The sequence below is a fragment of the Rattus rattus genome, chromosome 14 (genome assembly GCF_011064425.1).
Source record: "Rattus rattus isolate New Zealand chromosome 14, Rrattus_CSIRO_v1, whole genome shotgun sequence".
Classification (NCBI taxonomy): Eukaryota; Metazoa; Chordata; class Mammalia; order Rodentia; family Muridae; genus Rattus; species Rattus rattus.
The window spans coordinates 238803-382981 of NC_046167.1; the positions used below are offsets into that span (position 1 = coordinate 238803).

General features: G+C 40.3%; 1 protein-coding gene across 1 annotated transcript; it reads right to left on the reverse strand.

The window, feature by feature from the left end:
• Nucleotides 1-3996: 3996 nt before the first annotated feature.
• Nucleotides 3997-70745, reverse strand: Chd1 (chromodomain helicase DNA binding protein 1). The gene is made up of 36 exons (XM_032885230.1): nucleotides 70359-70745; nucleotides 68518-68718; nucleotides 51582-51783; nucleotides 50655-50768; nucleotides 48792-48856; nucleotides 45624-45773; nucleotides 45223-45491; nucleotides 44161-44386; nucleotides 43611-43711; nucleotides 43100-43278; nucleotides 41911-42038; nucleotides 40662-40878; nucleotides 39592-39681; nucleotides 38638-38828; nucleotides 37544-37732; nucleotides 35138-35300; nucleotides 34219-34371; nucleotides 33135-33206; nucleotides 32453-32602; nucleotides 30766-30914; nucleotides 30338-30434; nucleotides 30150-30245; nucleotides 28116-28292; nucleotides 25396-25556; nucleotides 23651-23692; nucleotides 22261-22391; nucleotides 21596-21734; nucleotides 21283-21433; nucleotides 19355-19477; nucleotides 18484-18612; nucleotides 17374-17514; nucleotides 13890-14068; nucleotides 10301-10397; nucleotides 9353-9407; nucleotides 7880-8090; nucleotides 3997-6596 (listed from the first exon to the last, which is right to left on the reverse strand). Exons 2-36 carry the CDS (start codon nucleotides 68568-68570, stop codon nucleotides 6269-6271), a joined length of 5118 nt encoding a protein of 1705 aa, XP_032741121.1. The 5' UTR covers nucleotides 68571-68718; nucleotides 70359-70745; the 3' UTR covers nucleotides 3997-6268.
• Between the last annotated feature and the right edge of the window lie 73434 nt (nucleotides 70746-144179).

A 144179-nucleotide genomic window follows, 5' to 3' on the forward strand; every position in this document is an offset into this window, starting at 1 on the left:
AGAATGAGTGGTGCCTGTGGGACGCTGGCCAGAGGTGGGGTGGGGGTGGGGTAACAGGGAACTAGGTCACACTGAGATAAGAGCAGGAAGTTCCGGTGTGCTGTTACACAGCACAGGAACTACAGCAGTGTAATGTTTAAGAGGCATGAAAGGGACTGTGTCACACACACAAATGAAAAATTGGTCAGTATATGTTTATCCTTATTTCAAACTCCAATAGATAGTTCCGATACAATGGTCACAAAAGGGGGGGGGTCATAAAACCAACCTCTAAATCATGAATCTGCGCAAGGAATTAATAGGGATCAGCGGGGATTGATAGAAAAGGGAAATAATAGAGTATGTGTGGGAGAATACTCACAACTCACTCTCTCTCTCTCTCTCTCTCTCTCTCTCTCTCTCTCTGTGTGTGTGTGTGTGTGTGTGTGTGTGTATGTGTGTGTGTGTGTGTCTGTTCCCATAAAATAACATTAAAACTTCAAAAGATTCAAAGCTCTTACCACATGACCAGGCCAAAAACATTTTGTGAAACATGTGAAACAATTTGCAAAAGAAACCCATAGAAATGTCACTCCTCTTAGCTGGAAACAAGGAATTGAGAATATCGAGAGAGGGTAGGAATGAACACAGTCAGCCGTGGCATCACTTGGCTGATGAAAGGCAGGAGGATCAGAAGTTCAGGGCTCTCCTCAGAAGTAAAGTGAGTCAGAAGCCAGCATGGGTCCTGAGTCCATTCCACCTCCAGCCAACCTCCCCTCAATTAAAAACAAACGAAAACCAGCATGGACTACTGACACGCAAAGTATAAAGAGTCTCAGAAACACAGTGTTGGACAAAGGAAGTCAGATGGAACGAGTGTGCACCCTGTGATCTCACCTACTTCAAATCCTGGCAGGACAAATCTGAGCTCGTGTAGCTTGAGGCAGCTCAGTATGTGGTTTGTCAGGAAGGGGCACAGTGAAAACTTTCAGAGGGGTGAAAATATCCTTCATCATTATGGCAGGATAGCATTGCCGGAGCTCACATTTATAGCGCACCATGTATATTTTATTGTACATAGAGTTTCTGGATAAAGTTGACAAAAAAAAAAAAAAGAAAGAAAATCAAAGGAGCAATTCACTTTAAAGTGTCACTTCTTAGAACATGGATAATTTACAAAAGAATGCTCCACTCATACAAAAACAAAAAAATTAGAAAACTAGTGAGTCCTAATAATTTTTTTTTTTTAACTCACAACAGCGGAGATCACCAAACAGTGAATCCCAAAGAGTGACAAAGCCCTTTGAGGGGAGCTGGAAGAATGAATTGTGTAGTTGAAGTAAAGCAGATAGGGACAGTTACATCACAGTGAATACTTACAGGCTCAGTGTGAATGGCAGCTCTCCTGTATGGTTCAACATCACCAATAGAGTCCAATGCTTCAAAACGCTCTGGAAAAAGCAAGTACTGTGAGGTCACCAATACAGCACAGAAAAATAACACAGCAGAGCCAAGGGGACCGACCCCGTGCCACCAAAATCATCTAATGGCTATAGAGACTTCACAGATTCGTACACGGGGCTAGGTGGGTGGGGATGCCATAGGCCTTTAACCCCAGCACATGGGAGGCAAAATGAGACAGAGCCATATGTCAGTTCCAAGCAAGCCAGGGCTAAATAGTAAGACCCTGTCCAGCTGTAATTGCCCAACCACCATCCCCCAAAAAAGAGAAAGAAAATGTGTATCAAGGCCAGAAGTCACAGTCATAAAAACAAGTGTTTCATGAAATCTTAAGTTACAATTATGTAAGCTATTAAATATCTAACATTTACAAAAAAAAAAAAAAAAAGTGTAATGCCGCAATGACAGAAAATGTTAATAATGGAGACCTACATTCGTGAGTTGGAAGTCTTAGTCCTGGGACTATTCCCCAGTGTCCTCCACTCAGGAGGCTGCTTATAAAATGTGAGAGCAAAGAATTCCAACGAATCGGAGTAATTCTGAAAAAGTACACAGGACTTTCACTTGTAAACTTGAAAGTGTACTTTCATCAGTGGTGAAAAACAGAAGGTGCGCGGTTGGCCTAAGGACATAAATACACATGATCAGAGCAAAGCCAGGAGCGCAGCACATGGATGCCTGGTCTCAGAAAACTAAAAACGAGATTCGGTGCTCAGCAAACTGTGAAAAGAAAAATTTCTAGTCAAATGGTGTGTACTATTTCTGTGGTAAGTTCATAGAAAATCCAGCCGTTGCTTGGTTTTGTTTCACATGTGTAAACTAATATTCTGCTGGGTAGTTCTGTTTTTCACTTCCTCATACAGACCATAATGTGCATAGAATGCTGTATCTGCTAAAAGAGGTGAATATTTTCTGCATGGTGCCAATTTTATGTCATCAAAAACTAAAATTCCTCAAAAAAAAAAAAATGTGCAGCGTGTCCCAACACCCTTAATCCCAACACTTGAGAGGGAGGCAGAGACAGGCAGATCTCTGAGTTTGAGGCCACCCTGGTCTACAGAGTGAGACCAGGACAGTCAAGACTACACAGAGAAACCATGTATCAAAATACAAAGAAACATAGAAAGAAAGAGACAGAGACAGAGACAGAGAGAGAGAGAGAGAGAGAGAGAGAGAGAGAGAGAGAGAGAGAGAGAGAGAGAGAGAGAGAGAGAGAGAGAGAGAAGGAAGAAAAGAGATTTCCCTAGAGCCAATCGCAGAATTGAAAGCATTTTGTTTGGTAGCTTGTTTCTCCCTCTTTGCTATAGTACAAGGTGCACCTTTGGATAAATGCCCCAGTATGGGAAGGATGCCTGAAGAATTTATATCTGTACTTACGTTTAACTTAAAGAAAAAAAAAATGAGCTTAAGTTTCTACAAAAGTCATTCACTGGAGAAAACATAATTTAATCTCAATGGAACTAAATGTTTTCTTCCAAATACTGATAACTGAACATTCTAAAAATTTTAACCCAAAAGTTACCTACAGATATTGAAACTGCTGTCCCATTCACCTCCCTCCACAGACCTTATATCCAATGCCATGGCAAAGGATGAAGGCTTGTCTTGAATTGCAATGTTTGATAAAGATTCTATTCATTTATGTACCGATTCAGAAGCACCTAAAACTTGTTTGCTGAGTAATGAACCACTAAAAATTTTAACCAAGGTGGCTTCACATTTAGATGAAGCTGGTAAATCTTAAAATCCACTTTCAATACAATGACTAGTTGTTTTCCCAAGCCCTAAGCCTCACCTCCTTTAAGCTACTGCATATAACTACAACAGTTCCTTACAAAACTAAGTAGTTTATACCAAGAAGTTAGTGGAGTGCAGAGAAAACTACCTAAACATGAGCTGCAAAAAATGATATGCCAAAGCGGACGGGGAAAGCCTGGGAGGCCTCAACCCCACAAGAAGAACTGCAGGCGTGGGGGAAGTCTTCCCCAGGGAGGAGCATGCCAACTGCTTATCCAATACCAAACGGTCAGCCCTGAAAACATACACACAAGTGATGTTACACAGACTGAGCGGGTTACGTTTATAAATGTTCACTCACACACACACACACACACACACACACACACACACACACACACACACTCATAGTAAAAAAAAAAAAAAAGAACTGAGGGCAGGAAAGAGAGCAGGGAGGGGTATATGGGAATTATGTGGTATTTGGAGGGAAGGGAAAATCAATGTGGGATAGCTTTTCCAAGGCAGGCTGGCCTGTGTAGTGAGTTCCAGGTGTAGAGAAAATAATGTCACAAAACAAAAACCATAGAAGGTTGGTGAGTGTTCTCAAATAATCTTACCATAAAATCCACTCAACCCTTTCACTGCACGTTGCAAAAATAACTGAAATGTCCACATGGTTAACCAAAGGCTCCATCATACAAACTGCAATGGTTTACAGCACTCTGCAACTGCTGTAGCGGTCTTGTCTCACTGGTTTCCGGTCTGAAGACTCACTCACGCCCTAAACACAGAGGGTTTTCTTTATAAGCAGACAAGCCATTGCTTTTTATAAGAATCGTTTATTGTTTATTATTAAAATGGAAGGTTAGTTGGTACAATGCTATGCGTAATCTCTCATCTTTAAAAGGTAAACAAGTGGACAGAGAAGCAGAATGAGCATGTAAGAGACAAAAGTAAGCATGTGGGTAATGCCCCGGACTGCTGCTGTCCCTGCATCTCAGTAACTTTATGGCTTGCTCCTTTACTGTGTAACTGTTTACTTTTTACAAATAACACTCAAACGTTACATACAGGTTTAAGATTGCTCATTCACCTCAGCAAGTTAATGCAATTAAATGTCAAATTGTTAAAAAGAAAAAAAGAAAAAAAAAACCCAGCCCATTCTCCAAAATTGCATAATTTTTCGCAAAGTCTCTACAACAGGCTTTTAAGCAAATGACTTAGCCGCAAAGGCATGTAGCGCCGACCCTGAGCTATTTGCTGTTTATCAGGATTGTGGGAAGTGTTCTTTGGGAATTAAATGATCATTTACATTAAAAGTGGAGGAAAGTGAAAAATGTTAAAAGTTGTGTGCCAGCACTGAATATACTATCATCATTTTTATCTTTAATTAAAACTAGATGTTTAAAAGTTGAGTTATTCCCCAACGCATTACCTTGCATATCAAGAATAAAAATACATTGTCTGCTTCGGGATAACTTTAGGCCAGAGATGAAACTGCTTTGAAAAGAAAAGTCTGTTTGTATACACAGCATAAATTTCATATTTAATCATGTAAAAGGAAGATATAAAAATATAAAGCCACAGACTAACTTTAGGTTGCCCCATGGAGACCAGGAGTAAACGTTATTCATGGCTACACAACATACATACAAAATCCCCACTGAGTGTAAGGAGAAGGGGGTGGATGAGTAAGGCATCCTAGGAGAATGCCCACAGGAAGCCAAGACGTCTGTCATCTGTTCTACTTCACAGAAGACAGATTCGTCCACACAGTAAGAGTTTAGGATTACATATTATCAATTCAATTGTTTACCAAAACACCTTTCCTTCTGGCAGCAGTTACTTAAAACAAAAGATTAAATGCTTGAGGAAACAAGGATGCAGCAGAAACTCCAGGAGCCCACATATCCTTTTTCTTAGAATTTAATTTGTCATATATAAGGTTTTATGTACAATCAGTGTGCACTGTAACAGTTTATATTAAAAAGTCAATCAAGTCCGTCTAAAATGTTAGCCTGGCTGCATAGCACATTTGACATTATTGCCCACATGAGAGGGAAAACAAATGGACTCACAAGAACGTTTGGCCAGTCTGGATTTTGAAAGTGTTCACACACCTACCCTTTTAAACCAAATGCATCTGCAAACTTTCCCAGAGCATCAAGTTTCTATCTCACATGTAACCCTCACCACTTCTTCTTCTGTAAAAACTACAAACACAATATTGACTTTAAAAAGGAGGGGTAAAACATGTATCTAACAAAAATATTCAATATAAAAAGAGGACGAAATGAAATAAGTGGCCCCTTTCCCCATTTTTACATTCTAAACAATGATTCCATCGAGACAAATCATTAAAGAGTGTTATTACACTGATTTTTTTTTTTTAATAAGAAGGCCTGAGTTGGTAGGGAAAGGAACAGTCAGAAGAAGCCTGAGAAGGGTAAGGAAGAAAAGCTCATTTATACATTTACAATAATTTACAGCCATCTTCTTCTGTAAAAAGGCATAATAATAATCACAAACAGGAAGTTCCCGGCTATCTTACAGACTTCAGTACAGGATTTAAATATTCAAGCTTGTGACGGGAAGCGGCAAGGTGGTCGCAGTGTACAATGTAAACAAGTAGCTTTGGAAAGTGAACAAAGTCCTTGAGCGATTTTTCTTTATTAAGAAAAGACCTCTCTTTCATTCCTTCCTGAAACATGATCACAGGTCAGAGTAAAGTTCATATACAAACATAATTTAAATGGAGTCAGTCTAAAATCACTGACGTATAAACAGTTTTATACAGCCTACACGGGAGGGCAGTGCTGAGGTCCCTGGTATAGTAAACATTTTCCATTTCTTTAAAAAAAGAAAAAAAGGTACTACAGTATTGCAGTACAGTGCAGCATAATCCTTAAATATAAAAATATCTTCTCTTCTGTTGGGATAATAGACCTTGCGTCCTGGAAAGAAGTAACAATACTGCTACCGATAGATAGAAGAGCTGTTTGTATCTTTCAAGTCATGTAAGGCAATTACTGTGTTGGTTTATGATCTATGGCTAAAATGAAGTCCAGAAAGACAAAACCATCAGTGTCTGTTATGTCTTCCGACTACTCCAGGTGTGTTCAGGTGTACTTCTGTGTTCAGCTGAATGTTCAAATGGGGACCTGGAGCCGTATGGAGACCTCTGATCTAAAGGAGATCTAGGGCCACTGCTGGCAGCTCGGTGGTCCAGCTGCCAATCTGAGAGGTACCTATAGTCCCTGGAAGACTTATGATGAGTGTGCTCAGAGCTGGAGCGGTGGTCCGAGTGAGACCGGCGGTCAGAGTGACACCTGTCCTTTAAGCTGCCTTCCAGGCTTGGCCTGTGCTCGCGACTCCTGTGGTCATCCAGTTTTCTGTGTTTCTCTCTGTCACTATAGTACCTACTGAAAGAGAAAGAGACTTTTAGTATAAGTTAAAATTCCCAAACAAAACCATACAGAAAAGTATAAATACTTTAAAATGTACTTTAATCATGCAGAAGCTCACAGAATTTCATGACAGTAGCTTAGAATCACTTCTCTACTGCAACAGAGCCACTCATGCGGCAGCTGGAATCACTAGAAATCTCTGTACAAATCCTGCTCACGCATCTGAAGAGAACACCTGAGAGCATCTGCGTTCACTTAGAACCATGTGAATCAGTGCGGCTCAGTGTCTGAGACGCACGGAAATAACCAGAGCTATGCAGTTTCCCCTTGAAACTGAAGCCTTGTACAAATCTCTAGGAAAAAAACTTAAAATGCCAGAATGCAGGCTGAAAATTCCTAAAACGAAACTTCTTTAGTTTGTGATGTCAAACATTTTCTCATTCAACTAGTTATGTACTAAGTCAACACACACATCAAGAAATTCACCCCATAATACAATTTGGCAGCTGAACAAGATCTCTGGTATATTTGCCTTTTCAAATAAAATGCTCCTATTAGTCAAAGATTCTTGTCACAAACACTTTCTCATGAATTTACTGGTATATACAGATATAGATATAGCTTTTCTTTTTCTAATGTCTCTAACAGAAAGCCTTTCTATAATTAGGGATTATTCTGTGATGGCCATGAGCACACCCAAACCACAGAAAGTCACATGGGACTTCTCCACACTGGGTGAGCGCTCTCAGAGCAGCACCTGCAGCCCCTCCCATTTATTTCTGACTTTTACTTTTACGTCCCAATTTCCTGAGTTTAATTGTAGCAATGGTCCTACATTAGCAAGGAGACTCTTTACACAATAAAGGAATAAAGTGAATTTTGCAGTTAAAATATGCTCCCCCTCCCAAGGATTTCAATGGCCAAAGCAGAATTCTCTCTATTAAAAGCCTGTGCTTTCAACAAAACTTTCAACTCTCATTGCATATTCTGAGGTCAATTTAATACTTCAAAGCCACTTTGGAGAAAAATTTATAAATATTAACATGAAGGGGTTGGGGATTTAGCTCAGCGGTAGAGCGCTTGCCTAGCAAGCGCAAGGCCCTGGGTTCGGTCCCCAGCTCTGAAAAAAAGAAAAAAAAATATTAACATGAAAAGGACTATCAATTCTTCTATTGATAAAAAAAATGCTTGATCTGTTGTCATGAAAATGGTATAGTTCTACCCCAAATGCAGGAAATGCAATTGAGAAAAAGGATGGGAAGAAGGCAGACTTTGACAGCAGGCCTCCAGCTTACCTACTGTCTTGCCTGTAGTGATCCCACTCGCGATGGTCTTTGCCGTTGCTAAATGAGGAGTAGGGTCTCTTCCGAGAGTCACTCTTTTTATAAGAGTCTCCCTGATGTCGGTCCTTGTGATGATCATGGCACTGAGATAAGTGTCTGTCCGAAGAGTAGCCGTCCCTGCTGCTGTCATCGTGATTTGTATTCTCTTTTAACCTTTCCATGTCTATCCGATAGATAAAATGTTACAAATACTTAAGTAACAGTAACTCCTGCCCAAACAAAATCAATCCTCAAACACAGATAGCTAAAGTATTTAAGAATGGTTTGTAAGCACACAACTAAAGCTTTTAAAGGGTTCTGCAGGTAAGTGTAGGTACCATGCCTCATCAGAGCCTCTTTATAGCAAGTGGAGACCATTACAGAGAACTCCAACTGGACCCAAGGAAGCTACCACTGGGTCCTGGGGAGCTCAGCCCCAAGGATACATTGATTCCACAACTTCTGTGTCTGGTAGCGAAGGAGGTGGAAAAGCCAAAGTACTAGGAAGTCTGTGGTAATACAAGTCTCTCCTAGAAATTATTGCTGCTGTAAGACCAGAACAATGGTGATACCAATGGACATAAAATATGGAAGAGGAAATGTTACAGGGTCCCAGCCCTCGAAAGAGAACTATAGGCAACTAGTGACTGCTTGAAGGAAAACTTTTAGCCTCTCCCAGGGATGAGCCTCTACTGGCTGTCCAGTGCAGAGGGATCAGCCCTGAAACCATATACAAACAACAACAAAAACTGACTCACAGGCTCTATTTATGCATTTGCACGCACGCACACACACACACACACACACACACACACACACACACACACACACACCCCTAATCAAAGAACAAGAGGCCATCAACTTGAGAAGCACAGAGGCAAATTAGAGAGAGGAAAATGATCTAATTCTTTTAGTTAATAGTATTTTCTCAACATAAAAGTACTTTGAATAAGAATAACTTTTTAAAAAATAATTTAAGAAACAAAAGAAATAGGGGCTAAGGAGCTAGACATCTTGCAGAATAAATGTGTTTATTGCAAAATCATGAGTCCCTGAGTTCAGATCTCAGCACCCATATAACAAGCCTGACCAAGCTCCAAGGAAGCAAAGAGTAGAGGATTCCTAACACTTGCTAGACTGCATACTGAAAAAACTATGTGCCTCAGGTTCAAAGATGCTTCCTCTAAGTGACATGTGGACAGGGATAGGAGGGACATTCAAAACCCTCGCTGGCCTCCGTGCTCCCACACAGACACAGGTACTCACATGTATATACTCAATTGCACACAAAAAATAAATCTTCACAAAATAAAATGAAGCCAAGTCAACACATACATGTACACCATTGAGGGGCGAGGGGTGAGGGGCGAGGGGAGAGGGGGAAAGGGAAAAGGGGAAAGGGAAAAGGGAAAAGGGAAAAGGGAAAAGGAATTCTTAAAAGTTTACCTGGATTCCTAATCACATGAGTGGTAGTAACATTGCTATTCTGGTCACTGTTTTGCTAAAATAAAATGCACAAATATTAGACACATTTAAGTAATTTAAGTAGCCTAAACTACTCTTACAGAATAGTACATGCGCATGTGGGGGGGGATTGAGGGGGGAGGTCCCTTCAGAAAATCCTGATGTTGAATTAAGGTCTTCAAATACCAAGCATTCATAAACATAAAATATACAGGTTTCTTTAAACAAAACAATTTCCTCCATGTTTTTAAAAACTGACTTTCATTTAATTTTAGACTTGACAGAGACGATGATGATGAAAACCATGCACTGGCCTAATATTTTCACCACCTGCCCACCAATGTTAAATCCATGTGCAATACAACACTATCAGCTGAACTAGATCTCTCTTATGTCCCTAGAAGCCAGTCTAAAGCCTACATGCCAGCTATCCACTGTGTCTCTGTGGCAGTCTTCTTCGATAACCTTAACATTTCTAGGAGTACTACTCAGTAGTTTTATTGAGAATCATTCTCATACAGTTTCTCTGAAATTTCCTCATGGCTAGATTCAAATCACATACTGTTGGTGACACCATCAGATGGGCCATGATTCTCTGCAGTGTAGCCGAGGTCTTCATGCTCTGGTTTCTCGTGATTACTTAAGATAAGATTGTCAAACAATGTCTCTTTCACATGAATATCACGTTCCTTTCATAGTCACTATCCACGAGGCCAATATAATGGCCTGCTTTCTTTCTTGCCCATTACTTTAAACTTATGGATTTATGCTTGGAATTATTACTTTATGGTATTAAATCCAATGGAATTTGGTTTAATTTATTCATTACCTCTATTTTATTAACTAAATTCCCCATTTATTATTAAATAATAAAGAAGGTATATGGTGTTAGTGATATAACTAAAGAATAAAATATTATATACCAATTACCTGAGATTCTTGTCGTTTTTTAATAGCATGCTTATATAATTTATGTAATTTCCTTGCATCAAATTCAGTAAACTTAGAAACAAAAATCCACAGGTTTCTAGAAGAAAAAAAAAAAAAGCAAATTAGTCTGGTAATAAATATTTAGTCTCATCACAAAATTTCTACTATCGATCATCTCTCTCTATGAACCAAAGTCTATATTAAAGAAATGAATTATTGGAGGCTATTACGGTGGCTCAGCAGGTAAAAGTACATCTGCCAAGTCTGACAACCTGGGTTCAAAGTCAGGAGCTACACAGTGGAGAGAAGTTCTCTGATCTTCATACATGTACACACACATGCACACACACAAAGAGAAAAACAAAACAATTTTTAATAAAAAGGAAAATTAATTTTCATGTTTACTTTTCAAATTTTCAAGAACATTTAGTCTTCAAACACATAAATGGTTTTACTTCTTTTCCAAATCCCTTTATTTTAGTCTTAGAATGAAATCCTGTATTTGACCCTAACATGACATGTACCAAAGATATGTAAAACTAAGCATAAAGTCAAAGATTCATTCTATAGTGCAGAGTATGTGCATAACCTCAGATATGCTAGTATATGAATAAGAAAAAATAATAGCAGATAACAGATTAAGTTGGTAATGACCTTAAATAACATATTACAATCATTTTTAATAGTACTGTAATGGTCCCAAGAATAATATGGACAGGGAGTATGAAATAGGAGTACTTCAAGTATATCTATATCTTGGTCTTTTTCCATCCAAGGACAGATATTAAAGCAGTGGTTATTTCAGTGTGTGTGTGTGTGTGTGTGTGTGTGTGTGTGTGTGTGTGTGAAGGCACAGTCAAATTGTATACATTAAATACTGTTCCAAATTATCAAATGTCCTTCCAACAATAAACCCATTTAGGTTAGTAACTTAAAATATAATTTGAAAGCAAACTTGGTTGAAATAACAAATTCATTATCTCCCAAAATCTACAGAAACACAAAATTCACTTAAGTTTTTAAGTTGATTTTATACAGTAGCTTAAACATATATATATATATTTTTTCATTTTCGAGGATAGTAGCCGCTTGGGGGGTCTCCTCCCCTTCCGCTGTAAGGAACTCCGAATAAGCACACACCGTAAGGATAGCACACACCGTAAGGATAGCACACACCGTAAGGATAGCACACACCGTAAGGATAGCACACACCGTAAGGATAGCACACACCGTAAGGACAAACAAATAGCAAGAAGCATAAAACCAAGGTTGGTCAAGGACCAAAGGGGGAGAGTAAAGGAAGAAACATGGAGACGAGCAATTAACACTCAGGGCCACTTGAGGGCCTTATGAAAACCCACAATTAGAAGAGTTCTAAACTATATTCACATAGGAAAGGAATCTAAATGGAATTACCATATCATGGAGAGACACTCATGTAACTATACATCTTATAGTACTAAGAAAAGCCCCATGGAAACCCCCCAAAACATCTCAGACTACTGTCAAGGCTATTGGCCACTCTCGACACACTAACAGTGACACCCTGTTGCTGAAGACAGCAGCTCTTATGTCACAGAGTATGGGGAAGGCCAGCCGTGCCGAGAGCCTTCAGCTGTACGGACTGGTGCTCAGGTACTATAAGGTACTCTGCATGCTATCAAAGAAGGAAATTAGTCATGAACACAGCTACAAGCAATGCAGCGGCGACCTCCTATGAGATATGCTGAGGCAACAGTGGTACAAACACTGTCTGATTGGATTTAAGCCCCACTACATTAGCTGGAACCCGTGCCTGGCACTGCTTGAGTAGCCAAGAACCTGAGACTGGGCAGGCCACAGGCTTAGGGAAAAACTAATTACATGTATTGATCTGCTAAAGGAACACAGTAATGAAAAGCCTCCTAGCAACATTCTGCTATACCCAAGATCAGTGTCTCACTCAGCCACCATCAGAGAAGCTTCCTCCGCAGTAGATGAGAACCAATGCACAGACCCACAGCTGTAGAAGTTTAGAGTGAGAGACCTTGGAGCACTCGGTCCTAAACAGGAAGTGTTCATCAACTACGTCCCTACAGGCCAGATCTATGTAGACGAGGAGGCAGAAAGGATTGTAAGAGGCGGAAAAGATGGGCAATCCCAAGGCAGTAGTTTCGTCTAGACACAGGGCCTCACGTATGCTATCAAATACGAGGGCGGCACACACAGCGCCTGCACAGGCTCAGCCCACATGGGTTCCAAGTGCTGAGAGCTGGGAATGGACACCCACCCCTAACAATGTTCAACCAGGGCCCCCCTGCAAAGCCAAGGTAAGAGCTCTCAGTGAGTCCTTGCTATGAATGTTAGCCACACTAAAGGACGTGCTCAGGCCAAGCAGTAGTTGGCCAACAGAAAATGAACTCAGTGATGTTTTCATAGACTTTTTTTTTTTGGTTCTTTTTTTCGGAGCTGGGGACCGAACCCAGGGCCTTGCGCTTCCTAGGCAAGCGCTCTACCACTGAGCTAAATCCCCAACCCCGTTTTCATAGACTTTTAACTCACTATGTCTGAGCACTCTGTTGTCCTTTTGGACTTCGGGGGTTTTTTTCTTATTTGTTCATGCTTATTTTTTAAAGAGGGGAGAGAAAAAAAGGGTGCAGAATTGGGTTGGTGGGGAGAACCTGAGAGAAGTTGGGAGAGAGAAAAACGATCTATATGGTATGAAAAAAATTTCAGTAAAACAAAAGGCAAAACTCATCATTTACTGACCCAATTTATGTTATTTAAAAAAAAAAAAAAAACTAAATAGAGGGAAAACTAAAGGCTGCTTTGCCTATGTGGAAAAAGAAAAGGAAAGCCAGAGCATAACCTTTGGGAGGAAATTACCCAACATGCTGAAAAGCAACATTTCCTGCTACTAGTGTCTCTTCTTCTAAACACAATACTTCTCTTTTCCTAGAGACAAAATCTCAAACAAACATGCATGCATGCATGCATACACACACACACACACATATATATATATCACTAAGAAATGCCAATAAGGTGTTTCTTATTGTCTAGAAAGCAGGAAAAAAGACATGCCTCTCTGCAAACATAAAAATCTAAATATTAATAACAAAGTTTTCAAAACTGACAATATATAATTAAAAGTGACCGTTGGTAATCTTCCCAAATGGTAACCCATTCTTGCCAAAAGGTATTATTTATAAGCATTGCCAGACTTTCAAATCTTTACTCTAAAAAAAGTGAAAAATTAATGGGACTATTAAAATAGCTAAACTAATTTTAAGAATAATTTACTACACTGTCATTTTTCCCTAATTTCTACCATGGGTAACAGTCTAAAACACATGTGGAAACCACTGAGGGCAAAATCAATTTCAGCCCTTGCCGATGGACTCTGCCAATGGAAAGGTGGAGACGAGGGCTGTATTCTCACGAATGCGCACTGAGTCTCACAGGACTAGCCATCACTGCTTTACTAGCAGCATAAATAAATTTTAAAAACGTGGTTTTTCACCTCAAAATTGGAAGTAGAAAAATAAACCAAGAAGCACGATAATGACTAAAATCATGAATTCCACATCTCTTCAAAGCTGGCACTTACTTTCTCCACTGCTTAATTTGCTCAGGATTGGAATACTCCTTCAAACATTCAGTGATATGGTCGCCGATCTTGATTAAACACTGTCTAGTGTGTTCCAGCTGCTCTCTTTCCGAAAGGCCTTTCTCAGGCCTGTCAAGTTGTTTCAAAGCTGCTTTCACCGGTCTCATTCTTTCTTTACACTTGAAAAGGACAGAAATACATGTATTAAAAACCCAAGTGAATTAATTCTGACTTTGCGTTGCCTAGTTTCAAAATAAGCAGTTACACATCACCCCACACATTACGCAATCAGTGTTCCCCCATTGGCTTTTCTTCAGGCAAAGAACGCTTTCCATTATCACTGACATCAGCTTTTGAGGAAGCAAAGCTTTTGTTTTACAGAGCTTCTAAAAAATGGTTACTTTCAATGCCACAGTGAATCCATCATTCTAGGTAGTCTTCAACATTAATGATTAGAAGTACAGCCACAGTGCATCCCAGGCTGCGTGCACTGTGATAGGCAGACAGGGTCAGACAGGAGCTCATTAGTACACTAGCAAAACAAAAATAAGGAAACTAGCAAAAATAAACAAAGAAGCAAAATATTAAAATGAATTAAGCAACTGGTATAAATCACCTACTTTTTACAACCTTTTGGGCAGAGCACTGTGACTAAAACTGACTTCTGCGGAAGACTGGAGATTGAGTGGCTGGTCAGCAGAAACCACTTTTCTTAATAAATACCGTCCAATTATAAACATGTAAATCTTCTGACTCAGTTTAATTGAAGTATACTAAAAAGCCAGGAACTTTAGATAAATTTATGGAAATGACTCTTAAAAACAAATACATTGATAAGGAAATTGGTTTAGTTCTACAAATATATAACATATCATTGTTAGGTAATACATTTAATTAATCCAATAATATTTGGTTAAAAGAAAATCTGTGTATTCCTGCTCTGAAAGATCAATATGAATTGTCTATTTAGTTGCAGATTTGCTCATGAGTAATTCACTGTTTTACTGCCTGTTATTCAAGTCAGTAGACTTCTCCATTCTTTGTCAGGAATAATTTAAAATCAAATCTATGAATTATAGTTTTTTTCTCCAGCTGAATGTTATAACACCATAATTACAGTCCTGTAACATGAGATGAGGAGGCAGGAGAATCGGGTTGATGGCCATCCTGAGCTACATAAATGTCCAAGGCTAGACTGGTTCACATGATGCACACACAGCGACCACCCCAAGGAGAGTACTCTAAGCTGGTGTGCGGCTCAGGTGGAGGATGCATGAAAGATATTTGAGGCCAGTCTGAGCAACATAACGGACTTTTCCAAAAAGTAAACAAGACAAAATATTTTAAAAGCCTGTCACACTGGACAAAAGGAGGTCTGGTGCTATGTGAGGGAATCCTCCACTCTCTCTCCAGTTGTAGCTTTATTCTAGTTGCCCTCTGCCACCTATTGGTCTAACAGTTTATACAGCTGAAAATCTTGTAAGCCAGATATGGTGATTCAATACTATACCCCCAGCACTTCAGAGCTAAGGCAGGAGCATGAGTTGAAGGTCAAGTTGAACAATGGGGGGGACCATGCCTCAAACACCCAAGTGGGCTGGCCAGATAAGTCATTGGGCACTTGCCAATCTGATTCCTAGAACCTACAGCAGCATGAGACCAACAAACCTCAAACCCTCTCCTCTGGCTTCCAGATATCTGCACTGACACACATACGCACAATAAATTCAATTTTTAAATTAAGAAGAAGACAGAGCAAATGTACACAGAGTGTCTATTATTTTCTCAGGGTTCTAATAAGCCTAGAAAATGGAGACGCAATCAAAGCAGGTGACTACTTTACGGCATCAAGACTGTGACAGACGAGTAGGAAGAAAGGCAGTGCTGGTAACGAAGATCAATGAAGCAGAAAATAGGGAGTCTTTTATCCAATTAGAATTTTAGGGGAAAGTGATGTTTGTGAAGATACTTGAAGAGTTTGTTTTGACAGTTTTAAACCAAAACAAATGTTACCAATGACTGGAGCTAACCAAACAGAAGCTGCTTATAGGTTTGAGAGGCATTTTTAATGCTGAGAGAGATGGAAAGACTTTGAGCACTCGATGTATAGAAGTGACTTCACCATCCTAAGCACTGAAGCTATTGTGTTTGCTGTTTGGAGTACAAACTTCCACATGGAAAGAACATGGATAGGACGGGGAAGGGCAAAGCAGTAAGAGCCTGTGAAAGAATGCAAGACATAGGCAGCCGTGACTTAGCGATGTAGTATCTATGACGTACTGAAGCTCAGAATGAATAGCTCAAGAATATGAGCTTCTTTTTCTCTAGGATGTACAAAAAAGTAAAGAAATGTGTGCACTGGGCATGGGAGAGATATCCTAACAGTTACGTGAAAACGAGATGGCTAAAGAGGACACATGAGGATGTCACACAAGCTCGAGAGCTGATCTCCCCTGACTCCATAGAGAAGCACGTGGGACAGGGAAGAAGTACATTTAACGTTCTCATCTCAAAGTCAACAGCTCCAACACTCCATCCACACACAATAAATAAATGAAAGAATAGGAATAAATCAAACAGACAAGGAGACTAGATTAAAATCCAGGTCAGAGTCATCCTGATAAAGAAGAAAAGGAATCGCAAAGATCATAAACCCAAAGGGACACAGGACATATGCTGCTGTGTACACAAAATGCAAGTCTACAAAACTTAGTAGGAACCGTTATATTTAAAAAGAGCATTAAAAACAGGATTGTACCTGTATTAGAGCACATCTCAGAATCAGATAATGAACACATGCTTATATAGTCCTACTCTTAAATCTAAGTACAAAAGAGAAGAGGACAAAAGCAGGAGCGTGGTAGACATGGATGACGGCGTGGTAGACATGGGCCCAGCAGCTTCTGAAGTGAGAACATCTTTTGCAAGTGTTGCACTTGGTTAACAGTAAAGTGATTTAGACTAAATTCAGGTCTAACAACAGACAACTAAAGCCAGCTTGTGGTTTCAACACAGTAGTGTTCAGGTTACAGAGATATCCGATGGGGAGACCCACAACAAGGAGCGAGCGCACTGGTACACACTGAAACCACCTGTGTGTTTACACTACTTCCTTCATTAGCAGCCACCTTAGGAAACCTCAGCCTCACTAGCTTATCACTGGGCCCGCTTCTCGATGACTTCAACTTGATTTGCTTTTTAAGTGGACGTTATTGATCATACTAATGGCTGGATTGAGGAAGAACAACCTTTGCACGTTAGCACTCAAGCACTCTAAGTACTGGATCAGGAACTGAAAAGCAGCTTGAGACCAGCAAACCTCAAAGCCTCTCCTCTGGCTTCCAGGTATCTGCACTGACACACACAGCATACACGTACATGCAATAAATTAAATTTTAGGACTGTTTTAAAGTCCTAAATATAAAAGTTGTCTAAGCTGCTTTAGCCTCACTCCTTGAGTCTCACTGGAAGCTGTGGTGCTTACAATGCTGAAAGTCTTCTGATCCAGCTCTTCAGACTCTTCAGCTATGGGGACTGGCTCTCCACTCGCAGTGATGTGGACGGGAGCATCAGACACCACAGACTTTTTGGATCGGTCTTTACTTTCAGGCTTGGAGTCATTCACCTGGAAAGGAGAAGAACCAAAAGCCCAACCATAAAGACAACATGATATTCTTTAGAACAACCACTCAGGTTTTCTTCTGCAAGTATTTACTCTCGGTTAACAGCCATTACTTCATTTTCTCACAGCCTCACTCGACCTCTCTTGACCCTTGAACATGACCCACCTTTACTGCTGTCAACCTTCTTATAAAACTTCATTGCTACTTTGCTAAACAATGACAAACAATAAATGTCTGCTATGTAATGTGATCAGTGCTCAGACCAATTCCTCCCCCTCAATTATATGCCCACAAAAACATCTAAAGAACTCAGTTACTGAAACTAGTTTGGGCTTTTCCATTTTCTAGGTTTTACACTTGAATACCAGCCTGTTCTTTCCTTTTATATTTTCTTTCTATATAGCTTCTATTTGTTTTCTTTTTTTCAAGATTTGTTTATTTACTAAGTATACAATCTTCTGCCTGCATGTATGCCTGCACACCAGAAGAGAGCACCAGACCTCACTATAGATGGCTATGAGCCACCATGTGGTTGCTAGGAATTAACTCAGAAGGTCTGGAAGAGCAGTCAATACTCAACCTGTGAGCCATCTCTCCATCCCATTTTTCATTAAATTATTTTCCTACCTTATCCTTTAACTTTTTTTAACCTTCAAGTAAATTTTTTTGCATGTACTCAGGTGAAAGAAAAACTCAGAATCCCTTTAATAATGATACAGGTAATATTTACTTCTCTCTAAAGTAAGGCAGTCTCATTCAAATTCATAGTAAAATTAAAAGAAATGGCTCATTTAGTTAGCAAGAGTTTGAAAAAAAAATGGACCATCGATCTGTCTCATATTTGTGTCTATTGCATAGTTATGATATAGAAATAAGTCTAATTACAAACCACCAAAAAACAGAAACATTGCTTTTGCAAAATTCAGCTTCCCTTTCCACATTAAGAGCTGGTGCTCTAAAAGCATACGTACATTATCGTCCTCCTCCTCAGACCTCTCTGAAGGCAGGGGTGATGAGTCACTCTTTATTTCCTCTTTGACTTTGATGGACTTCATTGCTTTATTCTTTTTAGCTCTTGTTTTTCTCCTCTTTGAGCCTCCCTAAAAGTAATTATTTGCATTTAATCAATTTCACTGACTTCCTGTTTTAAAAACATAAAACTGATCTGAAACCTAGACACATATATTCTGAGTCTGTTGGTAATGAGCTGCACCAAGTTCAGAGTCAACAGAGGAGACACAACTTATGTCAGACACAACACTGTCTAAGCACGAGAGGAATGGAAGTGACGTTTTCACTCTCAGGTGTATCACCAAAACTGCATTCATCGGAAACGACAAAGTGATAGAAATATTCTTAATACAAGTCAGGTAGTTGTTGACGTTATATTTACAGGCAAACTTATAAAGGTTTGAAGTCACTCTTGGGCCTGCAGCGATGATAGGTCAACAGCTGAGAGCATTTGCTGCTCTTTAAAGAACAGAGCCCACATAGTGGCTTACACCCACAAATCTAATACCCTTTCTAGATTCCATGGACACCAGGAAAAACACATGGTACAAGGACATAAATGCAAGAAAAATATTCTTATACATGCAATAAAAATAACTTTTTACAATGCCTTTCTTCATGTGTCTTTTTAAAAATCTTTTATGAAGTGGCTCATAAAGTCCATGATCCTTAAAAAACTATACAGGTCTGGCCTCTCTCTACTGTCATAACCAAGTAGAATCACTAAATTAAAGAACAATGAATGCAGTGCTTACATTAACTATAAATAAGTAGCACAGCCAAAAACTCCAGAAGAGTGGACTGCTTCTGAACATGCACATTTTAACTTACCGCACCAGAAAGCCTCTGAGCCTCTTTTTTTGCAAGATCTCTGCTAAGTAGTTTGATGAGGTAGTCTGCTCGAGTCTGTAACTGTTTTGCTTGTGGTTTTTTATCAGGATCATCTGGAAGAATCTGAAAGGGCAATGCATTTTGCAGGCGGTCTTTCATAAATGACATGAAAATTGTACTAGTGAAGAATGCAATGTAATAAATATACGTTAGTTCACATATCAAAGTTTTTAATATTCCTAATATTATTGGAAGAATAGGCTATGTGAGAAACTACAAGAGGGCAGCAAGCTGGGTAGCAACAGCAGGACTGTGTGTAGTCACAGAATACAGCTGTTTTTTTAAAGATGCATTTATTTTATGTATATGAATACAAACACACACACATACACACATATATATACACACATGTTGTGTGTGTGTGTGTGTGTGTGTGTGTGTGTGTACTTCCACATGCACACCAGAAGAGGGCATTAGATCTCATTAAACAGCTTTAATTTCCTTTGAAGCAAATTCATTCTTCTCTTCTGTCTTTTTTGTTTTCGTTGTTGTTTGCTTGTTTATTCAAGACAGAATTTCACTGTGTAGCCCTGGCTATCCTGAACTCCTTCTGTAGACCAGTCTGGCCTCCAACTCAGAGATCTACCTGCCTCTGCCTCTGCCTCTCTCTCTCTCTCTATCTCTCGCTGCCTCTGCGTCTCTGTGTCCCTGCCTCTGCCTCTGCCTCCGCGCCTCTGCCTCTGCCTCTGCCTCTGCCTCCCAAGAGCTGGAAATAAAGGTATGTGCCACCACTGCCTGGCCATTCTTCTCTTCTTTACTGAGATCCAGTCTTACTGCTTATGTTTACCCTTCACTGGCCTCAAACTTGTGTCATTTCTTTTGTCTCCAAGCACTAACTAGGATTACCAGTGTTTACCAGCATGACTGCCTCTTTGGAATAAATCCTATATGAGAAAACCTAAAAAGGAATCTTTCAGTGTAGCCAATTATAACAGCAAACACGGGAAATAGCAAGCCTGGGTGAAGAGGCCAGTAAAGCAATCTCTCAGTGTAGCTGATGATACCAGCAAACGCTGGAAATCACAAGCCTAAACCGAACTGGGTGAACAGGCCAGGGAGATGTATAAAATGCATAGAGACACACACACCTCAAAATACATGCAGGCACATGCACACACATACACCCACAAACCAAGGCAACAAAAGCTCTCTCTCATGCTATAAAAACAGAAAGTCCGAGGTGTCCCTAAGCATTGTAGAGGAAGCAGGAGGAGCCTGGGGCTATCTGGCCAGCCAGTCTAACCTAATAGTAAACTTTCAGACAATGGGAAACTTTTCAAGATAGCCCCTATCTTTAAAGAGGTAGACAGACTTCCTGAGGATGACACCAACATTGTCCTCTGACCTCCACAAACAAGCACACATGCACACAAGCACAAACATTGAAAAGATAACAGAGAAATGCTTCCAAAGTTTCCATTTTATGGAAGAAAGAAAGAAAAGCTGTTAGATAGAGCAATAAAACAAAGCCACCTAATTTTGTAACATTAGTTGATATTTTCTGAAAATATTTCATTTGCCAGGGCCTGGTGAGCCCATGTCAGGAGGACCAAGAGCTCCAACCCATTGAGACACTCCTTAGCATTATACATTTCCACGAAAGGCATTGTAAGACTTTTAAGTTTTCCTTGTGTTTCCTTTAATAATGGAAAAGTACCTGTCTTAGTAACAAAATATAATTCAGAAATAAAGCAAAATCATGAGATTATTTAAATTCAATTACTTCATAAGACCCAAGCTATAAATCATAAATCACAGAATGATTATTTCCTTATTCTCAATTAACTTATTTTCGAAACAATTTATAAAAATTAAAGTAACTCACACCCAATATTGACAGTCAACAGCATCAAGAGACACTCAAGTACCTTGTGTGTTAAGCTGAGGTCTGGATCCATTTTAATCATTTCCCAGCTTCCGTAGCCATATTCATAGATACCAATTAACAAATTCGAGTCATCCTCTTTGCCCCAGTCTATATCAAAGTGAGCAGCCTTTGTATGGCATGGGATTGTATACCTAGCATCAAAGACAGTAATTACTTCAAGTTAATGAGAGTCAAAAATCAAATACTTAGTAACTAAAACTTTGTACTGAAAAATAGTGTCATAAAAAAGTGCAGTGTATGTTAAGAAAGGAATTCTGAGTAGGAGAGTGTGACACAGTGGAGTGGGTACTCACTGCTTCCTCTCCTCCGGGTCTGAGGGAATGGACTTATGCAAAGGTATCAACTCGTCCTCGTGAGCAATGACCAGCTTCGCATTCACCTGTACGCCGGATATTCGGAATGTTGGCCCCTTTACCTTTCCAAGTCTGCCACCTTCATTTTTTAAACAAGAATATAGAAAAACATAACACGCATATCTATAAATTCGTATGTAATTCTACAAAACATAAAACAGCATGTTATTACTTATGTCAATGTGTATTACTCTTTCTAAAACTAAAATCTTAAATTTCTCTAAACATACTACTAACTAAAGCAGAAAATGTGAATTCGGAGAGACCCTCTGCGATTGTTTTGAGGGAATTTCACAATGATCTCTTCAGTGCACAAGATCACTAAGTCTTATGTGGGCATTTTCCTCACTGGATGAATGAGGGAATAACTGCATATTCCCAACTACTGCCACTGTGCATGCGTCCATCCAGCCAGCCACCTGTGCATGCTAACGTCCACCCATCCAGGCATGCTCTCAAAAGACAGCACAACAGTAATGCACAACACGTGAGGTGCACTGAGAACAGACTCACTGCCTAGCTGCAGCTCTACTCTCTGCATACCCCGCTACTCAGAATGGCAAGCATCTTTCAGAGTGACAAGCAGGCTAACTGAAGGTCTTTACCTGCTCGCTCTGTTCCCGAAGAACTATCTTTTAAAGCTTTAACACAACCATTATGCACCAGTTCTCCTAGTCTTCTGAGGTCTGTTTCCGATTTATCAACCAATTCAGCATCTCGAGCAATTGCATCTAACCTATAATAAAATAACATGATTTTCAGTTAAATATGTTAAATGAAATGATACAATATAAAAAAAAAAACTTAATTTATTTAATAATCCAAGTATCACTTATCTACTTGTAAATTCTAGTTGATATAACAAGGACCACTTAGCAGAGAATCAATTCATCACACACTCATGAGCCCTAGCAATGGTAAAGATTTTATTACAGAGCAAATGGTTGGCTCCTGGAGATTATATACACCAACCATTAAAAATCTGTTCAGCAGGACCCCCATTGGAGGAATTAGAGAAAGGACTGAAAGAGCTGAAGGAGCTTGCAACCCCAACAACAATGCCAACCAACCAGAGCTCCCAGGGACTAAACCCCTACCTAAAGACTACACGTGGACTGACCCTGGGCTCCAGCTGCATATGTAGCAGAAGATGGCCTTATTGGGGCATCAGTGGAAGGGGAAGCCCTTGGTCCTGCCAAGGCTGGACCCCCAGTGCAGGGGAATTTCAGGGGGGTGGGAAGTGGAACACCCTTATAGAAGAAGGGGAGGGAGATGGGATAGGCGGTTTAATGGCCCGGAAACCGGGAAAAGGAATAATATTTGAAATATAAATAAAAAAAAAAAAATCCAAAAAAAAAAAAAAAAAAAAGGAAAAAGTCTGTTCCGATCTGATTAAAAAGGGATAAAAATTTATGACAATTATAAATAAAATGTCCTGCAGTTTGTATTACCATAGAACCTACAAAGATTAATATTTATAGCTATTTCCAGCATCTAAAATAATCAGGCAAATATCATTGCATTTTAAACAATCTAGCTCAAAATAAGATAGAATGTATCTTTATATTGTGAATTTTAATGAGAAAGAAATGAATAAACTCATCTGAGTCTTTGCTGCTCTGCATTAGTGAGATTCCTACTACAGAAGGTTTAAAGAGTCAGACACTAGGTTAGTGACCCAGTCCCTCTGTGGACACAGATCTGTGCTCTAAGTAGTTAATGAAAGCTAGACAGACTGAAAAATACATTACAGCTGTCAAAATGCAATGTAAGGAGTATTGTGCTAACATTTATGTAATAAAAGATAAATTTTGGAGACTCGAATCATGCAAAGACATTTTTAATAATTAATTGCAGCAATTAGGTTCTATCGATTTTTAAAAATGCTTATTAAAGCAAATTCAATCAAGCAGATAACCTGACTGGCAATTACTTAAATAATCATGACATTACATTACACATTTCATAACTATATGAGAGTACAAATATATTTACCTCTCCAGAGGGCCACCAAATTTCTTATAGCTCTTGATAAACCTAGCAGAAAATAAATTTTTGGTTCAAACGTGTTTTATACAAATATGTTTATATATGTATTATGTATTTTTCATAAATATATATACACCCATATGTATATGAGTATATATACATATTTTGTTTTGTTGGGTTTTTTAATATTTAAGTGGACTGGGGTTGTAGCTCAGTGGTATAGAGCTAGCCAAGAAGGCAAAAAAGGGTCCTGGAGTCCCAACACTATAAAAAACAAAAACAACAATCACAGACACAGACAGACAGACATGTGCACGCACGCACGCTCACACGCGCGCGCACACACACACACACACACACACACACACACACACACCCCACTCTGTACTCATAATGCATATAAAAAGAAAATACTTGAAGTGAGGCATGGTGTGCAGTCTCAACTCTAGCACTTGGGAGGTGGGGCAAGGGGGATCAGCAGTTCCAGGGCAGCCTGAGCTACATGAAACCCTATGTCAAAATAATAAAAGCCAAATGAAATCAAACAAATAATAAACCTAATTTAAGGTATTGTTCCCTGACTTAAGGAAAGAAGAAGCTAAGCTATAAATTGTTAGGATATTAAGTTCCACCAAACATAACACTGCATCACCCAAGAAGAAGCTAAAATATCAATATAAATAAAACAATAGAAGCTAATTTTTATTTTAGAAATTACTTTATTATTTTCATAAGACAAAAAAATGTTCAAAGCTACCACAAGAAGAGGAATTGTCTCCAAAATGATTATCAACCATCACACCTCATCACATCCTAAAGCTGACCAAGATTTACTTGAAGGGTTTAATTCAGATGACTATTATACCAACAATAGAAAACAAAAATTTTACGTCACAACAAAGCAACTTAAGTGGTTGATGGATGAGGGGAAATATCCAGAAAGTAGAGGATGAAATGCTTCTTCAACTAAAGACAGAAAGTCCAGCAAATCAGATGGTCATAAAGGTTCCCTTAACGAAAACTAACAATGCACTTAGTTTTCTTGTAGGAACAATGAGGAAGGGCTTTGTCAGGTCTATGATTTAAAGGAAAAGAGTTAAAAATAACTTGAAAGAAACAAACTTCTAAAACATAAAAATGCACAGGCTTTTATCAAACTTTACAGGTGAAGCTACTGCCCAACTAGGCTACTCTCACTCCCTGGAGACTGCACGCTGGTGCTCTGGGAAGGGGCTGGCCAGCCTCCCAGCCAGGCTGCCTTCCACTTCTCCTTGCCTAGACCAGGGGTCTTCTCTGTGGTGCTGAGGCTGCAACCCAGGATCTTTACACAGGCAGAGTGTGAGCTCTGCTGATGAGCTCCATCCCGGCCCCAGGAATGAAGGACTCTTTCAAAAGCACAATCATCTCAATGGTAAACAAAAAAAATATAGGGCTAAATTAATCACCTACGAAAGTACTGCCAGGGAACAGAACTGTAATATGAACTTACTAATGTACTTTTACTGTTCAAAGGGTCATTCTGAACCACAAGAGAAAATAACTTTAATATACAGGTGGTGTAACAATAAGTAACGTGCAAACATTAGATGTTACACCTTTCTTCCAAAGTTATAATCAATTTCTAAGCAGAACACCCCAACTCCTGCACAAATACGTGTTTTTTACCCTCTAAAACCTCTCAATCTAGTTTTCATATTTAGTTCCATGTCTAAAAACACCAAGGTAAAGAAAATGGTCTTATGTCTTCTTACCGCCTAATCTCCGCATCACTAAAGCCTTTAATGTTCTCCCGAGGGATGGTGCGTGGTCGCCCACGTTTCTTCGGCCGCTTCCTTTCCGAGATTGAATCACTATCAGATCCCGAGTATCTTCTGCTTCTACTCCGCCGCCCTTCACTTCCATTGAAACTTATCTGGAAAACAAAAACAAAAACACCCTTAAGTACAGGGTAAAGAAAGCTTGTATCTTACAGGCAAACACAGTGGACTACTGTAAAAATTTTAAAAACATTAATCCACATATGGAAAACATTCCAAAGCCAAAATTAATTAATCAAATAGAGAATACTATAAAATACAATGAGAAAGGGCTATTGAGGCACATATAAATCAACCAAAAAATTACCAGCTTTCTGTAAAAATATGATAATGGCTACTAACTGGCAACCTAGTATAAATACAAAACTATATGAGCTCAGTTATACTTTTAAAAAAAGGAAAAAACTATAATTTCTTTTAAAACCTATCAACTTAATAAGGACTAACTGAGCAATAACGGCCACTACACAATGCTACAAAACTGGATGCCAGGTACAATTCTGGTATTTCTGCTACTTACTTAAAACAACAGGTATTTGGCAATATTTTATCATAAGCATCAAAAGTCATCATTCTGCTGATCCAGACATGTCACTTCTGGACATTTTCCTGAGACCAGAAGTATGAAGCTAAAATTCTTGTCCAGTAAAATTCTACACATAAAGAAAAATAAAGGGATCCAGATATTTACCAAAGAGAAAGTAAACAAAGCAATCGACAGGCTGGAATACCGAGAATCTAATGGAACATGCTATAGGATGAACATTTATCATGCACTGTCCAAGGGAAGAAAACAAGTTCCGAACTACCGTGCACTTACTTATGCTAATTTGTCAAATGAGGGTGGTTTAAACACTGTGGTGATGCATGTTATGGAAGCACTGCTAGGCATAGCAATGAAAACACATTCTTTTCCCTTTTCAGTATTTTCTTCTAAATATCACCCTCTATTGCTTTTCTAAATAAGCTGATCAGATATTTTCAAGGAAAAAAAAAAACCAAACCTTGCCTATGAATACCTATTTGTAACATTTTATTTTTAATGAACATACTAAAACAAAAACTAATTCTCTAGAGTTTTCTCAAACTTTACAAAGCCATAACTTCTAAATATGCATCAGAACTAAAATCACAGAACAACTTAAACATCTAAATCTAGGTAAAGAGTTTCCAAGAAGAAGAGATATTTGAGCCCTGGCTCATTTGCACTTATAAGCAGAATGAGAACTAAGCCAGTCACACTTGACTAAAAGCTTAGGCAAACACGAGAACACGGGCCCCTGGAGGAAGGCATGCAGGGAAGGCCACTAAAACCTATGCTGTGCATTTAAAAAAGACCATCAGGTGAATGACTTAGGAACCTGACCTCCAGACCACAAGCCTAAGCAAAGGTAGAAATTAGCTCTTTCAAGACAGGAAGCAAGCCTGCGAGATCTTTTTCTCACTGAAGACTTCACAGAAGAAAATGAATTCTTTTCCTTGGGTGAATGGCAAAGGACAGAAATAAGTCTCTCACTTCAAATGTAGCAACATGTCCTCCGCAAAAAGGAAAAATTTAGTAATTAGACAATCTTAAAATGCAATATCCTAATGAAAGGAGAAACAAAATCTCTACATAGTAGAAAAAAAAAAACTCCCAGTTAAATTATGGATCAAAGAAGCCAAAGAAAATTTCAACACTGGATGATAAGAGAAAAATAATCTTAATTTACTGTCTAACCGCACATCTCAAAAGAATAAAAACAACAAATCAAAATCAAATAAATGATGAAGAGGAACATAAAACACAAATGAGACAGAAAGCTCTTTGTTTAAAAACTAAAGGAGATTACCCTAATCCCTACAGAGAATAATCAAGGAGTACAGAGAGGATCTCTGGTTAAGTGTATGGAAGTCTATGGCCAATGAGCTGGGGCAGGACACAGGAGGTGGGAATTCCAGCAGAGTTTGGGGGGAGGGGTGGGAGTGGGGATTGGGATGGGGGTCGGGGAGGATGTCAGGTCAGGTGAGATTCACCCTCAACGCTGAAGGAGACGGTCACATAAACCTGAAGAGAGGTAACTAGTCATGTGGAAGACAAAAAACCAGAATAAACGAGTAAATAAGTTATAAGCTGGTCAGGAAACAGGACGAAGCTTTTGGCCTAAGAGTTTATTCACATATAATGAAGTCTCAGAGTAGTTATTCCAGGAACAAAGGGGGCAAGCTTACAAAGAAAAAGGCTATCAATATTAGGAATAAATTGGCATGCATTATTCAGACATAATAAAAATAGTAAGTACATTCCTATAAGTTCAAAGGAGAAAAAGAACAGATCCCAGAAACTATCAAACTCAAGAAGAAACATATTCTCATCAGTTCTTATCCATAAAAAATGGAAATCAGCTAAAAATCTTCCAACAACAGAAACCACAGACCAAGAGTTTCCCTGATAATAATCCCATAATTTAATAAAGAAAAATTTCCAGATCTACATAAAATCACGAAAATAGGAGGAAACACTTTCCAACTCATTTTACAAGGCAAACTATCAAAGACATTAAGACAAACAAAATTATGAATCATTACTATTTATAAAGCAAACAAAAAAAAGAGTGTTTCACATTAACTACTCTGTGGTACTGATACGTAACAATATTCTAAAATAACATCACCTGCTTTGCACAGTTTCTCATTCTCGGGAGCATATAAATCTCTTCCAGCTCCTTTTGTCTTTCCTCCTCTTCTAACCGTCGCCTTTGCTCTTCTGGAATGATGTCCTCCCAGTTCTTTGAATTTCTTTCAGGTTCCAATTCAATGTCATCTTCATCCATATTTGAAAAATTGGCAACCTAATAAGTTCCAGAATTTTAACAGAATAAGTATAATCACTATATTTAACTCGAAGTCACAAATGTACTCTTTTAAGGGAGTAGTGGTGAGCTAGTAGACACGGCTCAGCCTTCCCAAGCAGCGGCCTAGCCCTGTGAGCTAAGCTCTGATGACTGCTAATCATCTAGTTCTCTCTTCACCAGAGCCAAGGAGACTGAGCAAACCAACTGACTGCTAACTCCTCGCTCCAGCACCGACTCTGCCCTTCGCGCTGCACTATTAGTAACAGAACTCAAGGGAGACAACAAACCGGTAGTTAACAAAATAACCAAGCTGTAAAATGAATTTTAAAATGCTGTACCTTCTGAAGGAATTCCTAGTTTGTGAACTTGTAAGTGCCAAAGACTATTCCTCCCCTTTCCTAAAAACAGAACAGGAGTGGCTGATAGATTCCTAAGACAACCTTAGGAAAAACCAGGTTTCTAGACCTTTGCTTCCTTCTTTCCCACTTCTAAAAGAATGGACAAACACTAACTTTTGTGAGGACAACTTTAACATTCTAAGATGATATTCAGTCAACACTCATTAAAACTGTCTACTGATACTAATATTTGAATATAAACTTAACAACGAAGACAAGAAAACTTATGCCTACTGCTCATAAAGACAAAGAGGCTGAAGGTGCTTGTTCTCTAAGATTAAAATATGCTCAAGCATGTGAGTGCACATCTATAATCAAAGTATACATACAGAAGGCTGTATCAGGAAGATAACAAGTTTTAGGCAAGCATGCTTTCCAAAAGTCCTTGCCTCAAAAAAAAAAAAAAAAAAAAGGACAAATATTTCAAACAAATAGGTAGCCTTAATAGGTCCAGCCATATGAGAGTACTAATTCGCTGTGTACAAATGATCTGCATTTTTCTAGTTATTAGAGAGTTGTGATTTTCTTTGCCTCTCCCCAACAAGCTGTAAATGAAATCAAGTACAACATAATTACAGGAAAAATAATTTGCTAGATCAAGTCCAGAACGACAGCTTCAAAAATCTTTCTTCCATTTTGTCTTCCACTTTCTTGCCCTCCTCCCAGTCTATGGTCGGTCCTCCAGAGTCGTCTCTGGTGGTCATATATTACAGTGATGTCTGTGGAGTGAGCAGATGCCAAGTGAGCCCTGAGAACCTCAGCTCAGAGACTGGTGGAGGAACCTGCTTGTCTTTTTTTTTTTTTTTTTGATTCTTTGCTTGAGCCTTAAAGGCCTGAGCCATCTCTCTCTAGCCCACGAGCCTGTTTCTTCAAAAAAAAAAATAATAATAATCGCTACTCAACGTCCTTCCTGAAGTCATGTGATTTACGCTGTGCCAGCGCCCTCAGTAGGCCAGTGATATGTACAAGTGGCATGACAGTTACTTCAACTGTCTAATTTTCTAGACAGCTCTTATTTTTGATAATTCTTCAATTAAGTTTTGTTGCAATCTGATCCAATAAAAATCCAAGTTGTGAAGAGGCAGAGAGAGGTGTACTCGGGGGGGCTTGATTTAATGGCAGTACATAGGTGTGATCAAAATACACTGTACAAATGTATAAAATCTCCAAGGAATAAAAAATACTGCCTAAAATTATCAGCTGAGTCTTCGGTGTAGAAATAAGTGTGACTCAAGTTCACACTCACGCATGTGTTACCCTAAATACACTGAGCATGCTGTAAATTAGAAGTCCGTCTCACACAACGATGCCACTACCCACAAACAATCTGTCTTCTCAGGTGCTGATCGCTGGACTGAGTGCAAACTTTGGAACAATGAAGAAAACTCAGACACAGACACTGTCTTCTCAGTTCCGTCCCTCAGCCATGTGCAGCTCTGAAGAAAGGAGAGGCTACCTTAAACTGGGAGAGCAGCTCATCCCCGACAGTCAGCGGGCCTGGCTCGTTTTCGTGAGTCTCAGCTCTCTTCAGGATTTCATCTATGTCCATCTCCTGCATTAGAAGGACATTTTGAATGAGACACCCTTGAACCTCCCCGTCGTCTGGCGGACGGCACAGAGTCTGGGGGAACGAACGCTGCTCACCTGGGGCTCCTGCTCCTCTCCTTCAGGCTCCTTAAAGAGCTCCTCAGCACCAAACTTTAAAATGGCTGATAATTCCTCTTTATTGAAGGGGGTAGAACTGGAATCATGAAAAACAAAGCCAATCTTAACAGTGAAATTCTCAGAGCATATTCGGTATAGTTGCTTTATAAGGGATGAGGAAGTCACGTGGGTAAAGTTTTAATCTACTTATTTTAAAACCACAAAACCTGAGACACAGAGATTAAGACAACTCCTCTGCGTGATCGATTTACAGTGGCCAAGCAAGGCGCCTGTGCATGCCTCTCACACGTCAGCCAGGCATCTTTACATGTATAAAACCAACCGCTGCGTACAGCACAGTGTGGCCCACTCACATGAGTTTGGGGTGACCCCTTCCCCCATGGCATTTCCTACAGAGCAGTGCCCACCTTGATGGAGCGGAGCCCGTGTGCAACACTGTCTTCCCAGTGGTATCCATTCGTTGAATCACAAGATGATCCAAGACCATTTTCTTTTTGGCCCTTTCAAGAATATCTTCCTCAACGGATCCCTTTGTAACCAGGCGATATATATTCACCTGTAAAAGCAAGCATGAGAAGCAAGCTGCAGTAAGTAACAAGGGTCTCTTGCTAACCTGAGTGTCCAAACAGTCGTACATAAATCAACTCTTCCTCTACTAAGGCTTAAAACTGTCAAATATAAAAATTAGTAACATGTCATTTCTAAAGCTAAAGTTCTGCCACTTAAAAAAATGATTTAAATCTTTCCTTCATTCCCTCCCACTCTGGCTCGGCTTTATTGACCTCAGAGCACACTTTGAATACATTTCTAGACAATAAACCATATATATGATGAGAACTGGACCGAGGCTGGTGTCGCTTGACTTCAGTAAATGTAAAAGGGAAAAATGAGGCAAAGTGGTACCAGGCTATATCACCCTTTAAGTCTAAGTGCTTGGCACACCACCATTGCTCAGTCAAAAGGGATCCCATCGCATAGCTCTACATAGGAATAGTCATGTGACTTCATCTTCCTGACCTGCTATTTTCTTACCAACTCTACCCCAACTGGAAGCTGATCACTGAAGGTACTGAGTGATATTCTATTCTGGATGGTTGTAAAGGTTGGTCACGTGAGCCATCTGCCTGGCGACTAAGCCCACACCCCCCATAGGATTCTGTCAATTCAGGCAGTTCTTTAGGTCTTGGCTACCCTGGTTTCTTGAAAGCTACAGTCCCCTGCTGCAGTCCTTTCTCTGCCTCTGCTACTCTTTATACATTTCCTAGGGAATGTATTTGCTTATTTTTGTATATAAAAAACAAGAAATAATTATTTTATGTGTATGGGTGCTTGGCCTACACACACACACACACACACACACACACACACACACACACACACACACACACATACACATGTGTACCACATCCATCTTGGTGTCCACAGAGGCTGGATGCTAAGAATAGAACCCAGAGACTCTGGAAGAGCAGCCAGGGCTCTTAAATATTGAGCCATCTCTCTACCTGCAGAAATGATTTACTTTTAAATTATAATTTATCTGGGGAAAAAAACAAGGAAGAAAACAAACAAACCTGCAAACCTCTGACAATCCTTATATAGTTTCTTTGCTTCTACATTTGTTATACTTTGTGTAAGTGCTTTCTGTTAAACTACACAGACAACAGAACTGTGTGAACGACTCCCTATGAGAAGCCACACTGTGAACAAAGCTTTAACTTCCTGTGAAACTGGTCAAACAAACAGTGCCACACTTGTTTTGGTCAAATAGCAGCAGACAGTTGTACAGAAGCGGTCAGCTGCGGCTGGCTCTTGTGTGCAGAGAACCATGTATGCCCTACTTGGACTTATCAAAGCTGGACAAAGCACGCCATCAAATGGTTTTATACTCAACAGGTGACAGCGTTCTAGTTACAGCCTCAACAGTCAGACCCTGACGTAAGGGTCTCTCAGTACTGCCCATTCTGGGTCCTGGCTGCTCAAAGACTGCATGACTGGGCTTCAATGACTTACATCATCCCAGTCAAGTTTTACATAGCAGTTCTCATACTGTATTTAGAAAAATAAAATAAACAGTCAAATAACAAATTAAAATACCTGTTTCTTCTGCCCAATTCGGTGAGCTCGGGCCTGAGCCTGAAGATCGTTCTGTGGGTTCCAATCCGAGTCGAAGATAACAACAGTGTCAGCAGAGGCTAGGTTAATGCCTAAACCCCCAGCTCGGGTAGAGAGCAAGAAGCAGAAATCCTGCGAGGAATTTTAAATATACAAAATTTGAGATCTAAGCTATGACCACCATGCCTCGTTTACAACTGACTTTATGAGCGTAGTGTTCTGTTACTACTAAACTGAAAGGCAACATTCAAAGGAAATGACGAAATACTGCGGTCTGTGGCTCACGTGGAAGTGCACGTGACCTGCAGCACAAGGCTCTGGGCGGATCCTCAAAAGCTGTGAGCAACAATAGTAACTAATGGGTAAATCTCTGAGGACCAGTCAACAAGATTCCCATGTAGTAATCACAGACAAGGTCAACACAGCACTCACTTCACAAAAACAGGAAGGGCTGGGATGTGGCAGTAATTTTTTTTCTTAACAAATACAAATCACACAATAAGTTCTAATGATGAAGGCTACTTTATATTGAAGTAAATTAACCGTAATATGTTGAAATACTGACATATCAAATTTACTATATGATACAACCTAAAACCTAATAAAAGCAGAGCAGCAGCAATCTACAGAAACAAAAGGCATATAAATGTAAAGGCATTCGTACCTCTGACCCCTCCGCATTAAAGTGGTCTAGAGCTTGTCTCCTCAGCTCCCCTTTTATTGATCCATCTAATCTCTAGAATAAAGCAAAGTAAAACACTTCACACACCACATTCAAATGTTAACAGTGAAAATCACTACGTCCAGTGTGGTGCTGGGTTGTGGTTGTGGGTTGCATTAGAACCACCTGAGATCAAAGAAATGGTGATTACCTATGAAGTCCCAACCCAGACTTCCTAAATCAGACATCCTACAGTAGAGTTCAGCAAACACCATATAGCCAATGACTCTGACCAGTGCTCAGGATGGAAATGCATCCGGTCAAGCAGCATAAGTGGTTTCTTCATTGAATGACTTCACCAGGCAATTCAACTTTCCCCCCTTAGCTGTTCCTTCACAGTAAAGTAAAGCCAAGAGGAAACAACAGAGTGCTGAGTAGCCATTCAAGCTCTTCGTAAGCATTAACTATTACTGAACATGGAGTGTGCCTTCATAGCAGAAAGCGCATGGACCCGCACGCGCACACACACACACACACAAAGCATGCACGCATACACATGCACACACACACTGACACCCACAGACCCACATGCAGAAACACACACATAAACACAAAATTAATGAAAAAGAAATAAATCATTATTAAGTATAGAGTATGGAGAGTAGGACCTGACTCTAATACTAAAACAATCATGGGTGTTGGTTTTAATTCCAGTGAATGAATTTCACCACGAATCTCAAGTAGACAGGATGCCAGCCAGCTCAAGTTTTATTGGCTGATCACAGCACAAGAGCACTACAGCCAGCACCGTCCTACATGTGTCCAAGGACAGCTTCTCTTTCCATGGAGTTCATCTTAATTCACATGGCTTGCCCTTCAGAGCTATCTTAGTACAGAAACACCACTTCAGTCCAGCTTTTAACAATATGCAACATAAAAACAGAAGTAAAATTTAGAGAAAAAAATAAAATTCTTAGAAAAGTAACAAATGATTCTCTACGTTTAAGAGAAATAATTTATATGCAAAATAATCTCAAAAGTTATTCAATAAAATAAGCCCAAGAATACAGTAAGAGAAAATGCTTACTTGAAAGGGGAATTGGCGATACTTCAAATATTCTGCAAGTATATCTAACATCCGCACCATCTGAGAAAAAATGAGGACTCGATTGCCTCTTTCTCTTAGACGAATCAACAGCTTGTCTAGAAGAATTAATTTTCCACTACTACGGATTAAGTGCTAAGAAAACAATAGAGTACAACTATTACAGTGCGGAAACACAGTAAACAGTACAGAGTCCCACTCCACATCACAGTTGGTCCAACTATTTCCAACTCAGAGTTCAAGCTCTTCATAAGCTGAAGAATAAACATACTTTGGCTTTCTAGGACTTTTCCCATTTTACTCTACAACATAAACTAAACCTGCCCTAACATGCATAACTAGACTATTATTTTTGCTGTATCATTCTACTTGCTAGCTCTTACACTATTTCTCCAAGACTTAGCCAAAAGCAAACATACATTAAAAAACAAAAAAGCAACTAAACAAACAATTCTTTAAAGAGCAAGCAAACATATTCTTTTTTAATTCGGGAATCCTCACCCCTCACTGAACTACTGTGACTGAATTCCAAGTGTCTTCACATCTGAGCTGCCTCTCAACGGTAAGAGAGGGGTAGCAGCTGTGGAGGCAAGGCCTCCCTCAGGTCACAGTCATATCTACTGATCTACAGTCAGATTCAGTCATATCATAATCTATAACACACGAATAGATTTTGTCTGATAAACCACTACAGTCCACTGGCTTGAAAGATTATGTTTATAAATTATAATTTTAAGAGCTTTCATAAATACAAATAATAACGAGACCTTATTTAAATGAAACATTAGCCAAAGAGAACTTCCAATGAATATATTAAATTACTGTACTGTCTTTAAGCTAAAACTGAAATACATATTCTTAGAATTCTACTTTGCCAAAAGAAATACTTAAAAATTCTTACTTGTAAGGCCTCCTGTTTATTATAGAATTCGTTATTATCTGGTGGTTTAATGAGGTAGCAATGGTTACAACATTTCTTTAGCTCCATCATAATGTTCAAAAAGCCTGAGGTACTGCCCTTGGAACCTTTGCTGAGGGCTTTGTAATTCCTAGTTAAAATCCACCTTCAAAAACAAAAGTCACATGAACGACATTCAGCAGATCATCACCAAGATAAATTCTGAAAGCTTAAAAACAACACTAACACCAAATCAAAACTTCACCCTTCCCAAGTTCCTGGTTACATACAGGATGGACTGAACCTCACATCTAAGACTTAAAAAGTACACATAACTTGTCTGATCCATCGACTACATACAGAGGTTTTATGTAGCATAATAAACACATTAATCCTTTTCTCGAGTTTTGGGAAGCAGTGGTCCAAAGTATCAATCTCCTTAGAAATTTCATTCCAGCAGACAAAGTAATTAGAACCACATCTTTTCCAGTCTCGTGAATACCTGGTTTGGTCATATTGTCCTCTCTAAATTGCAGTTATGTGATACCTATGCAACTTGAACATCACTTCAAACCACACACAATTCTTCTCTCAAAACCTACTTTAATTACCTATTATTAACTTCCTTTCTCATAAATTTACCTTATGAAGAGTATTAAAAATCCCACACTATCTAGGTATTCTTTTATTATCTTTCTTTACTACTGGTTACTTGGGATTTGCCTGACTTAACTAAGAAGCAAACAGGAGTCCATACACAATTCTTGGTTCTGAAGGAGGTATTTCAGGCTGAGACCTTACTTTACTGTACTCAGAATGTTTCCTGTGTTTCTGGAGGAGATACTCTAAAAATTTTTACAAATTTATGGCAATCTTTCAAGGCTAATTTGGGCATCAGTCAGGACTGTGTTCACTACCCAACCCCTAACCCTGCAGGAGGGAACATACACCATTTAAAGCCACATTTTATTACCATAGTAACCCCAAAATAGTACCCAGAAGTTATACGCGTTATATATGCTTTCTCCTTTTAACTATTTCAAAATCTTTTCCATTTTTAAATTTTCCTAATTTTCCACACACAACAACAACAACAAAAAAATACTTAATATTACTCTTTTCCATTATAAAACATTCTCTCCATAAACAAAAACCCAAATCTAAACAAGCACTTGATCTACAGGAAATAAAAAGGATATTTTTAAAGATTCCAGAAAAATATACTAGAAAAATCTACAATGAAAAGTTTATTCAGAAACCTGTTTCCTTATCAAAGGAATTTTAAGGGGCACAGATACCTACAAATGAGGCACTTCATTATCTCAGAAAGATCATATTCATTTCTGACGTAAGCAAAATTTAAAGTTTAAGGCAACACAGAAAAAGCTTTACTGAACATTGACATAAAAAATGTTAAAATTTATAAATGGGTATCTTTAAAAATTATTAGAGACACATGAAGAAATATGAATGTACCCTCTGACATGCCTGAAAAGAAGAAACTAGTGTACTAATAAACTCAAACTTAAGTCACGGGTACTTGGGAGGTTTGTGAGGCAGGGCCAGACCCTACAGTCCAGCTCTGCCTGGAATTCTATGTACTCTGGATGGATGGATTTGAATCTCAAACTCTCTGACCACCTCCAAGTACTGAGGTCACAGTATGCACCCTAAGATCCACAATAAACCCACATGCATGGCAGTTAGAGAGTTTCACCATAAAATTTAACTTTTTTTAGGATGCTAAATATAATCACGATGTATTTCCTTGTACAAGTAACTATCAATAAATGTTAGGACATATTTTGGTTTTATCCTTTGAAAAGTGACTATATAAATTTGACAAGGAACTTACACAAAATACAACTTGTTCATGTTCTTCAAAAAAGGGAGGAGGCAGCTAACACTCTGTCTAAGGCTTCTTTAGCTCTGTCAACTACCACAACTGCTGGATATATCAGGCTGGTTGAAAGGTAAATATGAGCAGGGGGATTCGCGATGATGTGTTACAAACATGGCTTAGGAGCAGGAAAGATGGCTCACTGGTTAAGAGCCCTTGCTGCCCTCACAGAAGGTCTCAGTTCAGCTCCCAGTGCTCGTACGAAGTTCCCAAGCATCTGTAACGTGGGTTCTGATGGATCTCATGCTCTACTCTGGCCTGCGTACCAGGTACCAAGCATGTATGGTACACACACATACATGCAAGCAAAGGCCGATACATATCAAAGTAAGTCCTTCAAGCCACAGTTTAATCTTGGACCCAACCCTAAAGCTCCCTGCTAATTAGCCATAGAAGAAACGTCCTTTAAAACTGAGTGAGTTGCTACTCTAAGAGCCTGTATGTGGGGATGCAGAGCACCACAAGGGCAAGGACAGCTAACTCTGAACTGTGTTCTCTATTTGGCTTACTTGTAATATTGTTTCTGTAAAGCACTCATTTCCATTCTTAAAATCTGCTCCACCTTGGCAGGAAGAGATTTTTCCACATCTTTCTTAACTCTGCGTAACAGAAATGGCTCAAGCTCCTTGTGGAGGCTTGCATAACCATATTCTCTGCCTTTACCATGTTCTTCCTCAAAATCTTCCCATGAAGAAAACCTTGAAACAAATTTAAGGAACAGTTATTGAAAATAAGCAAAATTGTATATAAAAGCTAAACTTAGTTACCTCTAAGTCTCCAACCCAACAAGTTCCTCCTATACACACACACACACACACACACACACACACACGTGTGAGTATACGTTATCTATATGCATAGAGAGTGGGCATATATGATCCAACCTGAGCTACAGAGTATATTTAAGGCCAGCCTGCACAACTTAGGGAGACCCTACCTCAAAACAAAAAGTAAAAACGAGGGCAGGAGATGTAGCTCGTGGCAGACCCTACAACGTGTGATATACTACGCGCATCTTGCAGAACTGCACCAAAAAAGATTAACTATGAATAATTTATAATGACTGCTCTTGAATTAAATTCTTCAAAGATAAAACCATCACTAAATATCTCTAAAAATTACTATGTTCAAAACATATTGAATAAAGAATGTGCATGTGACCTATGACAAATGTTTAACTTTCTGGTCTAGTTTTCATTTACAAGATCAGCTTGCTAGCCATCTCTGGGTACTGCAACTGCTACTGCACATACATAGCACACATACATGGAGGCAAACCACTCCTACACAGAACAAGTCTTAATGTATACTCTCAAGACTTTATATTAGAATTAAAATATCTAAACTTAGAAACTCATATTAGGGGTTGGGGATTTAGCTCAGTGGTAGAGCACTTGCCTAGCAAGCGCAAGGCCCTGGGTTCGGTCCCCAGCTCCGAAAAAAAAAAAAAAAGAAATCCAAATTAATTCCATCTTGTTTTTTTTCATTTTAATGATCTCTGACCCAATGTCATTTAAATCATGAACCCAATTCCCTAAATTTTTTCCCAGCTGAATCTAAGCATATAAAACTATGATCAAGACGGTATCCCATGTTGTCTTACTTTTCTGGCATAATGAAATGCAGCAATGACCAGAGCTCTTTCAGGGAGTTCTGCAGAGGAGTTCCAGTGATTAAGAGGCGGTGATTAGATTTGAAATCAATTAAAGTTTTATATAGAAGGGAATCATCATTTTTTAATCGATGTGCTTCATCAACACCTATAAATGCCCAATTCAGACCACCAAGGAATGCCTGAAAACAAATAAAAAAACAGTTAATATACTTAGAGAAATAAGAATTCAAATTTAACCTTTTCATTTGATGAACTTACGATTACTAAAATAAGGTGAATTAAAATCAGAAACTATCATTTTAATCTCAGCACTTAGGAGGCAGAGGTAGATGGACCTCTGAGTTCAAGACCACCCTGGTCTGGAGAGTTCCAGAACTACCAGGGAAACCCAGAGAAAATACTGTCTTGAAGAGCCCCAAAAAAACCCAAATATTTCATGACTGAACTGGAATCCTCAAATCAAGCAACTTATCGTGCAAAATAAAATTTCTTCAATTATTAATTTCACTATTAGAAAATAGAAAGTATCAGTCTATGTCAGCGTACACTAGGAGCAAAAAAGAAGTAAGCTGGCACCACCTATTCATTCAAAATTTTACACAAGATTTTCAGTCTAAATCCAATAGGTCTCTAGGAATGTCTACCTGAGACAGTATCATGCTTCAAGTGCACATGACTTCTACAACTGGTAGGTTTCTAATACTTCTATTTAGGTCCCTTGAGACCTGAAATGAAGGTGGGCCTGATTCTGCTGTTAATAGCTGTGTGACATTAGACAAGGGCCATGTAAAAAATAAAAAGTAGAAAACAAAAAATTAAAAAGGACCCAAGGCTGCAGTTTGCAGATCAGTTCTGACTTAAATATCCCTTCATTCTGACTGCAACACACAATGCAGGAAACCTGTAAGAAGAAAACACTACCACAGATAATACATTACATACCTTATCCTTCAATAAAATTTCATACGTTGTTAAAAGTATGTTAAACTTTAACCGTTTGGTCTGGGGATGCATCCATTCGTGCGTTCTTATCTATTATGAAAATTTAAGGACAAATTTAAGAGAAGCATCAAGCAAATTATATAGCTCTACTTAAATATCTAAAAATGAATTAAAAGCCATTTAAGATACACACACAAAAAAATATAATAAAAATTAATAACTCCTTATAGAATCAAACATGGCATGTGGAACTGAAATCTTTTATTTAAAAAAAAAAAATGGAGCAAACCTAATTTTATTATTCACTAAAGAAAGGTTTGTTGTAAAACAAACAATTCACTTAGAAATATTTATGGATGAAATACGACATTTAAGCTTCATCTTGCCTAAATCCAAGGAGATAATATATACGTGTGTGTGTGTGTTTGTATGAATGTAGATTAACAACCAGTTAAAATTCTAAAACTTGGGAAGGGAATATATAAATGTTCATGCACTCTGAAAACTATTCTCATGAATATTTGAACTTTTCCACAAAAGAAAAAATATAATTCATATGTGCTTCTCTATGTGCGTTTGGCACATGTCTACAATGCCAACACATGAGAAGCTAAAACAAGAGGATTTTGAGATCAAAGCTATCCTGGACCTCAGAAAGGTGTAGAAGTTGTGTATGTGAGTGTGTGTGTGTGTTTATATGTACATACAAAACATATATATGCATACATACATATCCAGTTATTCCTGAAACCAAGCATGACTTTTAAATCTATCTTTATTTATTTATTTATTTATTTATTGTGTTTGAGTATACCTGCATATGTATAGAGGTCAGAGGACAATTTAAGGAATCAAACACAGGTTGTCAGGCTAGGTGACAACCCCTTTACCCACTGAGGCATCTCACCAGCCCCATAGCTTGACTTTATTATAACCAATTAAGCATGTGCTAAGCACTTCTTTGTAGCAAGTTACATGATAGAATTAAGGATATGGAGATACACACACACACACACACACACACACAATAAATCTGGCTGGCCTTCCAAGTTTATGGAAAAAGGACTTACCATGTTTCTGCTGTTAATGTCACCTAAATAAACCACAGCATTCATCTGAGACGCCCACGTCTGAATTTCCCTTTGCCAGGAAGTCAGAGTGGAGAGCGGGACAACTAGTAGAAAAGGTCCGTATAACTGATGTTCATGAAACAAATAGTTCAAAAATGAGATGGTCTGTATCGTTTTTCCAAGGCCCATTTCATCAGCAAGTATGCAACTATTTCCTCTACAAAGTTAAAAACAAAGTCCATGTATGCAGTAAAGGTGTAATTCATGAAGAATGGTTTTCATATCTCCCATTTATATGAAGTTGTATAAAATGATATATAGGAGCTATTTTATGCAATGCACTTTCTATCAGCCACACATAATAAATACAAAATCTCACCAAAACACATAATCACTAACATTACAGGAAAGGTAAGATGAACAATAAGTACATTCAAGTCTTGTCTTAATATTTAATATTACTATTCTTAGTTAATTACAAAGCCAATACTGCAATTTATCTACCAGCAGTAAATAGACTGTAGACATGGCATAAGTAAAAAGTATCTAGGAAGAACACGGAGGAAAAGTACAGCTAAACTACAACCTAAGAACAGAGGCGAGGGGTGCAGGGACGGAAGGGAGACTCGGTGGTTACTAAAAAGAACTAGGGAACGGGGAAATTATTTCAGAAGTATGGATGACAGCATATACAACTTTTCCATTTGAATAAAAAACATTTAGAAATGTCAATCATCAAATAAGTTAAACTCAAACTTTATTAACATATCATCCCTAAATTATGTATTTGTAAAATCTGTCAATCTGTTCTCACTCCTTTAGCTGCCTTTAGCCACGTGGTAAGCAGGCGTGGGGGGCCGGGGGGAATAGAGACTGACTCACTGTCAGGAAACCATTAAGATTCAGAAGTCAGAGCTGGAAAACTAAAAGATGTGAAACCATCCAAAAACCTCTCAAAATACTTCCCACTGACAATTATGACTCTCATTCTGCTGACTGGTTCCACTTAAAAGACCTAAGTCATATGTGACATGTTTGTATGAATGATGAAAAGAAGGGAAATAGTCCTCTGATGCCTGCTGCAGATCCTGTGGTGCTGCCTGCAAGCAAACCTCAGGTAAACACTGCTTGGCTGCAGTGCTTCAGCTTGTGGAAATCTGCCCTTATAGGGGCTATGACAGGAGACTGGTGACCTGCAAAGAGGAGTCTCATTGTCCCAGGGTGAGTAGGTAACTCAGAAAATACTTACTTGCACCAAGAGTGAGCAAGCCAGTTTAAACCATTCAGCTGATAGTCTCTCAATTCTAAACCCTCATGTCCTCCAATATAGGATGGTTGTTTCTTCAGAGCTACAAATCTTGGTCTTTGTTTCAGTACCTTGGTCAGAGTAAATATTAATGTACAGAATATAAGCAATCATGCATAAAGACCAATGTCCTTTAGACTAGCTTTAGCTAACGTTTAGATAAACATTAACATTCATTTTAATTAGTTTTAGAGGTTTTATAATTCAAAATGCATAAGAAGCCAAGTACTATAGTATGGTCCTATAATCTGCCCACTCAACAGATGAGACAAACACTTATTTCTAAAAACTGGAAGCATGGGGATCTTGAGCTCAAGGCTAGCATGGCAAGGTAACAGAATCCCAGATGGAAACATCAGATAACAGCTTCATCCAAATGATTGACTACAAGCTAACTCTACCCTCCCCTGATACGCAGGTACTCCTAAGCTCGTGCTGCAACTGTACTATTCCACATCTTCCACAGATGCCAGCACTCAAACAAAAGAAAACTATATATGTATCTGATGATTCATTTGTTCATGGCTATTTGCTATAGAGTAAAATGTTTTGTCTTTTTTTTTCTCCCCCTGTGGAAAAAAAATTACTGAGGAAATTCAGTTCCCAACAATATACATGTGTCAAGTAATTCATAAAGAAGGAATGTCAAATTCATTCCTAACCATTGCTCCAAACATGAACTATAAATAATTTATAAGACTTTCTATTCCATGATTTTCAAAATACCACTATGAATTTAATTCAATCCTGTAATAAAGTAGTATCTATATTTTAAAACTATCATTTGTATTTTTACATAAACTACGTAACTTACCAAGTTTAAAGAAGATAGCCCTAGACAGTTTCTCATGCCCTGGTTTCTGCACTAGCTTTCAGCAATAATTTCTGCTACTTCTAAACCAAGCATGTATTTCCAATTTCCAAGAAAATTTTCTCTATGCAGTCTCTACACAATCATCATTAACCAACACTTTATTATATTTTAATATAGAGCCACTAGAGGAATCTCAGTTCCTCTAAAAGGCATACCAAACTAAGTTCTCTTTTAGCTTGTACGACAAGAAGATTCAACATGTTAGAAAGGCTTGAAACAAAACACACATTTGCATTAATTAAAACGGTTGGTACTCACTTTGCAATCTTTAAAAGGTGTAGTTTTTGACTGATTCCTGCTAAAATACTCATCGATACACGTCTGGAACTTTTTGGAAATGAGCGCTCCGTCCTCCCAGCTGCACTCAGAGTAGGGAAGCCCCTGCCATTTGCAATAGTAATCAGGAAGACCAGCTGCTGACTTCTGATTGGAATGAGCTGTGAGATGAATCAGGTACTCACTTTATTTCTATTTAATTACATCACAGGCAGACTCAGTAAAGGCTACACAAGTGAAAATTAGTCATCTACATTACAATATTTTATTTAAGTAAAAGCAAGCTAATGTATTTTGTGTATAAAGGTGAACTTACATTTGCTTACATAATTACAAGTACAGAAAAAAAAAATCTGAACGCAAACTTGTAATCCCAGCTACTCAGGAACCTGGGCTTGGGTTCTGAAATTAAAACTTTAATGGACAACATAATGATATCCCGTCTCAAAAGCATACCCAACAGGTATGCTTATGGCAGGTAGTCACCACTAACCAATTATGCGCTCCACTATCTGGTACTGTTTGTGGAGGTCATCCGTAAGCTCTTGCTGGCAGTTGTAATATTCCACATCTTCCGGAGAAGCATTTTTCAGCCTGAAATTTTTTAAAGCAACAACAGACTTCAGATTTTCCTCTAAATAACTTTATCTTACTGATAATTATCTGTGCGGCAAGCACTCATTGTACCCTTTAATGGTATAGGCCAAGTCTGAACAATGTAGAAAGAGAGCATTAGTAGTAGGTTTTTCCCTGTTTGTTTGTTTTATTTTCTTGTTGTGTATGTGGTAAGGCTAGAGACTGAAACCTGCACGTTCTAGGCAAGAATTCTAACACCCTCACCAACATCATTAGTTTTTAATTTTAAAACTTATTGTGAGTATGACAGTCTGTGTGATTCTTATCAAAGATAAGTTCAGACTAGACTATTCCTTTCGCCCTGAGATTAAGTACAATATAGGCTAGAAATATTCTATGCTGTCATTTTATTCTTAGTTATGCAACTCTAATCTTGAACTATAAAAAGATTTTAAAGGAATCGTTACCATCGTTTTGTCTCCTGATCTTTTTTCTTATAATTATCCAACTTTTTCATCCCTCTAACGTTCTGCTGCTTGAGGGTTTCTTCCGTCTCCCACGTGTTATGGATGTGCGACCACCCTTTCCACTTAATTAAATACTGGACGTCTCCCGGCTCTTTGCTTTTCTCAAATCCTGCATTTGGGTCACCATCTGCTTCAATAGCATAAATGGTTGTAGTAGCACCAGTAGCTAGAGGCAAAGACAAACTCCATGTGACTCTGTTAGTTATTGTCTTCCCGATTTAAAGCTTCAAATGTGTACAAATCACTCATTAAGTAATAAAACTCTTAAAATAAAAAAAATTTACGGTAAATTATGTCACATACAAAAGATACTAAGAATTTTAGGACTAAAAATTGACTAATTCAATCCCTCTTGAGTTTTAAGAACTGAGGAAACAGGCAGTGAGTTGACTCCCAAGCAGAAGCCTAAAAGCCTCAGTTCTAACCCCAGGACTCACATGATAGAGACCACGGCACAGGGGCCACAGCACATGCAGACACATACACATGTGCACACTGAAGAAATGTAAAATTTTCTACTTAATAAGCCATTTAAAAAAACAAAAACAAACAGTGGGACACTCAACAGCATTCCCGTTACTGTACAGCAAGTAACTTGTAACTTGGAAATTGCTGTTCTAATGAATTTACTCTCCAGGTACATTAAGCAATAAGAAGCCTATATATATTCAAGACAGAGGGGGAAATAGTCAAAAACCAACAAAACTCTTGAAGTTGAAAGTATAAAAAAAGAAACAAGTGATTTAAAATGTTAAGAAAACACTGTTTTTCTTATAGTTTAGAAAAGGGCTATTGAGTTGAATGTCTTCCAACATACAACACAAGAACTGTTACCAGGACATTTTCAGACGTGTGGGCCAAGCAATGCCTATTTTCACAGTAAATAAGCAAAGGAGAAGAAAATTCACTTTCTCTCATAACTGGAACCTATCTAGGAAACGCTGTCGTTCACACGGTGGATGTTTGAACAATAACATAACATAATGCTATCCACAGCTGTACCTCCTTTCCGCCCAACTCTGCAATCCATAAACCTCTCTATGGTCTCAAACTCCTCATCCTCCGTCTGAGGGACGTCCTCCCCGCAGACCTCCAGCAGGTCATCAGAGTCAGTTTTCATCTCTTCATCCTCCTTGTAGCTCACATTGACGGTGGCCTGGCGTCGAGAGCTTCGTTTATCATTATCGTAGTCCTCATCATCTTCATCCTCAGACGAATCAATCTGTCTCTTTTTCTGTCCAAGAATTTTTTTCCCACTTTTTGACTTAGATCTGGGAAAGGGAAGGAGAAAAAAAGAAAGTGCTTTGCAGATACTAGGATAAAAAGATTTTTAAGAAACTATACCAAAAAAAAATTCTCTAAATGGCCATTTTTAGCATCAAATCACAAAATTCTATACTCACCTATTCTGAGGTTTTCTGCTTTTGACTTTGTTTTTTGGCTCATAATCAGACTCTGTCCCATCGCAGCTACTTTTATCTCTCTCGTCTTCAGATTCTGAGTCTGAGCCAGACTGAGATGGAGATCCAGACCCAGACATTTGCCAATCTTCACTGTATACAAAACATTTTAGATACCACAATTTATATTGCTACTAAAACTCAATTATGGTCAAAACTAAATTATATCCCACTGAATGCAAGAAAACTATTGCTTTGAGCCATACTGGAAAATAGTAAATATCAGCAAAGTAACAACAAGAAGTGTTTTGCAAAGATTTTTCTTATTACCCTAGAGTTTTACTGGTAACTTAACCCTCAAATGAAAAATATTATGTAAACAAGAGGGCTTCTAGCCCCTCATTTTTCTTCTTTAGAGACTGCAGTATGTAAAAAGCATGTGCTTTTACACAGAAGCAGTGGGGCCCGGCATGGCGGACGGAGATCACGATGGCCTGGTCATGCTGCACTGCATTCGCCAACCACATCCTCGGAGGTGCTCCCACTTGCTGTGTTTTGTTTGGTCTTCGTGTGGGGAAAGCAGGACTGTTGAGCAGTCCAGGGGGAAGAATCCGACCAAGTATGCAAAAGACAAGTGAACACCTGCACAGCTGGCTGAGTTTCCTGCCTCTGAAAGACCCTTCCCCAGGAGAGGAGTCTGCACTGTATGGGCTCAGAAGGCGGGAACATATCCCTTTATGCGCACGGGGTCTGAATACCACCTGCATTCCTGCTGCCAACAGAGGCCAGAAGGGGTGTCAGCTGCCCTGGTCTGGACTTACAGACAGTTGTTAGCCACCATGTGAGTGCGCACTGGGAACCAAACCACTGTTCTCTGGAGAGCAGTCTGTGCTCTTAGTCACTGAGCCCACTTGCTAGCCTCTAAAGTAATTTTTAAGTAAGAATATATATTCTCTAGGGGAAAAAAAGCTTAATGTAAACAACATATACAGAAAAATGTTGGGTCTACATGTTAATATTTTGTAATTATTATACAAATATCAGATGAACGATAAATATTAGATTGTTATATTTAACTTGAGTATCCCTAACATAAAACTCTGAAACCATGAAACTTTTGAAAAGTTTGATTTGGAACGTTGGGAGTTGGGAGTTTGGGGTTGGGTGCCCAAGAGGTACAGTATATGCAAATATTCCTAAATTTGCTAAATTCGAAAACCTGAGACACTTCCAGCCATAAGCATTTCCCTACCAGAACTCAACCCTACTTCAAGTGACATTTTTGTTCCAATGCTTGATATACACCAAATCAATTGTGACTATGAAGAAGTTAACACAACAAACACACATAAAATCAGATTATAATTTTATCAGATGGTAAAACATTGAAGTCAATTATTTTATCCTGGGGTCTTCTAGGATCACACACACTCAGAGTGGCATGATGCAGGACACATGAAAAATTCTTCCAAATAAATTTTTCAATGTAATTTTTAGTTTTTATACCCAATCAAGTCTATGTATCAGCTCAAATTACTTCTCTTTTATTTTCTTATAACCATATTCAATGAGAATTTAGTAGCTCAATAAAAGATATAAATAGCTGAGAAGACACCATAGTTGAAAATACAATATAGTTTTCACTGAAAACTAGAATACAGGGCAGCTCAATTTTCAGTGCTTTTCTGGAATGTGGTGTAGCCAGCATCACACACACAAAAGCACACCAAGGTATAAGACAGATCTGAAGTAATAGTATGCCCTATGACAGAGGGGGAAGAAAAACAGAAGATAACCAGACACAAAAACAGAATTTCCAGAAACTAAAAAACATGAATCTTATAAACATACAAAACCTATTAGAAAAAAACAGTAAATCCAAAACAAAGTAAACAAACAGAATACCCAAGATAAATAGAAAAAGATCCATCAAAGCATGGGAATGAAAAGCAAACCAGTGGAGCAGACCTAATGTAAGAAACTATTCTACCTGCTTTCTGGGTCAAATTCTGTAGGGTGATGTCATTATGCAGGTGAAGGCCGGTACAAGACAGAATGAGGCCTGTCATTGGACGAGAAGGAAGGACGTATGGGAGAAAAGTCTGAGAGGGAGAAGGAGACTGGAGCGAGGTGGGAGCCGCCGAGAGGACGTGGAGGCGGATGTTAAGATTCCTCTCTGCACATTTACAGGTTGTTATGGATATTCTTAAGGGATGGATGTGTGTGTCTAGGTGGGCAATTATATCTTATCAATTGGATCAGAGGTTATTGTGCTGTGTATTCTTCCATGTGGCAATTTAATTGAATTCAAGAGAGTATGTGGTGGCTGGAGACGCTAGGCAGCCACAGAATTGGGATGTGTATGTCTGGCACGGTGGCAACCTGCCTTGGGAGCTGGATGGGTAGAGATTGCTGCCAGGCTCAGAGAGTGGCCATCGGCAGTGTGATGTGGGATGAGGCTGACTGAGATGAAGATGTCTACCAGTTATCTTGGGGCACTGCGGTGCCGGATCTAGTGTGGGGTAAAAGACAGCATTTATTTTTATTTAATTTTACAGCAACAAAATTCTGTGACAGTTATACTGAGTTTGAGTTTCTAAGTGAAATGTGCAAAAGTAAACTGCATGTGTAGATGAACTGCTTGGGTAATTAACATAAACACCAAGCCACTCAATTACTCTGCGCTCTTACATGTTTTTCTACCATGCTGTCAAACTTGGAAAGTAGTATGTTATGGAAAGTAGTTCTTTGATATCACTTAAAGTCAATCTTTAATCTGCAAATACAGAGGAGATATGTTACAACATATAAAAGAACAGGCATAAAAAAGATAGCAGCTGGTTATAAAAAGACAAATGGTAGTGGTTTAAATTAACTTCAAAAACACCATGAACTAAGAATTTTAAAACTATGTTTGGAAAGGAAATGTACAAAAGAAAAACAAAACCATAATATTTCCTTAGCATTCAAAATTAGTTGACTGAGCCGGGCGTGGTGGTGCACACCTTTAAACCCAGCACTCAGGAGGCAGAGGCAGGCAGATTTGAGTGTGAAGCCAACCTGGTCTACAGAGTGAGTTGTACGACAGCCAGGGCTACACAGAGAAATCCTGTCCCAAAAACAAATGAACAAACAAAACAAAACACAAGTCAGCTGAATAAAATCACATACTCGTTATGCTTTTTCCTCTTGACATCGCTGGACGAGGTGTCTGAGTCTTCACTGCTAGAGGAATCCTACGGAGAGACAAGGCCAGTGTCAGCAGCTCACAATCCACATGTACGCACATTAGCAAAGCTTCACTTGCTGTACTAGCTAGCGCTCATTCTGCTGACTGTAACCATGACAGAGACAGACAGACGGACAAACACACTCCAGTGGTTTGAATGAGATGTACCCCATAATCCTGGGTATTTGAACACTTAGTTCCGAGGTGGTGGCACTCGTCAGGTAGGTGTCGGAAGCGTGTCCTTGCTGGAGGAAGTATGTCAGGGGAGCCAGCTTTGACATTGAACACTGGGTTAGTCCCAGGTTGCCTCTCTTCCAGTTCATGGTTTAAGTTGCAAGTCGTCAGCTCCAAAGGCCATGCCGGCCTGCTATCCCACTTCCCCACAGTAATAGTGACAGACTCTTTATCCCTCAGGAATGTTAAGCCCCAGATAAACCCTTCCTTCTGTAAATTGCTTTGGTCTTGGTGTTTTTATCACAGCAAACAAAACCTAACTAAGACACATAAAAAAGAATATTACCAAAACAAGTAGCATATGCGGCAGTTATCTCTTAAAAAGTAAAGTTTCTTTTAGAAATGTGTTGACACTAGAATACACATAAATATATACAAATATGTGTACTGACAGAGTAGACTACCTCACTATAGGACATATAGTACTGTATTATATATACACTAAAAATTAATAAATTCCAATAACACATGTCAGCTGGGAATAATTCAGACCAAGACAGCATGTGAATGAGTACATACATGCCTGGTTATTTTTTTGCCCCGTAACCCAAGCTACAGTCATCTGGGAAGAGGGACCCTTAGCTGAGAAAATGACTCCATCAGATGGCCTAGAGCCAAGTGTGTGGGCATCATCTCAGGTGATGACTGGTGTGGGAGGGCCCAGCCCACTCATGTGGTGTGCCCGTGAGCAGGTCCTGGGAGGCCTAAGAAATGGAGGTAAACTGTGAGTTGGAAGAGCAGTAGCCCTCCCTGGCTTCTGTTTCACTGTCTGTCTCCAGGTTCCCGTCCTGACTTCATGATAGATTGTAGGGTATATAATGAAATAGGCCCTTTCCTGCCCAGGTTGCTCCTGGTCAGTGTTTATCATAGCAAAAGAAAGCAAACTAATAAAATACGCAAATATTCAATAACAAAGCTGGGCTCCTATTTTGTATAGAACTAATAATATGTCTTTATCCATTAAATCGTGAACATCATACACATACACATATGGGTATAAAATATTAGGGGTGGGGCCTCCAAGGTACAATCATTCTGCCTCCATCTCACAAGGACAGTGCTAAGATTACAGACACTCATTACCATGCCAATCCATCATATTTAATATTGCTTGCAAGTTCATCTTTGGCTTACCCTGTTCTTGTCTTGAAACAGTATTTTACTAGGTTGGTAACCAACCACAGGTTGGTCTCAGGCACATACGACCAGTGCTAAACTCTAATTTACCTTGCTGCAGCCTCTCAAGAGCTGGGACAGCAGGCATACATAATAATCATATTATTATAATAATAATAATAATAATAATAATAATAATAATAATAAAATAACAACAATAACAATACATCAATGCCTTATTTCCTGTTTTGCCATGATAAGGAAACAAATCACATAAAGGTCGCACTAACTGTTTTTTGATTAACCCGTAAAAGTAGGAATACTGGTACTAAAGAAGACGTCTGTATGTGAAGATTAATACAAATATCTAAGTTCAGGCATTGCTATCTATTCAAAGCAATGGTGTTTAGTAAGTAAGTGTATGTCTGTTATGGAGCTGCGCACAGGAAGCTCACCTCTTCGGATCCACTATTAGATGAAGCTGGGCGCTGCTGCTGAGGCTGCTGTGGCTGCTTCCTAAGCATTGCAGATCTCTGAACAGCCAGAATACTGGGGTTAGATTTCCAAAACTGCACAAAACAAAGCAGGAAGAGATGAAATGTGTCAATGTTTACACCCCTCCATGTAAATTATTCTCCTCACTCACTATATGAATACAGTGCCCCTGCAATACAGTGAAACACAATGAAGTGACCATGAGAAACGGACAGCATGTCGGATCTTACATGTAATAATAACCACCATACTCCTGGTACTTCCAATGCTTTTCAAAACAAAGTGGAAATGTACTGCATCCCTCCTACATACCATGGCTCTCTATGTTCTCCTGTGTTAGGTAAATGTGAAAAGCCAGAGTCAAAATATAAACCATGTCACTCCGTAGTTTTGCTCATAAACTTTGGGGGGGGGGTAAGGGGGTGAGGTTCTCCATTAACAAAGCTACAGCATGATTTACATTTTTGGCCCATACATCTTAGTTCTCCAGGAACTGGTACTCTGAGTAGTACAGTCACCCTGCAGCAAGTAACCTGCAGGAAACAGTTCTGTCAAGCGCACCCTCCTGCTGTTAGCAACAGAGCACCCCCTGCAGACCTTAAGGGCAGACCACCAAGCCTAACCAGAAGACCTCAAGCAGCCTTTACTTTTATCTAAGAAATTTAATTTCTATCATTTGGTGTTTGTGATGCTAGGAACAAATCCAGAATGCCAGGCATGGTAGCTAAGTGCTGTAGTGCTGAGCTATACTCCCAGACCATGACGTTGTCCAGTCAGTTACAAGAGTCAACGCCTGTCTTAAAGAGGTAGAAAAGGTTTTATCTGTGTACATAAGTATTTTACAGACACCTGATTCTGTCTTAAGTCAGTTCAACTGCATAAATTACCTCAGCTCCATCAACTTTTGGTGGTTTTGCTTGAACTTTGTTCTCTCGGGATGTGTCTGACTCAGACTCTGATTGACTTCCGGAGTCAGAACCAGAATCAGAGTCGCTGCTCCCAGACTGGCTGCTGCTCCCATCACTGCTGCTGCCAGAGCTTGAGCCAGATCCAGAGCCTGATGCTGACCCAGAATCATCTTCTGACTGACTACAATTGAAAATAAAAAACTTAAAGCAAAATCCAACAGGAATTTTAACTCTTCAGCAGAAAGCTAAGCATACAGTTTAATATTTCAATCATCTGGGTCCAAATACAAAGGAAAATGTACATTTATAGTAATGAACACACACATTTGGTTTTTTGTTTTGGTTTCTGAGACACAGGGTTTTTTCTGTGTAGTCCTGGCTGTTCTGGAACTTACTCTGTAGACCAGGCTGGCCTGGAACTCAGAGATCTACCTGCCTCTGCCTCCTGGGTGCTAGGATTAAAGGTGTGCACCATACCAGGTCACTGGACAGACTTATTAGGACTGTAATCCCTCAAAGACAATGTGCAAGGCCAACCAACTATGGGACCCTCGGAGAGAAAGAAACTAGGAAGACAAAATGTTTAAGTCATAATACAAAAACCCTAATAGAGGTTAGCTCTAACAGTTTAAATTTAGGAAGTGTGTGAAGAAATTAACAAACGTGTAGTAAATTCTTACTACAGAGGGTAGAAAAATAAGCCCATTTCTTCCAGTGAATACTTGTTTACAAGATTATTTCTGGCAATGTGCAGTGATGCAAGTCTGCAATCCCAGCACTTGAGAGACAGAAGCAGAAGGTATTGTCTTCTGCCTTCTATAATTTTCCAAACTACCACCAGATGGCACAACTTGCTGACAGACTACTTTAAAAAGCTACTCTTCAGGGAAAAAAAAGAAAGCACCTAAGAGAGTTGTAAAATAGAGTAATAAAGTTTCCAGAAAGAATTTTTATTCTACAAATTAAATGTTTAAAATGACAACTATATATGTATTTTGAAAAATGTAGTGTAATTTTGTTTCATAGAAACACAAAGTAAAACTTTTCCCCTAGTGAGATTTATGGTTGCAACATTGTTTCTACCAATATTGCTTTTTCTCTCCATTCCTAAACCCTTCCCACCATTATTTCCCTCTCGCAAACACACAACTCTGAGCCACTCAGATATCATTGTCTTTTAATAAAAGGGGAGAATAGTCCTATTTTACTTGAGCTACTTGTACAAACTGTAGCAATGCTACTAGAGATTTTTTTCTGATAATTTTATTTCTCTGTTAAGGAAGAAAATCACTAATTCAATAAACTTTACTGAGACCACTGGTAGATGGGGCCTTGGGAGACTAAAGGACACAAAGCCTTTACCATCAAAAGAAGTCCTACCTTACGTAGCTCCCTCCGTAAGCTGATAAGCAGCTTCCTGTGCTATGTTTATAACAAGTGATCTTGACATGACCAGGTTTGGGGAAGCAATCGGGAACACTTAATACAAATTTCTATTAAGGAGGTCTTAGGTTGTTGCTTCGCAGGGGTTCTTATTTTCACTAAAGCACCTAGCATAAAATTTGCTTGCCAAACATACACAAGCACTGGGTTTGATCCCAGTTATAAACTTGGTAAAGCATGCCTATAAACGTGGAGGAGGCAGAAGTTCAATGGCACCCTTGGTTACAATTTGAGACCTAACATGCTGTCTCTAAAATGGAAAAGGTAAATGGGTGATGGAATTCAGGGCAGACTCTGTCACAGATCCCTGCTCCTGCTACAGTAACGGAACATGTTTATATCAGGAACTGCTGGACTTTGGTATTTATATCCAAAGTAGTTTACTGAGTTGTTCTTTCATGGAATAAAGATTATGTCAAGATGGAGAGGAAGGAAAAGTTTCAGCAGAAGTGCATTCTAATGTCCAACTATACAGAAGGGTGAATACAGACCTTGGTGATAATAATAATACACCTTTTCTTTTTAAAGCTAGGAGGAAAAGACGTTTTCAATGATTCAATATAAGTGATAACTATTTCATGGTATAAATGTTTACCCTAACTTGAACATCATACAAATAAAATTCTTGCAGCTGCCCAGCTTTCTGATAAGACAGGTCAGGCTCACTTTGCATATCTTGCCGTAAGCCATAATTATTTCATTAAAACCGAAGCAGATCACAAGTATGAGGTAAGCCTGTGACTGTGTACATGTCACTTTGTGTGTTTGGCACAATGAACGACAATGCATGTATTTTTAGAGAAAATACATTAATTTATGCTAGTATTTCTAATCCACAATCAGAAGCTTTAACTCTTTCAGTTTTCTGTTTACATCATTTTGGTTGAACTTCTTGGTTCCAAATGACACCAGTGATCTGCTTGTTTAATCTTAGGGCCAATACATATACTACACACACCCAACTAATCAATTTCACATTAGTAACATTAGTACTGACAGAAACTTTGAAATAATTCCTTTGCTTTCTGGTTTCAAAATTGTTCATCCCCATAGTTAAACTACTGCCTTAAAGCCTATTAATTCCTGTGTAACCAGAAGTTGTCCAACAACTTGATAGACAGAATCGTCTCTTTATTTTTAAAGACTTATTGTTCTGACATCATATTATTACTAACTTAGGTTCAATAGTTTAAAGATACAATGTTTGATCAGTTAAATTAAAATGTAATTTTAAAATTTAATTGCCCTGCACCCAGATCATGATTCCTAAATACTACTGCACACCTAAATGACAACTCTCCTAAGAAATGGAAGACTGGTGCTGTGCTACAGAAAGTAAAACCTAAGCCTACCAGCCCGGATGGGAAGGGGAAAAAAAAAAAAAAAAAAAAAAAACCTTAAAAAAAACACTTTAAGAAGGGGAAGAGCATGGAAAAATTAAAGGACATAAGAGGCCGGCGTAAAGAAGCTTTCATTGACCTGCGTAAAGAAGCTTTCATTGACCTAATTTTTAATATCAAAATAACAGTACTGAAAGATTACTGGCCAGTAAATGAAGTAGGAACTCAAGTTCCTGAAAATGACAGACTTGGGGACATGGGAGGGTCAGACACAGAGGGGTAGAAAAGTCATATTACAGTTACACAGCACAGACCAGAACCATCAGTGGGTGCTAAGTATAAAAGAACTTGATGAGTAAAATATTTACATCGTTTTAGACTCTTTTTTGTTCTGGGGGGGGGAGGGGTCTCTGTTTGCTTGTGAAAGAGTTTCTGGCAGTCCTGAAACTCAATTTGTAGACCAGGCTTGTCTGGAACTCAGAGATCTGCCTGCCCCTGCCTCCTGTGTGATGGGATTAAAGGCCTGCACGACCACACCCAGCAGCTGCAAACTTTCCAGAGCTACTGTGTAGCCCTGGCGGCCTAGAACTTGCTTTGTAATCCAGGCTAGCCATGACAAGAGAGATCCACCAGTCTGTTTCCCAAATGCTGATTTACCACCATATCTGGCAATATTTATATAGCTTTAAAACATCTTTTTACAGGGGCTAGAGTGGTGGCTCAGAGGTCAAGAGCACATGCAGATTTTCCAGAGGATCTGAGTTCAGATCCCATATCATCTCTTAACTCCAGCTCCAAGGGACCCAATGCTCTATTCTGACCTCCCGGGATAGGGATGGGGAATGGGACAACTGAAACTCACATGTGATTAAAAAGTAACAGTAACAATGGGGCAGTCAGTCTCACAAAGACAAGTAACACTTTTTCTTCTCATATGTGTAATCTACTAAGGAAAATAGTTCATGGGGATAAAAAGTGAAAAAGAGTTACTGAAAGAGAAAAGGAGTGGGTAGTTAAGGAGGTCAAGAAGGAACAGAGAGGTAACACATCATCAGCATGTGTAGACATGGCTAAATCAGTGGTTCTCAACCTGTGGGTCAAAACCCTTTCACAGGGGTAGCCTAAGACCATTAGAAAACAGATATTCCCATTACAATCCACAACAGTAACAAAATTAAAGTTATGAAATAACTGCAAGTCAGAGGGACTGCAGCACCAAGGCTGAGAACCTCTGGTCTAAATGAAACCTTACTTTTACAATAAATACATACACAGTATCTTTAAGGCAGTAGCCCTAACAGGAACAGGTAAGACATGAGCTTCCCGATGTTCTTAAGATGTATCATTTGAACTTAATTATAAGTACAGATTAAACAAACACAAGCTGAAATACATATACAAAATGACTGGTGTGTAGTCCTCAAAGACAATTTAATAAAAGACATAACTATACCAGGTTAAAAGAGATAAGAGAAACAACAGCCAACTGAGTATGTGATCTTAGTTTGGATACTAATGAAAGACGGAGGTGACAGTCCAAAGTGAAATGAAAAGCGAGAGTCTCTGAACATGCTAGCTCACAGGGTTTAGGTAAGAGATTATACTCTGTTCTTAGAAACGGTAGACTAATATGTATGGGGCACCATTATAGCAACTTATTTTCTTTCAAATTCTCCATAAGACAGACTGACCACAAGAGGTTGTCAATGGTAGCTTACTCAGCTAGAAGTCCCTGTTTGGGACTTTATAATTTTCCTTCAAAGTTTATAGGTGAAGGCACTGAAAATTAGAACAGAGGTTTGTCCATACTGTGTAACTCAGGTACAGCACTCAAGGCTCTGCTCTACAGAGGTAGCTACGCGTCCACATAGACGCTGTGCTATACTAACAAGAGCAAGAATGACAGCGGCCAAGATGGCAATCAACTCGCAGTGGATAAGGAAATGTGGTACACACACATGATACCTGCAGGAAAGGGATAAAATGGGAAATTAAACTGTGAAGGGACAGACTCAAAAACACAAATACCACACATTTTAAATTTTCCTATGTGCAAATGTGGGTAAGTAGGCAGGAGAAGAAATTGAGAACCTAGAAAGGGGGCCATGAGAGCAAGGAAAAGTGTCTTAAGGAAGTGGGGAAGGAGAAAAGGGTTAACAGTACACATGTCACATGAGAATAGGCGATAGTGGAAGTGTGATATATGATGCTTTATGTTAATGAAAAATAAATCTCACTGTATAATAGTATGATATCTCAGGAATAAAAGCCAAAATAAATCTCAAGTAAATAAATTTTAAAGTTTGTAGCCAAAGCAACAAAAGAGAAACATAGTCAACATTCACATCTGTAATAATTTAGAAACTAATTCTCTCCCAACAGTCCCTAAGGTATTGAACAGTTAATGTTGTCAGCTTGAGTGCTTACAAAAATATTAACATTCCACTAACAAAACAGTACAGCCATTTTAATTTACTTCTTCTTCAAAGAATTCTGTGCAGCTATACTCCCTGGTCAAATCCTCATGAACTCCATAACTAAAATATTATGATTCTGTATCTATGAATTACCTGACAGAAATGTTTTTCAAACTCTAACCTTCATCAAGATGGCCATCCTCCTACCCCAGTTATAAACTGTGGGGGCCTGGGATCCATCTCAGACTTCTAAGAGCCGGTGGCAAAGCTGTAACCACAACTTATTTTGAGGATGTTAAAGGCTATGCTTATTGCCTGGCTAAAAGACCTAAAATTTGAACTCTGGTAGCTATTTATCCGCTTAATCTAAAGTCATTCTCTCTGCTTTGCAATGTAAACACCTACCTTCCCACAGCCCTTGAACTCATGTTTTTCCTACCTTAGCCAGCTGTGGTACAAGCACTTCCATTCCTACAAAGCTGCTAAGTGTCGCTATCCTGCTGGACAAGGGTTCTCAACTCCACTCAGCCTGGACTCCAAGGTGTGCTTTTCCACCCGACACTCCACACATGACCAGCACAAGGCAACACACCAGTACAGTGTTCACTTAGCAAATACACTCCTGTGTCCTAGCTTTCTAGCGGCCAGACGCAGGATGGTTTATGCAAACGTTGCATTCCTTTTCCGTCCTGTTCTACAGTAATGTACCAACCTCTGCAGACATTCATTCTCACTCTCCTCTCCAGTTTTCCTTGCTCTACATTACTCCACTGTACTCTTCCTCAGTCGCTTAATTAAAACTCTTAACTCTTCTGGAAAAATCGAAGGCTTGACACACGGTCTACTCCCACATTGTCACTGTCCACATGTGTAACACTGACCCTGTGGGAGCTGACTCTACTTTAGGAATCAATTCCCCAAACACCCAATACCCAGAAAAGGTCTTGATGGCCGGAGAGCCCTTTCTCACACCTCTTCTCCAGTAAGACAAAATTTAGGACATGACACCCTACAGCTTAAGCATTATTTTCACTGTGTTTTACCTCTACAATAAAGCTGTACCACTAGTCAGGACAAGTGTAGTAAGAACAGGTATCCACATTAACAGAACCCCTAACATCAATCAAGGGCAGGCAGCCTACCTGTCAGTGAAAAGATCTGCATTTGAGACCATGTGCGAGGGCTGGGGCACCTCTATTACACTGCATTGTTTATTCAATGCACAGACAATTTTTTTAAAGACTAGGTTTTCTGTAATTAATAATTTGATTTCACTTGTTTACCTCCTTAACAATTAGTGAGCAGGGGTTTTTACTAGGAACAAAACAGGGAGAATGCTAGGGCAAACAGAATGGAAAGAGAAAAAATTGGAGCTCTTTGGGAGGTGAAGGCAGGCAGACGTCAGAGAGTCCTGCTCTACATAGCAAGGTCCAAGACAGCCAGGACTCTGTAGACACACTGTCTCAAAACAAAGAGGGAAGCCCAGCATAGGTACCTACCCCTATACTTTTCCTCATCTGAAAAATGCTTGCTCTTTAGCATTGGTAAAGTTATTACCAGTTATTTGGGTAACATCCTATCCATTTCACCACAGAGGAAGAAGCAATGTTGACAGAGAGGTAACAGGTGACTCTAAAGGACTGATGAGAAATTAATGTGTGAGAACAGCTTCAAACTTTACTATCAGCATCCACATGTATGCCTTTTACACAGTGAGGTGGCCACACACACACACACAGAGAGACAGAGAGACAGAGACAGACAGACAGACAGTTGAAACCAATCAAAGATAAAAAAAAGCACACTATGCCCCTACCTACCTGAAGTCCCAAACTGAAGAAATGAGAACAAGGCTGCTAGAAATGGATGCTAGAAAAGGTCATTTTTGGCACGACTGAGTTGAGAGATAACTGCATTAGTCATGCTGAGTTAGAGGCTAAGCCTCAAAATGCTTCAGAGCAGTGGTTCTCAGCCTTCCTGACGCTGAGACCCTTTACTAAAGTTCCTCGTGTTGTGATGACCCAGCCATACACTTACTACCACTGCTACTTCATAACTAGTTTTACCCATTATGAATTTTAATGTTTTCTAATGGTCTGAGGCAAACCCTATGAAAAGGCTTTTCGACCCCCAAGACCCACAGACTGAGAGCCACTACCTTTAAGTATCAAGAAATGAAAAATGAGTGTACACACATACAATTAAAATTTACTGGTAACCATTTCATAAAATACACATAAAATCACAAATATTGTAGGAGGATAAATGGCTAATTCTATCATTTATAGGTAGGTAGCTTTTTCCCCCCTCATCAGTATTACTGACCACGTAGTAGTGAATAATTTAAAAATAATCAAGCAAGGCAGGCCAGTGGCAGAATTAAGAGATGGAACTGCACTGCCACCGGAGAGTGCTGGAGGCATAGCGGCACAGCACGTGTGGGGCAGCTCACCCTGTGGCCACCATTACTTCAGGGATGCCTGAAACTATCCAAGGTAGCTGAGTCAGCAAAATAACATCATACTTTTAAAACATTAATGTGCTGAAATTTCCTTAATGCTGCCACAAGAAATAAAGTTCCCACCGGGTGTGGTGATGCTCGCCTTTAATCCCAACACCCAGGAAGCAGAGGTAGGAGAATCTCTAGTGAGTTCAAGGCCAGCCTGCTGATCTACACAGTGAGTTCCAGGACAGCCAAGGCTACATGATGAGATCCTGACTACAAAAAAAAAAACAAAAAAAAAAACAAAAACAAAAAAACAAAAAATCAGATCCCTATACTGTGTAGCTGTAAACAAAACTATTTATAGTTTGGTATCTACTGTGCGTCACTTACTGAACAATACCAGAGCCAATGCAGTCCACGCTGGGTTAATTATCATCCGAACAATGTACAACTACAGGACTGCACATCAAGACAACCCTTTGGCCCAGTACATGCTAAGGCTAGGATTAAAGGTTATTTAAAGTGTGAGCACCCATTTATACAGCTGGTATTTAATACACATTCAAGTGACTTCTTGGTAAAGTATTTCAGGATTCAGTTATTTGTAACTGTGAGGTGGGGGGAGTACTCTAGGGGCTAGAGATGGTTCAGAGAACCATCTGCTGCTTTTGCAGAGGACCAAGATTTGAGTCTCAGCACCCACGTGGCAGCTCACAGCCATTCCTAAGTCCAACTCCAGGGGATCTAGCACCCTCTTCTGGTCTCCATGGTGACCAGGCATGCACACAGCCCACTTAAGATACACACAGACAAAACACTCAAAAAGTTAAAACAAATCCATCCTTAAACAACACAACTACTCTGGATTTAACCAGAGGGTGATAATCAGCATCTACTCTAACAACAAAAGAACAGCATCTTCATAGCAGTGAGGTGAGGAAATCAAGACTGTCCTGCCCACTTTGCCCACTGCTCTCATGGCTCCATTAACTTCCGAGGAACATTCCCCAACCAGCCTCTGGTATGCCTGGCTTTTCTTGCACAGGCTAGAAAAGGACTACACCAGTGCCCAGCTACGCTGCCTTTTCACAAGACCTGTCAAATGTACAGCAACACAGTATCTTTAATATATAAAAATTTTACACTTACTGGGGTTCTAAGTGATCCCTCTTTTTAAAAAAAACTGAAAAACATAAAAAAATTAAAAAGTAAAAAAACAAACAAACAAACAAAAAACCTTCATTCCATTCTAGTGAAAACTATTTTTCTGAAAGGGGCAATGTGGCTGAGAGGCAGCAGCCAGGGTCACTAATAGAGCGCCCAGAAAGTTTTCTCCTGTGCTTCAGCTCTGAGAAAGAGTATACATACTGACTACCAGGAATGCCTTTTCTCCTTTCTCTGTTTTTTCATTTCAACAGCAACTTAAATCTTACCTAATCTTTCCATAGCAAAAAAAAAAAACTTTGTCTGTGGCTTAGCATGTAGTTAAATGTTAGCTTCTGAGTAAGCAGTCACACCTCATGACTGGCGGCAGCTAGCAACACAGCTTCAATTATGAAGAGCAGTCCTCAGGCAACAGTGCAATACCGTCTCCCTTAAAACTAGTGGGTCTGACAAGCCAGAGACAGACAGACAGACAGACAGACAGAGACAGAGACAGAGACAGCGCACGCAGGCATGCATGCTGCAGCTTTCCTTTTCTGTGGGTCTGATGAGCCTGTGTGATGGTTTACCTTCCCATCATCTACTCTGCCTTCTTTTTCAAAGTCTCCTTCACTCCCCCATTCCAACTAAACCCCACAAAAACTTCAGCACAACAAGGAACCAATCTCGGGATAAAAACTGTAAAACTAGAATGTCCAATTTCTGTTTATTAGAAAGAACAGCTCTTCTTTACTGGGGGGATACAATATTTGTAAAAATTTTGATTTCCTAGTACAAGTATCATTTGTTCTTTCTTTGAAAACTACATCCATTTTTACCCAAATTGTGAAAGTTCAGTGGGAATCTTCCATATAACTCACTGCATGGTTCTAGCACTTACCAAACTGCTTTCCCTCACCTCCCCTGCACAACTATATGGCCCACAAGTACCTGCTTAACTAAGTATAGATATACTAATCTATTAATACCTCTAAATTAAAATAATCTTTCCAAAATTCACTTATTTTAAAAACATGCTGCAACTCCACGTGAATAGCTTTATATATGTATGAATTTTGATACGAATACAACTATCCTGAAGCACTATTAAAATGGAAGTTATGATCCAGGAAATCTAAGATACAAAAGAAAACTTTCAAGGTAAGCCATTCTTTTCCAGTTTTTGGCTCTTTGCATTTGTCAAAACTCAGAACTCTAATTCACGTTCTTTACAATTAACAAGTATAATGGATTTCAAATGCAACGTGACTAACAAATGCACCTACCTCTAGGACTAATTTGAAAACCCTGGAGGGAAAAAGGAAGTACTGGGTAACTTTGGAAACTATTGGGTTGAGTGGACACTGCAAGGCTAACTGTACATAAATACTGTACATGCACTGTATTCAAGTTGGCAAGTTGGTTTCTCCTAGAATTAAAGTCTATTTCTCATATATTCTAGGTGTCATATATGTGAGTGCCTGGGTAACCTGAGCGGCTTCTCCACTGTTGGATGGAGAAGTCATAGGAGCACAAGAGTGGGGTTAGAATGAGCCATGTGGAGCCAGGTAGTGGTGGGCCACACCTTTAATCCCAGTACTCCGGAAGCGGTTACAGTGAGTCTCTTAAGTTCTAGGCCAGCCTGGTGCACAGGGCAAGTTTATGACAGTTTTTGCACACATAGATTTCCAAGTTCCATTTGCTTTATCTGCTGAGAGGGCCTCAATTAAAACCCAAGTTTGCTGATCAGGTTATTGCCTGCAGCTGCTTAGCCATCCTCCCAGTCCTCCACCTTATCACACTTGGCAGGTCTCTGGGGTCCTAAGTCTCCAGTTCCCAGGCTGGGAGTCCAGCTGAATGCCCCAAGCCTGGAGAAAATCTCCCCGCATGTTGTATACCAAGCATGCATTTACCCATCCAGTCAACTCCCAGGCCTCATCCGAGTTTTAAACTGTTACAGAGCTGAAGAGATGATGAATGTCTAAAAGGACGTGCTGCTCTTGCAAGGGATCCATGTTCAGTTCCTAGCACTATGTTAATGTAGCACACAACTGTCTCTAAGTCTAGCCCCATAGCATCAACACCCTAATTATGGCCTCCTCATTCATGCAAGCGAAAGTGGCATACAGGCACAAAAATAAAATTTGAAAACTGTTTATAAACCTTATTTTCCTACCCAGAAAGCAAAGTTATAAGACAGTAGATAGCAATGGGGTTTTGTGGGAATGTGTTCTGAAATTTCTTGTGACACAGTGCCCTGAATGTACCTTGCTTGGTTCAGTCAGAAAATCAACAATTACACTTTGCCACTGCATGTGTTTCTAGCAAAATAAAATTTACCTAGCCCCTCTCTGGCATGGCTCATGACAATATTCCTCAGGAATTCACAGAAAATAGAACCTTATTTAAGTAAAACACCAGTAACAATAATTGTAGGGATAAGTGGCTAAATTACCAAGGTAGACATTTCATTTTATTTATACATTTATACGATGAATTTAACACATACACACACAAATCACTTAGGAACCTGGTACAATAGGAACACTCTGGTATGAGACCCAGTTCTCCATTCCCAACAGGCTCAGGAGAATGAACCACAGTGGATCCAGTTCTAACACTTCTCTTCCTGTGCATTTTAAATCTTCCCATTTTAAAAAAGAAAAGTTCCTTCGAAGCACAGTTGCAAACTTTTAATCCTAGCACTCCTCCCAAATCTCAACACTTGGGAGATGGAGCCCCCAATAGCTCCATGCCATCCTCATTACACAGCAGGTTCAAAGCCTGCCTGGGCTGCAAAGGGATCTTGTCCCATACACCGAATAAATTAAAAAATAAAAAATTTAAAGAAAAAGTAATCTTTCGAACACGTCTTTAAGAAGACACATTGTTTAAATATAAACTACAATAGGTATGGTCCAGTTAGGCATAAACTTGCTATTATCCCTTCCTGAACATATCTTACCTTTCTATATAGGACAGTACTGCACTAGAAAATCACAGAATCCTCTTAAACTCACAAGCTAAAAGTAACACTAACTATAGGACCCTATACTTACCACAGTCCCAGGAAGCTATGGCAATTATAACTTGGTTAATTCTACTCAAGGAACAGCCTACTGCTAAAGCCGCTGGTATGCAGCATATTGAGATTTCCGGATAGAAATCTTAGCTTCAGAAGCATGCAGAGGATGTGGGGAAATAAAGCCAAAGAAAGTACACCTGACCAACACGTGGACTGAGAGAAACGAGATGCAAGAGTTACTACAACATCACCAGAAACTGTCCAGCCAGATTTCTGAACGGGGTCGCCTCTGGCCATCGTCTTCATCACTTCCTAGTTTCCTGTCTTCCTGAAGATGCTTGCCATCATAACTTCACAGTTAGCATTACTTTACAAACTTACCCAACTGACTTTAAAAAGTGGTTATAAAACAAAGAGCAAGAAGCACCATGTTTTACAATGTCTTATAAAAAATATTTAAATCTAATGTAAAGATAAACCAGTTTTTTGTTTTGTGTTGTTTCTCTGTGTAGCCCTGACTGTCCTAAAGCTTGCTCTGCAGAAGACTGTCTTGAATTCAGCAATCTACCTGCCTCTGCCTCCTAACACCTGACCCCAAAAAAAAAAAAAACCCAAAGTTTTACATGTATGAGGTATATGCACGTTTATATAATCCTTGAATTCAAGTGGCTAAGGATGAAGACTCAGCCTAACCCATACGTTTATCATTATTAACATTGTTTAAAAGAAAAATGAAGATTTTAGGTTGGGGTCTAATTAGTATACACAAGGTTCTAGGCTCTGTGACCTGTGTCCTTGCATATATACACACAAAAGATTTTATTCTAAGAATCAGGTCAACTGAATTCAATTAACTACAGACTACGTGAGACTTAAAGCACATCAGCACTATCTTCCACTCTGTAAGAATTATTCAAGGGCATAACACATAGAGCAGTGGTTCTCAAACTCAGGGTCTAACGACCCTTTCACAGGGTACATATCAGATATCCTATCAGTTATTTACATTGTGATTCCAACTACCAAATTAGTTACGAAGTAGAAACAAAAATACTTTTATGGATGAGGGTGAGCAAAAAGCATAAGGAATTGTATAAAGTGACTGAACACAGCATTAGGAACAACTGACTTAAAGACTGAAGGATCAAATTTGTAAGCCTTACACAACAAAGTTGCTAGAAGTTGAACCTAACAAGCATCTATCAATCATCCAAAAGATAAGCAAAATATGATCACATTCCAAATATTGGCCCTTAAATCCATTATTGGACTAAATCGTCCTTCAAAATACCCTTTAGGAAGAAAATCTGTGGGGAATAGATGTAGCTCAGGGGTAGAACTGCCTAACAAGGGGTTGGGGATTTAGCTCAGTGGTACAGCGATTGCCTAGCAAGCGCAAGGCCCCGGGTTCGGTCCCCAGCTTAAAAAAAAAAAAAAAAAAAAAAAAAAAAAAAGAACTGCCTAACATGTGAGCCCTTGGGCTTCATGTGCAGGAATACAAAAGAATGAGTGAATGCAATCTTTTAAAATGTTTAATAGGCAGGGTTTAAAGAACTGCCCACACCCCAAGTCCACACAGGCAGACCTGCTGGCTGGAACCCTTCCAGCACTGTATTCAGAGAGCTTGGCTTCAGTTACATAAAACTTGTGTTCATCTGAACACATACAGGTGTCCTGGCCTGCACTTTAAAACTACAGACTCACTCTAGCAACACAAACACATGATAATTCTGCTTTTATTTTTTTATTTTAATTTATTCTAATTACTGGGTTTTTTTCAACCCAGCTGGCCTGGGACTCCCTATATATAGGCCAGGCTGGCCTTGAATACAGAGGTCTGTCTCTGCCTCCTAAGTGCTAGGATCATCAGGCATGGGCATGAAAAATATTATCTTCATACAGCCTGTTCTGATACAACTTTTCCCTCTCCTAACTCCTCCCAATTTTCTTTCTTACCCAACTCCATGCCCTCTCGGAAGGAAGGGAGGGAGGGAGGGAGGGAGGGAGAGGGGGAGGGAGGGAAAGGAAGGAAGGAAAAACACAAATCACAATCATAACATACAAGCCAAAGACCAGTAAGAAAAAAATGCTCAAAGCAAATGGGGGAAAAAAATCTACAGAACTACCACTGAGTTAGCTTTGTGATGGCCAACTGTTCTGGTCATGAGGCCCACCCAGGAATAGTTAACATCAATGGAGACTTCACTGAAAACAACTAATTGTTCTTTTGCCACCAAATAGCAAACAGCTAGAGGCCTGTGCACACTTCCCCATCTCAGACCTAACCCACTTTTCTAAGCAAGGTTTCAAAGCTATCAGTTATAATACAGCCGAAGGGTCTATTTCTTAAGAATTCTTTCTTTTCATCAATGGTGACTGTTCTACACAGAAGGAATCAACCCCTTCGCCTCCACATTTCTTTTTCTGTAAAAAGCTAAACCCAACCCAAAATACCAAACGGTAACCTCATTTCAGAAGCTTCCACCAAATAAAAATGAAATTCTGTAGCAAAACACATTTTACATTTCTCGGCCAACACCATCAAATTTGCTTAACTACGTATACAATGTATACTAACTTCAAAGGTGGATCATTTTTCTCATTTCTCTATTATTAATATTTTCAGTTGTAATATTTTTCGGTATTTTGGTAAGAAATCTTATCTGTAGAGTTTAAGGCCTCAGTTAACCAGACATAATTGCTTTTCTTTGCACAACCTTACAACGAAAGCATTTTCGAGAAAGAGTAGGAAGTATCAATACAAAGGGTGAAGAAAAAATAAAAGACAACACAAAGCAAGAAGCTGAAGGTCAAGAAAGAACGGAAATAAAGAGATCCCAAAGCCGCACCTGTAGTCAGATCCCTCAATGGTGACATTCAGAAGCATGAGAGTCTGACAGCAGAATTACTAACTCACATTATAGAAATATGCTTTGTAACCACTTAAAAGGAGTATAAATTGAGAAAGAATAGAATTTAGTATTCTGATCTGCCTCTCTTCCTGGGATTATAGGAATAATATTCCAACTATGCCAAGTTGGAAAGAAACCGTACTAACCCCCCCTCCAGTTTATTATCAAATTGGCTTCATCCTCCTCCTAGCTTTGGATATGGCAGCAAATACTGGAAGATTAAGTTTTGAGAATGTACCAAGCAGGTAATCCCCTGACTTAAATCTGACTTCCTATTCTGTGGGTACCCTTGTTCCTAAGTTTCTCTGTGAATATCTACTTCTTAACCATTTCTTTACTCCTAATGAATGAGACTTAGACAATGTAACTCTTCTATTCACTTACTACAATGTATCTAGAGATATGAATCAAGGCTGAAGTGTAAACATCCTCTTAAGTGAACCAGCACTCAGGAGGCCAAAGCCAGGTGCATCTCACTGAATTCACAGCTAGCCTGGCCTACATAATGAGAATTAGGTAAGCTAGGGCTACATCATGAAACTCTGTCTGTCTCTCTCTCTCCCTCTGTCTCTCCCTCCTTTCCTCCCCCTCCCACACTCACACACAAATCCTCTAATTTCAATAATTTCAACTCCACTGATTCTATAAACTCTACCTTGTACTACTGTACAGCCCTCCCCCCACCCCCCACCCCCCACCCCCATTAGTTTTTTGACGCAGGGTCTCTCTATGTAGTTCTGACTATCCTGAAACTCTTATGTAGACCAGGATGGCCTCCAGCTCACAGAGACCCACCTACCACCTCTGCCTCCTGATTGCTGGGACTAAAAGTGTACACCATCACTCCCGGCTCAACCCAGGTTTTTAACTTCTAGATCCTTACTTACATAACATGTTCTATTCTCTATGTTGTTGTTATTTTGTTTTTGTAAACTAGCCCAGCACCTTTCCTGCTTCTTGAACCTCCCACTTGTCCACCACTGTAACTTCAGTTTGGTGTCCTACACAACACAAAACATCAATGTGTATTGTGCCAGAAACCATTTGAAGTCCTGACATACCAGATCTCACATCTTATTTGTGTGTGTGTGAATAATACTGTAATTCCCATTTTGCAAGACCAAACATCAGAACTGAATAATTTACCTCAATTCATAGTGAGTAACCATTAAAGTCAGGATTAACTGTACAGTCAGACAGCAACACCTACTTTGCTGACTTCTATGTCTAAGTATATACAAATATAATGGACTGTGACAGTAATGTGGAGACTATTAAAATATAAAAGAACTTAATGGTGTTGGACCAGGCAGTGATCTATGCCTATAATCTCAGTGCTCCGTTTTGGTACAGGATGAGAAGTCTTACAGAGAGTGGTCTGAGCCTTACCACAGACCCTGACTTGAAGAGGAAAAAAAAAACAAAAAACAAAAAGGGGTTGGGGATTTAGCTCAGTGGTAGAGCGCTTGCCTAGCAAGCGCAAGGCCCTGGGTTCAGTCCCCAGCTCCGAAAAAAAGAAAAAGGGGAAAAAAAAAAAAAAAAAAAAGGATTGACTTACACATAAAATGCCTCAACATTTCATTTCCATAAACTTTATTTCTAAGAAACAAAATGGTCCAAGTAAGAACTCTAAAACTCCCATATAAAAATAAACAGACTAAATTCACATCAATTTTGTCTAAAGTTTTCTACAGTGGCAGAAATACTTCCCATTAGTGCTATCCAATACAGCGGACATGTGACATATGTCATTTACATACTATTTGAATGTCTGGTGTAACTTACAGAATTTTGAATGTTTTATAATCTAAACTGTTGCATGCAGCTAATAGCTAACTGGATAACAAAGATGTGGGACATAAAACTCCTGATAAAGAGTGCAAAAATTCTTACTACATTTAGACAGTTCATTAATGGCCAAATAAATCAATTTTAATGTCTCTTTACTGTTTCAGCTTCAATTAATTCAAAATATAAACCTCCAATAGATTTAAGTAGATCAGAATTTTCTATAGTTGTCACCTGCTATCTTCTCACACACACACACACACACACACACACACACACACACACAAATATGCAATGTTAACAAAACTGCTATTGGGACCTTTGCCAAGCTAAGACAATTTGATAAAAACACTCCCAGTTTCAGGTCTCAGGTAACCAGCTGGTTTAAAGTGCTCACTTACCTTGATTCTCCGCTGCCATTTCTAACACTTTCTTCATCACTGTGTCCATTCATTGTAAAGATCAACAAGTTTTAAATAAAACACAAATCTCCTCAGAATAATAAAAGACGAGTATGAATGCCGATTTCCTCGAATATCAAAAGTTCAAAGATGAATTTTCTTCAACATCCACGGGTTTCCAGGGCCCCCTCTCTATGTCACCTGGGGGAAATATATTAGCGGTTAAGAATATTTGCTGTAGGAAAAGATGTAAACCCGACTTTAGAACTCACAGAAATGGACCTAGGCCATTAGACTGGAGGTGGCTAGGAAGACCGGGACGCCTTTCACTTACAAGAACTAGAAGGCATCTATTAAGTACAATCTTTCTTTCTTACTAGAACTTAGCCTGCCATTGCTAGTGCTGTTTTGACAGAAGGGCAACAAACTTTTCTAAACTAATTGCTACTATGAAGCACTATTTACATAGATTATTAAAACAAAGTTGAACCTACCATGTAACATATACATACACGTAGAGTGGAAAAAATGCTACTTGGTAACTTCGCCAAACAAACGAAGTGAGGATAGGACTTACGTTTAATGAAACTCTAACTCCTATTACCAAGAACTTCACATTCCAACTAAGGGACGTCTTTAAATACTCATAAGGAAAAGAGTGTAATAAAGGTATCACTATTCTTAGCCAAAGTGCAAACGTCAAAACAGACGGTTTTTATCGGGTAAACCAATGGTAGAGTGGAAAACAACATTTACCCAGTAATGTATTTAAGACGCCTTGAAGAAAAAAAAAACATAAAAAAGCAAGACAAAGAATATATACACTGTATCTTATTTTCAAGGCAAACCATGGGGGCGGGGGGATCAAGACAATATTTCCACCTCTCAAGATTTCCGCCAGAGCACTAGAGTCACCTACAAGCCAACCACGAATAAACAAAGGAGATCTCTGGCAGGGGAGGGAGAGGAAGAAGCGGGGGAAGGAGACGTCAGATCCTTCCCCAGCCAGAAAGTACCACCAAGACACACTAGGAACAGAGCAGAGTTGTCCTCCGACTCCAGCAGAGACTTAACTCTGATTATTTCCACTCCAAAGAACAGAGGGGCCAGCCAGGCTGCTGCCACCTGGCCGACTCTGCACCTGGATCGGGATTTCGAACCCGCAGAGCTCAGTCTCCAGACCTCTGCGAGAACAGGTCACTTAAGAGCCACAGCACTCAACAGTAATTCCTAACGTTAACTATTAATCCCAGCCCCCGTGAAACCGTGTCCAAGTCCCCCCACCTCCTTCTCTCCGCAAACTCTGCGCTGAGAAAGTTCACTCGCCTGGGCGCTTTCCCTTTCACCTTCCTTTAGCCCCTCAAGATGGCTTTCCCCGGCCGCTGGACTTCCTTTCCAGCCTCGCCTCCTTTCTCCGTCCTGCCCTAAGTTCTGCTCGGAGCGCCCGGACTCCGGACGCTCCCGCGTCTCAACAATAAGAGCCTCCGAAGTGGCCAGGGCTCCCTCTGCAGCTTCCCTCCCCGCCTGGCAGTTGCCGGGCTCCGGCTAAGTTAGCCGGGCGGCGCCGCGCGGGGCCGCTGCACCTTCTCCGGGCAGCCGGGCGACGCGGCCTCCTTCCCGCCTCCCGCTCCCGCAGCCCCGCCGCGCGCCCTCCCGGGCTCGCCCGGCCACCGCCCCCCCCCCCGCGCTCCCCCACGTGCTGGTCCCTCCGCGCGCCGGGCAGCGCCGCCAGGCCGCTGAGGATGCGCCGGGCCGTTCTCCACGCCCCGGTGCCGGGCCGGGCCGGGCCTCACGGGCCTCGCCGGCTCCCGGCCTCCCTGGCCTCGCCGACCCGTCCTTACCGGCGGGCACAGGGCGAAGGGTGGCGCGGGCCGGCGCCTCGGGCGGAGGATGCCCCGCGCGGGGCCCGCGATCCTGGACGCCCAGGCCGCGGGACCCGCGCCGCGGACGGCAGAGGGGGAGGGGAGGCCGCGGGCGGAGACGTGAGGGGCTGGGAAGCCGGTCCTACGATCAGTTCATCTCCGGGCGCCGAGGGCGAGCGGGAAGTACCGAAGGCGCCTCCTCCGTCCGCGCTCCCGCCCCGCCGCTTATCGGCCGCCGGCAGCCGCCATGACGCCAAGACCGCGATCGAGCGCAACCGTCTCCGCCGCGCGGCGCCGCCGAGGTCGCCGTCGCCTCCGCCTCCCGAGCGACGTCACCGCCTCGGCTCACTCCCCTTCCCGGCGCGCGGCGGCGGCGCGCACGCCGGGCCTTTCCGCCGACGCGCGAGCGCGGGAGGGGCGGGGCGGGGCGGGCGGGGCGGTGGTGCCCGCCCCTCGGGGAAGCCACTCGGTCTAGCTGAGCCTCGGCCTGCGCACTCCCAACCTGCGCTACCTCTGGCTTTCGCCTGGGGCTTCCGGAGATGGGCGCTGAGGTCACTGCACCGATACGCGGGGATCCAGAGCGGAGGCCGAGGACTGCGGGCGTTGGGGACCGGCGGCGCGCGCTGGGTGTCCGGAGTCCGGCCAGAGCTGCTGCGTCACCGGGGCAGCTAGGGAACTATTGGGCAACCTTGTCGCCTCCCGCTGCGATCTTTGCCTGAGCGACCTGCGGCTAAGTCTCTTCCCGGGCGGGGCTCTAGTGAAAGAAAGAGTTCGAGCTGCTGACATCCCGTGACGCTACTTGATTCGTGTGTGGGTGGCCCATGCCTGGTTCATAAGAGAACTTTTACAACAGCGCCTGCCTAGGTCCCTCCCTGGAGGACGGGTGGCAGGGTGCCGTGCCGAATTGGAACAAGAAAGGCTACTACTGGAGGGACGTTGGTAACTGGATCTAAGGTGCTGCAGCTTAGTTGACAGTTTCTGTCATTACTGTATCCGCGGGCCTCAATTTGTCGGAAGCAAGATCTCTTCAAGCTTGGTGATGTAGCAATCTATGTACGGTTTTCAATTTTGTTTTTATTATGCTTTTTGGTTTTGAAAGAGCGTTTTATTGTGTTGCCCTGGGTGGCCTCAGGGTGATCCTTCGAAGTTTTGGCATTACCCGCAGGCATGTGCTACCTCAAGGCTGACTGTTTTAAAGGGTTTGGAACTCTGTTTGCTTACTTGTTTTTAAATCAAAATTCTTCTGATTTCATTATCCAGCCGGCAAATAAAAAGATTTTTTTTTAAAGACAGTACTCAAGCCTGGCTGGTCTTCCTTTTCTCCACCTACCTCCTTCAGCCTCCGGAATGGCCGGCGTACCCATCTTGTGAGGCTAACTTTTAAAACTTTGTGAAGTTGCATTTGCTATAGAGGTTCCTTCGAGTCAAATGAGTTTGACTGCCGTAATATTCTCCAAATGATTCTTTTAACTTTCAAGCTTTATGTTTTGAATAAAACCATAATATACTTCTTGCACTGTAAAATCTTAAAATGACTTAAGAATATAGAGGAATGCAACATATTAAAAACTTGCAACAGTCTTGCCTGTTAAAGTTTTTTTGTTTTTTGGGTTTTTTATTTTTATTTTGTTTTTGTTTTTTTGTTCGAGACAAGGTTTTTCAGTACAGACTTCTGGGGTTTTTGGTTTGTTTTTTGTTCATTTGTTTGTTTGTCTGTGTGTTTCTCCAGACAGAGCTTCCAGGGTCCTGGAACTCATGTAGACCAGGCTGGCCTCGAACTAATGATTTACCTTCCTCTGCCTGCCCAGTACTGGGACTAAAGGTGGTCAGCTTCCTGTTCAAGTTTTAAAGGTAATGCAAAAACACTTGTCAGCTGAGCGATTAAACTCTCAATTTTTTAAACAATCTCTTCTCTAAGTTTTATTTCTTGTTAGTGTTTGGGGGTGTACCACAGCACATGGGGTGGTGAGAACAGCTCTCAGGGCTTGACTCTCTCCTTTCACCATGAGAATCTAAGGGGCAGAGCTCAGATCTTAAGACTTGGTGGCAGGTGTCTTTCCACACTGAGCTGTACCTCTGCCCATTTGCATCTTGTCTCAGTATATCAAACAACAGCCTAGGGGTGATTATAAACATGTAATTAGCAGAAATTCCAGATAGTTAGCATCAACCAGGAGGGAATTTGGTTTATTTTGTTACTATTCAATTTCCATCTGAAACACATCATAGTCCTTTGGGAGAGAGTGACATTTACAGAGTCTAAGGCATTACTCTGTGAATCCTTAACTCTGAAACATTCTACTAGCCGTGATTGCCGGTGGATGTCTGGGATGGTTAATCTTTATTGTCAGCTTGGTCGGCTTGAGAAATAGGAGATGTGTAAAATAAACAACTCCATGTGTCTGTAAGGCAGTTTCCAGAGACGATGAAAGGATTAGGCCTCCAACTCTTCTAGCATGGATTTCAAATTTTGAATGATGAAGTGTGGTGGATAGAGCCTCAGTGGAAGAATCACTTGGGGGTGGGGGTGTGCTTTGGACGAGTCTCAGCTCTGGTCCCAAAACAATTAGCCAAAATTAATCTTCCTTCCTATAAGTTGACTTTCCTCAAGGACCTGATCATAGTGATATGTACGTGTGCGCGCGCGCACACACACACACACACACACACACACACACACACACACACGTGCACACACACAGTATTCTTAAATAGATAAACTGAGAAACACTTCCAGAATAGTAAACTATGTTCCAGATAGAAAATGGTAGCTCTTTCTTAACTTTGTGAATACCAATATAGGGATAAAAATATTCTTTTCCCCTATTTAATATTAGAATAGAGACAGTCTGACTTAAGATTGTTCCAGTTAGTCTTTTTTTTTTTTTTTTTTTTTTTTAATGGTTATATGGAATTGACACATATTCTGTAGGAAGAACTTTTTCTGGGCTAAAGAAATGCCCTATGCCCTATGAGTCACAGTACTTACCCATACATTCCCAGTCAGACGTGTGAACATAGGGCACACAACACAAACTCAAGTATCCAGTATGACTGAGTTACTGTATTCTGTAGGCCGTATGTGTTATATACACTTTTGGCTTAGGGTATTTTCAGTTTTAGCCTGTGATATCAACCCCAGTGCCTTGCCAAACTGGAAGAGGTTTCCAAATACCATGTGTACATTTACAAAGTTCTTTGATAGGTAAGCTTGTGAAATTTTAAGTCCTAGTAAATGTGACACATTCAGTGTTTGGAAGAATTTCCTAGTTCATTCTGATATCCGTTCCAGACTATTATATTTGGGGGTTCCAGATTATTATATTTGGGGGTTTTGACTGATGAAATTATTTTCTTTTAAGTGTTTGTTTTTACATTTATTGTATGTGTGTACATGCATGTGTAGTCACATATAATTCATATGTATGTGGTGGTCAGAAAACAACTTGAAGGAGTCCCTTTCATTATTTGAGTGCTCAAGATCAAATTCCGGTCATCGAACTTGGCAGTAACTGCCCTTACCAACTTAGCCATCTTACTAGCTGATAAATCCTTTTCTTTTTAAGACATGGGTGCCAGTTTGACACAGTCTCCCTATAATAACTATCATGGCTCTGATACCCAAGCTCAGGTGATCCTCCTGCTTCTGTCCCCTGAGAGTCAGAACTAAGGGCTTCCATCATTAGACCTTTTATAAATTAGTCCCTATACCAATAAAATTTTAAATGGAGTTCTTAAAGATGATTCTAAAAAGCCAGTAAGTATAAAAACTTATAGGTATTGTGTAAATACAAAAGTATATCTTCAGCTTCCAAAACTAAATGTATACATATATATGCAGTAAAAGAAAACTGATAGTTAAGTGGCTAACCTCTATCAGATTAGTTCACCAGCATTACCATGCCTCCTTTCTACTTTTTAAAAAAAAAAAAAGTCATTCAAGTATTAATCATTTCATATCATATTTTGTATTTATCCTTTTTTTTTAGGATTTATTTATTTATATGAGTACACTGTCACTGTTTTCAGACACACCAGAAGAGGGCATCGGATCCCTTTACGGATGGTTGTGAGCCACCATGTGATTGCTGGGAATTGAACTCAGGACTTCTGGAAGATCAGTCAGTGCTCTTAACCACTAAGCCATCTCTCCAGCCTGTATTTATCCTCTTAATCCCTACTAATGCTTAGGAGCCTATTTTCTCTATCTTCCCAAACTTCAGCATACCTTTTAGGTTACATTTTGTGTGTGTGTGTGTGTGTGTGTGTGTATACATATATATATACATATACACATACATATATATTTGCATGTTTGACTACATGAATGCATTATGTGAATGCACATCCATAGTTATATATACAAAGTATATAATTCATATAGTTATGTATGCAAAAATATGTAGTTTCCACTTAGTTTATCATTGCCTCCTACCATTCCTAGTAGACTCTATATACACATTTCTTCAGGGCATTGGAATAGTATTTCTCTATTGTAAATAGTTATAGTTCATCTATCTATTTTAAAGATCACTCTCTGGATTAAGTAAATATCCAAGGACTACTGTAACTGCACACACCACAGACCTGTCCAATTTCTTGTCTACTTTTTATGACATAAATAGGTGTCCTGTCAGTTCAGTGGATCACTGTATTGTCACATGGTATTTGCTCCATGTCTTAGGGGTTTATTGCTGTGAAAAGACACTATGACCACAGCAACTCTTACAAAGGAATTTACATTTAATTGGAGCTGGGTTATGTTATGAGTCCATTATCATGCCAGGAACCATGGCAGCATGCAGGCAGACACGGTGCTGGTGGGGTAGCTGAGAGTTCCACATCCCGAGTGGCAGGCAACAAAGAGAGTGACAGTGGGCCTGGCTTAGGCTTCTCAAAGTCTACCCCTCAGTGACACACTTCTCCAAGAAGGCCACACTTTCCAATATTGCCATCCCCTAAGCCCATGGGAGCCATTTGTGTTCCAACCACCACCCTCTGCTTCTATGCTAGATTGTAAGACCCTTGAATATAGAGACTATCCACACTGCATTATATTAATAGTCATTCTATAAACTTATTTACCTCAGACATTCTGCTAAGGGGTAGGGAGTTGTCCTAAAGCAAGATCAGACAGGAAATAACCACATTAATTCAAAACTGAGAAGTATAAATATAAAGAGAAATATAATCCCATGGGAATAATAAATGCTAGTTAGAAAAACAATCTCCCCAAAGAAAGTGCGGCGCACTGAGAACTCGGAAATTAGCATGAATTACACAAACGAGGCCACCGAAGACATTCTTTGTAGATAAAAGAACTGCGAGAACAAAAAAATTCTTGAGCCAGAGAAATCGCTCTTGCCAAGAACAGGCCTCGGTTACTTAAAAAGTTTTCTTCAAGGATATTTGAGAAATGTTTCAGTGATGAACAGATGAGCATCGGGAAATGTATTCATGGCCTTTCTATCTCTGTGCTGGTTTAAATGAGAATGGCCTCCGTAGGCTCATCTATTTGAATGCTTGGTCACCAAGGACTGGAACTGTTTACAGGGATTACGAAGGTTAGACTGTGTGGCCTTGGAGGACTCATGTCCCTGGGAGTGAAACGAAGGTTTCAAAAGCCCGTGTCAGACCCAGTCAGAGACACACCCTGCCCCTCTCTCTGCAGATTAGGGTGTAACTCTCAGCTGTTCATCCAGCACCACAAGTGCCACGGTGCTCCGAGCATACCCCTGCCATGATGCTAATGGACTCACCCTCCAAAACCGTAAGCAAACCCCCAATTAAATGCCTTCTTTTTTGAGAGTTGCCTTGGCCATGGCAATCAAACAGTGACTAAGACAGTTATTATGACAAAACACCTAACAAATATAGTTCCAAGAAGGAAAAGTTTATCCTGGCTTATAATTTGCATGTATTACCCATCATGGTGGGGGAGATAGCAGCAGACGTAAGGCAGCTGTCACACCCCGCAGTCAGAAAGAAGAGAGAGATGAATCCTGCTGCTTAGCTTTCCTGTTTCTGTTTAGTCCTTTGATGTGCTGCCCACATTCCCTCTTCCTGAGTTAAACCTTTCCGAATGTATTATAGAGATGAGCTAAAGTGTGCGTCCCTGGTGACCCTAAACTTAGTCAAATTGATAGGGAAGATCAGCCATCACAATAAGGGATATAGAATACATAGTTCTGAGAGAGCACACATGCAAGGCTCTTCAGGGACCAAGTAGATTATGCAGGAAACCAGTGAAGGAATTTTAGCGACAGTGACTGAGAAGGATTGGTAAATTGAAAACTGTACTCTAGATATAAATCCCAAACAAAGATTAAGATGTATCAAGGTAGATAAAAATACTCCAGAATTAGTTAGAGGCTTTTGTAAATAAAATAAAAAAGCTAGAAAGGGCATGTTGGACCAGGTTAGTGAGAAATAGATAGATTGAGCTGGAAAACAATTGAATGTATTTTTAGAGTGAGCATTAGGAAGAGGTTACTTGTGTATTTAGAACTGAGTGGTAGTGGCATTCACTTAAATGTTAGAGTATTTGGAGGTAGATAGGTTGGGAGATCATTTGGTTTAATACCTACTGAATTTCTGAGGGTTTTGAATCATCCAAGCAGCCTCTAAATAGAAGTATGAGGGGTTGGGGATTTAGCTCAGTGGTAGAGCGTTTGCCTAGGAAGCGCAAGGCCCTGGGTTCGGTCCCCAGCTCCGAAAAAAAGAACCAAAAAAAAAAGAAGAAGTATGAACCTGTATGGACCTGGGAACAAGCTCCTTAGGGGAAAGGATTTATACTGGCTGGACATCTACAGCCTATCCCTACCTACCGAGTGACAGTCTGTCCCTGCCGGGAAGTCACAGCAGCAGGAGCTTGAGAGAGCTGATTACATCACTTGTAAAACAGAAAACCTGGTGCATATATAAGGAAAGATTAAATTCCTGAATACACAGAAGACTGGCTTTACAATACCTTAGGGCCTAGGTAGGAGAAGATGAACCAGACAAGATGGAGTTCTCAGAGGGTGTTATGTGCTTGAAGACAAATGACTAAGCACTTCAAGGAAGGAGTGGCGAATAAATAACGTCAAGTGCCATTGTGAAGTCATGTGTAACAGGGCCTGGAAAATGTCCACTGCCTTTGGTGACGTGATGGTCATCAGTTACCACAACAAGAACTGTTTGGTTGAATAATACGGCCATAAGCTAGACTGAATGGAATGTGATAGATGAGAAATAAATGGAGTGGATCTAAACTTCTCATGGGATTTGACTTTTCATCGGGAGGGTATATATCATACTTTGTTATTTTACATATGTGTATGTGTCTGTATGTGGGCAGGCACATGCAGCTGTGACACTCAGGAGCTACAGTTGTGAACCTTGGAGCTGCAAGTCATATGGCATGGGTGCTGGGAACTGAACTTGTACCTGCAAAAGCAGTGAGAGAGCTTTTAACCACCGAGCCATCCCTTCAGCCTGGAATATATCATTTTCTGTCTGTGAGGATTTTGATTTGCTTTGATAAAAGACTTAAGGTGTTACACATACACCGGGTGCCGGGGTTGGGGGTAGGGGGGGTAAGACATGGCCTTACAGCATACCTGAACTCAGTGGTATCAAACAGGCAATCCTTCTGCACTGAGACAACTGGTATACCTGGCACTTAACTCTTCCATACCCCGTTTTTCCCTCCCAATTTCAATTGTCAACTTGACACAGACTAGAAAAAACCCTCACCTACACTGGGTAGGCCTATGGTCACAGGGTAGGAGACAGGACTGTCTTATGGTAACTGATGTGGGATGACTCATCCCACCGTGGGTGGCACCATTCCCAATCAGGAGGTCGTGAACCATGAAAGGGTGGAGAGATTCAGCCAGGCAGAAGCAAGAAAGCAAACGAGCTTGTATCTATTCATCCTCCCACTGCACATGACTGTAGTGTACATTCCTGCCACCCTGACTTCCCAGCAGTAATGGGTTGTAATTTGGACTTGTGAGGTAAAATATCTTCCCCCTGAGTTGCTTGTCAAGATACCACAGTGACAGAAATAAAAGTAGGACATGGACACACTCTCTCTCTTCCATCCATTTAGAAATTGTATTTTTTATAATGTCTATGGTGTATGTGTGTGTCTGTTTATGTGTGGGAATATGTCTATGAATATAGCTGCTTATAGAGACCGAGAGACCCAAGAGCAGCTAGTACCTTTAATCACTGAGCTCTCTCTGCACCTTTCAGCTACACATCTGTAAATTTTACTGTGTATGTTCTGTCCTACGTTTTATTTATTTATTTATTTATTTATTTATTTATTTATAAAAATATATATTTTATTGGGCTCATGAGATGGTCCCCCAGGTAAATGGTAAAGGCACTTGCGGCATAAGCCTGACAACCAGAGTTCCATCCCCAGCACCTGTGTGATGATGGAGGGAGAAAATTGACTCTCCAAAGTTACCTTCTGACCACCACACACACCATGGCTCTTACGCAGACGTCCAGAGCTTTGTCATCACCATCATTGTAGTCCACATCATCGCCATTGTCATCTTCATTACACCATCATCCTCATGCCCATCATCATCGTTTTAAATCTCTATTTTTTTGATTAATGTTCAAAAATACATGTTTCCTAATGATATTTTTCTTACATAGTTGTGGTTGTTCCTGCTTTGAACATCTACTTACCCCCATCTCCTACCCCTCGCCCCTCGCCCCTCGCCCCTCGCCCCTCGCTCTCACGCCACCCCGCCTTCTCCCATTAGTATTTTCCTTCCCACTTCATATTGCATGAGTTCCATCATCCCCGTTTCCTTAAAGGCTCCCGCTTCCACATTTATGAGCTCCTAGCTGCACATCCTCTACCACACACCCACACAGAAATACACACACATAAAAGGTCAAAACCGGGACCCGTATATAAGAGAGAACATGTGTTAATTGTCTTACTGAAACCGGGGCACTCATTTAATACATTGTTCCCTTCTAGCCATTTCTCTGAGAAACGCAGTCATCCCTACAGCTGCATGGATCCATTGTGGTATGTATTCTATGTGCCATGTTTTTACTACCCATCTGTTCATTGATGGACAGCCAATTCCATTTCCTTGCTATTGGAAAGGATGTAATCATGGATGTACATTTTTATGTCAGGCTACAGAACACTTTGAGTAAATGCCCAAGCATGCGAAAGGCAGATCATACGCTAGCCTTAGTTTAGTTTTTTGGAGAAAACTCCACACTGATTTTTACAGTGGCTGCACCAATTTGTATTCCTACCACCAGTGAAGAAATTTCCCTTTCCCTCCACATCCTTGCCAACATTTTCTGTCTTTTTTGTCTTGATAGCGGCCATTATGATTGAAATGAGACGAATCACAAGTAGATTTAATTGGATATTTTTTTTCTGGTGGCTAAGAATACTTGGCACTTGGAAAAAAATACTAACTGACCATTTGTATTTCTTCTTTTGAGAAATGTCTAGTTCGTTCACTGACCAATACATTGCTTGGCAATTTGGGTTTTCTTGGGGTTAAACTTTTGAGTATTTGTATTCCGGATGTAGCAGTTTGAGGGAGAATGAGCCTCATAGGTCAATATCTTTGAATGTTTAGTTTCCAGTTGATGGGTTGTTTAGAAAAGATTAGATGGGTGGCCTTTTGGTGGAGGTAGGACAATTGAGGGTGGGCTTTGAGAATTCAAAACTTCACACCAAACCCAGCCTCACACACTCTCTGTCTGCCTCTGTCTTGCCATTTAGATGTAAGTTTTCACCTAATTTAACGCTCCACCTCCATGCCTGCCTATCACAATGCTTCCCACCGTGGTCATGGACTCACCCTCTGAAATTGTAAGCAAGCCCCAACTAGATGTTTTCCTTTTATAAGTTGCCTTAGTCAAAAGCCTTCTCTGAAGTAAAGCTGATCATACCCTTTGTTTTAAAAATTGAAAGTAAACATAAAGGCCAGTTTCATGCTTAGATACATGCAAGGTGTCTCTCTCTCTCTCTCTCTCTCTGTGTCTCTCTCTCTCTCTCTCTCTCTCTGTGTGTGTGTGTGTGTGTGTGTGTGTGTGTGTGTGTGTGTGTAGAGCATTGCTTACAGAAAAGAATACTGGATTTAGAGCCACTGCACTGTACCTTCTACCATTAGTTAAATGGCATTCAGCAAGTCAATTATTTGAGGACTTTTTGTGATTATAAAAAGAGGTGTCAGCGATTTGGGATAAATAGCAAACTTTTTTTTCCAGTAGTTTGGCCTTGATTGACAACCTCCCACATAAGAGTTCTGTACGATGATGTCATTATGCAGGTGAAGGCAAATGAGATAAAAGTGAGGCCTGTCATTGGGGGAGAAGGAAGGGAGGCGGGAACAGAGGCTTTTGAAGAGAAGGCGAGGACAAGAGAGGAAGCTTGAGCGAGGAGGAGGAGCGGAGAGAACATGGTGGCAGATGTCAAGATTCTTCTCTGCACATATGAATATTTTTAAGAGACAGGTGTCTACAGGCTTTTGTGCTGTTTAGATGGGCAATTATATCTTATCAGTTGGATCGGAGATGTTGTGTGATGTATTCTTTCATGTGGCGACTTAATTGAGTTCAAGTGAGTATGTGGTGGCAGGACACATCGGACCTACCACAGAATTGGGATGTGTATGCCTGGAGTGGTAACAACCCATCCTGGGAACTAGATGGGTAGAGAAACTGCTGCTTGGGTCAGAGAGTACTTGAGGGCAGCAAGGAGCCGCTGAGATAAACTAGCACTGGTTCCAATGGCTGGCCGGAGGGAAACACCAAAGTACCCGCAGGAGCTGGTCATGCCTATTTATTTATTTATTTATTATTTATTTATTTATTTATTTATTTAATGTTTACCACAACAGAGTTCAGCCTCGGGAACGACATATGTACTAGAAGACCAAATACCTCTGAGTTTCGCTAGATGAACCAATGGCCCACTCTGGATCAAATGGGTTGTCTCGAGAACTTAGAACGAGGTCCAAGGAATGTTTGTCAGGTGGCTGATCATTTGAACTAAAAGCTCGTAAACTTAGGCTATGTGTGACAGCATGCATCCTGTGGAGAATCGGTGTCTCTGTGGAAGAGACGGAGCAGTCCAGGCCACTCACTGTGCCATTTGGGGTCGCAGTTCTAAGGCTCTATGACATTAATACTATCTCCTCTACTTTGGGAGCAAGAAAGCTGGTAACTGCTAAAGGACTTGTGGAAGCCGAATTGAGCAGGCAGTTTAACTTGAGTCTGTGTTTTCATGAAGCATGTATCAAACACAATGTAATAGCTGCCCCAGTCCTACTCCCCATCCTTTGAGAAGTTTGCACTGTCTGTCATAACTCATCCCTGGAACATAATCTCTCATCTTGGCTTTAGCAAAGTGGATTTCTAGTGAGTGCGGCAGCAAAGCCCTGTACTTAGGTGGCTATAAGTGGAAAAGCAGATACAAACCACAGGGAAAGGGGCCAAACCAAAAGGTAGGAAGAGTCATATAGACCTCCAATTATAAGGTGTCTATTAGTCAGGGTTCTCTAGAGTCACTGAACGTATGGGTAGTCTCTATAAAATAAGGGAATTTGTGGATGACTTACGGTCTGTAGTCTGACTCCCCAACAATGGTCAGCATCAGCTGTGAATGGAAGTCCAAGGATCTAGCAGTGGCTCAGTCCCACAAGGCAGGCAGGCAGTCAAAAAAGAGCGACTCTTCCTTCTTCCAATGTCCTTATATAAATCCCCAGCAGAAGGTGCGTACCACCACAGCTGGATCTAGGACTTGCTTTGTCCCAGGTGACCTTGATCTCAGAGATCTCCTTACCTTAGTCTCCTGGGATTCATAGCCACTATGCCTCAAGATCTCCATGCCAAGATGCAGTTCAGAAACTTGTATCTCTCAGCCTCAAGCTCAGGATCATAGGTGAGCTTTCCAATTCTGGATTGTAGTTCATTCCACATATAGTCAAGTTCACAACCAGGAATAGCCACTACAAGGTAGAAATTTAGTGTATTATGCAGTGGTTATCTTACCTAAAGTGACTTAGAGCTCAATTTCTATAGTAGCCAAGTACTTTTGAAGCTTTCAAATATTTGGGTTAGTACATACTGAATTTCAAATGTACCTAGGAAAGAGATACATTCTAAAGAAGGTTTCTAGATGGAAGTGGAGAGTATTAATCAGGATTCTCTAGAGAAACAGAACTGATAGAATGAATATAGTAATAATTAATAATTAATTAGTATTTGATTTGATTATATTTAATTATGTAAATATATTATAATATTTAAAATATTTAATATAATATTTAATATATCTAATGCAACACATTATATTGTGTGTTAATTATTATACTTAATTATAAATTTAATAATTTATATTAATTAATCAATGATGAGATTATTATTATTATTAATCATCTAATTAGAGAAGCTCACAAGCTGTGGTCTGGATAGTTCGACATTGACTGTCTCCTGAGGGAAATTCCAAGAATCTATACTCAGTCTGAGAGGCTGAACGTCTCCGCTGTTCTTCAGTGTATGTCAGAATCCTGCAGTAGGCTCCGATACCAGTATAGGATTGAACCTACCGACCAGTGTGGGCAAGCAGGCTAAAAGCAAGAGCTTCTGCCTTCCCTGTCCTTTAGATAAGCTGCCATCAGAAGGTGTAGCCCAGGTTGAAGTGGGTCTTCCCATTTCAAATGATTTAAATAAAAATAAATAAAATAAAAAACCCTCACCAGTGTGCCCAGAAGCTTGGCCTTTAGTGGAGTCCTTGATTCCACATGTAGTCAAGTTGAAAATCAAGACTAGCCATCACATAGAGCAAGTTGTCAGGATTTGCTCCAAATTTGACCAATTTGATGGTTATCAGCTCTCTTTTGTGCCCATTACCTTTGGTCTGATAATGTAAGGACAGATAAGAAATGAGTAAATGGGCACGCAAAATTATAACACAAGCTTTTGCCGTACTTTTTCTAAATGGCACCCTTCACAAACGAGCGCTCAAGGAGAAAGACTCCCCAAGGGGCCACAGCTGTAAGGCACACCGCCTCCTCAGGACCCTCCAAAACATCCTGCACAGCCCATCCCTGAGTCTGCCTCACAGAAATATGGTGATTCCTTCGCTGTCTAGCAGTGGCCACCAGGCCCAGAATGCACCATTGTATATAAAGATATCACTAAGGTCAAGCTGCAGGGCCCACTTGCTCCCTTGTTTGACTCGAGGCTAAAACAGAGAACAATTCCAAAGGACAGAAGCTTGGCTGTTGCTAAGAAACAGAAGTCCAGATAAACTCGCAACTCACAATGAAACCTGATCCAGTGTGCTCTTAAGCATTAGCTACACACAAGGAATCTTCCTAAGAGAAAGCTGGCAGACAATGCCCACAGTAGAGTGCTTGTGCCCCAAGTCTATAGACCACAATCTATCTCCATGCCTCGTGTGAGTACACACTCTTCCTCCAGTACGGAAGATTCTTCACCAGACAGAAGTGGGCACCTTTCCCCAAATGAGGATGGGCAATGTCTGTTCTCAGGAGTAACCCTGAAAAAAAACCTACAAAGGGGAGTCCCAATCAAGCTGTCTCACAGAAAGAGTTTATTAGGACTGACAGTTCCAGAAAACTAGAATAGCTATCTTGGCAGGGAGCATGGCAGCAGGCAGACTGCATGGTGCTGTCTCACATTTTTATCCAGAAGAATAATGCAGAAAGAGAGCTAACAGGGAGTGGTGTGGGCTTCTGAACCCTCAAAGCCCACCCCAAAGACACATTTCCTCCTATAAGACCACACTTCCGGCCTTCCTCTTTCCGCCATCTTGGCGTCTTTGGAGGCCTGCTGGGAACAGGACTTCTAAAAAAACAAGTATGTCTGGAAGGCTGTGGTGCAAGGCCATTTTTGCTGGCTACAAGCGAGGCCTTCGGAACCAAAGAGAGCACACAGCTCTTCTTAAAATTGAAGGTGTTTGTGCCCGAGATGAAACAGTTCTACTTAGGCAAGAGGTGTGCTTGTGTGTACAAAGCAAAAAACAATACAGTGACTCCTGGAGGCAAACCAAACAAAACCAGAGTGATCTGGGGAAAAGTAACTCGGGCCCACAGAAACAGTGGCATGGTTCGTGCCAAATTCCGAAGCAACCTTCCTGCAAAGGCCATTGGACACAGAATCCGTGTGATGCTGTACCCATCCTGGATTTAATGGAGAGTAAATAAATAAAAGTAAAAAAAAAAAAAAAAAAAAAAAAGACCACACTTCCTAGTCCTTCCCAAATAATTCCACCAGCCGGGGACCAATCATTTAAATATTTGAGCCTATTAGGGCTAACGTCATTCAATCCACCACACAAACAAGACCAGATTTTCTAATAACTGGTTAGAAGCGGTTCAGTAAGCTCGTGCCTCTGAGGGTTCCAGCAGTCTATTTGCACACTACCCCACTTCTGCTGGATACGGTATGCTTGCTGAACTAGGTTTAAAGAACAGGACCAACCACAAATGATGAACCATCTGACGGGCAGATGGAGACTTTTCTGATTGCAAAAGAATGGAGAAGTGGATAAATAAAATAAATACCAACATAGCAGCTGCACACCGGTAACCCCAGCTCTCCGAAGACAGAGGCAGGCAAAGCTCTGAGTGTGAGGACAGCTTGGTCTTCAGAGTGAATTCTAGGTCAGCCAGAGCTACACAGGGAAATCTTACCTTGAAAAATGAAAAAAACAAAAAACAAAAAACAAAAAAACAAAACCAAAAACAACCAAACAACAACCACCACCACACACACACACACACACACACACACACACACACACACACACACACACAAGCACACACACACCCCACGTTCTCTTTTTGGTTTTTCTATGTAGCCAAATATCTGGCCATGTATTACTAATTGTCTCCTTCCTACCTCGCAAGTGATAGCATTTCAGGAGTGTACCACTATACCCAGCTGAGCCGGTTGAATGTATTAAGCAATAACACATACTATTTATTCATTTCCTGGATGACCTGTATATACCTTTGTTCAGGCTAGGTACTAGAAAAATAGTGTCCAGGCAAAAATGGTTCTTCTCACTTGAAAATGGCATTCTCTTGAGAAGGACGGAGAGTAAGAATGAAAATAAGGCATTAGGGTTGGAAATTGGGGTGGTTTAATAAAAAGAAAGCGTCCTTTCAGAGCAAAGATTCCCATATTTGAATGGGAAGTGCCATTGGGTGGTCAGATAAGGCTGCTCTGAACTGGACTGAGAAGGAGTAGAACCTACTCGAAGAAGTAGAGGAAAAACAGGAAGTACAATTGGAAAGACGCAAGGGCAGCAGAGAACTTGGGAAGAACTGGAAGACACAGACACAACTAGAGAGCAGCAAGTGACAGGCTGGCTGGGTGAGTCAGAGCTCACCTATGAAGGCTTTGGTTTGGTTTTGTTGTTTTATGGTTCATTTGTTTTTGCTTTTGCTTTTCTTTCGTGTGTGTGTGCGTCTGTCTGTGTCTTCTGTTTCGTTTTGTTTTGTTTTTTGAAGAATCTATTCTGTAGCTCTGGCTGTGATGAGTAGACCCTATTGGCCTTGAACTCACAGATCTAGCCCCTTCTACCTCCCAAGTGACACTGAAACTCGTTTGTTCGTTTATTACTTTGTCTGGAAGTCAGGTCTTGAGGTCCTAGCACTTGGGAAGCTAAGGCTGCAGATGCTTTGGTATGACTTGCCTAGAGGTTCCTTTCTCTTTGCATTGTTAATATTCTCTAGATCTTAAATTTTTGAGTACCTGGAATGTTTACAGAGATTCCATACAATAGTTAAAATGAAAACTTATTTTAAAACTTTAAATAGATTTGATTTGATTTGATGCTTTCCTTATACTCATTATTGTAAGTCATCTTCTTGTCTAACTAGTTAATATCATTTAATAAAAGCAAAATAATTAAAAATGGTGCAAAATTACTTCATTTGTTAGTAACAAAATTTCCAAAGAAAATGAAGCTGAGCTTATGTAATCTCCAAAAGTTATTGTACACCACACACACACACACACACACACACACACACACACACACACACACGGCAGACAGTGTGGTATATACCCTTAATCCCAGCACTCAGGATGCAGAAACAGGCAGAAATCTAAGCTCCAGGCCAGCCTGGCCTACAGAGTGAGTTCCAGGACAGCCAGGGCTACACAGAGAAACCCTGTCCCCCCCCCCCCAAAAAAAAAACAAAGAAAAAGGAAACAAAAATAAAACTATTGTTATAAGATATTGCCCAGTAGCAAGAATCATTTATAGAAGAGAATGGAGGTATTATGCTGCTTCTTATATTTTTACTTCTTGCTCTGCCCTGGGGTGTTTAAAGACTTTGAGCAGCTCCTTCTGCTTCACTGAGCCACACTTCAGGACACTCTCACCTACGCAGAACTGTGTCTTAGAGGCTCGCTTTCTGCCCACACTCTGTTACTTGTTTTCTCTGCTGGCTTTGACCCTGGCTCTGTCTGTGCTTAGAATGCTTTCCTCACATCTTTGCACGTGGGGCTTCTGGTCTTCCTTCAGGTCTCAGGCTGAGATCCCTTCCGACATTACTTTTCCTAGTGATCCCATTTAATTTCTCTATAGCAATGACGATGAGTCACAGTTAGCATGTTTTAACTCCCCATGTTTGTTATTGACTGCCTTCTGCTTGAGGAAGCTCTATGAGAAACTGGTACAGTGAACCACTTAGAAAAGTCAAAGTTATCTGTAAAGTCAGTTCTGCTTGTTTGTGAAGTTCTAACATTTGAGGCAGCTGCTTGTATACCTCTAACTAATGCCCAGTCCCCTTCCACTTGGGCAGTCTTCCTCTTCAACAAGCAGTGAGTTTGAGGGCAGTCAGGCCTACACGAGACCCTATTTCTTTAAAAAAAAAAAAACAAACAAACTAATAAATCATAAGAAGAAGAAGGAGGAGAAGGAGGAGGGGAGGAGGAGGAGAAGGAGGAGGAGGGGAGGAGAAGCAGCAGCAGCAGCGGGAGAGTGTTAAGAGCACTTGAGCTCAGGTTCAGTTCCCAGTACCCACATAACGACTCCAGTTCCAGGGGCTCCAATACTCTCTTTTGTCCTCTGTATGCACTGTATACTTACACATGCAATCATACAAGACAATCATACACATAAAATCAAATAAAATAACATATTTAAAATAAAATAATAAAAATAAAGGAGAAAAAGAAAAGGGAGAGAAAAGAAGAAAAGAACAAAAGAACAGAGCGTGAGCCATTCTCCTCTGACATCCACCATGGCTTTGTAAATCCAAGAAAGGTCACATCTCTTTTACCCTCACTAGAGAAACAATGTAACAATGATATGAAATGCAGAGGGGGGTGAGAGCCCAGAAACCACAAAGAAAGGGAGCTGGAGCTTCCAGAGAAGGCTGGGCCCTAAGCATATGGTAAATTCTGTGGTTCTAGTTGTGAAAATCAGCATGGTTCTCAACTATTAAGCCCAGGACTGCAATTGCTGGAAGCTGATGCACCCTGATCAATAAAAACTCTTCTCTCTTTACAAACACTGGAGAGACAAGGTAAACTAAGAAATAACTTAGTACATATTAGGTAGAAAATGGAGAGGCTGGAGAGATGATGACTCAGGAGTTAAGAACACTGACTGCTCTTCCATAGGTCCTGAGTTCAATCCCAGCAACCACGTGATGGCTCACAACTATTTTTTTTTTCTTTTCTTTTTTTTGGAGCTGGGGACTGAACCCAGGGCCTTGCGCTTGCTAGGCAAGCACTCTACTGCTGAGCTAAATCCCCAACCCCATGCTCACAACTATTTATATTGGGATCCAATGTCCTCTTCTGGAGTGTCTGAAGACAACTACAGTGTACTCATATACATAAAATAAATACATCTTTTACAAAAATGGAGTTTAAAAAACAAAGAAAATGGAACTTGCTTGCAGAAGAATTTAAGCAGCTTTAAAAATGTGTTTGCATCTGGGAAACGGAAAGAGCAGAGAGGCAGGAGCTGTTGTTTTTTGTTATAAATGTTTCAAAACAGTCTGATTCCTTAATTTGTCTTTTTAGAGTTTTAAAGCCTAATGACGTCTGGATTTTTAATTGTATCCATTTTAAGGATCGTGCCTTAGTTATTGGCTTCCTAGTGTCAATTTAAAAGTAAAAATATGGGGCTGGAGAGATGGCGCAGTGGTTAAGAGCACTGACTGTTCTTCCAGAGGTGCTGAGTTCAAGTCCCAGGAACCACATGGTGGCTCACAACCACCGGTAATGGGGATCTGATGACCTCTTCTGGTGTGCATGAAGACAGTGACAGTGTACATGAAATAAACAAACAAAAAAAAAAGTAAAAATATTGTGTTTGGCATTCAAGATGTACAGGACATGGACAGAGAGTTAGAGAACATGGCGTGGACAAAGAGGGAAATACAATGCTAAAAGGTCAAGAAGTTTTGAGGTGGGTGTTCAAGTTATGAGTTTTAAAGCTAACACTTCTCATTGTGTGCCTATAGTACCATGCAATGTTCAAAGGACACTGAAGGATTATTTGTAAAGATACATTTCTTTAAAGAAAAAAAAACATTTTATACATGATATGGTAATCACAGCCCATTCCAGGTGCTAAGGTTTTCCTTGCTAAGACTGGTATTGATAATCATGCTTTCCACTAAATAATATTGTAACCAGGATCGTATCCCCTCTGCTTTGTTTCACAGGACCCTTGGGATCTTGTGAGTGCTGGAGGAGTCTGTGCCTGCAAATAAGTGGATGCTGCACTAGTCTGACCTTCACTCATAAGAAAACATTTGAAACAGGATAATTTATAAAGGAAAGAGGTTAATTTGGCTCCCAGCGATAGAAGTCCCAGTGCCCACACCTGATCACATAACATATTTCTGTCATAAAATATTTTAGTTTTTAATATATTTTTCATTACTTATGTGTACATGTGTGTGTGTGTGTTGGACAGTTATGTGAGCATGCATGTAGGAAATGTTTCACAGAGGTCGGGAAACATGTCACAGTTCATTCAAAGTTTCTAAATGATAGTGGGGAGCACGTGGGAAGCCAGAGAAGATCAAGAACACTGAGAATGAAACTGAGATCCCACAGATGAGGCACTGACAGTGCTCACAGTGCAGTCACGCCAGCCGGTTTGCACAAGGAGATCCGTTTGCACCTGTTCTTCTACTCACCCAACTTGTCCAAGTTTGAAGAATGAATAAGGCTCTATAGCCTTCTAGAAAGAAGGAAACGCTGCAGACTAAGCAGAGGACGCAGCTATGAAGAAGCATCATGTTCTGGTGAGAAAAGGCAGGCAGGGGCTGCAGAGACGCTCAGTGGTCAAAAGCACTCGCTGTTCCTACAGAGGATCGGGGTTTGGTTCACAGCGCCCTTATCAACTAGCCGTGTGTCATTCTAGTTCCCGGATACCCAATGTCCTCTCCCATCAAAGTTTTAGTAATTGAGGGGCCACACTCTCCCAGGGACCCCAATATCATATATAACTGAGGTTGTCATTGGCAATGGGACAACTCTGAACTAATTCACAAGCTCCATCTATCTTAATCTTTTGATTGTATGCTGTATATGAAATACGTACAGGTTTCCTCTCTGCTTTACTTTACAGATCCCTTGAGATTTTATGACTACCAGAGGATTGTGTATCTACAGAGAAGCAGCCCCTACATTAGTCTGACCTTCATTCATAAGAAAACATTGAAACAGGATAATTTATAAAGAAAGGAGGTTAATTTAGCTCACAGTGATAGAGGTCCCAGTGCCCACACATGACCGTGTCTTCTTTCTGAGGCACATAGAATATCACATGAAGAGACAGACACTGTGCCTATGAGTGCCCTGAGCTAGGCCTGTCTTTATTTCTGATAGCGCCACCAGAATCCAATCATAGAGGTTCTGTCCAAATGACCGTATCCAAATGTGATCACTTCCCAAAGGCCCCACTATAAGCATAATAGTTAGATTGTTTTCACCCTCTTGTGGCCTGACAATAGAGGCAAAATAGCTATACATGTCCCTGGAGAACAGGCTCAAACAAAGTTATATAGCATCCTTTTTTGTTAATTTTTGAGTTCATGCTGGTGAAGTGACCAGGGATGGGTACTTAAATATCTTCAGAAAGACCAAGGACAGGAAGAGGGTACCAGCTACTAGCTCCATAAAAACTCCTACCCAACAAGGTTGGAAGAGCATTCGCATCGCTCAGCACGTGCTATGTCCTGCTAGACATAAGGGAGAGACTAGCTCCAGCCTCTTTGTTTAAGGGAACTGCCCTAATCACTGGTGATAATCCCCTGTGGGAACGGAACCAAGGGTGGGGGGTGAGATGTGACGGAGTCACGTGGCACACCACAGGAAATCCGTCTCTGGAGACCAGCATCAGGAAGTTGCTCTGAGCCTGTTACCCAGCCTATAGGCCTATATTGATCCAATCCCAAGCCCCTAAATCCTCGGCCCATCATATCTCACCACATAATGCTCCAATGAAAGCTCTGCCTGATGAGGTAACTCGGAAGGGATGGGGGCGGTATCATTACGTATGAGGACTTCCCTGAAAATGGGGGATGCGGCCACCGCCACCCTTGCCTCAGTTCCCTTTGCCATCTCACTTGGTGTAGGGCAGGTCAGGACTCTTCCAGGAGTCACCCGGAGTCCGTGGTACCTTGCTCTCCATCCCACTTTTTTCCTTCACAAAGTTGACGTCCACATCCCGGCTCCTTCTAAAGCAGTGGCCTTGGAAGTTAGAAGTTAGGATTTTGACGTTCAATTTTAAGACCTCAGCTCCGTCTTCGGATCTCTCGGCCTACTCTTTACACCAACAGTGCCACTTGCTCTGTTTAAGTGCTGAAGAGTGAATTAGGAGCATAAGAAGTCTCTGGAAACAAAACATTGTTGGAAAGGAAACACACACACACACACACACACACACACACACACACACACACACACACACAGAGCTGACAAACTTTTTCTAACAACCAAATATGGAACTCCAGAAGGAAAAAAAATTGTCTTTTGAGAAAAATCTTACATTGGGGGAATAAAATGGTTAGGCCTTGCTTCCGCTGCCACAATCTGTCATTGATTGACAGCTGCCAAGAAAGAGATTAGTTCTGCTGGAATGATGCTCTTTGGCTTCATGTGGAGGTGTGTAATGGCACTCAACTTTTAAAACTCAAATTGTATTACTTTTTATGAGAGAGAGAGAGAGAGAGAGAGAGAGAGAGAGAGAGAGAGAGAGAGAGCACAACTTTAAGGACTTGCTTCTTTCCTTCTTCCGTGGGTTCCAGGGATAGACCTCAGTATGGAGGAATACATAGCAAGAACAACTTCCATCCATTGAGCTATCTGCCTGGTCCCCGAATGGCACGCTCAGTTTAAAAGGAGATAAAAGTAGTATGTCTCCATGATGAGCCTCTAGTGTGAGACTCTTTTGCACAAAGTTTCTGCACCCTAGGAGCAAAAGCGCTGGAAATAAAGCACGAAGCTTAAAGGGGGATAACGAAGCAATTAGAACGCTAGATCTCCCCAACTGCTTATCACCACGAAAAGATAACTGTAAACCGACATTGGGGATGGGGCAGTGTATGAACCATTCGATTTCATCTGTGGTTTTGTTGTTGTTGTTTGTTTTTGGGTTTTTTTTTTTTTAAGCAAACAAGATTTTAGAGTAATGTTCCTTGCAACAGGGAGGAGTCTCAAAAAGGGCTTGCCTTCATCCTTGTTGTTTAAAACAACAGTACGTAATTGAGAAGATCCATAAACGACCCGGTTCTTTACAGAAAAGCCTGCCAACAATTGATATTTGTTTTAAGTGTCCCAAGTCTGTGTTGGCATTGTTTATAACCACTGCCGCTCCGGGATCGGGTGTGTGGGCTTGTTCTCCTGTCACTCCTTAACCCTGCCTTTGGCACGATCATGCTTGTAGCCTGAAACGGGCCACATAGAAGAAATTGACTGCAGACGTTACCAAATGCGGCCACTTGGGCCTATTTCTTTCTGGAGATCTGGTTGTCAAGCATTTACCCCACAGAATGCATTGCTGCAAAGTGTGTATGGATTAGGTCCTTTACACAAATGTGTGTATGGAAATCCTAATCCCTTCTGCCTCACAATGCGACTCTCTGCGGAATAAGAGCCCTTGAAAAGGTAATTAAGTTTAAATGATGTCCTTAGGGTAGATCCTAATATAGTTAGTGTGAGCTGTTGTTGTCCTTTTGGGAGTTGAACCCTGGACACTGACGTAGAGGAAAGACCCCAGGATGACCCAGGTCAATGGCCAAGGACAAAGCCTAAAGTGAGCCCTCCCCTAATGACATCCTTGATATTGGACTTCTAGACTCCAGAAATGAGAGGGATACATTTCAGTTCTGTAATGAGCCAATCTGTGATACTCTGTCAGGGCAGCCACAGTAGATGAGTACTGTTAGTGTCCCAAGGTGGTCAAAATTTCTCCAGAAGTTATCCAGGAAAGACGTGTGATCTACTGAGTGTCTACACTACCACCGCCCGGCCTCGTTGCATATCGTTAACACTATTAGGTACTCTTGAGTGCAAAGCAAGATTTAAGTATACCTTAAAGACCAGCTTCCCTGGGAAATAAAGAAAATGACAGAACATTTTCTGCACCTGATGTGGCCTTATTGCTACCTTGGAAGAGCAAGATAATAAGTTTAAGGTATATTGATGACAACTTTCTATGAATTTCTTAGTCAAGGGGGAGGCATTCCAAGTTCCCTTTTGTTTAGGACTTTTCAAAATATTTATTTAGCTTGCCCTTGAGAAGAGGCAAGTACTGTGAATCTACTAGTCCTCATCTAGTATGATCTTTGTTTTTTAAAGTTTCCTGCGGTTTGAGGTAGGACGTTTGGTTAACAAGGAAAAGACATACCTGGCCTGGAACTGACTTACACCTTATAAGAATGGAATGATCCCATAGGATGTAAGCTGTGATTTTCCATGTTGCTGTGGTGCGAATGTACCCCCAAATTCATATGCTGAGCTACAGTTACAGATACAGATCATATACGAAGGTGATTAAATCATAAGGGAAGAATCCTACGGAAGGGAATAAGGCGTCAAAGAGAGAATGAGGGACTGGGATAACTCTCCACAGTCTTACAGTGTTCCTCTCTGTTTCTCCCAGTGTGCCACCTACCATGAGAGAGCAGCCATTGTTTTAGAAGCCTTGCAAGTTCCTACAAGCATCCTGAGTCCCGCTGGGCAGTGGAAGTACACACCTTTAATCCTGGCAAGCAGGAAGTAGAGGCAGGCAGAGCTCTGAGTTCAAGGTCAGACTGATCTACAGACAGGATAATCAGGGCTACACAGAGAAACCCTGTCTCACAAACACAAAAGAAAATAAAAGAAATCTTGAGTTCTAAGGAGACTTGACCTCCATAATGAAGACAACATCGGGTAAGAAGGTGAAGGCTTTGTTCTGAATTTCCCTTTGAGCTGATCATTGAGTCTCTCTGCTCTTGGGTTTCCAGCTCTGTAAAGTGGAGGTGGAAGATACAGGTTATTGAGTCCCTCACAGCCTTAGAATATGGTGGTTTCAGGATCTATCTGGTGTCAAGGCTTTCTCTTACTTGCCCAAATGTGCCAGAGAGAAAGGTCTAAGTTCACAAGTTGGCAATGCTGTGCCAAGGAGGAGATATTTGCTGACTCAGCGCTCCTCTTTGGCTTGGCAAGCACATCTCATTTGTTCCCATTGTTACATTAATCTCTGGCCAGGAACACGGGTGACCTCAACCTTGTCTTGCCTATCTGGAGTAAATAATGAAACATGCATAGTTTCCTTTGAAAACTCTGACACTGGCAGTCTGACTTTCAAAGTCTGAATTGTGGTATATGACTCGAGCAGAAATCTGGCACAAGGTGATTAAAACCAGTCTCTGAAGTAGTGACCTTATTATATTTGAATTGTAATTTAATTTTTAAAAGTTGTTAAACAAATGAGTGAATGAATTAATAAAGCAATCGAATTTTGGGATGGAAGTGAGTTTATGTTGCAATTTTATTTTTGGTTGTGAGCCTAGCCTTTAAGCGCTGAGCCATCTCTCCAGCCCATATGCTGCAATTTTAAAATTCAGATTTCTGATAGACTAAAGCAACTATAATAACAGTAATAAAAAAAATTTAGGGGTTGAGGATTTAGCTCAGTGGTAGAGCACTTGCCTCAGCAAGCGCAAGGCCCTGTTGGGTTCCCAGCTCCAAAAAAAAAAAAAAAACAACAACTGACCCCTTTTACACAAACTCTGAAATCCCTGACTCCACTCTCACTTTTTTCTGAGGTCCAAATGAGATTTTTCCAGACACTATTTTGAGCTTTCCACTTGAATTTTCTGCACATTAGATTTATTGTGTTTAAAGATAAGCTCATTACCTTCTCTCAAAACCACTCCCCATATAGTCTCCACCTTTTTAAAAAACAGCTGTAAGCCAGAATCAGAATCATACAAAGGGGATTACTGTAGCCAGTGTTGTCACCTGTGTTTAATCATTTGTTACTCTTCTCTGAGGCAGGATCTCACTATGTAGTCCTGGCTGTTCTGGAACTCAGTAAGTGACCAGGCTGGCCTTCAACTCAGAGATCCTCCTGCCTCTGCCTCCCAAGTACCGGGCCTAAGGGCCTTATCAACCTGCCCAGCTCTAACTCGTCTAATATGTAATCAGAATGCTTCTTAAAGCTGCCACGTTCAGTGTTATTCAAGTTTCTTACGCTCTTTTCTTTCTTTCTCTTCTTTTTCTAACACTTAATCCCTATGAGTCGACAAAGGATATTTTGTTGCTGTTGGTCCTAAAATTAGACAGTTGTTAAAGAGATTTGCTTAGATATGTTTAAAAATGCAACAGTTTGTTTTGTTTGTTCCGTTAGTTGGTTTTGGTTTTAAAGATAGTCTGAGTAGTAAGGACACGAGAGTTGGTAGAAACCTCTGCCCTGCAGGTTGAAGTGCATCTGTTTAACTCTCTAAGGAACAGGGTGCTAACCACAATGTTTACCCATACCCACCTGGCTGACCCAGTTTGCTAAAGAACTTTAACAGAGAAACTGCCTTCCTGCCCATCCCCACATCTCTTCCTTAGTGGTCTGTTTGTCTCTGTCAGCGATGACTGGGGCCGGTAAGAAAAGCTGCCTTCTCTGCTTAAACAACTGAAAATCTGTATGGAAGCTGCGACTCAAACTTGGTATGGCTAATAGGATATTCCACAATTTATACTGACAGCTTTAATTCCTCTTTGCAGCCTTCCTACCCCCAGGCTTGAGGTTTAATGAACAAAAAGCCAGCAGAGGATTACTACACAAAAGAAATTACACCAAAAAGGACAGTGATTATCTTTGAGCCTCCAAGCTGACTTTCTTGACCCCTGTAGGAAGATAATTGTCTTGCAAACCTGGAGAGTGAAAAGGTTTCACCCGAGTCTTTCTGCTTGCATTTAACATATCAAAAGCTAGGGCTGAACTTTCACACCAACACCCAGTTCACACGAATTCACCACAGTCACTCTACACTCTAAGCAGGTTATAAGCTGAAACTGAAGTTTCACACACAAAGAATGCTTTCACTATTTGAAAGGCGTTTTTGACATATTTTTATCATTTGTTGTAAATATACTATTGGTGGTATACTGAGTTGTGTGTGTGTGTGTGTGTGTGTGTGTGTGTGTGTGTGTGTGTGTGTGTGTGTGTGTGTGTGTTTTTAAAGCCTGGTGCTTTTCAAAAGACAGAATTCAACGAGGCAAAAGAAGTTAATTCCACTGCTTGAGGGAAATGGGGAGGGGGAGGGTGGGACTTAGCAAGAATATCAAGGAGTTGGAGGTGCTCAAATATGGAGTAGAATTGATCAGAGGGTGAAATATCTTACATTGAAGAATAGATTTGTGTTTTTTTTTCTTTCTTTCTTTCTCCCCCTCCCTCCCCCAGAGCTGGGGACTGAACCCAGGGCCTTGCGCTTGCTAGGCAAGCGCTCTACCACTGAGCTAAATCCCCAACCCCTTAGAATTGTGTATTAATGTTAAAAAAAAAAAAAAGCTGAAGGTGGAAGTGACTGAATTAGGAGGAAAGAGTAAAGTCACCAAGGCACTCTGTGACAGATGGGAATGGGTTGGTCACAGAATGTTTGTGTTGTGATGAATCATAAGCACAAAGTAGCCACGCCAACAGTGGGAGGCCAAAACGGTTGTAACTTTCAGCAGTAAGCTGATGGCCGAAGCCATGAAATGCTTCCTCCTGATACTGATATAAGAAGCTCGGGAAACACAAATGAAGGCACTGATAACCAGTGCTGGAGCAATCTGGAGGCCGGGTGTTATCACCGAGAGAAAAAGACGATAGCAATGAACCGTGGAAGTGAAGGCTGCTGGGATGCGGCTCAAGGAAGATGCATATGTACAAAACAGTCAATGTACGGCTGCTGTAAAAGTGTCTGCATTTGGGGTTGGGGATTTAGCTCAGTGGTAGAGTGTGTGCCTAGCAAGCGCAAGGCCCTGGGTTCGGTCCCCAGCTCCGAAAAAAAAGAAAAAAAAAAAAAATGTCTGCATTTCCAGAAAGCACTCGTACCCTAGTTACATTGGAACTAACTACCAAGGTTGTGTTCGCAGGTGGTAGAAGTTTATTTTCATGCTGTCTCCTCCGAACCTTAAGGGCAGCAAATGCATCAGGCCGAGACCTTCCTGGGCTGCATGAAATTTTTATCTTCCCTTCTTTGCCTCTCCAAGTGGGAGATCCAAAATAGAAGAGAGGACAAATGGAGACACATCAGTGTCACTGTACATTTGAGTAGATGAGTAACCGTGTGGTCTGTCTCCTGTATTTCTCCAGCTTTCTCAGCAGGCCTTCCCTAAACACGCTACATGTGCTTTAGTGGATCACAAACCGGCATGTGTGAGATAGTGGTGTAAATGAAATCTCGCATGTCCATTACTAGTAACGTTTTCCATTCCCGTTAACCCATCTTACTGCCACTTTTCTGGTTTGTTTTAGAATAATTTTTAAAGTAAATCCCAGGTGTTGGGGACCACCTTTCATGCTGGGGGTTTGGTTTGTTTGTTTATTTTCTTAGTGTCTACCTTTCCTTACTAAAATTGGAGTTCGAAAACAGCAGAGATTTTTTTTCTTACCATCTCTAATCATAGCGACAGCATCTTTTAAAGGTCCTGGCAGGGACCTAGCTGGAGAGATGGCTTGGCAGTTAAGAGCACTTGCTGGTCTTTTAGAGGACCTGGGTTCCATTCTCTAACCACTCACAAGCGTCTGTAACTCCTGTTCCAGGGAATCCAACATCTTCTTCTGGCCTCCAGGCACTCAGATGACTGAGGTACATACATGTAAGCAAACACTCAAACAGATAAAATTAAAAATAAATAGAGCTTTTAAAGTGTCCTGACACCTAATATATGATTGATAAATTGATTGAGCACATAAATGTATGAAGATGGTGACATTTTTAGTTTCTTGCTAGTCACTTACACATCCAAGGAAACCACAAATATCATGAAAAAGCAACTTACAGAATTATAGAAGCTATGTACTTGGTAGAGTTAGCTCTGAAATACATGAAGAATTTCTGTAATCAATGGCAAAAGAATATACAACCCCTTCTTCCTCTGGAAAACGTCAACCATTGGTACTGGTGTGGCTAGATGGCCTGGGTTTTAGCAAAGGCCTACAAGGAATGACTGCCGCAGTCACTAGGGAAACGGATTGTTTATGGTATGCACAGAAGAGAATCCAAAGACAAAAAGTAGAGTGCTGTCCTTGGTGGACATTTGCTCTCCTCCCTGCCCATTTAGGAGTCTGAGATGATAGACTTTTCTTCCTGGAAGCAAACCTCAGAATGAGGTTTTAAAGATGGTGTAGAAGCAGACACACCAACCAGTGGACCTGAGTCAAGGCATCTGTTGTCATTGGAGATTGTGGTCATGCTAGTCTGGGTACCACTTAGTACTGAAAGGAGGTAGCTGTAGCCATCAGAGCAGCCATCATCTTGGCTAAGCTCTGCACAGTGCCCGCAGAGAGAAGTCACTGGGAAAACAGGATTATTAAGCCCTCTAGCATTTTATGCAAGGTGACAGGCTGTAGATATGCCTCATCCCAACTCCAGAGGGATGGGTATCTTTCACTTTTATGCCCCCAAAGCTACTGCTATTGGTGAATGCCTGCTACGCTTCAGCCACGTGGGGGCTCTTCAGAAAAATGTAAAGGTTAGAATTACTCTATGACCCTACAATATCACTTCTGGATATTTATCCAGAAGAATGGACATAATTTAACTGTTCCTCTGTTCACTCCGGTACCATTCGAAAAAACCAAGACGGGGAAAGTGATGTCTAATGGAGTGGCAGACAAAGTAATGAATCAGAGAAAGATGTCACAGACTAAGCTTCTTAAGGGGCAATGCAGAGAGAAAAAAAGAAAAGAAGAGGTAGGTTTACCAGGAGGGTTTTACAGAGATATGCTGAATAGAAAACAAGGTAGGGAAAGGTGAAAACAGAGAATTAGAATGAGAATGAGAATGAGAATCAGAATCAGAATCAGAATCAGAATCAGAATCAGAATGAGAAGATTTGAACAGATTGCCAAAATTCATTTGAGGCCAATCAGAGCGAAGTCAAAGGCTGAGAGAAGTCAGTTTGAATCAGTCAGCTTACAGAGCAGTTTGGGCCAGATCAGCCAGCCAGAGCTCAGAAAGAACTAAAAAGGGTAAGCTTATTCAGCAGTAAGTCTCAGAGGCCGAGAACATTCTAGGCCTAGATAAGATTGTACAGAGGTTAGAGCTTCCGGTACTAGGTCCTGGATAGCACACAGAGGCAGTGTAAGTTCAAGACAACAATTAAAACTGGAGGATAAAGGCAAAATTTACAGACCTACTTCTGGTTGGTTTTGGTGAAACCTCCCTTGTGGCAAAGAGCAGAACAGTACTGAGAATCCTGGGAGAGGGAGAGATCTTACAGTAAGACAGGGAGTCAGGGAACAAGGAAAGGAGACTCTTGATATTTTTTGTTCAGCGATGGTTTGTGTCAAGAGAATGAATGCTTAAAACTGGAATAACTCCCCCAGTATGTTAAGATTAATGTAAAATACAGAGAAGGCTCTGTCAAACAGGATGGCTTATGGACTACATGGGAAACAGAGGTAGTCCATACACTTTGGAGTTATCTGACCTGGGAGAAATGTGAAGCTATCCCATAAGATTCTGTAGGGAATTTCATTGGATGAAACAAACGTTGAGCATCTTTCTATATTATCCCTGTTCATTTGTGCTGTCCTTTCTTTCTCTATGTCAAGCTGATGCCTTGTTCTATATCTAGGGCCTACAGCTTCAGTGTACGGTAAAAACAGTTTCTGGTACACCGGGATGGCGCAACTCAGCCTCTGATGCAAAAGCTGTCACTGAGTGCGTGTCATTTATTCCTTAGATCTTTCATAGAAAGAGGCAGACTGGCAGGAGACACCTAATTCATTATGCTATTTGTCTGTCTCATATCTATACCTTCAAGTCATCTAGTAAACAGAGAGAGCCCAAAGGTGCCCAATATAGCCCCGCCTGTGTCCTTTCTGTGCTTGGCTTCTTCCTATATTTGAATCCAAATTCTTGGAGATTCCTCTGACTTACCATCTTCTTCAAGCAAAGACTTTCTCATCATCATGATGACGAATGCATTTAATGAAGATTAGCAAATATTGCCAATACGAATGATATTAAAATGAATACTTCTGTTCACCCAAAGATATTGTTAAAAGAGTAGAAAATAATGTATAAGGAAAGTCATTTAAAAGCAAAGCACACTTCCAAGAAGCCTTATAAATTAGTAATGATTGGTCATAACAGAAACATTGACAAGTCTGAGGAAGGGGGGGACCTCATAAAATATCAATTGATCAATTCACATATGGAAAGGAACTCAATAGCCTTAGTCAACAAGGAAAGATTAAAACTATAAGGAGTTAACACTACCCGGCCATTAGAAAGGTAACGTGAATCAGTACAAGGGTAAGTGCTGGCTTGAGAGGCACAGGAATCTCTGTTAGAGGCCACTCTGGTCTGTTTAGTAAGTTCCAGGTTAGTCAGAGCAGTTATAAAGTGAGAGAAATACGAATAACGGTGTGTGTGTGTGTGTGTGTGTGTGTGTGTGTGTGTGTGTGTGTGTGTTATGGGATTTATTGGAATGACGAACAGGCATCAAGCCAGGGCTCAGAAAAATGCTTTTGCAAGAATTGAGGCTTAACAGTTACTGGAACTGGCTGTCTAGCGTTTCACCAGGGGCAGATGCAGGAGTGAGTTTGTGAATGAATTAACAATGTACTGGCAGTTGGGAAAATGCCATTAGGGAAAAGAAAGCAACTTGAGATAAATCAGGGACATTATAACGATTATTTAACAGGAACAGATGTTTTCAGTTTCAAGATCTTGGATGCTGTTCGCTGGGAAGAAGATGATCGGAATTTATTTTTACGTTTACAAAAACGTTTACTGTGTAACTTCGTTTGGCAGTAATATTAGCTCCTAGGACATTTGCTATTTATAGTCCGATGTGAGCTGTCTTGTGAGTTTCCACTGCCATTTGGAAAGCCCTATGAACAAATACAAATTCTGATCAATGAAATATTACACACGGGAAGAATGTCCCTAAACACGCCTGGGAACTGCAGAAAAAAAAGTGTGGGGTGGTAATCAGGAAGCTAGTGACCATACCATATGGGTTGTTGTGGAGAATTTTTAATAAGTTTGGTCTTTAATAATAACACGTAGATCAAATTAAGTGATTTAAAAGTTTTATTTTTTGAGACAAGGTAGCCCAGCATGGCCTCTGACTTACCATATTCTTCCTTCAGCCCCCTGAATATCAACATCTCAGGTATACACCCAACAAGCCTGGCTTAGACTTCCTTCATTCTTTAGGGTTTCTAAGAGAGTCAGTAATAAAACCCAAAGTAAGACGGAGGTTGGTACCAGGAGAAGGTTATTGGTGTGATAGGCCTCACCGTGCTTTTTTTTCCCCCAAGCAATGTGGATTTGGGGATTTTTTAAACCAATGGGATGCTTTACGTGGAGTTTGGTGGGCCATCCGAGTAGGAATATGGAAGACAGTGGTGCTGGTGGTGCTGAGGGTAATTTGAACTGCAGGGACCTGGTTCAAGAGGTTTCAGAGGAGAATTTTAGTATGTGGCTTAGAGATTGTTCTTGTAATATTTTGGTGAAGAATGTGGCTGCTTTTTGCCCTGGTCCAAAGAGTCTGCTTGAGGCTAAAGTGAAGAGATGTGGATTAATCGTATTGACAAGAGGAGCCTCAGAAAAGCCCAGCAGAGACGTTGTCTTCTCGTGAAGAGTGTTTTGATCAAGCATAGCAAACTTAGAAAAGAAAAATACAAAAGGTATGGTTCAATTATTAAAGGGACGTCAGGAAGTGGAATGGAGCTAAATCCCATATTAAAAGATATTAAGTGTAACTAAGGGAGTGGTGACCTAGGGCAAGATTCCACCCAGCTGAACTTGTTTATGCTTCTGCAGTGGAACAAGGGATAGTCATATTATGTCGGGCATTATTATGGCCTGGTTATTTTTTTTTTTTCATTTGGACCTTTAATCAGGAATGAACTACAATCTAGAGATGGAGGGCACACCTGTGATACCGATATTGAGGCTGGAAGGCATATGGACTTTGGATGCAGATCTCGAGACATAGTTCTTAGGAAACAGAGAAGCAGATCTCTGACTTCAAGGCCAGTCTGGTACAGAGCAAGTTCCAAGTAAAGAAAAGCTTAGGTCCAGGCATGGTGGTATACATGCCTTAAATCCCAGAACTCAGGAGACGGAGACCTGTAGATCTCTGAGTTCAAAATCAGTGTCCAGGCAGTGAAGGATATAATAGAACAAGTGGGCTATGGTCCTGCCCCAACGAGCAGCAGAACTCAGCAATTCTAGCCACGTGGCTCTAGCGTAAAGAATAGAAGGGGTTACTGGGACAATTGATGCTGATTAACTGGAGCTAAGAAATTAGCAGCGATTGAGACAAGACCAGCATCACTGAGGTGAGTTCTTCTGGGATGTGTTTTCTGAGAGCACAAAGAAGCTGTGTTCCAGAGATGGCCAAGGTTGTACCTCGTGCTGCAGATGTACTTGGTAATGTGTAAGAGTCACCCAGGTAGTACAGGTTGTGAAGGCATAAAGGGATCATGGAGAACAGCTGAGGCTTGTCACCGTGAAAGGCCAAGGAAGGTCATCGGGGAAGGTACAGCCTCAGTTGCAGCCAAGATTGAAGGGTCATGAAAAGAAGTTAAGGCTTGGCACCATGGAGGGAGACGATGGGAGGGTATTCGTGAAGTGAAAGGCTATAGGCGCAGTGGAAGACTCCATAAATTGGAGATGCCAGTAATATGGGATGGTCACCAAGAGCAGCAGCAGCAGCAGCAGCAGCAGCAGCAGCAGCAGCAGCAGCAGCAGCAGCAGCAGCAGTGGAACGGAGTGAACCAGCACCTAGAGTGCTGCATAGGGCAGAGCTGGAGAAGTGACCCAAGCCCTTTGGAGGAGCCCAGAAGATCATGTATGGATCCAGACATTGGAATAAGAAGCTGGGAAGTTAAAGTTGACTTGGAAACCCTGAGATCTTAATGGCAGAGATGTGGGATATCTGCTGAGGAAAACTGCTAACAGGGAGTGAGTGCAACAGCCCAGGAGAAAGAAGTTTGTTGCAGTCGACAAGGATGAAAGGAGGTCTGAAGAGTGCTTTACGTCAGACATGGAGGTGCAGAGTTTGGAGTCTGCCCAGCTGTTTCCTGTCTTATTTTGGTCTAGTACTTCCTCAGTATGATGTTTTGGAATGTTAATGTATATCCTGTGACAATGGAAGTACATGATCTGGTTTTTTGATTTTGATTTTTATAGGGGATTACAGTTAAAGTCTGTATGAATATCAGAAAAGACTTTGAACTTTGGACTTTTAAACATTGCTGAAACCGTCATGGACTAAATAGAGTTTGCGTTACACTGTGTTTCGGTATGACTCCCATAGACTCATTTGTTTGAACAAGCCTATGGGGGCCAGGCAATGGAATGTGATGGTTTGAGTAGGCTTGGTTCATGGGAAGTGGCACTATTAGGATGTGTGGCCTTGTTGGAGGAGGTGTGTCATTTACTACGGGCAAGTTTTGAGCTTTCAAAGACTCATGTTACTCTTATTTTGCCTTTCTCTGTCTGACTGCTGCTTCCATAGTAAGATGTGAACTGTCACCTTTCCTAACTCCCAAGCTGTTGCTTCACTATCCTGGGCTCTTCTAAAACCATTAGCCTAATTCAATGTGTTCTTCTAATTGCCTTCGCCATAGTATTTTGTCATAGCAATTTAAATTTACTAAGACACCTGCTCTGGTGTTTTCCCCCCACTGTGCTACACATATTTACTATCCCTTTCTTTTAAGACCCTACTCCAACTCCCAAATACCTCTTATGTCTTCTTTCTTACTTCTGTCTCTATATACAACTCCAAAACACAGACATTTTAAAACATGATGCTGTAATTATATGAGAAAAGAACAGGAAGTTTATCTTACCTGTGCTTGGGTTACCTCCGTAACATAATATTTTTCAAGTCACCTGAAGTTTTTGTTCTTATTCGGTGACAAGTGGAATTCTATTGTGTAAATCAATAGGATATTTCTTATTGTCTAGCCATTCGTTGATGAATATTTAGGCTGATTTGATTCCTTAGCTGTTATGACTAGAACAGGAACACGTGGATCTACACGTTTCTCTGTAGTAGCGTATGGCGTCCTTTGGTTTATTCTCAGCAGAAGCATAGCTGGGTGATCTGATAGTTCTATTTTTGGCTTTTTGAGAAATCTTCAGACTGATCTTCATAGTGGCAGCTCCTACAAACAGTGAATAGAATTCCCTCTCATAAATTATCATACCAGCTTTTCTCAGCTTTAGTAGAGGTGTTTCCCCAATAGTAACACATTTCTGTCATTTAAAAAATTCTCATATGAGTTCCCAAGTTGATTTTTAAACATTTATTTATATTCATTTTAATATGTAGACTGTTTTAAATAAAAACAACTGAATATAAGAGGTAGAATGATTGCTCTTCCAACATAGCACACGTTCTTTGCCAGAGGGCCCAAGTCAAGTTCCCAGCACCCACTTTGATGGTTCACATTTTCTAGTAACTACAGCTCCAAGGAATATGGCACTGTATTCTGGCCCCTGTGCCCCCCCCACATGACATATATTTACCCACAGTGATGGTGAGCATTCCTCTGACAATTTCTGATGGCTGTTGCTTTTTTTGTTCATCAATACTCTTTGTTCAGAAGGTGTTTGTTCTGTCCATTGTTTCTTAAAAGTCACCTCAGGAAATCTCTACATATCTCACACAAGGCATAACCCTTCCTCCTTTTCTCTTTAAGTGTATGACCAAACCATTTAAAAAGTGATCTTACTATATACAGTATATATAGATTGTTTCTAAAGATGTCTTTCTTTAAAGTCACTGGGTTACAGGACAGATGGTCTCATATGCCCAATGACAAGGCAACAGTAAATATTTGTTTATAAGTAGATGGATGGATGGATTGATAGAAGGATGGATGGATGGATGGATGGATGGATGGATGGTTGAAGGAATGGATAAAATGTTTGGATGGATGGATGGATGGATGGATGGATGGATGGATGGATGGATGGATGGATGGATAAACCACAGTCACTGTTTAGAATCATTAAAAGACTAGGGATAGGGGCTGGGGATTTAGCTCAGTGGTAGAGCGCTTACCTAGGAAGCGCAAGGCCCTGGGTTCGGTCCCCAGCTCCGAAAAAAAGAACCAAAAAAAAAAGACTAGGGATAATGTTGTAGTTCAATAGTAGAGCAACTGCCTTGCCTTCAACCTCCCACCACAACAAAAAGATAGATAAAGAAAAAAGAGAAAAGAAAGGAAGAAGAATTCTCAAGTGTCTTATTTATATCCCTGGGATCACACGACCAATTATTAATTTTAAAAAGCCATCTTAAAATTGTTCTATGATTTTCTTTCTTCATAAGTGATGTCAGTAAATAGAACGTTGTGGGAAATTCTGCATAAAACTGCAGTAATCATACTGCTGTTGGAAGTTATAACTGAGTCTGCGACTAAGGATGACATTAATTTATCTCCATAAGAAACTGAAAAAATGACAGACTTGATGAAAGACTGGAAAGCATAGCACTAACTTATCCAAGAAACTTCATCCCATGCTTAACAGATCAAGGAAACCCGGTAACTGACTCAGTAGGGCCAGGTGCATTGCAACTAAGATGTCTGAAGAAGGGAATACTACAGAAAAAATAAATGGAGTTTTTCAGGATTTGGCAGCAAGGTAAGGAAGGTACTGAACCAAGGGTCCAAAACCGTACATGGAGTAGTTCAACTTCCTCCAGCCTCTCTTTATCCCTAACCAGGACTGCAGCCTAACTCTATGGATATAAACTGATTAGATGGCTCTGGAATTAGGGACACCAGGCCAGCAGAAAGTTAGGAAATAGGTTAAGTTCAGATTCCAAAGGTAGTGACCCTTAGCTCATTTGTTCTTTTTTCAAAATGCCAGTGGTCAGCATGTGCCCTGCTAAACAAAAAACCAAGTTATTTTTCCCTTTTGGATCTTCTAGCTGAAAAGTCTCAAGTGGGAATTTCTGGTTTCTTTGGCAACTCGGTTGTGTCATGTGATGTTTTCCTGGAAACTGTCTTATGAGAGGGGGTTTCAATGAGGCAGGCACATGGGAGGATGTTTTGCTGAGAACAGACACATGGTGTTTTCTCAGAATGCTGCCTGGAAAAAGGGCATGTGATGTTTTGCTAGAGTGGATGATTGAGAGAACATGTGGTGTTTAAAAAGGATATGCATATGACCCAACAGACAATGAGCAATGCTGTATGATATCGGTATGTCTTACCATTCTTTGCTGGTCACCATTGGGCTTTGCTGATGCTGGTCTTTGCTGAGGATGCGCTGTGGTATTTGTTCGCCTTTCCATTCATGGCTGGTCATTGTCTGTCATACTTCATAGAGAAAAATGCACCAAAGAATTTCTGGTGGTGTTCCAGCAGCTTCTTGCCATTTCCACCATTGACTGGGGCTGATTGGCAGAGCCTTGGGGTTTCTTCTGGATCACTCTGCTGTTGCTGATTCATAAATGATGTTTGATTGAGCTGTGGCTGCTGATCCATGTAAACTAAACTGCTGATATCCTGACAACGCAGATTAGATTTGCTCCAAAAAAACTATTTCTAAACAGGTCCACATCTTCCTTTTCCCTATTAACTTTTTATTTCAATTACCTCTGGTGGGTGGTGGGCTAAAAGGGAGGTTAAAACAGTTAAGTACCCTTATTAAAAGTAGGTTTTTAAAAATATAAACCTACAGGTTCTGAGAGAGGTTAAGTTCAGATTCTAGAGGTAGAGTCCCTGAACTCATTTGTCCTTTTTCTAAAATGCCAGTGGTCAGGCATGTACCCTGCTAAACAGAAGACCAAGTTATCTTTTTCATGGAAAAATAAGTAGCTTTTGGATCTTTCAGCCAAAAAGTCTTCTTACTTGGACAATCTAGAATGGATTAGCCAGTAAATTTTATACTGCTTTAAGCTGAAAATAAATGGTTAGCTACGCCTTCACAGAAACTTGAAAATGACACTTTGATGTGAGTGACACAGGTTTAATCAGCCTAAGACGGAAAAAACAAAAAACAAAAAACAAAAAACAAAAAAAACCAGGGGCTATAGAGAAAATGCAAAGGAAAAAATTCTTAAAATCAATAATTAATATCCTTAGGAAATCAAAGAAGTTGTTTCATTATTAAAATGAAACAGTGCTACCTTGTGGGAATAAGAAATTTATTTTCTAAAATAATAATTTCAAAACACTGCTCCTGAAAATGACCCCGCTAAAAATAATGACAAATAAAAGTTACAAAAAAGTAAACAACAACAAACAAAAAGTAAACAACAACAAACAAAAAGTAAACATCAACAAACAAAAAGTAAACATCAACAAACAAAAAGTAAACATCAACAAATGAAGTCTGACCTCTCACTAATAGGATTCCAAAAACCCTAATCAACCAGAGAGTAGGAAATCGCAGAAGACAAAGTTTAAAAGCTGTTTCCCAGAATGAAGAAACATGAGTTTACATGTTTAAAGTCTCCACAGAACAAGAGAGCACATTGCTATGAAATTTCAAAATGCTAGAAACAAGGGAAAACCTTTTAAACTATTAAGAGGTCTCTTCTTTTTTAAATGTTTTTAAAAAGTTTTTAATTTTGCAGTTCTTTTTTTAATGAGTTTTTTTATATATTTTTGAGTCTCATACATGAGTACTTTGTTTATATTATTTCTACTTCTCCTCCTCTTCCAATTCCTCCCACGTTCCTCAGCTTCCTTTCAAATTCATGATCTTTCTATATATGACCTCATTCAGGTTGAACTGCCTAGCCTCAATCCCAACTCTCAACTAGAGGACCAAATGAAATCATGGACTTTAAGGTAGCCCATCCATCTGCTGACCTCAGCTACTGCCACCCGAGAACTACTATAGAGCTTTCAATCTCCCACAATCATAGTCATACCATCAGACATGAGTGTGTTCACCTGAGGACCACTGGCTATCTCTCATTGACTTCTTGACCACATACTCAGCTTCTCCAACCTTTGGCTGACCAGTGCATACTCAATATAGACCAACTAAAATTTATATTGAGAATAACAGGTTCTAACCCTAGTGTTTTTAGGTTCTGCTACTGTTTGCCTGTCTGAACAGATAGTTTCTAAGGGTCAGTATGCCCCTTGCTGATCTACTCCTCTACTGCCTCCAAAATGGGTCACATATGTGGATACTAAGCAAGTCTCAAAGAATGGAAAGTTTAGATAACCTCCTTCATTCTCTCTGACCCCATGGAATAAAACTGGATAGCAACAGCAATAGAAACAGCAGAAAGTACACAAGCTCCCAGCAACACAAAATAATTGGGTCAAGGAAGAAATCAAGAAGGAAATTTAAATTTTCATTTAATCAAATGAAAATAAAAACACAACATACCCAAATCTATGGAACACAATCAAGACACCCTAAGAAGAAAGTTTACAGAACTAAGTGACTGCATAAAGAAACTCGATGCAGGGGCCAGAGAGATGGGTGAGTAGTTAAGAGTAGTTGTTCTTGGGCTGGAGAGATGGCTCAGTGGTTAAGAGCACTGTTTGCTCTTCCAGAGGTCCTGTGTTCAAATCCCAGCAACCACATGGTGGCTCACAACCATCTGTAATGAGATCCAATGCCCTCTTCTGGTGTTGTCTGAAGACAGCTACAGTGTACTTATATATAATAAATAAATCTTTAAAAAAAATTAAAAAAAAAAAAAGAGTAGTTGTTCTTGCACTGGCCTCTGCTTCAGAGTGAACACGGTGGTTTACTACCACTCAAAACTCAGTTCCTGAGAATAGGACCCCGTTGGAAGGAATCAGAGAAAGAACTGGAAGAGCTTGAAGGGGCTCGAGACCCCCTTATGTACAACAATGCCAAGCAACCAGAGCTTCAGGGACTAAGCACTACCTAAAGACTATACATGGACTGACCCTGGACTCTGACCTCATAGGTAGCAATGAATATCCTAGTAAGACACCAGTGGAAGGGGAAGCCCTGGGTCCTGCTAAGACCCCCCAGTGAGCGTGATTGTTGGGGGGAGGGCGGCAATGGGGAGGATGGGGAGGAACACCCCATAAAGAAGGGAAGGGGAGGATTAGGGGATGTTTGCCCGGAAACTGGGAAAGGAATAACACTAAAATGTATAAGAAATACTCAAGTTAATAAAAAAAATAATTAGAAAGAACAAAAATAAATGATTTAATGGCGCAAGTCAAGAATTTAGAAAAAAAAACAAAACAAAACAAAAAAAAAAAACCTCCAGTTCCAGGAGATCCAATGTTCTCTTCTGACTTCCTAAGGCACTGCACACACACAGAGAACCTAAAATATGCAGGCCAAATATTCATTATTCATATACATAAATAGAACAAATACACTTAAACTATTTTTTTAAGTTTGATGGGCTGGAGAGATACCAGTGGTTAAGAGCATACACATACAGGCACATGAACATACACACATGTGCTCATGCACACACACACACACACACACACACACACACATACACACACATCTGTACACACACACACAAGAGCACACAAGTACACAATGCAAGTAAAACAAATTGTTGCAAACTGAATTCAAGAGTAAAGGGGAAAGATCATTCCCAAGGTTCAAGCTAGCGTCAACTCCAAGATACAGGGATTGCTCAAGTTTTGTAAATCAATAAATGTACTTCACCAAATAAATAGACTCAAAGACAGGAATGATGTAATCATGTCATTAGATTCAGAAAAAGCCTTTGACAAGATCCAATATCTCTTCATGATATGAGTCTTGAAGAATCTAGGGATATGGGGCACATATCCCCATAATATTACCAACATAATATTACCAACTTATTACCAACATATTACCAACATAGTAGTAGTAATATAAAACATACTCCCAGCTAATCATGCTAAACAGGAAATATCATAGCACTTCTACTAAAATCAAAAATAAAACAAGGATGTCTGCTTTCTCCACTTCTAAAGATTTTTAAAGACTTATTTATTTATGTATGTGAGTATCTTCCTGTATTGTGTACACCTGCAAGCCAGAAGAGGGCATCAGATCCTATTGTAGATGGTTATAAACCTCCATGAGGGCTAAGAATTGAACTCAGGATCTCTGGAGGAATAGCTAGTGCTCTTAATGGCTGAGCCATCTCCCCTCTTTTCTAGTTGCAAGTCAGTGGGAGTCCAATAAATGCCCCAAATTACAAGATATTGCCATTGTGCTCCTTTATCTTCCAGAACTTAATGGCGAGACCTATTTGCTGAAGACACAGAACATGGAGAAATCATGTTGGTTTTGATCCAGAAACTTCATCCCTATTGACTAGCTTTCATAGTTCTGGAAGGAGCACCGACTCCTAATGGTTTATCTTTATACCCATAGATAAGTGCATCTCAACTCTCACCAGAGAAGTTCTTTCTTACTATACATGGAGATTATTAAAGAGACACAATAGCCACAGAACAAAAAATTGTGAGTTTCTCAGCCCTAAATGAGATGTCTACACCACAGACTCCTCTCAAGGCACAGGGGTCCTGAGACAGTGGCAGGAAGCAGCGTGGAACTGGCCATGAGGGCTCATGCTAAAAGGTTCATACTTAGTACAAACTATCCTCCACAAGGGTCACTGCACCTCCACAAACTGAATGGAAATACTATAGTCTTATGACTGATACAGGGGAGATAGATGTATGGGAGATGGGGGAAGTTAGCAATGTTGTATCAGAGAAGACCTGGAGGTCACTGTCCTCAAACTCTAGGATGCTGTGTAGGGTTTCTCCATAGGACAATACTTGGTTGGACCTATAGATAGACCAGAGCAAACCCTGTTATAGCTCATCAGCTTTCTGGCCCTCTGATAGACATTGGCTGTGTTTTATTCTCTTCATGAATCTGCTACCCTTGGAGGCATAATTCATAGCCAAGTGCTTCCCACTCCTTAAAAAAAAAATCTTGTGATTTCCCAGTCACTTTCAACCATCTCAATGGCCTGAGGACTTTCCTGGTTCTTGGTTTTCTTTCCCATCACGGAGTACCCCAGTGTCTCTCTGACTTGCTGTCTGATGGGCTGCTTTACCCGTCTAACTTCTGGGTTGCTAAAGCCCATCACTTTATCCTAGTGGGATCAGCAGCACCCGGGTGTGGAAAGGAGGGCCTTGTCTGCTCCCCTGGCCTTCTGGTTGTCTCTGCTTTACTATTTTAAATAAAAACATATTTATTTGTATTTTATGCATGTGTTTGAGTGTTTTGCCTGTGAGTATATGTGTGCACCTTGTCTGCCTGACCTTCAGTTACAGAGCTGTGAGCCACCACACTGGTGCTAGGAACTGAACTCTGGTCCTTTGCAAGAGCAGCAAGGAGTCTTAACCATTGAGCCATTTCTTCAGACCATTCTACCTTATGTTTTGATATGGGGTTTCCCTCTGATTCTGGAGCCCACAGTTTTGGCTACAGTAGCTGGCCAGTGAGTTCCTGGGGCATCTGTCTTGTCTCTACCACCTCGGTGCTAGAGTTACGGGCAGTAAGTACCACAGCATCTGTCTTTTACATAGGCACTGAAGATCTGAACTCAGGTCCTCGTGATTGTACAGCCATGGTTTGACCCAATGTATCAATCTTCCCTGACTCCTTTTAACAGTTTAATTATGTGCATGAATTGTCTAAGAATCAAATCTAATTAAAGCCTGCAACTATAAAAATCATAAACTATAATATGACCACTAGAAAATAGATAAGCCCTATGTTGGTGTGTGTCCTTAAAGGAACAAAACGTCAAGATGGGGGTTACATATGGGAAGGTATCAGATAGACAGCTGGAGGAAAATGGGGAACTGGGAAAACAGACTGCAATGTAAGCCTGACAATGAAGCGGGTAACAGAATAAAATAAGGAAGGCAGGCAAGGTGGGAGGAAGAGGGAGCCCGGCTGAAAGCATCGCCTTAGGGTTTCTATGACTGCAAGGAAACACCATGACCAAAAAGCAAGTTGGAGAGGAAAGGGTTAATTTAGCTCACACTTCCAGATCATAGTCTACCACTGGAACTTAAGCAGGGTTGGCACCTGGAGGCAGGAACTGACAGAGGCCATGAAGGGGTGCTGCTTACTGGCTTGCTTCCTATGGCTGGCTCAGCCTGCCTTGTTATAGAATCCATGACTACCAACCCAGGGATGGCGCCACCCACCATGGGCTGGGCCCTCGCTCTTTGATCACTAATTGAGGAAATGCCTTACAGCTGGATCTCATGGAGGCATTTCCTCTCCTGCAGCTCCTTTCTCTGTGATGACTCTAGCTTGTGTCAAGTTGACACCCCAAACCAGCCAGCACAAACATCTTGGGGTGCTGTGCAGTCTGAGAAAATGCCTGCCAAGGCACTGGTGGTACCCCAAGTCAACATAGTAGATGTAAACTAGGCTCTCCCCGCAACATGCTTGCCTCCTTCACCTGTGGACAATTTAGAGGAAGCCTGCCCAAGAATACAAACTTATCCATCGGGAGCATAGAGGTACTGACCGCTCTGGATCACTTTATTAAGAAAACAAAATTAGCAGAACTACCGAATAATATTTTGTTTTTATTTTAATTTGAAAATATGAGAAGATAGGAACTGGTGCTATGGGTCAGTTGGTAACACACTCGTTTAGCCTGTGCCAATCTGTCCTGTATAAAATGTCCTGTAGTGGGGCAAGCCTGTGGTAGAGGCTGGAGAATGAGGAATCATAATCAATGTTACATACATAGTGAGTTTGACACGTGGGAAATGTAAGACTGTCTCATAAAGAGGAAAAGAGGAGAAACCTCAAATAATAAAACCTTAACAATGCTGACTGGACAAGGATTCGGTAAGAATGGAGTAAAAGACAGATGTGTCTCTGAACTCTCGCAGCCTGCCACACAGAAATGCTAGTTAATGCTGGGTGAAGTTAATACTATGCTGAGGATGAAAACACTTTCTGTGGCATTGTTGTCTTTTCTTCTGCATGGTGGACAGTGTTCTTCGCCCCCTTGCTGTGGTTTGGGCTTGATGGATGGAGGGTGGACAGAAGTGACACATGTCGATTTCTTCTGATCACTCCTCCTCTACTATCCTCAGAGGAGATATCAAGTTTACATAAGCAGTTTACCACATTAAAGCAGTCTGAGCACCTATCTGTGGAAGCCAGACTTCATAAACCTGGGCTTGCAGTGAAATTTAAAAAGGAAAGAAAAAAAGAAAGGGAGAGGGGAAAGAAATGAGGAAAGGAGGGAAGAAGAAAGGAAAGAAGGAACTCGCCTCAGGTTTATCTTTTTGGATTTGATAAAATAACCTATACTCTCCTAATTCAGCTATGGTTATGGTGATGTGTATGTAGTATGTATGTATGTAGCATGTGTATATGTAGTATGTATGTAGTGTGTATATGTGTAGTATGTATGTAGTATGTAGTGTGTTATGTAGTATGTGTTATGTAGTTTGTATGTATGTAGTGTGCATGTTGTGTGTATTTATGTTGTATGCATGTGTGTATGTTGTGTGTATGTATGTGGTATGTATGTATGTATGTATGTATGTATGTTATTTTTATTTTTTAAGACAGGTTCCGTAGTCCAGGGTGACCTTAAAGTTACTGTGCAGCTGATAGTGGTCTTGAACTCCTGTTCTCCTACCTCCACCTTCTGAGTGCTGGAATTACAGGTGCACACCACCACATCAGGTTTCATTCCGAGATTTTTCGCACGCCAATCAAAAGCTTACAAACTGTGCTACATTACCAGCCTCAAAAGAGGGTGGTCACAATGCAATGCAAGCCTGATTCTAAATGAAGAAACGAGGAAAGGAGATCGAACGGCAAGAGGAAGGGGGGAGGGGCAAGCAACAAATGCTTTTGGCTGTATAGCCCCAGGACAGTAAGTTTACAATATGAAAGAGGTGCTGACTTCCTCCTGCTCTTCCTCTTCTTCCTCCTCCTCTTCCTCTTCTCCTCTTCTTCCTCCTCTTCCTCCTCCTCCTCTTCCTCCTCTTCCTCTTCCTTCTCCTCCCCCTCTTCCTCTTCCATTGTCTCATATTCAGTATATTATTAATTTTTTTCAGAATCTCTCTTCAAAAAAAGACCAAGTCCAAAAACCTTTCACTACTTGTAGCTGTCTTAATTTTTTTATCTAGATAACTCTCCCCTTATCTCCTGAATCTTTCCACCTCTCCCGATTATGTTCAACACAGCAGCAAGGCATCATTTCAGACCGTAAATCAGAGCAGATTACTTCTCCTGCCCAAACTTCCAAAAGTCCTCCATTCTCCCTTAGAGTACAAACCAAGGTCTTTGCCTCTAACCCCCATTAATACCAACAGGGAGCCTATCCCATCCGTCCTACGTACAATCTCAGTTGTCCTCTATGCTCTTCCCACCTTCCTCCTCTATCTCATTTTCTTCCATAGTTCTTCAAGCTGTAGGACCTACTTTCTATTTCATAACTTCAATACTGCCTGCCTCCAGTGTTAAAAAAAATTATTTTGACTACTGTAAAAGTCGCAGTATTCAAAGAGGCTTAATTACCATTATATAGTAGTTTTGTTTTGGTTTTAGATTTATTCTATTTTTCATGTGTATCACTGTTTTGCCTCCATGTATGTGTGTATACGTGCAACACATGTGTGCCCGATGCATGCGGAGGTCAGAGAGAGTTTATTAAGGGTCAATGTGAACTTCCATGTGGATGCCGGAGACCAAACCCTGGCCACCTGCCAGAGTAATACGGTCTTTGGGCTGTGAGCCCACTCTCTAGGCTCCGTCTTGTTCTGTAAACAGTGTCTTACTCTGTAGCTCAGGCTGGCCTCAAGTTTATGGCAGTCCTGCTCCCTTGGCCTCCTGAAAGTGAAACTAAAAGGCACAGGCCTCTACACGTAACTAACAAGTATATTCTTTAATGAAGAAATAAAGATTTCTGTCGAGATAATGCAAAATAACTCACATTTCAAAAGTGCTTGTCCTGTACTGTTAACAAAATCAGATTAAGTGGCATAATAATCACCAGCCTCATAATGCATTTTATATCCATAGGGATTTCCAATAGAAATGATAATAATAGTATAATTTTAAGACATAATTTATCACGTCAAATTCTCTAATAAGAGGTTACATAGTTTTATTTAAAGTTTTAATCAGTTATTCTGACAAAAAATATGTTTACAAAGATTTTTTAAAGGTGTTTTTAATAGGACAGAGGTGAATTATGAGAGGACTTCATTTATACCTCTTCTCCCCCCTCATTAGAAGTTACATAAACAAAAAGTTAAAGTTTCCCTCAGGATACCATTGAGATAGAAAAGTATGTGTTTATTACATGTGCTATAAGAAAGGGAGCCTACAGGGCTGGAGAGATGGCTCAGAGGTTAAGAGCACCGGCTGCTCTTCCAGAGGTCCTGAGTTCAGTTCCCAGCAACCTCATGGTGGCTCACACCATCTTCTGATGTCTGAAGATGGCAACAGTAAATATATACATATATATATACATATATGTATATATATATGTGTGTGTGTATGTGAGTGTGAGTGTATGTGAGTGTGTGTGTGTGAGTGTGTGTGTGTGAGTATATATATATATAATCTTTAAGAAATTACATGAATTTGTAATTATTTATATATTTACTTTTGATCGTTTTCCTTCGACCTCCTAAGTAATGGAATTAGGTGTACACCACCACACCCAGTGGGCAAGGTACTCAGTGGTAAAAAGCATTTGCCATACCAAAAAGCATTTGACCACCAGAACCTATAGTTGAAGGAGAGAGAATTGACTTCTGAAAGCTGCCTTCTGATCTCCACACTTGAACTTTGGCAGATTCCTATACACACACTCACACACACTCACACACACTCACACACACACACACACATACACACACACACACTCACACACACACTCACATACAACACACACACACTCACACACATACACACACACACACACACACACACACACACACACACACACACACACACACACACACACACACACACACACACTCACATACTCACTCACATACACACACACACTCACATACACACACTCACACTCACACACACTGGGATGGAACTTAGTGATATTTATAAAGTAATATAAGGATACAGTAACCTTTGGCTATGTAGTGAGTTGGAGGTCAGACAGGACTACATAAGACACATAATAATATGGTAATCATATGTGGCTTAGTCAAACACACTAAGGAACACATTTACAGTTCTTAGGGAGCTTTCCTCTGAGGAAATCAGAATATGAGGAAGCTCTAGAAAGAGACTGCCTATCACATGAGTCATCAAACACAAGTATCAGCTAGCAGAGGGAGGAGCTAGGTAAATGTCCATTGACACAACAACCACAGTGACTACTTTCAGAGAATACTTTTGGGGTCATATATACTGTGTTGGATATGCTTGGCCTGCGGGAAGTGGCACTTGGAGGAAGTGTGTCACTGTGGGAGTGGACTTTGAGGTCCTTTGCTCCACTGTGCCCAGTGCAGCAGGGACAATCCTCCTGGTTGCCTGGAAGGCAGTCTTCTCCTAGCTGCCTTCCAATCAAGATGCAGGACTCTTGGTTCCTCCAGCACCAAGTCTGCCTGCAAGCTGCCATGTTTCCCACCATGATAACAATGGGCTGAACCGCTGAAAGTGTAAGCCAGCTCCAACTACATATTTACCTTTATAAGAGTTGCCTTGGTCATGGTGTCTCTTCACAGCAATGAAACCGAAACTAAGACAGACAGACAGACAGGAAGGTAGGAAGGAAGGAAGAAAGGAAGGTAGGAAGGTAGGAAGGAAGTCAGACAGAAAGACATATAGATTTCTATCTCCAGGGCAACTAATCTTTCCAGTTTTCTATTAGTATATTAATAAATATTAAATAAATAATGGCATAGTTGGGTAGGGGTGCTTGCTTCCCTAATGCCACCTGTTAGTTATCCTTGACCTTTCGCATATAAACTCATACACTATTTTGACTTCGGAAGAGACTGAAAAAGACTGACTCCAAGAAACTGTGATCTATTTTTTTCAGTGCCAAGAACAGTCAATTCAAACAATCCCTTCCCCAAGTCAGGATTAAAAGCTTTGTACATGCTAAGTTCTGCCATCGATTACATCTGAGTTGTTTTTTGTTGTTTTGGTTTGGTTTGGCTTTGACTTTTTGTCTGTTTCTTTTTTTGAAATAAAATCTGGCTAAGTTGACCAAAATGGCCTAGAACTTGGAAGGATTCCCATGCCTCAGCCTATAATCCTCACGATCTCTTTCCTCGTGTAACCTTTGTTTATTTTCAATGTTCAGAAGACCAGCCATATGAAAGTCTCCTAGGGAACAAGCTGAAAATGAAAAAATCCTGCTGAATACAAGAGTTAGACTCTTTCTGGAGCGTGTTTGGGAATCAGGACACAAGAACAGCAGTTTGCTTTGTCCCGGGTAATTTAAAAGCACATTTTGGAACCAACCATAGGTTCAAGTTCAAATTAAAAAATATATTTAGCACAGAAACCTAAGAGAACAGTGACCATAATCATTCTACTCATGATTTAGACCAGTGATACCAGACAGAAATAAGGCAAATCATGTAAATCGTTTAGAATTTTGTAGCCTTACATTTAAAAAACAGATTAAATTAATAGTAATATAGTTTGCTTAAACAGTATATTCCAAGGAAATACAATTTCAATATTTCATTGCCGTTAAGTTAATGAGTTATTTTTGTATCATTTGTAGTGAGTCTTTGAGGCTAAAACGGTATTTCACACTTACAGACAAGCCACCTTTGAAGGGGTCAGTAACCACATGGGTGACAAAAACGCATACCACCACATATACCGCTGTCTCCAGCCACCAACCAAAGAAAGCACGGCTGATTTTCCGGTGTAAGAGAGGGGACAGGAGGAGGCTTAGGGTTACAATGTCACTAAGACATTGTTACTTCTGCTCAATGTTCAGGATCTCATCCACTAAGTAGCAGAATGTAAGAACAGTGAATCACGGGAGGAATAGGAATTTCTCCCAGAGGTCGGAAGCTGGGCTCCTATAAAGCGATCTCCTGTGTCCTCTGTGCTGCAGTGACATTGCTGGTCTTTGTCTGCAGGCATGGAAGCCGCATCAGAAGGAAGCTTCCAAGCACAATGTCCGTTATAGCACTGGCCACATCACAGGCTAGTTCTCCACACTCGAACACTAAGCTGACATCAGAGCTGTAAGGCTGGCCAAACACTTAGGAAGTGTCATCCCCTAACAAATAAAAATGTCAGTGATGAAAAGTCTAAAATAACTTCTGAATATCTTGCTAGATTGTAGTATCGAGATCAGAGGCAAACAATAGAAGAAAACCATTTTGTGGAGGAATGTTATAGCTGCTCGAGTTGTCTGTAAGATCCAGGAATAGATGTCTAATAGGCGGTTGGATTATATTGGTCTGGAGCTCAAATTACAGAGTGTTCTGGCTTGAGGATAAAGGCTTGTCAGGCAGAAGCACAAAAGGCTGTACAGGAAAGCTCATAATTTTAGATATTCAGCAACCCTTGCTTTATAATTATTCCTTTTTTGGCTAATGACAAATTTAATTTTTTGCCACCGATGTGAAGCATGCTGTTAAAAATGGAATTGTTACTCTTTTTTTTTTTAATCTCCTGTGATAAAGTACATTGGTTTGTATTCTCTACAGATATTTCCTTCAAGGACTGTTAACTGATGAAGAACAGAGAGTGGACATGCTTAGGAGATTTGAGATGAGGGTCCTCAGAAGCTCTTTTCACACTGACCAGATTTTATTCTTAGAAAACTTTCTACCATAGACTTAGGAAGGTATTCATAATATTTGCAATGACTGTTGAAACAAAATAGGTCACCAAGATGTCTCAGCATATGAAGGTGCTTTACAGCAAAACTTTACGGTCTGAATCTAATCCCTAGGATAGCCCATTAAGTCCCATTTAAAACATTCCACTGCTTTCCAAATCCAAAGTCCCCAAATCCACATTCTTCTAAACAAAAGCATGGTCAGGCCTATCACAGCAACACCCCAGTCCCTGGTACCAACTTCTGTCTTAGTTAGGGTTTTACTGCTACGAACAGACACCGTGTCCAAGGCAACAACCTGGGCTGAGCATATACAAACCATAACACCAAGTAAGTGTATTTGTCAACAATCCAGGTACAGACTCACAGACATTTTCCAACCCTAACTTTGATTTATCAAATCCTTGCTTTTCTTTGTAGTCAAATTTTTAAAAATTGAAAAAAAAAAGTCTAGTTTTTGAAACAAACTTCATTTTATTATACAGCTAAGGCTGATATTGAACTCATGGTAATTCTCTGCCTCAATTTTTGAAGTACTGGAATTACAAGCAAAAACCACCCTGACCAGCTGGGATTTGGTTTTTGTTTAAGTCTAAGGATGAATGTTGAATTTGCCTATGCTATATTTGTTCTCTGCCACCATGCTACAACCTCACCTCCAAGATTTACTTCATAAACATTGTTGTCAAATGTGTTTGCTTACAGTACCACTGTGTGAAAATGGATGTCGGTGGATAACTTGTTGGAGAGGATTCTCTTGCTCTACAACATGGGCTCAGGAGACTGAACTCAGCTCATCAGCCTTGGTGGAAGGCACATTTATCCTCCAAGCAATCTTGCTGTTCCAAGATTCACATTTTAATAAAGACCCATGTTACCTGATCATCCTTCTTCTACTTCAATGATCTCAGACAGGAAAAATAGAGGGTTTCTTTTTTTATTGATTGTGTTTGTTGGTTTGGTTTGGTTTAGCTTTTGAGACAAGGTTTCTCCATGTATCCCTGGCTGTCCTGGAAGTCACTTTGTAGATGATGCTGGCCTCGAACTCAGATAGGTCCATCTCTCTCTGCCTCCTGAGTGCTGGAACTAAAGGTATGCACCACCATGTCCAGCCATTATAAGGTCCTTAACCCTTCCTCTAAGTACAAAGAAGTTTAAAAACTTGAGGGGCAATATACCTTTATTGTCAGTAAATTCTAACTAAAACAATGTTGAAAATAAAAATTGATAACAAAGCAAATCACTGTAATAAAAACATTTCTTTTATCTCCAAGAGAAAAACATATGCTCAAATCACATGAAGTTGTTGAAAATATTATAGAATCTTATTTACAACTATCACTCCTTTGGAATTATAGCAGTTATTAGACATGTTAAATTATATTTAATTTAATAACATATTACTCTATAACTCAATACAAAACTATTTTGTTAACTATATTTGATAAAATTCTCTCTTTCACTATTTTATATATTTTCAGGACAATTTTTATCCTGATATAATGTTACATGAGAGCTTGTAACCCCAGCTCTCTGGAGATGTAGGATCAGCAGTTCAAAGTCATCCTCAGCTACATAGAGAGTTTTGGGCAATATGATACATGATTGAAAGTCCCGCAAGGGTTGGGGATTTAGCTCAGTGGTAGAGCACTTGCCTAGCAAGCGCAAGGCCCTGGGTTCGGTCCCCAGCTCCAAAAAAAAAATGTCCCGCAAAAGTAAATGTGGTGGTTTGAATGAGAATGGCCCTCACAGGATCATCTATTTGGTCCCCAGTTAGTGGAACTGTTTGGGAAAGAATTAGGAGGTGTGGTCTTGTTGTAGACAATGTGTCCCTGGGGGTGGACTTTAAAGTTTTTAAAAACCCCAGTCTCTCTCCCTCCCTCCCTCCCTCCCTCTCTCTCTCTCTCCCTCTCCCCCCTCTTCCCCTCCCCGTCCCCCTCTCTGTCTCTCTCTACCTTCTCCTTATGATCAGGATGTAAGCTCTTAGCCATACTTCCCTGCCTCCCTGCCAGGTGTCACACTCCCCACCAGGATGACCACAGGCTAACCCTCTGAAAGTGAAGCAGGATCCCAATGAAATGCTTCCTTCTATAAGTTGCTTTGGTTACAGTGTTTCATCACAGCAATTGAACAGTTACCAAATCAGTAAGCTGGTAAATAATTGTAACAGTAACCGAATAAATTAAAACAATGCTAGAATAAATATGTAGGGCTCATTTCAATGTTCCAAGTGTGTGTGGTCCAGAGAAAGTAAAAAATTTCAGTGAGGGGAAGAATAGCTCGTTGGTGATAAATTGAGATGTATTACTGAATTCTATGAAGAAAATTGCACCCAGCCTGGCACACGACACAGAATTCTGCCCAGACCTGTGCTGTGTGTGAATTCATCATCTCTCTCCTTGGATTACACATCTTCCTTCATTCGGTTATTACTCCTCAGTAGTTGTTTTCAATCAAGGATAAAACCGTTTAATCACAGATCTCAAGCCCATTACGACCATTAATTAATGTCTGGCATCTCTTAATGAGGCGGGTTAAAAACCGTTGTCACTTCAGAGGTAGGAGATCATGTCTAGGCAAGTTTGGTGATTTATTCTTAAGCCACCCAGAAATCTTGGCTCACTTCCACAGTCAATAGTTTTATCTTCTACACCTAAGCCGTTCTTTTTTTTTCATTCCCAATGTATGTAATTTTATCACTGAGGCATCTTACTTTGCAACATATTTTGTGGAAGTAAGTACAGAGTTAATCTTTCTTAAGGCAGAAACATTTGACAGCATCAGTTAGTTCTCACCCCAGCAACTTACTTACTGCATTATTCTTCAAAAAAAAACAAACAAACAAACAAAAAAACAGTAAATGTTTTAGATGGAGAGAAAAAGTCTCAAATCAAAATAAACCATTAGCTGTGGCCACCTGAACAATACCTGCACAATGACAACACCAGCCGATGTGCCTATGAGCCTAGGGAGACTCTTGCAAGGCCTTATCCTACATGAATCATTGTGAGTAATTAGTGGCTTCGGAGAGGAGGGGGAATAGATTTTCTCCAGGCTTAATATATTAAGCCTGACATATTATCCACTACCAAGCTGTCAGCCCTAAGCTCACATACATGCAGGCAACCCTAAATAAACATGGCAGTGTGTATTTATACGACATATGTGTGTATGTAATATATATTACATTACATAAATATACATTACATACATATATAAATATATATACATACACACATATACATACATACATGCACACACACACATATATATAGACAAGGTCATACATTTGAGGGAGCTTGGAAGGGGTTAGAAGAGCAGAGAGAGGGGTGGAAATGATGTAAACACAGTAGTCATGTATGACATTCTAAAAAAAAAAGAACAAACCCAAAATACTTTAAAGTAAAAAGTTCAAGCCCACCCAGGCCAAGGGATTCTCTCTGCCCAGACCCTGCCCTGTCTGTCTGTTACATCGTAAATCAGACTGGTCTTGAATTGCTGTTTAGACTAAAGATCTTCCTGCCTCACCTTCCCAGGTGCTGGCATTACAAGCAGGCATACACTACTACACCTAGCTCTGTATCTGACCCTAATTAATGTTTTTGCTGTCGGTTTTTGATTACTTTATTTGCTCTTTTGTAATGATTATGTAAACATTTTTTTAAAAAACAGAGGAATTAAACACAGACAGGTACATGTGTAAATAAATAAATGAGGAAGAAGTAGATTCTTCTCATAGGAAACCATCAATCAACCAGTAAGAAAGGGGAAGAGGAAGCAGATAGTGGTGCACATGTATAATCCTAGAACTAGGATCATCCCTGAATAGGAGACACCAGCATCATTGAGGTGAAACCTTCTGGGAAATGTTTCCTCATGGTCAGCACACAGAAATTTTGGTCCAGGAGGGACATGGGTATCTTGAGTTGGTAGCTAAACTTGGAAACATGTAAGAGTCTCCTATATGGTCCTGGGTTTGAAAACATAAAGACATCATGGAGAGAAACTGAGACTTGATACTATGTGTCAGGGTTGGAATCCCAGGAGAGAGGCCAGGAGAGTCCATTGGAAACTTCCATTTAAAACCTGGACCTAGGTCTGGAGAGATGGCTTAGTGGTTAAGAGCACTGACCGCTCTTTCAGAGGTCCTGAGTTCAATTCCCAGTAACCATACCCATCTATAATGGGGATCTGATGCCCTCTTCTGGTGTGTCTGAAGACAGCTACAGTGTACTCACATACATTAAATAAATAAATAAAAATTAAAAACAAAAAGAAACAAAAACCTGGACCTAAATCTAAGAAAGAAGAAAAGACCACATATTAGCATCCTTCTCTATGAAAACAAAGCTGATATTATAATGGGAAAATGGACTAAGAGCTTAAGCAAGGCTTTCATGAAATATAAACCACTAATATACACATTTCACCTTAGATGTTTAAGAATTGATGGGCAAGCAGAGCTGAAGAGGTGGCTCAGCACTTAGGAGTGCATGCTGTGTAATCAAGAGTTATGGGAGTTTGGTACTGGTATAACAGGCTAAGTAACTTATAACAGGCCCCCGGGAATGTGCTCACAGACACCAGCACACATACACATGAAATTAAATAAATCGATCTTTAAAAGAATGAAGACACTTTGGTAGATTATCATAACAATTTATAACAAATATAATACTCAACTACAATTGGCTATCGTAACAGTTAAACTCTCTGAAGTGTTTAAAGCATGTGATAGGATAGGAACTTTTCATTTGCTGACCGTGGGACTTTAAATCAAGATAGCCAGTTAACAGGAAAAAAAAAAAATCAGCTCCCTGTGTAAAGAACACAAACACGCCCATTTAACATACTCATCCCTTTTCAGTGTACTCAACAAAATAATCGTAGATCTCTGAAGGTTACTCGACAGACACTCTTCCTGAAATGATAGACTAGTGCTAACTACCACTTTCTTTAAAGACTCACTGGACAAGTGCTTCTACTCACTGTAACCATCGATTGGAGTACCACCACCTCAGTGGCTGTGTCAGGGCTAGTCAGATGTTTAGTGGGTAAAGGTTTATGCCATGATCTGAGTTAGATCCCTGGAGCTTATACGTTGGGATGAAATAAACGACTCCTACAAGTTGTCCTCTGATGTACGCACATAGTATGCACGTTCACAGGAGCACAAAATAAACCTTAAAAAAAACTAAAATGTTAATTCTAGCATACCGGCTTACAAACAAAACATAACAAAAATCGTTGAATAAATTATAGTATAATCACACGAATGAGATATTTAGCCAGTAAAAACGCTTGAAACAGTTATTTAAATATAGAAATTGTTCAGCGTATAGCAATTTTAAAAGTGAGGTAAATATTGGTTTCGTATTCTGATTCCAATTTTATTTCCTTCTTTCTTTAGTTCATTATTTTTCCGAGTGTGTGTGTGTGTGTGTGTGTGTGTGTGTGTGTGTGTGTGTGCCTGTGTGGGAGCTCATGTGTAATTGTAAGTATGTAGGTCAGAGGATAGCACGGAGTGTCATTTCTCAGACGCCATCCACGCAGCGTTTGTTGTTGTTGTTTTATTGTTTTTCTGTTTTGTTTTGTTTGTTTTGAGATAGGATATCTCGCTGGCCTGAGACTGACCAAATAGGCTGTTTGGCCAGTGAGTCCAGGGATCTGGCCATCTCTACCGTCCCAGTGCCAGCATTACAAACCATCGTCACTATTCTATGGATAATTTTGCATGGGTTCTGGAGATCCAATTTAGTGCGCCATGTCACGATTGGGCAGCAAGCAGTTTACTGACTAAGCTATCTTCCAGCACCCTGTCTGTCTGTCTGTCTGTCTGTCTGTCTGTTTGTTTGTTTATTATTTTTAGATGGGGTATTGTTATGTAGCCCAGACTAGCCTTTAACTACTGCAGCACGCCACTTGCTGAGGTTACAGGCATTACCACCATGTCTGGCAATTTTGTTTTTAGATGCCATGTAAGAATGGAAGGGAGACGGCTCGGTGAGGAAGAGCACTGATGCTCTTGCAGGGAAGCTGGGTTTAGTTCCCAGCAACCACGTGTTGGCTCAGAACCACTTATAATTCCAGTTCCCGAGCACTAGGTGCCATGTTCTGACCCTCTCAGGCACAGGCATACACACGCTGCATAGACAGACATACACAAAATAAATAAATAATAAATAAATAAATGTAAAAAAAAAGACTGTGCAGTGAGTTACTGATTTTTTTTTAAATCCTCATTGAATTCCTATGCAGAGTTCATTGTTCACCTAAGGAGAGACAACACTCATGACATCTGTTTAGGATGTAGTTTCAAGAGCGTACATACAATCTCAGTGCCCACAGACCATAATTCTTCTCAAGTATCAAGAACACTAACTATCGGGCTGGAGAGATGGCTCAGTGGTTAAGAGCACTGACTGCTCTTCCAGAGATCGTGAGTTCAAATCCCAGCAACCACATGGTGGCTCACAACCATCTGTAACAAGATCTGATGTCCTCTTCTGGTGTGTCTGAAGACAGTGACAGTGTACTCATCATATATAAAATGAATAAATAAAATCTTAAAAAAAAAAAAAAAGAAAGAAAAAAGAACACTAACTATCAGTGGGATCTCAGGGGTTGAGGAGTGCTCTGGAGGATGGGTTTAGATTGGGTCTCACATAGCTCAGGCTAGCCCTGATCTATGTGGCTGGGAAGGACCTTGAATTTGTGATGCTTCTGTCTATAACATGGCTGTGTCCCTACCACCACCACCACCACCACCACCACCACCACCACCACCGCATTTTAGAAACTTAGTCATATCTTACTTTCCTTCTTACTGTCCCTTACAAAAACAAGCATCCCTTCTTGATTTTGGTGGCTGACATCTGTAATCCTAACACTTGGTGGGGAAGGCAGAGAGATTGAGAGTTTGAAGGCAGCACAGGCTACAAGAAACCACTCACAAACAAACCAAAACATGGGGTAGAATTTAAGAGGAAAAATAAAGGGAGATAAATGGAGGTAGAAGAAACTGACAGGAACTTGATTTTACGTGGTGGTTGTATTGCTTGGGTGATGGTAACAACATTAAAATGTGCCCCAAACTGGATAACCTAAAGCCATGAAAGAAGTGCGGTGGCTAGCAACAAAAGACATGGGGATCACAGGGAAACCTTTCTCTGCTCTCTCTAGCTTCATATAACCTCCCTTTGTTCTTGCTGTCTTTGTGTCCAAGTTTCTCCCTTGTATAGTAAAAGACACTGTCCATATTGGATGGGGGCCCACTCTAATGATCTCATTCCTAATTATTTCAAGAAAGAAAACAAAAACTTTTTCTAAATATAGACTAATCCTGAAGAACTGGGGTTTAGGTCTTCAAATCTTTTGAACTCACAACATCAATTTTATGGAATAGTAATTTAGAAAAATCATGATCAAATCTTGAGGGGATTAGGACAGTGGATAAAGAACTCTGAATTCAAGACTAAGGAAATGAATATTTTTAAGTAGGGTGAGGGGAACCTTGAAGACAGACATGAAACAGAACAGAATAGGCTGCGTCTCACTCTCCTGTTAAGACTTCAGTGACACAGCCAGAATGCTTCAGTTTTGCTTTTGTTTGGTGATTTTCACAACACAGCCACCTGCAGTTTTAACAGATGAGATGTGAGGACCAGAGGATAGCAGAAACCGACATCAGAAACAGTTGGGTGCGGTGCTGAGGGCAGCTCTGCTATCCCTAGGGGAATTCTGAAGAAGCTCTGGGATACCTCAATGCAAAACAGACAGAGTGAAACATGGGGAAATCTGCCCTGATTTATGAACAGAAGGTGCCAGAATGTTCTATGTACTGCAAAGTCAATTCAAATATGCACTTGAGACACTGTCCAGCAACTGGAGCCACATTGAGTCACATAAAATCTGTAATGAGCTTAATAGTCACAGGCCACACGTTGGGCAATCATCCTTGACCTATGGCCTCGTTATGACGTCATTCTCTTTAAGAATGGTTTTGTTTTTGGAAATCTCCGCTCTAGAATGATTTGTGGTCATTTTTCAGTGCAGATGTCTCCTATGGTAATACCAAATGTCTTCTTAAAGATTATCTGTGCAGATAAAATCGGTTGTGTTACAGAAGTTTGAGATCCAGATGCAACTGGAGCTGGAGAGGTCAAGGAGCAAAGTAGAGCTTTATAAAGGATTAACTGTTCTTCCCTACTGGGTGTAGACAGTCAGAATTTCTGTTCCTCATACTTACCTCGGAGGCAACTACTATGTATTATTGGACTTTGAAAATTCAACTAATTTTATAACTCAAACTGGTTTAAATGTGATATTGCAAATATTTTAGATATTAGAAAAAGTAACTTCCCTTTTAGTTTTAAAAGTTGTGTAGTATTCATTATAAATGTCACAAAGGGGATGGGGTCTGCAGTTCAGGGACAGCATAAGATTAGTGCACATAAGGCCTTGTACGCAAAACTCAGCTCTAAGTGAAAGGAAGAAAAAAGGAAGGCGGGAGGGAGGAAGGAAGAGAGAAAGGAGGGAGGAAATGAGGGAGGGAGGGACAAAAGGAAGGGAAGGAAGGAGGGGAGGAAGGGAGGAGGGATGGAGGGAGGAAGGGAAGAAGGAAGGAAAAAGAATAATGAGACAAAAATTGGGATATACAGATAATAAAATTTTCACATTTATTTATTTGTTTGATATTTTGACTCTTTCTCTCTAGCCATAGATTAATGCATGGGACTGTGCCAGGAAATGATAAATGGTGACTAGCTGTTTATAACCTTGGGCTCTCCACCCATGCCCAAACTGCCAGAAATAAAAACTCTGAGATTGAATTATTAGAAATAATTGCCTAGGCCAAAAGCCTTGTTCCCCAATAGCCCATAACTTAATCATCCTGTTATTCTATTCTAAATTCTGCCATGAACATGGTTATCGCTGCTGTCTCCATCAGTGTTCTTGGTGAATCTCTCTTCCCAAGACTGTATACTGTATCTCTCCCAGACTCCTCTCTCTCTCTCTCTCTCTCTCTCTCTCTCTCTCTCTCTCTCTCTCTCTCTCTCTCTCTGTGTGTGTGTGTGTGTGTGTGTGTGTGTGTGTTTGTGCCTGCCAGATGTCCCACTAATCCTTCTAATTCTGCCTCAGCTCATTGGCCATAGGCTTTTATTGACAGGTGAAACTTCCATACACTGTAGAAGATTCCTTCCACAGCTATTAAACTCACTACACGCCTGGTCTATACAGAATGGTCACTATTCCGTTGCTAATCACTTGTCAGAGTAGGCCCAGAAGTGATAGATTTCAAATTTTTCATGGGAAAAAAATCTCTCCCAGAAGATTCCCTAGATTTGAAAATAAAAGCACAGAATGTGCCAAGTTCTAGGTTTGATTTCAGTTCCATGAAGACGTTCACAAGCTTGGGACTGAAGAGATGGCTCTACAGTTGAGAGTGCTCACTGATCTTCCAGAAGACACACGTCTGAGTCACAATCGTCTACCACTTACCTCTTGTAACTCAGACTTCCTTTAACTCACAGCAACTGCTTATAACTCCAGTTGCAGGAGATTTAACATCTTTTTTGCCCTTTAAAGACATGCACAAACTTGGCATATACTCATACACACATAAAAATAGATATTTTTAAAAGAAGTTAAAAATTTCCTATCTGAGGTAATATAATGGACCTTGAATGGTTTTAACTAATTTTTTTAAAAAAAATTTAAATTGTTATTGCATTTATATATTTATTTATTTATTTATTTATTTATTTATTTATTTAGTGTGTGTGTGTGCGTGTGTGTGTGTGTGTGTGTGTGTGTTTGAGTATGCACATGTCAAGACCTCCACAGGTATGGCCATCAGACAACAACCTGTAGGAATCGGTGAATGCTTTCTACCAGGTGGGTCCCAATGATCAAGTGGCGGTTCTTGGTTTTGGCAGCTAGCACCTTGACCAGCTGAGCTATCTTGCCAGCTGAAAGTGATGGAAAGAACTTTAATTCTGCATCGGATGTGGTAGTGCATGCCTATAATTCCAGAACTTAAGAGGATGAGGCAGGAGCAACCTGAATTTAAGGCCATCTGGTCTACCTCGAAGGGAAACCTTGTCTCCAAGCAAATAAGCAAACAAACAACAACAATAAAGACCACGCTATAGCTAAACCAAAGTAAACAAAAAATACTCCAAACCTTAGAAACACATCTATGTTTCATCTATAGACTGGTTAAGGCCAAATTATGTGGTGAAGTAGATGTCATATTGTTAGCTACACTGTGTGTGGAGAGCACACTGAGAACACCTGTCAGAATCAGGTGTGTATAAGTGCACATATTCTCTGAATTGTGTGAACTACAATTCTCTGTAATTATAGTTCTATAAATTTACCTAACAGATACTTCACATTTACATAATACATACAAAAGTACTATATACCCAACTTTCAGATTAAAAAGTACTGTGAACAGTTGGAAAGTCTAATAAAAGGGAGCTGCTTAAATGTCTGAGTTTGTATTAATACAGTAGAATGCTAAGTACCACTAGAATGTGTATATGTGTATTAATATGGCAAGTTTTATTACAAATAGCAAGGTATGCTGGGTATAGCATACACGCCTGCAACCCCAGCATTTGGGAATTAGATGAAGTCATCTGAGGTCATCCTTGGCTGAATTGAAGCCAGCTAAGACTTCATGAGGTCCTGCCTCAAACAGAGCAAAACAAAAAAGAAAGAAAAGAAAAATGGAAAGAGGAAAAGAAAGCACTTAACAACAACAACAACAACAACAACAACAACAACAACAAAAACTATTTTAGAAGGAAAAGCAGGCTGGAGATAGTGTTCAGGGGTTGGGCTCACCAAGACTTATCAAGATCCTCATGTACGTTATCAGTTGAAAGTTCTCCTTGTTTCTTGTCTTTTTGGAGGGAAAAAATTTATCTGGAAGATATAGGCGGTTTAAGCAGATTTTCACTTACCAAAGTGAAGCAAACTAATGTGGACAGTATATTCTAGAGAAACTGAAAAGGGCATAGCAGGAAAAAAAAACAAAGAAAGAAAGAAAGAAAGAAAGAAAGAAAGAAAGAAAGAAAGAAAGAAAGAAAGAAAGACAGAAAGAAAGAAAAGAAGAAAGAGTCCAATTCCCTACTTAGATTCAAGTTTGTATTCTGTCAAATGCAGGTATCAGAAGTTCCTCTAATAAACCTGTGCATGTAGCCCTAGCCCTTGGAGGTAAAAGCAGTAGAATCATTCTAGCAACTCAGTTCCACCCTCCAGACACACAGCAGGAGAGCATTGACTCCCACAGCTTGTCTTCTGAGCTACACACACACACACACACACACACACACACACACACACACACAGAGTGTTGTACAACACGTACACTTGCACATATAAAAGATAAAAATTGGGGCTGGGGATTTAGCTCAGTGGTAGAGCGCTTACCTAGGAAGCGCAAGGCCCTGGTTCGGTCCCCAGCTCCAAAAAAAAACAAAAAAAAAAAAAAAAAAAAAAAAGATAAAAATTAAATAAATATATTTTAAGAAAAAAAAAACCTGCCTTTAAAATAGTATTTAATCATGAATTTGCAACACAGCAAATGAGCACTAATCTAATTTATTCTAAAAAAGATCATGACGGCCCATTCTCAAAGCCTTACTTAGATTGTCATATGACTATCAAAATTGTTTAGATCACATCACAGTATACAATAGGCAATAACACTGCAATTAAAAGTATTAAAATTAAAATACGTTTTAATTTTAGTAGAACATAAAAGAGTGAGGTCAAAAGACAAAAGCTCGAGTGAGCGTTGGCTACAGGAGAATCTGTCTGTTGCAGAGAGTGAGCGAGTTGAGTAAGCTTTGGCCAAGAGCCTGGGACAGGAAGTGCTCCCAGAGTCCCCAGGGTTGTGGTACTGTGGGACTGTTCAGGTTGAATGCTGTTCATTAAAGCTTTGCTTCCCAAGAGAGAAAAACAATAGCAGCTAAAACTGGCCTGTTAGCAAAGCCACCTCCAGAGACTTCTTGAAGCTCTCTCAGGATGGTATCTGGGTATTCAATATTTCAAGAGCTTTCTCTTGCTGTCTCTTTTACCTCATTACAGTCAAATGACACATAAGGTGAAAAGAAGGGTTGTTTTCACACAGGGGTAGTTCCGGGTTCATTGAAGAGGAGGTCCTCTGGTAATTTAGCAGGAGAGTTTTAAGTTCATCTGCTGGAATCGACCCTGCCATCCTGCATTCCTGGAGAGACTTTTTTTTTTTTCTTTTTTCTTTTTTTCCGGAGCTGGGGACCGAACCCAGGGCCTTGCGCTTGCTAGGCAAGCGCTCTACCACTGAGCTAAATCCCCAACCCCCTGGAGAGACTTTTGAAAAACAACTGTTACAAGTCTGTAAGCAGATGATTTGGTCACAAAGTAAAATTGAGGAATGTGGAGGGAGAGGGGGGAGCAGAGGCGGGAGAGATAGAAGTAATTGGCGACGGGTGGGTATAGTGTTAATTCAGTGTGAGTGGCTGTTCCAACTGCCAGGAGCCCAGCACTAAATGAGCTCGCAGAAGCAGTCAGGGGGCTACAGAGTATCAAAGAAAGCGAATAAGTAAAAATAAAGGACTACTGGATAGAACTGTATCTGGCCTGAGGGGAAAGGATGAAGGTCCCTTGTGGCAGGAGTTTCTCTACTTCTTGTAAACCCCCTCCTTCCCACCCCCAGATGAAACGGGAACCAGTGGAGCCACTGGGAGAGGTTACATGGGACATTTGTGGGGACGGGGGATAGAGGAATGTTCAGTAAGTAACAACATTTAAAAAGAATGAAAATGTAAGTATGAGTGAGTAAAAACGGGGAGGAGCTCTTGTGTGTGCTCTTGTGTGAACTTACGTGCAGAGGGCAGTGGTCAATGTCCACGATCTTCATATTTCTCTTGCTCTCCACCTTAACATTGCATTTTACCTTTTTGGTTTGTGTTTTGGTACTTGAAACGGTGTCTCATTATGTACCTGTGTGTCTGGAATTTGCTGTGTAGATAAAGCTGGCCTTAAACTCAGAGGTCTGCCTATCTCACATCTGGAGTACTGGGATTAAAGGTAGGCACCACCATACTGAGCCTCCACTCTACCTTTTTTTTTTTTTTTTAAAGAGAGAGCCTCTACATTGCTCTGGCTACCCTGGACCTCTCAAGTACTAGGATCAAAGGAATTATTATCACACTCAATCTACCTTAGTTTTTGAGATGTTTCTCATTAAACACCAAGCTAACAGATTCGGCTAACCTGCCTGGCCAGTGAGTTTTGTGGATCTTCCTCTCTCTATATCCTAATACCGGACTTATAGACGCATGTTGCTATAGATTTTTATGTGGGTGCCAGTGATCCAAACTCAAGTCCTCATGTTTGTACAGCAATGATTTTATTCATTGCTTAGCTACCCCAATGCTGCACAGAGGTTCTCAAGAAAGCTGAACTTACTTGGGATAAGAAGTTGGGAGCTGAAAACAACCTAAAGTGCTTTGAAGTTATCCCACACATTCCTGTCTCTCTGGATACATCAGGCTCTGCTTGGATGATCTGACACCCATCTATTAAGCCATCTTCAATGTCAGACTATTATTTCTAACCACAATACAGAAGCATATGTTATTTTAAACCTTCAACCCCACATTGTACATAAGACCTCATTTTCTCAACTTCAAAATAACCTTTGTAAATATGTTTAGGATCTTTAAAATGATATGAACAAATTCAATAATGAAATCTGTGAGTCACAAACAGTGAAATGAAATGAAGAAAATTGTTCAAGAAATACAAGTGAAATGGAATAAAGAAAACCCAAACCGAGGGAAAACTTAGGAACTTAAACAGAAACCTCAAAGGCAAGCCTCACCAATAAAGTACAAGACATAAAAAGAGACTCTCAGGCATTGAAGATAAGATAAAATAACTGGATACCTTGCTTAAAAAATATGAAATATATTTAAAAAAAAACCCAGGCACAAAACTTCCAGAAAATCTGGACACTATGAAAAGATTAAATCTATAAATAGTATGAATAGAGAAAGAAGAAACCTAGGTCAAAGGCACAGAAAATATTTTCAACAAAATCATAGAAGAGAACTTTCCTAACCTATAGAAGGAAATGCCTATCAAGGGATAAGAAGCATACAGAATACCAAATAGATTGGGCAAGAAAAGAAATTCCCTGTGACATATAATAATCAAAACACTAAACATACAGAAGGAAGAAAAATATTAAAAGCTACAAGGGAATAAGACCAAGTGACATATAAAAGGCCTATTGGAATAAAACTTGATTTTTTTTCCCCAGTGGAAACTCTAAAAGCTGCAGATTCTAAGAGACCACAGATACTAGTCCAAACTACCATTGCCAGCAAATTATGGTACTACTGTAGTATATGGAGAAAGACACTCTGTGATAAAACCAAATTTAAACAGTATTTATCCATAAACCTAGCTGAAGAGAAGGTGCTAGAAGAAAAATTTCAGAAGAAGTTAACTATGCCTAAGAAAGCACAGAAAATAAATCATATCAGACCAGAAAACCAACAGTCAGGAAATAAGCCCACTCCACAACAAGAAAATAAGAGGAATCAAGATACTTATAAAGCTTAACATCAATGGTCTTGATTCCTAGCAGAAAAGGCACAGACTAACAGACTGAATTTAAAAACAGGGTTCAACCTTCTGCTGCTGCATACCAAAAACCATACTTTAACATCAGAAAGAGACATCATTCAAGCTAAGAGGATAGAAAAAGATATTCCAAGTAAACGCACAGAAGAAGCTGTAGGATGATGTCATCATGCAGGTGAAGGCAAGTACAAGATAGAACAAGGCCTGTCATTGGACAAGAAGGCAGAATGGGTGGGAGAAAAGTTTTAGAGGGAGAAGGAGACTGGAACGAGGGGAAGGAGAGAGGCAGCTGAGAGAACATGTAGGCGGATGCTAAGATTCCTCTCTGCACATTTACAGGTTGTTATGAATATTCTTTTTTTTTAAACTTTATTTATTATATATAAATACACCATTGCTGTCTTCGGACACACCAGAAGAGGGCATCAGATCTCATTACAGATGGTTGTGAGCCACCATGTGGTTGCTGGGAATTGAACTCAGGATCTCTGGAAGAACAGTCAGTGCTCTTAACCACTGAGCCATCTCTCCAGCCCTGTTATGAATATTCTTAACGGATGGATGTGTATGTCTAGGTGGGCAATTATATATTATCAATTGGATCAGAGGTTATTGTGTTGTGTGGTGATTTAAGGTCAAGAGAGTATGTGGTGGCTGGAGACACTAGGCTGCCACGGAATTGGGATGTATATGTCTGGCATGGTGGCAACCTGCCTTGGGAACTAGACGGGTAGAGAAATTGTTGCCAGGCTCAGAGAGAAGCCATCGGCAGTGTGATATGGGATAGAGCAAAGTGGGTGAGAGGCTTTGCTGACTGAGATGAAGATATCTACCAGATATCTTGGGGCATTACGGTGCCAGGCCTAGTGCGGGGTAAAAGTCAGCATTATATTTTTTATAATTTTACAGCAACAAGTTGTGAACCAACATGGTGGGCAAGAATCCACTAGTAATCCTAAGAGTTGAGAGAAAGTTTTATTTTCTAAGAGGGGGCCAGTGCCATGTTGAGTCACGTGATGTTTCAAGCTCGGGAACCTTAAAAAAAGGGAAGCTGACTAGGCTGTCAGACTCTTGGTCCCCTGCTGTGTGGTAAGTAGTGGCAGTTCAGAGAGTTAGAGATTAAAAGCTGCTTTTTAAAGAAAGTTGTTTAGAAAGTCTTTCAGGACACTCATATTCCTTCTAACGTGGGCTCCATGGTAATTTTGTGTTAAAATCCTAGTTAGACAAGCTACTTCTTAATGACAGGTATTATTAGAAGGTGATTAAGTTTGTTTTTAAGAAGAAGAGAGTACAGAGATTACCTGAATCATGTGGGGATTTTCACCCATGGTTCGGAACTTAGAAAGGGAAAATTAGTCACTGACTCCAAGTAGAGAATTATGATATTTACAAGCTATGAGGTTAAATAAAAATCTGAGGCTCCAGGTAGAGAGCTTGACAAATTGATATATTTTGGGCTAAAGTCCTGGTTTGATAAGTTGCTTATTGATATTGGAATTGATAGAAAGTGTTTAGTTTGTTTTATGAATTACCCTGCTAAAGGCCATATGGCTTGTTTTTGCCGGCTAGCAAGGGTTTGTGGTTCTTCTTGATATATTTTTTTTTTCTTCTTTTCCCTTTTCTTTTTTTTCGGAGCTGGGGACCGAACCCAGGGCCTTGCGCTTGCTAGGCAAGCGCTCTACCACTGAGCTAAATCCCCAACCCCGGTTCTTCTTGATATTTACCACAACAGGAAGTTCAGGTTCTCTTACCATGGGCTCCACGGGAAATTTGGGTTAATTTCCTGATATGACAGATTTAAAAAGCCTGACAGGCTCATACACTATTGCTTAGATTACTTCCTTTTTTAAAGTTGTTTAATCTTCATAATGGGTGTGACTTTGAGTTTTATGGTTATATTATTACTCTGGGAGAGAGTGCAAGATACAAGTTTTTCTGGTTACAGACTAAGAAACACAGTATTTTGGGAGAAAGGTTTTGTCTTTGTGTTTTTAAAAAAGATGATTAGACTCTGGAAATTTCAGAGTCATACTGATCATATTTGATAGAGGGAGACCACCTGAAAAACTAGATTCAAGAGAATCAAACAAAAAGATATCTCTATTCTAAACTTTTTTCTTAAGAATTATATTTTGCAGAATGTACCTACTTGAATTTCTGATCTCAAGGACTTTCAGTTGGGTTTGGTCAAGACAGGAACATCAGGCTACAACATTTGCTCCATTTTCCCTCCCCCCTAACCCCCAAGGATATCTCAATGCCCACATATAGCTTGAAGAAGTTATGGAAGAGTTGTCACCCCAATTCCCTGAACTTTTGGAGGGCTGAAAGTGGTTACTCTAAGGATGTTTTTATGAGGAATTTAGAATTGGTCATAATTTAACAGGGAGGAATTAGCTAGATTGATTAGCCATAATCTCATTTGGTAACTAAGCTAAAATCATATTTTTACTTCAGTATAGAATTTATTTGTTAAAAAGTTTTAAAAGTACAAGGTTCAGAGCCAATCCTTCTATTGATGCCATTACAAACTTCTGAGTTGATCACACCTGTGAGTTAAGGGCCAAATAGCAAATTCATGGCTCTGCGTTTGTTAGCATGCTTTCAAGATAACATAATAAGTTAACGGACGACAGTCCAGATTACCTTATATAGATAGATGGTTCTCAAAAACGTCAGAAATCCACAAAATATGAGATTTAAAGTTATTTATCTTTTGTTGAGACATATCTGTTCCTAACAGTTCCCCTTCGGTGGATTTAATGAAGAAATTGAGCATTTCTACCTCCAGGTGGGGCAAATACTTTGTGGCTAGGCAGCCACTGGGCAGAAACTGCCCATTTCATCTACAGACTAATACTGTACAAAAAGGGACATTTTATGCAGAATAGTCAACTGATAATCTGTGCCGAGCCAGAATTATCAGGCCTTCAAGGTTCCTGCATTTCAAGAGTCTGCCAGTTGGTTTTGGGCCAGAAGGCTGAAGATTTGCACTCACAGGTTGCTAACAGACGACTGTGCTAGTGGAGTTTTGTCTCTACAACCTCTCAGTTCTGGAAGCCGTGTTAGGTTTCCTATGTTTATAGCTAATTGGTCATTCTCATATTTCTGATGGGGTTGAAGACTGATTATAGTCTCATAGCCTATCAGGCTGTTTAATATTGAAAGTACATATTTTATCAGATAGTAAACAAGCTAGCCAGAAACTATGGATTCCATCTAAATTGATAAAAATCAGAGATCTCAGCTATACACAAAAGAAAGAGATGAAGAACAAACAGGACAGGAAACATGATTTGCTGATTCCTCTGCTTGGGAACAGCCCAGCTGAAACTTAAATATCTGTGTGTAATCTTATTGGCTACAAAGTCTTCAGTAACTATCATGTTCTTTTAAAAGGCACAAATAAAAATTTATATTGCAGCTTGCTTACGATGTAAACTAGCTTAAGAAAGACATATCTTTCACCTGCTCAAAGAGCAAAGAATCGTTGTTAACTGATCTGTGTACCTTGTACATCCCATAACTTAATGCAGAACTGTATCTTCCTCGTGAGCACATATATATTCACAGACAATAGCAGCCCTGACAAGATTCACCCTTAGAAATGCTGAGCCATTGAGGAATATTGTTCTAGGCTTCTGACTGATCCTACCTCAGACTTCCTCAATATGATTTTCTCAAAAGGCTTGCCTCCAGGACAACCTCAAAGCAGTTGGTCTGGCATCACAGACTGTTCTAGTCAGGGCTTCAGTTAAACTCTAAATTTTTTCAACATACACAGACTGGACAACAAATGCTTAAGCTGGATTTCTTAAGACGACCATTTCCCCAATTTTTTTGCCCTACCCCTCAAAAAAACAAAAACAAAACAAAACAAACAAAAAAATCAAAATTTTAAAACCCTAAATCAAAATCAACAGGAAATAGTTTTCAGAGAACAGTGCCCCATTCCCAAAAGGCAAGGTGGATGGTTTTTTGTCATTGATGGGTTGTGAGTGTTATCATTAAAGGGGTTGGTTACAAGTTATTAAGTGATCTTGATCAGGGAGAAAACAAGGTATGGGAATTTAGACTCAGGGATTTCTCTCTTTTCTTTTCTTTTCTCTATCCTTCTTTCTCTCTTATGTAGGAGTAGAGGGATTGAAAAGAAAAGAAAGGGGGCTATCGAAATACTATAGGGAAATGAGGTAGATTATTGAATCTTCTCTTAAACCAAATAACATTTTATAACCAATAATCTTACATTGGATAGTGATACAAATATTAAGGTTATTTTTGTTGTAACATAATATGTATACATGTTTTCAACTCCTATTTGAAGTATTGTACCTAGATGATTTTTAATAATGTAAATGTAAAGTTCTAGTTGTTTTAAAAGCTGCTTTTACAAATGTTTAGGATAATTAAGTAATACAAGTTAATAGTCAATCACAGGTATGGTCTTGTAGGTTCTAGTTTGGTTATTTACAAAATAAATTTTATTTAGTCTCTTGTAGATGTTTCTAAGGTCAATCAGATAATAATAAGTAAGAAAAAGCAAACTTTGACTATTAAGATATGCTGTGGATAGGGCTGGAGAGATGGCTCAGCCGTTAAAGGCTAGGCTCACAACCAAAAATATAAGATATGCTGTGGATAGATAGATGGTCTTTAAAAAACCTCAGAGACTTACAAACTATGGCATTTAAAGATATTTTATTAATTTAAGACTTTTTGGGCAGTAAGGCAGGTTTGCTCCTAGAAGTACCCCCATACCTCTTCAAAGAAGATGATGAACATCAGACAACCTCCTTTTAGAGTTTGCTCCAAATGTGGCAGCCTGTCACTGGGCAACAAACTGCCCTTGCTTCAACTGCAGATAAAGTGTTAACAAATTTAAACATAATGAAGTCGACTGCCAAGCTTTGCAAGGACAAAGTAGACTAGCTCTTCATAATTCCTGTTCCACAAACAGGTCTGTCAGATATTATGGGCCAGAGGGCTGAAGACAGGTGCTCCAACATTATAAAGACAATTCTGGAGTACTGTCCAGGTAGCCAGGTCCTCTGCCATTTTAGAAGCTCCTTGTCTGCACTTCCTGCATACACATACTATTTACTCCTCCTCAAAGCTCTGATGGGGTTGAAGACTAGATAGTTATAGTTTCACAATTAAACTTAAGTTGCTTAGGATTTAGAAAGATGTTTTTAAGTCTAAGAAAGTATAGAAGTCTAAACTCACCAAGATAGGATAGATAATGGAGTACTTTATCCAAAGTTGCCAAATACAGACAGACTGGACATTGTGAATGTAAACCTTACCTAAGAGTTTTCATAATTGTTATTATTGTATATTGTTTATTTTTGTATGAAAAAGAGCTTTTTATTGGCCTAAAATGGGGAATTATAGAGAGGATAGCCTGTGTATTGTATGGATGCATTACCTATCCACTAAAAAACAAAAACAAAAAACAAAAAAACAAAAAAACAAAAAGCTGTGGTCTATAGGAAAGGGTAGAATAGAAGGAGGGACATCTGGGAGATAGAAGAGATTCTGAAATAGAGCCCAGTGTGGGAAGAGTCACTGGGGAAGATCTGAGGACAGATGTGTGGTGTCTGAGCACAGGTAACCAGCCATGTGCAGAACTTAGATTAGAATAAATTGGATATTCACTTATGATCTTATTGGGAAACAGCCAAAGCTTATGGCCTAGAAATTTGTAAATATATTTGAGTTTCAGAGTCATTATTTCAGGAACTTGGGGCTGGCAGAGAAATAGCCTGTACTACCTCTCAGAACAGCATGGGTTAAAAGCTGGTTATTGATAACAAGAGAAACAGCAGAAATATTACAAACTTATGGAAACTGAGCGATTCTCTACTGAATGAAAATGGGTCAGGACAAAAGTTTAAAAGAAATTTAAAACTTTCTAGAATCGAATGAACATGAAAATGTAACATATCCAAACTTACGGGACAGAATGGTGGTTCTTAGATGCTAGTTCATAGGACTTATTGTCTACATTAAAAAAAAATCAGAGTAATCTCATATTAGTAACAGTATCACACTTGAAAGCACTAGAACAAAAAGGAAAAAACAACAAAAAGGAATATAGACAGCAAGGAATAATCAAACTCAGGGACGATATCAATAAACTAGAAACAATAAAAAATACAAACAACCAATAAAACAAAGGGTTGTTCTTGATAAAAAAAAATAAATCAATACTATTGACAAATCCATAGCCAAGGTAACTAAAAGGCAGAGAGAAATGATCCAATCTAACAAAATTAGAGATAAAAAGGGCAATATAACAAGACAGTGAAGAGAGCCACAGAACCACGAGGACATACTTTAAAAACATTTATTCCACCAAATTGGAAAAATCTAAAAGAAGTGAATAATTTTCTGGATATATATTGCTTAACAGAGTTAAATCAAGATTAGATAAGCAATTTAAGCAGACCTATAACTACCAGTCAAATAGCATCAGTAAGTAAGCCTTACAACAACAAGCCCAGAGCCAGATAGTTTTAGCACAGAATTCTGCCAGACTTTCGAAGAAGAGTTAATGCCAATACTCCTCAAATTATCCAGCAAAGTAGAAGCAGAAGGAACACTACCAAATTCATTTTATGAGGCCATAGTTCCCGTGAAACCCAAACCACATAAAGCCTCAACTTAGAAGCAATTACAGAGCAATTTTCCTTACGTTATGACATAAACTATCAGAAGAAAAAGAGCCAAGGTAACAGCATAAGGTAATCATGTAGATGCAGGAACACAAATGTTTGTACCACAAGAATCCCCTAAAAACACGAAATTGGAATCTATCATATATATGCAAAGGACATGTAAAGTTTAAAAAAAAACACAAATGATACTGTTTTTCTGCAAAGTAATTAAGTGGGTCTTCTTGTTTTCCTCACACCACATTTGAATGTGTGGCTGGTCAGATGCCATTGTGAAATTTCCAAAGAGACATTGTGGTTCGAGTTCTACGGTGAGTTGTAGAGAGGAACACAATGCAGGTTAGGCACTCTTGTTTCTTTAGTGATAGAGACTTATTTAAAGGGTACTGCCAAGGATAAGCGAATAAGTACCTTAGGACACATGAACAAGAAACGTTATCCTAATAAATGGAGCAGCTTGAGCTGAGTCAGAAGTTACAGCACTGGCAATCACTAGCTTTACAGTTTTAATACCTGGCTGCTACAGAGTAAAATCTACTTGGCATTTTAAGCACTGCTTCATAGTCAGGATCGGAAAGGAATAGACCTGGGCAGTAGACTTACTGTTTTTTAAACTTGTGAGGAGGGCTGGAGAGATGGCTCAGTGGTTAAGAGCACTGACTGCTCTTCCAGAGGTCCTGAGTTCAAGTCCCAGCAACCACATGGTGGCTCACAACCATCTGTAATGGGATCTGATGTCCTCTTCTGGTGTGTCTGAGACAGCTACAGTGTACTTACATATAAATAAGTAAATAAATAAATATTTAAACTTGTGAGGAAAGATAGAATAAAGGTAATAGTCATAGGCTAAACTTCAAGGAGCAATGATTTAACTTTGATCTCTTCTGGGGATCCTCTCTTAAAGATATTTCTATGGCTAGTGGAGAATTAGCAAGAAACAATTTGGAGGGGATTGGTGAGAGAGGTCATTGTGTTCAGATGGGAGAAACTTCCAAACTCATGGTTGTTCCCAGCCCCAGTATTCATTCAGCTGTTGTTCTATTGGAAGCAATAAGGAACATGCAGCTCATTAAAAAGAAAAAAAGGAAGAAGTCACATCCAGCAAGTCCTCTACCTATTGGAATAGGCTAAAATAAACACGAATTTCCAGCATGTGCTTTGCAGGGGCCTTTTTTTATTTAAGCCACATGCTGCATTCTTTCTGAAAGAGCGCCACCAAGTGGTTATCGGCTTGGGGAGAAAAGTCACAGAAAATCATTTCTAAGACCTTAAGAAAGATTGACAGACTGGAGAAGAGAAGGATGACGGAGATTAGAGCATCCTCCACCTCCAGAGATTCAGAAGTGTAAGCAGCACAACTGTTTTTCTCCATACTTGACTCTAGTGACCTTCCTGTCCTTACTTGAGCTATGCTTTTACTTAAGACTCCATGACCCAGAAGTTCTGAATCCCCCATGCTCTCTAAATCAGTAAGTCCCTTTTTTTTTTTTTTTTTTTTTTTGTTCTTTTTTCGGAGCTGGGGACCAACCCAGGGCCTTGCCTTCCTAGGCAAGCGCTCTACCACTGAGCTAAATCCCCAACCCAGTAAGTCCCTTTCTTTATGCCACTTTATCCTGTGCGACTCCAGATACGGGTGTCCTCTACTTACGTTTTTAACACTACTTTCAACTCTTCGTGGAACTGTCCTGGCCCGTTGCAGCTGAACAGCTCAGAGTTCCTGAAGAACCATTACACAGCCATGCGAAAGATCCAGCTAAACGGTTGCTTTCTGTATGGCCTATGTTCTTGGTTACAACCTGTGGGTGCTTCTCAACTGATAGCGGACACTCAAACCCTTTCCTCTGTTCTCAAAGCTTCTGTCCCTTATGAACTCTTCTTGCTCTCAACCAAGAACTGGTCTGCCCATGTGACTTGAGAAGCCAAGGGCATAGAGATAAACCACACCCAGCCCTTTTTTCTTTATTATTACTCACTGCCGCTTGGGCTTCCTGGTGAAAGGGGTTACTAACCCAAGGCTACTTTCTCAGCCTATAGATAAGTTCGAGTTTCATTTCCTGTTTTTCTCAGTCAACCACACACACACACACACACACACACACACACACACACACACCTACCTTCTATCTTTTATTTTGTCTGATTTGTTGTTGTTGCTGCTGCTGCTGCCGTTCTCTTGTAGCCAGGATAGCTTAGAGCCCACCATATAGCTGAGGTTGACCATGAACTCCTGATGCTCCTCCTGCCTTCTCCTACCCAGTGCTGAAAGTTGAGCTGTGTTTGAACAATGTCAGCTTTCTTGGGACCTTGAGTTTCTTCTGAGGTGCATGGCTTCGATTTCTGTCACTGTTACATCCCAAGTTACAGTGTCTGACAATCCTTCTTCTGAGCCTTAGGTAGAATTTTATACTTGAGCAATTCAATAAACTCGGTGTTTATTAAAGTGAACCTCCTCCTTTTTCCATGCCCTGCTCACCTGCCTAAGTGTATCTTAACAAATGCCCTATCTCTTAGTCACCCAACCCACTTCTCTGAACATCTTCCTGGATTGTTCACAATTATCCAGAAAATCTATCCAGTCGCTGCCCTTGCAATGTCTGTTTTCCAGATAAGTCCTGCTCTCCTGTGCTTATATTCCCCCCAGTTGCCCCACAATTTGGGGCACTAGATTTGATTGAACTTATTTATGTGTGTGTGTGCGAATGCCCACATGCGTTTTGGCACATTTGTGAAAGTAAGTGGTAAATTTTCTCCTCCCACCATATGGGTTCTTGGAATCAAACTTGGGTGGTCAGGCTCCGCAGCAAGCTCTTTTATCAGCTGAGCCATCTTGTTGGCCCCATCCTGAGGACTTTTAAACCTTAAGCAGAGCCTCACTGAATTGCCCAGTCTGGCCTCAAATTTGGGGTCTTGCCTTAAGATTCCCCCCCACCTCCATTTAGACTTTCTTAATTGCTTACCTAAACTCCCAACATTAATCTCCTCAAACTAGCTTTCCTCCCATATCATGCCCTGGTTGTAAAGAGTAATTTTTCTCTCCTGTTCCCCTCTTTCCCCTTTGGTGTTTCGAGAAGTTTCACTGTGCCGAGCAGGTTGCACAAGAAAGAATTTCCTGTGAGGCTAAGTCTGGCCCTTGACCTTCCTGCTTTAGTCTGTGTAGCATTGATTACATTCTTAGCAACAGGACTCCTCTCACAGGCAACCAGGTCTACAAGCTCAGATAGTATCTGGTCTTGTCAGAATAACCTCCAGGCTTACTGTAGACCTTCTATCTTTGACCAAATCTTACTGACAGTCTGGGTGCTGTGAAACAAGGATGTTCCCATTGGAGAGATCAGAACTGGTATGCAAGGTTACCCAAATGTGAGCATTTTGGAGATTATCAAACAGGCAGACTCTTGGCCTGGCCCTTAATTTATGCATTTGGAATTTCCAGGGATTTCTTATCTCTACTGAGTTCTATGACCTGGATGATTTCTGCAATACAGCTGGACTAGCTCTAGGCAATCTTCAGTTAGATTTCATTACCTTTCCCACTTGCCCTCCAGAATTGTAGTGTTGCTCAAGAGGTGACTATCATTCTTAGAAGTTCTTTCTGTACTTGTAAAGCACCTAGCCCTGTCATAATCCAGTTTATAGAAAGCATCCTTTAACTGATTTACCTTCTACAGTGGCACCAAACACCCCATTATCTATTTTTGCCTTGGTACAACATCAGAGGCAAATGGGCATTTGACAAAAACTGCTTTGATGTATAAAAAAAAAAAAACCAGACAAACTTGAAATTCCTTGTTATTCAGAAATTCTCTCTGTTGCCTTACCTCTAAAGAGAGGCACAAAATGAAAACTGCACACACACACACACACACACACACACACACACACACACCCCTAATTACTAAGATTCATTTAAATTCAGATCATGGAAAAATTGTTTGTTTTAGAGTGGCTGGAACTTTCTATGTAGCCTATGGCTTGAATCCTACATACCTTTCATATA

Bases quoted from the DNA above. Each gene is read 5' to 3' on its own strand.
- Chd1 (XM_032885230.1), bottom strand. From the start codon at position 68,570: ATGAATGGACACAGTGATGAAGAAAGTGTTAGAAATGGCAGCGGAGAA. The intron at 50,769-51,581 runs GTAATTTATGCA...TGTTTTGTGCAG, and splicing joins CAAAAGTTGATGGAGCTGAG to TTTTGGAAATCTAACCCCAG. The intron at 43,712-44,160 runs GTAACGATTCCT...AAAAAATTTCAG, and splicing joins GATCAGGAGACAAAACGATG to GCTGAAAAATGCTTCTCCGG.